This window comes from Triticum aestivum, chromosome 2B (genome assembly GCF_018294505.1).
Source record: "Triticum aestivum cultivar Chinese Spring chromosome 2B, IWGSC CS RefSeq v2.1, whole genome shotgun sequence".
NCBI lineage: Eukaryota > Viridiplantae > Streptophyta > Magnoliopsida > Poales > Poaceae > Triticum > Triticum aestivum.
In genome coordinates this window covers 7,450,032-7,594,210 of record NC_057798.1, presented here as the reverse complement: position 1 = coordinate 7,594,210, position 144,179 = coordinate 7,450,032, and the positions used below count along the sequence as shown (strand labels likewise).

The 144,179-nt window shown below is 43.0% G+C and overlaps 5 protein-coding genes and 2 pseudogenes across 5 annotated transcripts; 2 read left to right on the top strand and 5 right to left on the bottom strand.

The window, feature by feature from the left end:
* The first annotated feature begins 30,783 nt into the window (after positions 1-30,783).
* LOC123039880 (leucine-rich repeat protein 1-like) lies at positions 30,784-32,579 on the top strand. Its single transcript, XM_044462868.1, has 7 exons — positions 30,784-30,863; positions 31,059-31,199; positions 31,302-31,373; positions 31,465-31,632; positions 31,756-31,836; positions 31,944-31,999; positions 32,539-32,579. The coding sequence occupies exons 1-7, from the start codon at positions 30,784-30,786 to the stop codon at positions 32,577-32,579; spliced, it is 639 nt and encodes a 212-aa protein (XP_044318803.1).
* A 14,610-nt stretch (positions 32,580-47,189) lies between these two features.
* On the bottom strand, positions 47,190-50,519 carry LOC123038708 (MDIS1-interacting receptor like kinase 2-like). The gene is made up of 2 exons (XM_044462212.1): positions 47,666-50,519; positions 47,190-47,542 (listed from the first exon to the last, which is right to left on the bottom strand). The coding sequence occupies exons 1-2, from the start codon at positions 50,517-50,519 to the stop codon at positions 47,190-47,192; spliced, it is 3,207 nt and encodes a 1,068-aa protein (XP_044318147.1).
* A 16,070-nt stretch (positions 50,520-66,589) lies between these two features.
* On the bottom strand, positions 66,590-70,275 carry LOC123039878 (probable leucine-rich repeat receptor-like protein kinase At1g35710; annotated as a pseudogene).
* An 18,524-nt stretch (positions 70,276-88,799) lies between these two features.
* Positions 88,800-90,615, top strand: LOC123043080 (UDP-glycosyltransferase 88F5). Its single transcript, XM_044465425.1, has one exon. The coding sequence runs from the start codon at positions 88,889-88,891 to the stop codon at positions 90,356-90,358; it is 1,470 nt and encodes a 489-aa protein (XP_044321360.1). The 5' UTR covers positions 88,800-88,888; the 3' UTR covers positions 90,359-90,615.
* Positions 90,616-91,202: 587 nt separating this feature from the next.
* LOC123043078 (ABC transporter B family member 4) lies at positions 91,203-105,579 on the bottom strand. The gene is made up of 12 exons (XM_044465424.1): positions 105,343-105,579; positions 96,840-96,894; positions 96,272-96,447; positions 95,940-96,161; positions 95,610-95,848; positions 94,989-95,514; positions 94,636-94,909; positions 93,912-94,539; positions 93,589-93,817; positions 92,423-92,689; positions 92,043-92,306; positions 91,203-91,954 (listed from the first exon to the last, which is right to left on the bottom strand). Exons 1-12 carry the CDS (start codon positions 105,577-105,579, stop codon positions 91,310-91,312), a joined length of 3,762 nt encoding a protein of 1,253 aa, XP_044321359.1. The 3' UTR covers positions 91,203-91,309.
* A 3,546-nt stretch (positions 105,580-109,125) lies between these two features.
* LOC123039877 (ABC transporter B family member 4-like) lies at positions 109,126-115,409 on the bottom strand (annotated as a pseudogene).
* Positions 115,410-119,761: 4,352 nt separating this feature from the next.
* LOC123039876 (ABC transporter B family member 11) lies at positions 119,762-136,463 on the bottom strand. Its single transcript, XM_044462867.1, has 12 exons — positions 136,042-136,463; positions 125,574-125,628; positions 125,029-125,204; positions 124,699-124,920; positions 124,364-124,602; positions 123,756-124,281; positions 123,404-123,677; positions 122,688-123,318; positions 122,367-122,595; positions 121,143-121,409; positions 120,747-121,010; positions 119,762-120,658 (listed from the first exon to the last, which is right to left on the bottom strand). Exons 1-12 carry the CDS (start codon positions 136,279-136,281, stop codon positions 120,005-120,007), a joined length of 3,777 nt encoding a protein of 1,258 aa, XP_044318802.1. The 5' UTR covers positions 136,282-136,463; the 3' UTR covers positions 119,762-120,004.
* Between the last annotated feature and the right edge of the window lie 7,716 nt (positions 136,464-144,179).

The following is a 144,179-nucleotide window of genomic DNA, read 5'->3' as shown; positions in this document are numbered from 1 at the left end:
CCACGGGGTGGTCGGTCGGCCGTATTGTGCGCTGGTGATGAAGGTATGTATGCTTCTTCCTCTAATCGGGGGAGCAACTTGCGTTTTGGGTAACTCTTGGAGGGACGTTCGAGTTCATACTCTTCGGCCGCGAGGACCTCAGTCCATCTGTCGGGCAGCAGGTCTTGATCAGCTTGAAGCTGCTGCTACTTTTTCTTTAGGCTATTTGCCGTGGCGATAAGCCTGCGTTTAAAACGCTCTTGTTCGATGGGATCCTCTGGCACGATGAATTCGTCGTCGTTGAGGCTTGCCTCGTCTCCGGAGGGAGGTATGTAATTATCATTCTCGACCTCCTCGTCTACCGCTCTCTCATGAGGGCTTGCTTCTGCATCCTCTTGCGCTGAATCTTGCTGGAGGGGATTGTCTTCGGCACTTTTTGGGGTGTTGTTATCTCCTGTGCCGAAATCTCCATTCTTGCTGTGGCGGGATTTAGAGCGGCGCCGCTGACGTCGGCGCTTGGGCTGTTTCTTTAAGGAATCTGCCTCCGCTGCTTCTTCGCCGTCCCCATCTTTTGGGGTGTCCACCATGTATATGTCATATGACGAGGTGGTCTTCCAGTGCCCCGTAGGTGCTGGCTCTTGTTCGTCTCCGGCATCGTCGTCCATACCGTCGATGTCATCGGAGTCATAGTCTAGCATGTCGGTTAGATCGTCGACAGTGGCTACAAAGTGGGTGGTGGGTGGGTTTTGAATTTCTTCGTCGTCCGCATCCCAACCATCCTGGCCGTAATCAGGCCAGGGCTCTCCGGATAGCGAGAGATGCTTTAGTGAATTTAGGATGTCGCCGAAGGGCGAGTGTTGGAAGATGTTCGCGGCGGTGAACTTCATGACCGGCGCCCAATCAGATTCGATTGGCAGGGGCGCGGGAGGTTCGGAGTCCGACAGGGAGTCCAGCACCCCGGAGTTACGAGCTTTGCAGGGGACAAGGTTAGTGTTCGGCTCCATCGTCGTGGAAGTTGCTGTTGGAAATATGCCCTAGAGGCAATAATAAAAGTATTATTATATTTCATTGTTCATGATAATTGTCTTGTATTCATGCTATAACTGTATTATCCGGAAATCGTAATACACGTGTGAATGCTTAGACCACACTATGTCCCTGGTAAGCCTCTAGTTGACCAGCTCGTTGTGATCAACAGATAGTCATGGTTTCCTGACTATGGACATTGGATGTCATTGATAACGGGATCACATCATTAGGAGAATGATGTGATGGACAAGACCCAATCATAAGCATAGCATAAAAGATCGTGTAGTTCGTTTTGCTAGAGCTTTGCAAGTGTCAAGTATCTCTTCCTTCGACCATGAGATCGTGTAACTCCCGGATACCGTAAGAGTGCCTTGGGTATACCAAACGTCACAACGTAACTGGGTGACTATAAAGGTGCATTACAGGTATCTCCGAAAGTAGCTGTTGGGTTGACACGGATCGAGACTGGAATTTGTCACTCCGTATGACGGAGAGGTATCTCTGGGCCCACTCGGTAATGCATCATCATATTGAGCTCAATGTGACCAAGGTGTTGGACACGGGATCATGCATTACGGTACGAGTAAAGTGACTTGCCGGTAACGAGACTGAACAAGGTATTGGGATACCGACGATCGAGTCTCGGGCAAGTAACGTACCGATTGACAAAGGGAATTGCATACAGGGTTTGATCGAATCCTCGACATAGTGGTTCATCCGATGACAACATCGAGGAGCATGTGGGAACCATCATGGGTATCCAGATCCCGCTGATGGTTATTGACTGAGAGCGTCTCGGTCATGTCTGCATGTCTCCCGAACCCGTAGGGTCTACACACTTAAGGTTCAGTTACGCTAGGGTTATAGGGATATGTATATGCAGTAACCCGAATGTTGTTCGGAGTCCCGGATGAGATCCCGGACGTCACGAGGAGCTCTGGAATGGTCCGGAGGTAAAGATTTATATATGGAAAGTCCTGTTTCGGGCATCGGGACAAGTTTCGGGGTTATCGGTATTGTACCGGGACCACCGGAAGGGTCCCGTGGGTCCACCGGGTGGGTCCACCTGTCCCGGGGGGCCACATGGGCTGTGGGGGGTGCGCCTTGGCCTAATGGGCCAAGGGCACCAGCCCCACATAGGCCCATGCGCCTAGGGTTCAAGGGGGGCAAGAGTCCTAGGAGGGTAAGGCACCTCCTAGGTGCCTTGGGGGGAGGGAAAACCCCCCTTGGCCGCCGCACCCCCTAGGAGATTTGATCTCCTAGGGCCGGCCACCCCCCCTTGGCACCCCTATATATAGTGGGGGGAGAGGAGGGACTTCATACCTGAACGTCTCGGCCTTTGGTTGCCTCCTTCTCCCTCCCCAACACCTCCTCAACCTCCATAGTGCTTAGCGAAGCTCTGCCGGAGTACTGCAGCTCCACCAACACCACGCCGTCGTGCTGCTGCTGGTGCCATCTCCCTCAACCTCTCCTCCCTTCCTTGCTGGATCAAGAAGGAGGAGACGTGGCTGTTCCGTACGTGTGTTGAACGCGGAGGTGCCGTCCGTTCGGCGCAGGTCATCGGTGATTTGGATCACGTCGAGTACGACTACGTCATCACCTTGCAAGCTTCCGCACGCGATCTACAAGTGGTATGTAGATAAAAACTTTCTCCCTAGACTCGTTGCATAGATGAACTCATAGATGGATCTTGGTGAAACCGTAGAAAATTTTTTAATTTTCTGCAACGTTCCCCAACAGTGGCATCATGAGCTAGGTCTATGCGTAGTTCTCTTTGCACGAGTAGAACACAACTTTGTTGTGGGCGTGGATTTTGTCATCTTACTTGCCTCTACTAGACTTTTCTTGCTCAACGGTATTGTGGGATGAAGCGGCCCGGACCAACCTTACACGTACGCTTACGTGAGACCGGTTCCACCGACTGACATGCACAAGTTGCATAAGGTGGCTGGCGGGTGTCTGTCTCTCCCACCTTAGTTGGAGCGGAATCGATGAACAGGGCCCTTATGAAGGGTAAATAGAAGTTGACAAAATCACGTTGTGGTGATTCGTAGGTAAGAAAACGTTCTTGCTAGAACCCAATTGCAGCCACGTAAAAGATGCAACAACAATTAGAGGACGTCTAACTTGTTTTTGCAGCGAGTGATCATGTGATGTGATATGGCCAGAAGTTGTGATGAATGATGAATTGTGATGTATGAGATCATGTTCTTTGTAATAGGATTCACGACTTGCATGTCGATGAGTATGACAACCGGCAGGAGCCATAGGAGTTGTCATTATTTTTTGTATGACCTGCGTGTCATTGAATAACGTCATGTAAACTACTTTACTTTATTGCTAAACATTAGTTATAGAAGTAGAAGTAGTCGTTGGCGTGACAACTTCATGAAGACACGATGATGGAGATCATGATGATGGAGATCATGGTGTCAAGCCGGTGACAAGATGATCATGGAGCCCCGAAGATGAAGATCAATGGAGCTATATGATATTGGCCATATCATGTCACAACTATATAATTGCATGTGATGTTTATTATGTATTATGCTTCTTGTTTACTTAGGACGACGGTAGTAAATAAGATGATCCCTTATAAAATTTCAAGAAGTGTTCTCCCCTAACTGTGCACCGTTGCTACAGTTCGTCGTTTCTAAGCACCACGTGATGATCGGGTGTGATGGATTCTTACGTTCACATACAACGGGTGTAAGACAGTTTTACACAGCGAAAACACTTAGGGTTAACTTGACGAGCCTAGCATGTGCAGACATGGCCTCGGAACACGGAGACCGAAAGGTCGAACACGAGTCGTATGGAAGATACGATCAACATGAAAATGTTCACCGACGATAACTAGTCCGTCTCACGTGATGATCGGACACGGGCCAGTCGACTCGGATCGTGTAACACTTAGATGACTAAAGGGATGTCTAATCTAAGTGGGAGTTCATAATTTGATTAGAACTTTATTATCATGAACTTAGTCTAAAACCTTTGCAAATATGTCTTGTAGATCAATGGCCAACGCTAATGTCAACATGAACTTCAACGCGTTCCTAGAGAAAACCAAGCTGAAAGATGATGGCAGCAACTATACGGACTGGGTCCGGAACCTGAGGATCATCCTCATAGCTGCCAGGAAACAATATGTCCTAGAAGGACCGCTAGGTGACGCTCCCGTCCCAGAGAACCAAGACATTATGAATGCTTGGCAGTCTCGCGCTGATGATTACTCCCTCATTCAGTGCGGCATGCTTTACAGCTTAGAACCGGGGCTCCAAAAGCGTTTTGAGCATCACGGAGCATATGAGATGTTCGAAGAGCTGAAACTAGTTTTTCAAGCTCATGCCCGGGTCGAGAGATATGATGTCTCTGACAAGTTCTACAGTTGTAAGATGGAGGAAAACAGTTCTGTCAGTGAGCACATCCTAAAGATGTCTGGGTTGCACAACCGTATGACCCAGCTGAACATTAACCTCCCAGATGAGGCGGTCATTGACAGAATCCTCCAGTCGCTCCCACCAAGCTACAAGAGCTTTGTGATGAACTACAACATGCAGGGAATGGAAAAGACCATTCCTGAAGTGTTCTCGATGCTGAAGTCAGCAGAGGCTGAAATCAAGAAAGAACATCAAGTGTTGATGGTCAATAAGACCACTAAGTTCAAGAAGGGCAAGGGTAAGAAGAACTTCAAGAAGGACGGCAAAGATGTTGCCGCGCCTGGTAAGCCAGTTACCGGGAAGAAGTCAAAGAATGGACCCAAGCCTGAGACTGAGTGCTTTTATTGCAAGGGGAAGGGTCACTGGAAGCGGAACTGCCCCAAATACTTAGCGGATAAGAAGGCCGGCAACACCAAAGGTATATTTGATATACATGTGATTGATGTGTACCTTACCAGTACTCGTAGTAACTCCTGGGTATTTGATACCGGTGCCGTTGCTCATATTTGTAACTCACAGCAGGAGCTGCGGAATAAACGGAGACTGGCAAAGGACGAGGTGACGATGCGCGTCGGGAATGGTTCCAAAGTCGATGTGATCGCCGTCGGCACGCTGCCTCTACATTTACCTACGGGATTAGTTTTGAACCTCAATAATTGTTATTTAGTGCCAAGTTTGAGCATGAACGTTGTATCTGGATCTCGTTTAATACGAGATAGCTACTCATTTAAGTCTGAGAATAATGGTTGTTCGATTTATATGAGAGATATGTTTTATGGTCATGCTCCGATGGTCAATGGTTTATTCTTAATGAATCTCGAGCGTAATATTACACATGTTCATAGTGTAGATGCCAAAAGATTTAAAGTTGATAACGATAGTCCCACATACTTGTGGCACTGCCGCCTTGGTCACATTGGTGTCAAGCGCATGAAGAAGCTCCATGCCGATGGACTTTTAGAGTCTCTTGATTATGAATCGTTTGACACGTGCGAACCATGCCTCTTGGGCAAAATGACCAAGACTGCGTTCTCCGGAACAATGGAGCGAGCAACCAACTTGTTGGAAATCATACATACCGATGTGTGCGGTCCAATGAGCGTTGAGGCTCGCGGAGGATATCGTTATGTTCTCACTCTCACAGATGACTTGAGTAGATATGGGTATGTCTACTTAATGAAACACAAGTCTGAGACCTTTGAAAAGTTCAAGGAATTTCAGAATGAGGTGGAGAATCAACGTGACCGAAAGATAAAATTCTTATGATCAGATCGTGGAGGAGAATACTTAAGTCACGAATTTGGTGCACACTTAAAGAAATGTGGAATCGTTTCACAGCTCACGCCGCCTGGAACACCTCAGCGAAACGGTGTGTCCGAACGTCGTAATCGCACTCTATTGGATATGGTGCGGTCTATGATGTCTCTTACCGATTTACCGCTATCATTTTGGGGATACGCTCTAGAGACAGCTACATTCACTTTAAATAGGGCACCGTCTAAATCCGTTGAGACGACACCGTATGAATTATGGTTTGGAAAGAAACCTAAGCTGTCGTTTCTAAAAGTTTGGGGATGCGAAGCTTATGTCAAGAAACTTCAACCTGAAAAGCTCGAACCCAAGTCGGAAAAATGCGTATTCATAGGATACCCTAAGGAAACTATAGGGTATACCTTCTACTTAAGATCCGAAGGCAAGATCTTTGTTGCCAAGAACGGATGCTTTCTGGAAAAAGAGTTTCTCTCGAAAGAAGTAAGTGGGAGGAAAGTAGAACTCGATGAAGTACTACCTCTTGAGCGGGATAGTGACGCAGCACAGGAAACCATTCCTGTGATGCCCACACCAACTGAAGAGGAAAACCATGATGATGATCAAGGTACTTCGGATCAAGTTACTGCTGAACTTCGTAGGTCCACAAGGACACGTTCTGCACCAGAGTGGTACGGCAACCCTGTCCTGGAAATCATGTTGTTAGACAACAATGAACCTTCGAACTATGAAGAAGCAATGACGGGCCCGGATTCCAACAAATGGCTTGAAGCCATGAAATCCGAGATAGAATCCATGTATGAAAACAAAGTATGGACTTTGACAGACTTGCCCGATGATCGGCGAGCGATAGAAAACAAATGGATCTTTAAGAAGAAGACGGACGCGGATGGTAATGTTACCATCTATAAAGCTCGACTTGTCGCTAAGGGTTATCGACAGGTTCAAGGGATTGACTACGACGAGACATTCTCTCCCGTAGCGAAGCTAAAGTCCGTCCGAATCATGTTAGCAATTGCCGCATACTATGATTATGAGATATGGCAGATGGACGTCAAAACAGCATTCCTTAACGGGCATCTTAAGGAAGAACTGTATATGATGCAGCCGGAAGGTTTTGTCGATCCTCAGAACGCTAACAAAGTATGCAAGCTCCAGCGATCCATTTATGGACTGGTGCAAGCATCTCGGAGTTGGAACATTCGCTTTGATGAGATGATCAAAGCGTTTGGGTTTATGCAGACTTATGGAGAAGCCTGCGTTTACAAGAAAGTGAGTGGGAGCTCTGTAGCATTTCTCATATTATATGCAGATGACATACTTCTGATGGGAAATAATATAGAATTTCTGGACAGCATTAAGGCCTACTTGAATAAGTGTTTTTCAATGAAGGACCTTGGAGAAGCTGCTTATATATTAGGCATCAAGATCTATAGAGATAGATCGAGACGCCTCATAGGTCTTTCACAAAGTACATACCTTGATAAGATTTTGAAGAGATTCAGAATGGATCAGTCCAAGAAGGGGTTCTTGCCTATGTTACAAGGTATGAGACTGAGCTCAGCTCAGTCACCGACCACGGCAAAAGATAAAGAAGAGATGAGTGTCATCCCCTATGCTTCAGCCATAGGATCCATTATGTATGCCATGCTGTGTACCAGACCCGATGTAAACCTTGCCGTAAGTTTGGTAGCAAGATACCAAAGTAATCCCGGCAAGGAACACTGGACAGCGGTCAAGAATATCCTGAAGTACCTGAAAAGGACAAAGGACATGTTTCTCATTTATGGAGGAGACGAAGAGCTCGTCGTAAAGGGTTACGTCGACGCTAGCTTCGACTCAGATCCGGATGACTCTAAGTCACAAATCGGATACGTGTATATGTTGAATGGTGGAGCAGTAAGCTGGTGCAGCTGCAAGCAGAGCGTCGTGGCGGGATCTACGTGTGAAGCGGAGTACATGGCAGCCTCGGAGGCAGCACATGAAGCGATTTGGGTGAAGGAGTTCATCACCGACCTAGGAGTCATACCCAATGCGTCGGGGCCGATCAAACTCTTCTGTGACAACACTGGAGCTATTGCCCTCGCAAAGGAGCCCAGGTTTCACAAGAAGACCAGGCACATCAAGCGTCGTTTCAACTCCATCCGTGAAAATGTTCAAGATGGAGACATAGAGATTTGCAAAGTGCACACGGATCTGAATGTCGCAGATCCGCTGACTAAACCTCTCTCGCGTGCAAAACATGATCAACACCAGAACTCTATGGGTGTTCGATTCATCACAATGTAACTAGATTAGTGACTCTAGTGCAAGTGGGAGACTGTTGGAAATATGCCCTAGAGGCGATAATAAAAGTATTATTATATTTCATTGTTCATGATAATTGTCTTGTATTCATGCTATAACTGTATTATCCGGAAATCGTAATACACGTGTGAATGCTTAGACCACACTATGTCCCTGGTAAGCCTCTAGTTGACCAGCTCGTTGTGATCAACAGATAGTCATGGTTTCCTGACTATGGACATTGGATGTCATTGATAACGGGATCACATCATTAGGAGAATGATGTGATGGACAAGACCCAATCATAAGCATAGCATAAAAGATCGTGTAGTTCGTTTTGCTAGAGCTTTGCAAGTGTCAAGTATCTCTTCCTTCGACCATGAGATCGTGTAACTCCCGGATACCGTAAGAGTGCCTTGGGTATACCAAACGTCACAACGTAACTGGGTGACTATAAAGGTGCATTACAGGTATCTCCGAAAGTAGCTGTTGGGTTGACACGGATCGAGACTGGAATTTGTCACTCCGTATGACGGAGAGGTATCTCTGGGCCCACTCGGTAATGCATCATCATATTGAGCTCAATGTGACCAAGGTGTTGGACACGGGATCATGCATTACGGTACGAGTAAAGTGACTTGCCGGTAACGAGACTGAACAAGGTATTGGGATACCGACGATCGAGTCTCGGGCAAGTAACGTACCGATTGACAAAGGGAATTGCATACAGGGTTTGATCGAATCCTCGACATAGTGGTTCATCCGATGACAACATCGAGGAGCATGTGGGAACCATCATGGGTATCCAGATCCCGCTGATGGTTATTGACTGAGAGCGTCTCGGTCATGTCTGCATGTCTCCCGAACCCGTAGGGTCTACACACTTAAGGTTCAGTTACGCTAGGGTTATAGGGATATGTATATGCAGTAACCCGAATGTTGTTCGGAGTCCCGGATGAGATCCCGGACGTCACGAGGAGCTCCGGAATGGTCCGGAGGTAAAGATTTATATATGGAAAGTCCTGTTTCGGGCATCGGGACAAGTTTCGGGGTTATCGGTATTGTACCGGGACCACCGGAAGGGTCCCGGGGGTCCACCGGGTGGGTCCACCTGTCCCGGGGGGCCACATGGGCTGTGGGGGGTGCGCCTTGGCCTAATGGGCCAAGGGCACCAGCCCCACATAGGCCCATGCGCCTAGGGTTCAAGGGGGGCAAGAGTCCTAGGAGGGTAAGGCACCTCCTAGGTGCCTTGGGGGGAGGGAAAACCCCCCTTGGCCGCCGCACCCCCTAGGAGATTTGATCTCCTAGGGCCGGCCACCCCCCCTTGGCACCCCTATATATAGTGGGGGGAGAGGAGGGACTTCATACCTGAACATCTCGGCCTTTGGTTGCCTCCTTCTCCCTCCCCAACACCTCCTCAACCTCCATAGTGCTTAGCGAAGCTCTGCCGGAGTACTGCAGCTCCACCAACACCACGCCGTCGTGCTGCTGCTGGTGCCATCTCCCTCAACCTCTCCTCCCTTCCTTGCTGGATCAAGAAGGAGGAGACGTGGCTGTTCCGTACGTGTGTTGAACGCGGAGGTGCCGTCCGTTCGGCGCAGGTCATCGGTGATTTGGATCACGTCGAGTACGACTACGTCATCACCTTGCAAGCTTCCGCACGCAATCTACAAGTGGTATGTAGATAAAAACTCTCTCCCTAGACTCGTTGCATAGATGAACTCATAGATGGATCTTGGTGAAACCGTAGAAAAAATTTTAATTTTCTGCAACGTTCCCCAACAGTTGCAGCCCCCGAGGCGGTGTCCAGCCACGGGTCCTCGGTCTGCGCGATTGGCTTTGGACTAAGGGCCGGAGCGGATTCGTGTGCGGCCACCAAGGCACTGTCCGGCGGCAGAGCTAATTCATGCCCATCGTGACAGCGCGGCACGCTCGGCTGTGGCTCGAGTCCGTCGAAGATCAAGTCCCCGCGGATGTCGGCCATGAAGTTTAGGCTTCCGAACCTGACCTGACGGCCAGGGGCGTAGCTTTCGATCTGCTCCAGATGGCCAAGTGAATTGGCCCACAGTGCGAAGCCGCCAAATACGAAGATCTGTCCGGGGAGAAAGGTCTCACCCTGTACGGTGTTGTTGATTGAAGGAGCCATCAAGCCTATCGATGACGACACAGAGGAACTCTCAATGAAAGCACCAATGTCGGTGTCAAAACCGGCGGATCTCGGGTAGGGGGTCCCGAACTGTGCGTCTAGGCGGATGGTAACAGGAGACAAGGGACACGATGTTTTACCCAGGTTCGGGCCCTCTTGATGGAGGTAAAACCCTACGTCCTGCTCGATTAATATTGATGATGTGTATTACAAGAGTGGATCTACCACGAGATCAAGGAGGCTAAACCCTAGAAGCTAGCCTATGGTATGATTGTTGTAATGGAGGTTGTGTCCTACGGACTAAAGCCCTCCGGTTTATATAGACACCGGAGAGGGCTAGGGTTACACAGAGTCGGTTACAATGGTAGGAGATCTACATATCCGTATTGCCAAGCTTGCCTTCCACGCCAAGGAAAGTCCCATCCGGACACGGGACGGAGTCTTCAATCTTGTATCTTCGTAGTCTTGGAGTCCGGCGGTCGATAATAGTCCGGCTGTCCGGACACCCCCTAGTCCAGGACTCCCTCACCCTCCATGCACAAACTAGCTAAGACCATAGTTTAACTCAAAGAGAAGTTCAATGGCATGGTGTAAGAAGTTTCTGAAATTAAGCGACTTGTGTCTGGTAGATCTCTAAGTGATAGTTCTCATGAAAGCCAACATGATCAAGTAAGTTGTATACATTGATTTTATATGTTATTACACTTTGTGCCAATTTATTTACATGGGCTGACTTCCATAAACTACTCAACATTTTGTAGGATTGATGGTCCAGATAGATATGATCAAGTCCATTGGTCATATAAGGATTGCTACTCAAATTTCTCAAATGATATTTTTTCAGATAGATATGATCAAGTCCATTGGTATTTCTATCTATTAATGAAAGAGGCTATGACCCTTACAATTCAAATTCTTTTGTGTCTATATTAATGTGGGTCTTAATATTGCAATGTTGGGTGATGTATAAAGTGATCGCTGAACAGAATGTTATACTAAATATAAATGATTCTGAAGGGAATAGAGTGGCTGGTAATCATACTTTGGTCAGCATGATAACATTATTAGCAATGACAAAAGTGGTTGTTAATACTACAATTGTGGTCGTTGTTGCCTTGGGATTGACGACGACGCATCATCCCGTCGTTACAAGAATAACGACCACAAAAGATACGTGGTCGTTATACTTTTAACGACAGAGCCTACTACGACCAGTAGATTGTGGTCGTTAATGACCTTTAACGACCACAATACGACCTTTAACGACCACATATACCGTCGTTAGAAACCGTTTTCCTAGTAAACTTATGATAAGGAAAGTGACATCTACCACTAATACATATATCTGCGGGAAATGTTCCTGAGCAATACACGTAGCGGCACCATTTGATAGATCAATACATATACCCACCAATATCACATCCCACTTTCTTATAATAGGTGAATACCTAATTAAGTTTGGTATATGTACATCACATGGATACATGTTGTTTTGTTGATCGCTTGGGAATTTCTTTTTCTTCTTTCTTTATCTAGTCATAGCTTTGCTCTTGTATGACATTACTTTTTCCCGGTTTGATTCTTTGTGTGTGCATTAGTGTTGGTTATGTGCATCTTGGTCATGCAGAGGCAATGTGTGTGCTCACTGTGTTCGTATCCCCTTGACGCCACATTTTGAGTCAATAAAATCCACCCATTGTCAAAAAAAGAAGTTTGATGACTGGCCAATGTAAGTACCTATAGTACCTTGCTTGCTTGATATAATTAATTTTGTTTGAATACTATATCTATTCGCCTTATGAGTCTAGCTATGTCGTTGAGTGAGTGATCCGGGTATCATTAATTCTTGTTACCCATAATTATCATAACTCTGCTTCCCACTCAACACATCCTATATGACGACGAGAACATCACCCTCATTAATTCTTGTTACCATAATTATCACCACTCTACTTCCCACTCAACACATCCTATATGAAGATGAGAAAATCACTCAAACCACTCTTCTTTCCACCTTGGCATGGTGCTTATCAACAAAAGCATTGTTTTTGTACCATTGTACTAGCCTAAGTAGTTGGACAGGGCATCCATCATGAAAATCCTTGTTCTAGCTAATCACATCTTGGATCGGCGACGTCACCATTGGCATGTTACCTTCTTCAAGGCGTTAGATGTTTATATCATTTATTGTTATGGCTTCTTATTGTGGTGTATTTGTTGTACTCGGCTTCTTGATTACTTTGGCCTCTTGTCTTGCGTCAACTTCAATCGAACTGTGGCATGTACTCTTGTGTTCATGCGTATGCAAAGGCTGCGAGGCTATACCTTCGTTTTTGTACTAAGATAAGAGTAGTCATTTGTTAAGAATTAACTAGTTCACCTGCATGGTATTGTTTGACTATGAATATTGTAGGGAAGGAGATGGCTGAACATTTGAAAATTTTACTTAACACGGTGAAAAATGATCAACACAAATTTCGTAACATTAAGACACACTGCTTTTATTCGTAGTCAAACAATAGTTGATACATAACACACTTCAGGTGCACTTTGAGAGTGTGTACATATTAATTACCTATAGCATGCTTAATATCACCATACAGGCATCACAGTTCACACACAAATATACATAAATACCCATGCATGCATATAGGGTGCATGTTTTCTGCATTGCTTAACTAGTACTCCCTCCGTTCCAAAATAGATGACTCAACTTTGTACTAAGTTTAATACAAAGTTGAGTCATCTATTTTGAAACGGAGGGAGTACTCCGTATTAGCTTGCATGTTTCTGTATCTTAATTCTTGGGGCATGGTGGAAAGACACACGTGACAGGTCTAAGCGCAATGGGCGGCTTCTCCTCACGGAAGAACGGCAGCAGAACTGCATGCGCAGGAGAAAATGGCAGCACATGAAACAACTAATAGTAAAGATATGTGTGTGCTGTATTTTTCTGAGGGACAATTCCATTTCTCCCCCTACCTTGAACCCACACCTGGCATTTACCCCTAAAGTTTGAGTATGCTCTAAAATACCCTCTTCCGTTAGGTGGTGTATAGAAATACCCCTCGGCGACGTTTCTGTTAGGTCACAGGTCCCCCCTGCTATTCTGCGGAGGAAGGGGGGAAGTTCTGACAGGCCTACAACAACTTTGTAAATATTTTAACGGCGTCGTGCAGGTGGACCTGGACTGCCTCTCCTTGGTTAAGGCGTTGGATCGGAACACACCCAATCAGTCTAGCGTGTTTGCAATCATTGCTGATATTCGTGCTTCACTAAGCTCGTTCAGGTCCATTCAGTTTGGTTGGGTGAGAAGGGATCAGAACATGATGGCCCAGAGGCTCGCTGCCCTGGCGACAAGTCAAGGCGATTTTTTCTTTCTGGCGGCTGTCCCGCCTTAGCTTAGCAAGATTAGGTTCTCTGATGATTGTAACCTTGCCGTATGACAGTGTTGGTCGCTTTGATCCTCAAAAGAAAAAACAGCCAGTGTCTGCTCGCTCTGGAAAAACTATTACATTTTTGTGAATTTTGAAAACCATTTATGGATTGATAAATAAAGTACAACTTTTCAAAATTATTCATGAATTTACAGGATTTTTCTAGTTTTTTAATGCTCACAAATTTTAGAAAATATTTGTGAAATTTGTAAAACATTCACGTTTTCAAAAAATAATTCATGCTTTTTTAAATTGTCCAAGAAAAGAAAAGATCAGAAAAACATAAAAGGAAAGCAAAAACAGAATATCGATGGAATACATTTTTTTCAAAAAACAGCATAAAAGCGAAAAAACTTACAAATAACAAAAAAAGAAAATTGTTAAAACAAAAAGAAAACATGATATTTTATTTGAGGATGGGAAAACGTGATAAAAACTGAGAGAAGGAAAATGTGATTTTAGTTTTTGAGGAATACAAAATATGACAAATAAAAGATGAATTTTTTTGGGAAATAAAAGAAATAAAATGGAAAATGGCTAAAGCACCTAACACTGAGCCGATTATGACGAGGGAATGCCCACCATGGAGGCCCACAATGACATATAGCCCATCTAAGGGCCCAGGCCCATGAAGATTACAAACCACAAGATGGTCAGACAGGGAGTCACCATTGGCATTGAAGAACATGAACTTGTCATTCAAAATCATCATTCTAGACATTGACATGTGACACTTTTTTTGTTCGAAAACGACATTTCCATTTCCCGTCTCGTAGCCCTGACCTTCCCCTTCACCATTGTTACCACCGGTCAAATATGAGTCCAACTCAGGATTGATACCCCTTAGGGTGTGTAGATGTGTCTGGTAGAAGAGTTTAGGGCTCAATTCGGCCCGTTTTGAAGTTAGATGATCAAAACTACACTAGCTCAAGAAGCTGAGGGACAAAATATGTACTTATCTCTTTTTTGTATCACCATTGAAACCACGTTTAAACTCAAAAGCCATTGCATCTTAATCTAATGGCCTGAAAAATTGACTTACCCAAAATAAGTTTTCAAGCAACATATGTATAACATTTGAGAGTGTAAAAAGCAAGACGTCTTCAGTGCAACGGTAGAGATTCCAAATCAACTTTCAGAATTGTTTGTTTTGAGAAATCACATGCAGCATGTGGGTTAGCTATCTGAACTATGCTTGGGTAGCTCTTGGTAATGTCAATCCTCCTCGTTGTTCAAAGAAAATCGTAGTGCTTCACAGGAGACATTTGATTTCTATGGAGAAAGGGAGGAAACAAATGAATTTCACATGAAACTTGTTTTATTCGGTAGACAACACACCGTGGTTACATATATTGGCTGATTTTGTAATTGTACTTTTGGCTCTTTGAGATATTGACATATTGTAGGTGATGCTTATATCACCATACACGCATGCATGCACCCATAGAGCATTCGCCTCCTTGTCGAGGTCGTGGTGACCTCCTGATATTTTTTTAAACATGTGAGAATTTTTTTCTCTTAAAAAGGTTAATTTCTAGAATAAGGAAAACAAAACTTGAAATAGAAAGATTTTCTTAAATTCACAAACACTTTTTGAAAACATGACCATTTTTAAGGCGGAGAAACGAACATTTTTTGAATTTGTGAACAATTTTTTAAAATGGAAACTTGTTGTGAACATTCAAATCAATTTTCAAAAAGGTCTTTTTAATCACGAACATCATTTCGATAAAATGAATATTTTTCGAATTTCTATTTATTTTTGAAATGAAATTTATTTTATAAATCTAGAAAAAATACAATTTTTTTTGGAAATGCGAACATTTGTTTAATTTCAAACAAATTTAGAAAGAAAATAAAAATTTCAATTTCCAAATGTTTTTGGAAGTGGGAACAAATTTTGAAATTCTAAGACTTAACAAAAAATAGTACAAAAAACTAAATTTTGGAAAATTTATTAAATTACTTTACGGGAAAAGGAAAAATTAATTGGAGGGGAAAAAATAGAAACGGGCCGGCCCGGTGACCGATGGGAAGCTCCAACTATATGCCTCGCTGAGTGACAAATAAGGTTTCCCAGCTGCATGCGCACAATATATATGTGTGGCTTTTCTGGGCCTTAGTGTATGCGGCCCACGTATGAAATTCCGGACAAAACTTTTTATTTTTTAGCAGATGGACCACGAAAATTTAGTACCACCTCGGATGTAAGAAAAATATTTTCGGTGGTGAACGGATGAAAAAATTGAAGAAACGCGCATATATATATATATATATATATATATATATATATATATACACAGAGAGAGAGAGAGAGAGAGAGAGAGAGAGAGAGAGAGAGACTTTATTAGTAGGTATAGATATAGAGGTATAGATATAGATTTTCTGTCCGGCTAGTGTTTATGCTGTTGGTCTTGAAGATGGCGTGAGTAGGTCAAAAGTTGAATAAGGGTAGTCCACACTTTGTTTCACTTATTATGTCGGCATGTTGACTATATAAAGTTAGGATAAGGAAAGTGACATCTACCACTGAAACAAATATCGCCACGGGGGGGTGTTCCAGAGCAATACACATAATGGCACCACTTTATAGATCAATGCATATACCCACCAATATCATATCATATTTTCTAATAATAGGTGAATACCTGATTAAGGTTGATGTATGTACATGACATGGTTACAGGTACAAGTTTGATGACTTCTTTGTTTCATCGATCCATGTTTTGATCGTTTCAGATTTTTTTTCCTTCGTCTAGTCATAGCTTCAGTCATGTATGACTTTACTTTTTTGGTGCGATTCTTTGTGTGTGCGGTATTATTGGTTGTGTGCATCTTAGTCATGCAGAATCAGGGTGTGTGCTCATTGCGTTTGTATCTCCTTGATGCTTCATTTTGAGTTAATGAAATCCACCCTTTGTCAAAAAAAAAAAGTTTGATGACCGACTAAATGTAAGTACTTACAGTACCTTGCTTGCTGCAAATAATTAATTTTATTTGAATCATATGTGGAGATGTGTTATTCGCCTTATGAGTCTAGCTATGTCGTTGAGTGAGTGATCCGGGTATCATTAATTATTGGTACCCGTAATTATCCCACTCTACTCCCCACTCAGCACATCCTATACGAAGATAAGCAAACCACCAAAACTACTTTACTTTCCACCTGGCCATGGTGCCTATCAAGAAATGCATTGTTTTCGTACCATTGTGCTGCCTTAAGTGGTGGGACACGTGATCCATCATGAAAATCCTTGTCCTAGCTAAACACATGATGGAACTGGTGACATTGTCGTCGTTATTTTCTGCCTTCTTAAAGGCATTGCCACAGAAAACTGACGACTTTGTTGTAGATGTTTATGTCATGTCTTGTTGTGGTTTCTTATTGTGGTGTATTTGTTGTACTCAGCTTCTTGATGACTTTAGCCTCACTGTCTTGCGTCAACTATAATAAAATTGTGGTCGTGTGTTTCTGCGGATGCAAAGGCTGGGAGGCCTGCACCTTCCTTTTTGTAGTCAAAGAATAGTCATCTATTATGAACTAGTTCACCAACACAGTATTGTCTGACTTTTTTTTTGAAATGGCAGTTATCCTGCATTCTTTAAGAAGAAAAGAGTTGATCAGTTAATTGAGGAAAACTGAGCGAAAACCAGGTTGCCCAGTTCATTATGAAAAACCAGGCAAAAACCATCACAACCGCTGGGCGGCACACATATGAAACCTCACGCACACCACTCCAAAGAGGATTTTGCCGAGATAGCACGCAGATGTCATCGTCATCACTACTCCCCTAGAGGCGTCATCACCATCCCTAAGCCTTGATCAAACGACTCCGACTTCACCGTAGGCAATCATTAACTCAACCCACACTGAAGAGGTCGTGTGGAGATGCATGACCCGTGCCAAACCCAGCCACCGGATCAATCTTTTTGTTCTCCAAATTTTGATATATTATATGTATTTTTCTGAATTAGGATGATTTAGTTATGATTTTTCCAAGTTTGAAAATTGCCATATAGTCCCGGTTTGTGTCTACAACCGGGACTATAGGTTAGACCCCTTTAGTGCCGCTTCATGGCACGAACCGGTACTAAAGGTTGGCCCTTTAGTACCGGTTTGTGCCACAAACCGGGACTAAAGGGGCTCGTGGGGCCCCGGCCTGACGCCAGCCTGCCACCACCCCTTTAATACCGGTTCATGGCACGAACCGGTACTAAAGGTTCAACACGAACCGGGGCTAATGCATAGCCGTTCGAACCGGTACTAATGTGTCTCACATTTGATCCTTTTTCTACTAGTGCCACTCCGGTGGCGGCCACAGCCCCGGACGGCGGCCATCGAGGAGTTGGCATGAGGAGGCAGGTGTCGCCATGGCATGCACGAGGGGGAAGGCCGGCTTGGGAAGCTGACACGGTCTCCTTCTTATATGCAGAGGATGGCCGTAGAGGATGGTGGTAAGCGCGCGTTACGTTCTTGAGATCATCCTTTAATTGTGTACAGCTAACTAAGAAAGTGACGTTGATGGTGCTGAAGAGCCTGAGCTCCCGCGACTAGGGTTCCTCCCCCCGTCCACCGCCGCCGCCGGCGGCTGCCCCCCTCCCGGCCCGCCGCCGCCGGTCGCCGGCCGCGCGCGCCCCGGGTCCCTCTCCTCCTCCTCCTTCTCCCCCTCCCCCACATTCGCGTCCGCCCGCCCGTTCGCTCCCCGCGGGCGACGGGTGGGCCCCTGCCACTCCTCGCCTCCGGTCCCCCTCCCCGTCCATCGCCCTCCCTGCCACCGCCAGGCCTTGCCCGCGCGGCGCTGGCGGCAGCGGGCTGTCCCTTCCCCACTCGCTCATGGGGGAGCACGGGGGCCTCCCCATGGCGGCGGTGCAGCTCGGCCGGCTGCGGTGGAGCTTGGTGGAGGGTTTCCGGCGAGCTTCGTGGTCCTTGGTGCGGCGGCGCGGCCGTTGGCCGCGGGGCAGCGTGGCGGTGCTGGTGGCCGGCGGCGCCCGCACGGCCCAGATCTGGGCCCTTTCGGGCTCCATCTGGGCTAGGACGGGCCGACGTCTCGGTGCGTGGCGACGCTGCTCCCTGGTTGGTGGCGAAGAGGCGGTGATCTGCGGGCGGTAGCGGCTTCGTCGGCCGGTGAGCTGCAGCATGGCGGTAGGGGCTGTCTGGACCCTTTTGGGTCCGGCCAGGCCTCGGCGCCTGGCAGGCCCCTTGTTCGTGCGTCCGGTCGGCTCCGCGGTGGCGGTGGTGGTTGTCCCCTCACGTCGGTGATGTTGTGGATGCCCCCGAGGCCACTATCTCTTCTCCCGTCCTCTAGGTCTCGTGTCGGTGACCTTAGGGAGACGGCGAAGTTGATTTGGTGGCCGTGGTGGCACATGTTGGTGGGCGGCGGGATGGGCGGTGCACTATGATTCGTCTGGGGTGGTGGTAGGGGGTTAGGTTGGGAGAAATCTCTGGCGGCTCGTCTGGCTCCGATGCGGCAACACCTGTGGGTGCCGCCGGACCTTTCTGAAGGGCGTCGGGAACACCCTCCCCCCACTGCCCCCCGCGTACCGGGGGAAACCCTAGGACTAGTCCGGGCAACAGCGGCATCGTCGTCGCCTCCTTCTTGAAGGTGCTGCTTGGTACGCGGCCCTTCAGAGTGCTAGGAACATGGTGGTACTTCTCCGGAGGGTGCAGCGGTCACCGGTCATCTTTGTTTCGTTGATCTATCATTGTTGGCATTTATTTCTCTTTCTTTTTTCTCTGTTTTTCTTTGGGCTTGTTTGTGCTGCGGCCCCAGCACCTATCGTTGGTTGTATCGGTGGTTGCTTTGTAATACAAAGCGGGGGGAAACCATTTTTCTTAAGCAAGTGACGTTGATTACTTCATTCTTTGTTGCAGTCTGAGCTGTAGCGTTGTGATCCAGGTGTGCATCCAATGTGAGATATGTTCGAGTCAAGCACCAATAAACTAAGTACTACTACTCCCTCTGTTCCTAGATATAAGTTTTTTTAAGATTTCATTACTCACTACATATAGATGTATATATACATATTTTAGAGTGTATATTACTTCATTTTGATTCGTGTGTAATCGGTATTGAAATCTCTGAAAAGCTTTATATTTAGGAATGGAGGAAGTAGAAGTATTGGAAAAGCAAACCATATCACGAAAGACTCCTACATCCCCTAAGAGCTGCTCTAAAATAGGGAACTAACAGTTTTTAGGCACTTCAGGGCAAAAAACAGCCTCACATGAAGTTTTTGCACCCCAGCTCCAAATGAGCTCGGTGAACAGTAAAATTGAAAACATTTCACAAATGTTCAAAAAACTGACATTTTATGATAAATTTTGACAAATGTTATAAGAGCTTGTAAAATTTCATCATGAATCACATTTGAGAAAGTCGTTTAAAAAAACAAAATTGATAAATTTCATCATGAAATCACATTTGTGAAAGTCGTGGGGAAAAAACAAAATTGTTACTCTGAATCCACGACTTTCTCAAATGTGAATTAAGAGTATCAATTTTGTTTTTTCCGCATGACTTCCACAAATGTGATTTCATGATTGAATTTTCAAAGCTCTTAGAACATTTGTCAAAGTTTACCATAACAATCAGATATTATTTAACATTTGTTAAATGTTTTTCGAGTTGCTATTCATCCCGACCTCATTTGAGCTCGGGTGTAGAAGGGGACTTTCGCCTCCAACAGTGGTTCTTCCATAAAAATCTGAGATTTTTTTCGCAGCCCTAAAATACATTGCCAATGCCGGTGATCCCTCCCATGGCGCCCATGTCCGCTGCCTCCAACCGACGGAAACTAAGTGAAAATAATGTTTCAGAAACAGCCTCCAACAGGACGTGAATTTTTTGCACCCGTGCTCAAATGAGCTCGGCTGAATAATGAAATTAAAAAATCTTCAAAAAAACTGAATTTTTTTATGATAAACTTTGACAAATGTTCTAAGAGCTTGCAAAATTCCAATATGAAATCACATTTGCAGAAGTTGTGAAAAGAAAAACAAAATCAGTAGCTCTACTAATTTTTTTCAACATTTGTTAATTGTTGTTTGAGTTACTATTCATCCCGAGGTCATTTGAGCTCGGTTGTAGAAGGGGAATATCGCCTCCAACAGTTGTTCTATCACAAAAAAACTAGGAAAAAAATCACAGCCCTAAAATACATCGCCAATACCTGCGCTCCCTCCCTTGGGGCCCGTGTCTACTGCGTTCTATGGAAATCAAAAGAAACTAAGTTAAAATCATGTTTCAAATAATTCAAAAAAATATTAACAAAAGTATAGTGCGACAGAGATTTGATGTAAAACAAACATGTAAAATTCCAGTTTCAAATTCAGGTGTGCTTGGAAACTATAAAAAACAAAACTACTAAAACATGTGAAAATATTAAATTGATGCTGAATTATATTTGGTACCTCCCAAGTGAATTTGAATTTATATGTTTTTTATAATCGTGATACTATTTTTTCCAGCACCTTCTATTGAAACTTGGTTTCCACTGGATATTTTCTCATTTTTCATATATATGGATCAAAAGACAAAATCAGATGACCGTCCTCAAATATATATAGAATAATTTGGTAAGAGTATAATCAAATTATTAAATTTCTGTCAGATTTTTATAGTTGAAGTCATGCTCGAGCTCTTTGGAGAGGAAAAAATAGAGGGGCACATTATAATGGAAAAGAATATTAGTAGCTCTGCTTTACCTTTTCCATTTGGAAGAATGAACACAAGAATATATAATTGTGTGTGGTGAATGTGATCTGGCCGGATGACAAAAATTAGCAATAGATCATTTCTTGTTTCGAAGATAACATTTAACCCAGTTTTTTCTTCCATTCACCGCATAAGCATCCAAAAACCATATAGTATAGAAATTAGATATTTGGCCTCATAAATAAATCTAAAATAAATAGGTAAGAGTATAATTGAGCTATTCTATTGCTGTTTGCATTTCTAGGAAAAATTATAAGTTTTCTTTGGAGGAGAATAATTTGAATAGGAGGTAAACTATACCAGAAAAGAATAGCAATAGATGTACTATACCTTTTCTTACCGCAAGAAGGAACCAACAAAGATGGAATCATGTGAGGTGAATGTGATGTGGCTGGATGACGGACATTTAACCGTATTTTTTATAAACATTTTTTATTTACAAAACTTAGCATTTAACCATATAATTAGTTTCCATTCGCTGTATATGCATCTGAAGAAGAAAAAATGAAAAATTAGATGTTTCACGTCACAAATCAATGTAAAAAAAGTAGGTAACAACGTACTGGAATATTGAATTGCCAATGGTGTATTTCTTTCTAAAAATTATAGGCTAGTTCTTTGAATAAATTTTGGGGACGGGGTGGGGAGCTAATAACAAGAAGAAAGAAATTATACCTGGGTGTCCCACGTCGGTGGGAGAGAGGAGGAAGGAGCTGTGGGGTGGGGCTGAGCCGCGGCCTGCTGCGCTGAGCGCATGTGGGCTAGCATTAGTTGTGGGCTGCTCAGGATTAGCTGGGGTGTGTACGTTAGGTCTGGTTTTTCTTCTCTATTTTTCTTTCATTTTTATTTTGAATTTTGGAATTTTTCTACAGAAGTTCAAAAACACTAAATTAATAGTTGAGACTTGGGAAAAAAATTTATAGCCCAAAAAATATATGATTACCTATATTAAATGTGTGAGTTCTATTTTGGTAATATAAATATTGTCCGAAAATGATTTTAAGATTCTAAATAATTCCAAAACTATCTTTGAGCCCCAAAGCAACCTAAAAAACTAACTCTAGCTAGGCTCAAGCATCACAAGATTTTTTTTAGTTTACCCGATTTAAGAAATTCACATTCTAAACTTTGATTTTTTTATGTGGCGATTATGCCCGCATATCACATAAGTATATCGAATTTATTGTCCGATCAGCAGCAAGCTTATATATGTTTAGACAATTCTAATTTCTTTAAGCCCATATACGTATGCTCCAAAACATGAATCAAAGGTAGTAATGAGATGTGAAAATCAGACATTACATGATTAGCCTAATTTTATTACCCCTATAATTAGTTTCTGCTTTTCATGTGTTTTAGTAATTGTGTACTTGTAATGCATGTTCTCATTAGGCATTATATTAATTTTACACGGATATTAGGTAAGTATTATTTGCGTGCTAATTTTGTTATTAGAGCTATGTTTGGTATGATATTATCTGCATGCTAAATATGTTGGGAGTTTATCATTGGAGCAATCCAGGCCATTGGATTGGCCTGGTTCGATGGCCAAGATTAGTACGATATGTCTCGTTGGGTCTTTTTATATTGGTATATATATACGAGTAGATATAAGGGGACACATCAGTAGCTCGATCAACAATTTAATTCATATAGGTCGTACATAATCAGTCTCTTAAGCTGCATCCATGGCGTACTCCAAGCCTGTCATCATCCTCGCCGCCCTCCTCCTCACCGCCATTGTCATTGCTACGGATGCACAGTCGACACTACAGATAGGTAGGCACATCGGTACATGGGAGCATGCACGTGTCCTTCATCGACAATTTAAACCTAATCTGTCTAGTTTAATTCGATGGTATCTTGACAAATGGATTCAATGTTGTATGATCTGCAGATTGCCCGTCAGCGTGCAACGCTCGTTGCTCGAAGAACTGGAGGAACAAGATATGTAACAAGGACTGCAATATTTGTTGCGAAAAGTGTAACTGCGTCCCTTCCGGCACCGGCCAGGAGACCCGTAATGAATGCCCCTGCTACGCCAACTTGGTTGACTCAAAGACCGGCAAACTCAAGTGCCCGTAGTCGATCGACCCTCCTTCCAAAGGCATGCATTCATCTAAATGCCAGCCTGCTACCTGGCTTGGATAAGCTGTTTGTTTTTTTACTTGTCCCAATGTTCAATAATCTCTCTTGCCATGTATACCTAGGAAAGTACATACATATATATTATCGGTGTACTGGTATGTTCTATCAAAGTCATATGCAGTACAACCATCAACCATGGTCTCATCTTATGTTCTCAAAAAAAAACATGATCTCATTTTGGATCTAGTTAAAAAGAGTTTTTGTCCGGACGAAGCAATCTTTCAAGTATATACCAAACACTACAAAAGGGGCTGGTTCTGGTTTTTCTTATCGGCCCATCCATCCAGTCTGGTAACTATGCTCTTGTCTAGAAAGTGATACTATATGTCTGGAATATTCGGAAATCCAACTCGGTGCCCACGCTCATCTGCTGCCGTTCAGAAATAAATCAATACAACTACTAGAAAATTCAAAAATCCAAAAAAAAATTGTGTGGTACATAATTTGATGCGTGAGGTCCGCTTCAAATTTCAACTTATTTGGACATCTGAGCAGCTCTCAGCAAAAAAGACAAATCGGGTACACTTTAAGGCATTTTCAAATATACGGCATGTTTATCTCTAGATGCAACCGACCATGTGTTGTACTCATCCAAAAATAATAAACAAGAGCAGGAGTAGGGTATTATCTCTTCAAGAGGGCTCGAACCTGGGTAAACACGGTGTCCCTATTCTTTCTTTTACCATCTAGCCAAGATCACCAGCTCGACACCCCCTACCCAAGATTTGTCGGATTTAGCTTTGACAACCCCCCCCCCCGCCGCCCCTAGAGTGACCTGTTAAGCGGATCCAGCTCTGCGAAGTTTTTTTTCAAAAACCCGGGAGGTGACAGGGAAAACAGAAAGGCAAAAAATTGCTCATGTAGCTGAACATGTGGCTAATTCCATGTGGCTCACGGAGACACGCAAGGAGACCCCTTATAGTTGTTTAGTCTGGTGTGTCAGAAGTCATGCTTCTCGAAAAAACAAAGACAAAAGAAAAACAATCTCCAGTTTAGTAACACCATCCAACTAGCTCCACTCCCTCAAAAAAAAAAGCTCCGCTCCGTACTCATTCCCCGTAGTATAGGTGCTTCGCCATGCTTGATGCGCTTGGATGGCTCCAATGTTGAGCCCCAGCTCAAGTCCATGTTGAAGGAGATAATTTCTAAAATGATGCGAGGAGAAGAAGTCGAGGAGCCCCCGGTTCTGAGAAGGAGCAGGGGAGGAGAACACTAAATGTAGGAGCGTCGGAGTACATGCCAGGTGGGGCGACAAAAGCATGGTTGTGTAGGAACTTGTGAGGAGGTGATTTTTCTTTTTGGTGTTCGAGGGAGCAGGTGATTTCTCTGTATGATCAGTCGCCCAATATGAATTGTTTTCGACAGATCTCTCCACATAAATGCTAGTGTAACACATGTGAGGAAAATAGCTGGATTTTATTTCGAGAATGCATAGGAGCTCTCGGATGCTACACAGGGTGAGTAGCACCCTAAGAGCTCCTAATCCGTGTGAAGAATTATCTTTTCTTCTATGCGCTATGTCTACATAGCATGTAGTAGGGACTTGTTGAAACGTTTGCGTTCATGGATGCGTAAAAAAAAGGACAGATCGTGTACCACGCCATGTCTTGTGCTGCTGCGGATGTCACTTTGTTCATCCATTTGTAAGGCATAATCCATTTCAAAGTCAAGTAAGTCGTAGTATAGTGGAAAGTATTCCGGCCTATGGTAAGACATTTTCAGTGCAAAGGTAGAAATCTAAAAATCAACTTCAAGAATAGGAGTTGTTTGTTTTGAATAGTCTAGCATCCATGGTGGCTAGTAGCCCGACTATGTTTGGGTGGCTCTTGATAATCTCGGGCCGCCTGCTGCTCAGAAAAAATCATAGGTGCTTCATAAAGAACATTCGAGTTCGGTGGAGAACGATGAGGTTATAAATATATTTCACATGAAAATTGTTTTATTCTGCAGACACAATACACAATGGTTACACATGTTGTCTAAATTGTAGGCCTCGCTTAGTGATCAAAGCTCGATTGAATTGCCCGCACAATAAAAGACAGTATTACCCAGATTCTCAACGAAGCCCCTGGTTGCTTTCTATAATGCTGTTACTCTAACTGGGCATGGTTTTCTTCCCGGTGCTGCTAACCCAATCCTTACTTTGCAAGTCTCCATTACTAGTGCAACAATTGAATCGGACCCTTGTAATTTCTTGTTGCATACGCTCAATGGATAACATTTTCCATCATATTACCCACCTCCTACACGGTTAACAATCGAATAAATTTTGCATAGGTGCGCAACAAGCACAGACTGCTAAATCGACCAATTAATCATGCATCCAGCAAGAACTACAACAATGAAGTTCAGGGTGATTGGATTGGGAACGAATTGCAAACTAACTGCTTTAAAGAAAATCCACAACATCAAAAAGGTGGGAGGGTTTTATCTCGGCAAGCACCTCTTAGTCCAGCCTAGGATATGCAAGGAGCCAGCATGCTGAAGATGACTATCCAATTACAAAAGCAATTCAAATGAGGAAGAACATCCATCCTGGTGCTTAGTCAAGTCGGTCTCCCAGAGATGAGTTCTTTCCGATTGAATGGTCACTATGCAGTGCACTAGTTCGCTATAAAATGTTTAGCCACTTACAAAGGCATGTCTGAAGAAACCTTGGCTCTGTACCGGTTAGTGAAGGGAGGTTTTGGGAAAGTTGGACACGGAAAATCCCTATACCCCCCCCCCCTCTGCAATACGATGATATTTTAAGTGAATCTAGCTTTTTTTTGAAAATATCTCAGAAACTCGGGAGGTGAAAGTAAAAAACAGATGGACACAGAACTCGAGAAAGACCCATGAGGAAGGGGTGAATCGGAAAACCGAGACCTCGGAAAAGGAAGGGAATAAAGCATATGTGCTCTGCTCCATGCGGAGTGGGAAAGTTATCATTAAGAACCCCATCATCCATGGCTACCAGGCCAGGACAGGTCTATGTGAACTTTGGATTGGGCAAGTACCCTTGAGTGACGAGCCAATTTAGTTGCCCTTGGGTAACCGAGCAACTTTTCCAGTCTCCCTCGAGGGGTCATTGGGGCGATTCAACGAGCTGGGGCCGTTTGTCATTGTTATGGAGCTCTGAAAGCGAGGGGTTGAGGGACAAGTTATATATATGCAAGGATTGGACCCCTTTAGACGGGACATTTGAGTCTTTGGTGTTTAACCCGCCTGTTTCCAGGCGTCGTGTCTTACATGGGTACGTGAATCGAGGGAAAGAAACTAAATAGATGCCACTAAAAGTGGGGCGTGGGACCCCGTACAACTCCCCTAATTGGGCATGTCAAAGTATGGGGTTTGAAAATTTCCAAAAATTGTCGGAGGTCCTTGGAAGGCATACCTCGCCTACAAGGAATCAACTTTGGCATAGAAGACCTCGGACAAGAGTCTGCTCGAAAAAAAATGGAATATATACAAAGCTGAAGACCTGAAGTTGAAGCTGTTCTGAGGAGTAGATCAATGTCCTCGGCTTGAAGACCAGTTCAGGGGCTACTGATGGTGTCCTAAATTAGGGGTACTCACCGCGTCGGCCTACCACCATGGGCCGACCCAATGACCCACCAACAACTGAAGAATGGGCCATGTTCAGCATGGCCCTCGACACACTCAAGATATGATCTTCCGAAGACTTGTGTGCACTTTAAGGCATTTTCAAGTATTCGGCATGTTTATCTCTAGATGCAACCGAACATGTGTAACCCTAGGTACCCCCCGGCCCCTATATAAGCCGAGGAGTTTTGTCCATAGAGGAAATTCTTTTAAACTCATTCATACTATCTCGAGGTAAATCACATGTACTTTGTACTCATCCACAAAATATATACAAGAGCAGGAGTAGGGCATTACCTCTTCGAGAGGGCCCGAACCTGGGTAAACAATGTGTCCCTATTCTTCCTGTTACCATCTAGCCGAGACCACCAGCTCGGTACCCCCTACCCGAGAACTATCGGATTTTGCTCTAATCCCCCACCCCCTCCTAGAGTGATCTGTTAAGCGGATCCAACTCTTGGAAGTTTTTTTTTGAAAACCCGAGAGGTGAAAGGGAAAACAGAGAGACAAAAAATTTCTCATGTAGCTGAACATGTGGCTAATGCCTTGTGGGTCATGGAGACGCGCAAGGAGGCCCATTAGTTGTTTAGTCTGGTGTGCCATAAGTCATGCTTCTCGAAAAAACAAAGACAGAAGAAAAACAATCTCGAGTTTAATAACACCATCCAACGAGCTCCGCTCTGTACTCATTCCCCATAGTATAGGTGCTTCACCATGCTTGATGCACTTGGAGGGCTTCAATGTTGAGCCCCAACTCAAGGTCCATGGTGGAAGAAAAATTTCCAAAAATGATGCGAGGAGAAGCAGTCGAGGAGCCCCCGGCCCTGAGAAGGAGCAGGGGATCGGAGGAGAGCACTAAATGTAGGAGCGTCGGAGTTTGGGCCAGGTGGGGCGACAAAAAGCATGATTGTGTAGGAACTTGTGAGGAGGCGATTTTTTCCTTTTGGCGCGCAAGGAAGCGGGCCATTTCTCTGTACCATCAATCGCCCGATATGAATTGTTTTCCTTAGATCTCTCCACATAAATGCTAGTGTAATACTAGTGAGGAAAATACCCCCTTTGTCCCAAATTAAGTGACTCGATTTTGCACTAACTTTAGTATAATGTTAGTACAAAGTTGAGTCACTTATTTTAGGACGGAGGTAGTAGCTGGGTTTTATTTCGAAAATGCATAGGAGCTCTCGGGTGCTACACACAGGGGGTGTAGCACGCTCGGAGCTTCTACTCCGTGTTCGACTTTATTTTCTCTTTTATGCGCTGTGCCTATATAACATGTAGTAATAGGAACTTGTTGAAACGTTTGCGTTCATGGACGCGTAAGAAAAAGGACAGACCATGTGCCACATCATGTCTTGTGCTGCTGCGAATGTCACTGTGTTCCTCCTTTTTGAAAATTATAGTCCATTTTAAAAGCAAGCAAGTCATTGTAGTATAGTGGTAAGTATTCCCGTCTGTCACGCGGGTGACCCGGGTTCGATCCCCGGCAACGGCGCATTTTTCATTTTTGGCCCACTTACATCGGGCCCATTTGCATGCGATGGGGTGGTTATCCTGGGCCGAATTACAGAAAAATGGGGGTTGCTGCCTCTTTGCATCCTAGGCCGAAATACAGGAGAATGGGGCTACTGTTTATTTCGGCCGAAAAACGGGAACATGGCACTGATTTCCTGGGCCCATTTTTTAAAAAATCTGTGATTTGGATTTTGTAGCAGCCGAATGCAAGCACATGGTGGGATCTACTCTATTCTAACTGCTGGAATAGTTGTTCATATAGATAGTTGCAAAAAAATTATACGTAATGCATGCAAAATAAACACAAATTTCTTGGCACCGGTGCGACTGCATGTGATCGTGAACTTTATGGAAACGTTCCTCTCCTTTCCTTTGAGGCACTGCTCATCATGCTATTCATCCTCTATCGCCAAATTAGGTCTTCGGTTCGGAGCCTGGAGGGGATGAGCACTTTGCCTTAATTAGCCGCCGTGGAGGGAAGAAAAAGAGTAAGACATTTTCAGTGCAAGGGTAGAAACTGAAAAATCAACTTTAAGAATAGGAGTAGTTTGTTTTGAATAATCTAGCATCCATGGTGGTTAGTAAGCCTGCACTATGTTTGGGTGGCTCTGGATAATCTCGGGCCGCCTGCTGTTCAGAAAAAATCATAGGTGCTACATAAAGAACATTCGAGTTCGGTGGAAAACGATGAGGTTATAAATATATTTCACATGAAAATTGTTTTACTCATTGCGTATTGTAATCATAGGGGCCTGAGACCGTCAAGGCCTCCTCCTCTGCTATCTGTGTCTCCGTGTTCTCACTGCTGCCGATGGCGCCTTGCCACTACGTATGCTGGCAAATAGGAAGTGTCAAATTAAATATGTACGTTTGTCATAACCGGTTGCTGTTCTACCCAGTCTGCACTCTGTTAATTGCAATCAATCACATAGTACATATGTAGTGTACTCGCTGAAGCTGAGTTTTTTTCTTTTTTCTTTTTGAGATTTCTCTGAAGCAGAGGTGCACTACTAATTTTTTGGATTGAATATTTTGATTCCTAACATACCTGCGTGCTCATCCTCGAGCTCTCAGATCCATCCTCCCTATGGACTGGGCCGAAGCCTATTGCGAACCCTCTGCAACTGCCGTCTCCACCAAACAAATCTGCTGGTCGAATCTTCCCGCACGGGGTTGATTCTGCTCGATCCCCGCAGGCAGCGCCGCCACAGGACAATGGAGGGGCTCCAAAGAGACGCCACTATCAAGCAGGCTCCTTAAGCATTGTAAATCTGCCAAGCAAACTGTCGAAACTGCAGATCGACACGATGGAATCTATCCCCTCCATCCCCATCCCATAATATAAGAGCATTTTTGATACTATTGTAGTGTGAAGAACGCTTTTATATTACGGGACGGAGGGAGTACAAAGAAAAGAAAAGAAAAACTGAGAGAGACCTTTTGTACCTCTTGATCGGTTGCATGAGGAACTCCATGCCCACGGGTAGATCTTGCCTCCCCAGTTGAATCGCTTCTGCACATGCCCGGCACTCTATCTAATTGAAGAATCCAGCAGCGTGAGGTAGGAGACGACAATACCGACCCAGCCCCCCGCCAGCTGCCACCACATCTTGTTATTTAATTTGTCGCCGGTAGAAGATAACGAAAAGCAACTTTCTTGATCCACGGATCGGGAAGAGGACCGACGTCCTGAGCCATGGCTCGACTAGCTGCCATCGACCACCACGTGTCCTCCGTCTTCGTCTTGGCCCACAGCTCAGATGTATTTCGTCGTTTCCTTTCTTTTCTAGCGCTCGTGTCTCTGTCGCAGCTAATAAATGGCATCACATCGGCAGAGGCAACTAAACCGCCCAGATAAAGAGCTCATGTGTGCTCACGAGCAGAAACACCGCGTCCCTCCATTTGCCACTTCTTCACCAGCCGGCCTGGATGCATGGCCGGCAACTAAATAATTGCACATGGTTGGCAATCACTCTCTGCAATACTAAAATAACATAGTATGTTAATTCTTTCTATTTTCTTATCTTAATGATTAGTAGAGTGTATGCCCTTTATTACGTCAGAAAGACATATAACCATACGTTTGTGTGCGTACGTGCGTACGTTTTCTGTGTTGGCATCTTGTGCAGTAGAGGAGGGAAATTTCCTTCTGCACAACGCGTATAAAAAGCCTTCCATCGCTCCACCAGTACCACCAACCCAAAGTAAGACATCTCAGGCTAGCTCCAAGCGCAATGGCGACTCTCTTTGCAGTAGCTCTCCTGACAAGCCTCCTTGCTCTTGCAACTCTTGCAAGCTGCAACGTACTCCCTCCGTTCTGAATTACTTGTCTTAGATTTGTCTAGATACGGATGTATCTAGACTCATTTTAGTGCTAGATACATCCGTATCTAGACAAATCTAAGACAAGTAATTCAGAACGGAGGGAGTAGAAGGTACGTAGGTATATGCCCATGGTCATATATTTGCAACTCTAGTTTCCAAGAATACTTACGCTAGTTTGTAAGAGATCTGAAGGCGACATCCTCTACGCGCAAAGGCAGGCGTGGGAGGACCCCAGCAACGTGCTCCAAAGCTGGGATCCAACCCTTCCCGATCCCTGCACCTGGTTTCATGTCTTTTGCTCGAGCGACGGTTCCGTTGTCCGTGTGTAAGTTCACTTTTCTCTCTCTTCTCCCCGGCCTCCTTGTTCAAAGGATATATCTATAAACATGTCTATGGCTATTTGTTTCCGTTGTGTGCGTGCGCGCAGGGATTTGGGCAAGGCGGGTATCTCAGGCCCCCTGATTCCGGAGCTGGGAGGTCTTCAGCATCTTCAGTATCTGTAAGAGGAACTGCAACCTTGCTGCCAAGCAGAGACATTGCTGTTGCACGTACACTACACCAGGGATTGACCTCCTCATCTTTGCATGTAGTGTGCTGTATGCAAATAACATCACCGGACCGATACCAGCGACCTTCGGCAACCTAACAAGCCTGATCACTCTTCATCTCTATGACAACCTTCTCATTGGAGCCATACCGGCCTCACTCGGGGCCGTCCGGGCGCTGCGTTATCTGTATGAGTTCTGGTCACATTACAAGTATTACACAAAGATGAAAAAATGATATTTAGCATGCATTGCATCATTGTATGTTAAACCACCACTACATACAAGGTGCAATCTTCTAAGTGCAAAATGACAAGTTTTGTTTCTTCCTTGCAGGCGGCTGAACGGGAATATGCTGACTGGCACAGTTCCGCCCAAGATTCTCTCTCTTGTTCTTGTGGGGAACTTGGCTGAACTGTGAGTAGTGCAGCTCGTTTCAAACACCACAGTACTTTTACTAATGTTCCTATTTATTCCCAGACAGTTGAACCGAGACACCATATTTCTTATTCATTATCTTGCAGAAATGTTGCCAAAAACAGTCTGGAAGGCACTGTCAGATCATCTCGACGGTGGAGAGGTATATAAGCATATATGCACTCGTGTATTTATTTGTGGCCGGGAGAAGTTCTAGTGCGACAAGGCTGATGGTACCTCGCTACCAACAATGGATGATAGCACCACTAAAAAAATGATAAGAAAATCTGAAAATTTGGATGTAGACACTACTGTACAATGATCTTTGCATTGCAATAAATTTTATTGTAAAAGATAACATGTACTAGGTGATACATAAAGCATAAACTCTTCTCCCACTAAAAAAGGATAAACTGTTCCATAAGTATTAGTGGTAGGCCCAATATCTCTTCATAGCAAAAACAAAAGATCTTCTCATACTATGAATGTGTAAACTAAATTTGTATCTGAAATTTTCTGACATGGCATATGAAGTTTAGGCTAAAATTTTGAAAATAGATCGGAAATAACATTTGGTAGTGCTCTTGGGTGATGTTGCACTCCTTTTGCGATCTACACCTTTGATGGTTTAGGCTTTCCATTTGGTTATTCCTTTTGTATATGCATTTATTTGTGTGTTCACTCAGCTTGGCATCCATGCAGTGGCCTTCGTCATCCAGGATACACTGAAGACTGCGAGCTAAGCAGGATCTAGAAATAATGGAACTGGAAGCACAAAACAAAATGTTTCGTCTTTTAGAGCTGTTAGACAGCTGAAGTTTATAGACCTAATTATATCCCATTAATTAAAGAGGAACCCATGAGGTTACCTCTGTCCCCGCAAAATGAAATGAGTATGAACATATGAAGCAGTACAATTTTGTTTATGCATGAACATATGAAATGAGTATGAACATATGAAGTGAGTATATGGAGTGACATGCGAACATATGAAATGCGTATGAACATATGAAATGAGCACGAACATATAAATACTCAGTGCGGGCTGCACGGGGTCGGTTAATCCTCTCACCTTGCATGGCCATTGCATCTCTCCAGCTCGACGTGCGTGATGTTGAAATTTTGGGGATGATGCAAATATCATGGGAAAAGCGGGTTCATGATAGACCGCGCGAAACCTTAGAATTCTTTTAATAGGTTCATTTGTGTTTCTTTTATCTATCAATTTCTCACTATGTGTGTGATGTTTATTTTTTAGGTGGTACACCCTATAAATATTCAGTGGCTCCACTTTCAATACCATTTGAAAGAATTATGAAGACCCATATTCATTGAATCCATGGAAAATCGAGCAAACTAGAATACGAGGACGCAACATGCTGAATAAAAAATTGACTATGCAATTGCAAAGGCAGGTTGAATGAGTCGTAAAATCAGGGTTGAATAATCGACGAGGAAGACCTATGTGTCAAAAACAGAACCACCGAAATTGCTCGCCTGAGCGGAGCTACGATTGCGGGGATTCTGAGCTTCGGCGTGGCAGCTTTACGTCAAGTAGGGGTCTGCGAGCTAGGGAAATGAGAGGAGAACAGTGGGTTTAAGAATGGGATCCGTGGGGTTGGTCCAGGGGCACGGGCGTCATGGCACGTCACATGTGGAGCGCGTCGGGAGGTTGGGAGTGACCCTCACGTGTGGGTGTTGTGCGTCGGTGGGAGAGAGCAGGAAGGAGCTGCGGGGTGAGGCTGAGCCATGGCCGGCTGGCCTGCACACATGTGGGTGATGGTTAGTTGTCGGCTGCTCAGGGTTAGCTGGGCTGGGTAGGTTAGGTCTGCGTTTTTTTTTTCAAGAGGCATAGTTGTACCTCTCGTGGAAGGAAATATGTGGCTCCACGAGAAGCAAAACCATGCCTCTCGCGGGAAAAAGAAAACATGTTTTTTTTGTGCAAATATATTTAGTTTTTTTGTCCAGAACTTAGAAAATACCGGGCAAAAGTGAAAAAAAACCATCCAAAACATGGAAACGCATATTTAAAAATTAAAATAAATAGAATCCCGACAGAGCGACCAACACACGACACGTGGTGGCTGCTAAGAGCTCGCCAATCGACGCACTCTCAACCCACCAAAAGTGACCCTTGCTGGGCTCCCGCAACGAGTACTCGGTAACTAGTTGTTCCCCTTACTCCGATGGCCTTGGCACCAAGCTGTTGTCCATTGCCGGGTAGACTCCCTCGCTGATGGAGGCCCCACGCCAAAATACATTGAGCTGCTCTAGGTAGTGTTTTTTACAAAATGTTCTTATAATTCCATGCGGTGATAATTTTTTTAGATTGGTCGAATAATATAAATACCCGTGTCACCTGCAAATAGAGAACAACTGAATATTTTTTATTTTACGCGTGATTTAAATTGGACAATATTTTACGTATACGCGGTTATGTACAAATGGATTGCCATATCCAAAGTTTATATACATCATCAAACAGAATTATTGCACAATGGATCGTAGGAGGAATACATTCATAGACTCGGATATTTAACTAACCTCCTTTTTTCATAACCTTGCTTGTTCAGCTGTTCTACAGACTAGCTAGGGAACATAAAAACTAATTCGCGGACTAAGTTGGAATGCTGGAGTAAAAACGGTAGCCCTAATGCGTTGGTCTTTGGCCACACTAATATACATCCTCCAAAAAGGCGCAGCCATCGTCCCCGTAATTGCACACACGTTGTGGTCGTGGGCTATCAATGCTCATATCTGGGGCTGAAAACTCAAGATCGTAGTCGTCAGTAGAATCATGTGGGAGCCTTAAAGTCTCAAACTTAGAACACCTTGACATTAACTCATCTCCCATCTCAACATGGAAACAATGGCGAATGTCAAGAGAATCTATTTGCACACAGCTATCGAGGATGGCTGCCAACCCAGTTGTGCTAATAGTCTGAGCAAAGAGCTGCAACGAACGTAGCCCACGCATCAGGGTGATCCCCTCAACTTCGCAATCAATCGCGCCCCAGACGGGACGTTTAATGAAGCATGAACTGCTGAGACGAAAATGCTTCAGGTGTGGGCAAGAGTATCCAACCACGAAGCATGTGGAAGAGAACTTGTTGACACCACAGTTTGAGATTTCTAGCTCCTCAAGCATAACCAAATGTGATATGTTAAGGCTGATCCTATCATTGATCCAAATACAATTGATGAGTCGAAGACTCTTCAACAAGACCGCCCTGCAAATAAATTAATGTATATAATTCTCATCCAAATTACTCTGATATACATGTATATTTGAAATGGGTATAAACATTCAACGTAAATGATAATTTTCCATACGAACATGTGGGTCAAATTTACAGAATTACAATGTTATTAATATGTTTTCTATAATAAATGAAGAGATATTTTTTCACAATGAAATCCTATTAATTTATGCAAGTTGTGAGTACAAGTTAGTGAGGTTTAACTACATGTATTTATGAAAAGAGGTTGCAGTTAGTATTACTTATTAGTGTTTTCCCTGGAAAAGGAGGATGACCCGGAGCTCTGCATGAGGGTAATGCATGCAGCCATTTTATTAGTAAAAGAATCTATAGGAATACTATGTCTGGTGTAGTCAAGTGAAGACAGGCACTTACGACTCTTTCAGGAGAGATATGGCCTCTTCATCGATGGCGCCCTCGCTGTACAGTGCCTCGCAGCTTCCTCGGCTGCGCCGGATGGCGGCGTGGCCCATGGGGCGGAAGCGGTAGGAGGAGGGGTCGGGGAGATGGCTTAACCGCAAGTCAATTCGGCGCCACAAGGACGGCTCGTCCCGGGTAGCCCGGTGCCAGGGACGACACACCAGCTCGGCCCCCAGGAGAACGTCGACCTGGTGCAGTTTCTCGAGCACCAGTAGCAGCGCATCCCGCGGCAGCTCCACCCAGTCTCTGGTTACCTCCTCTGGCTTCATCTTCTTCTTCCACTCCGGCGGCGGCCAAAGGCCAGGAGGGCGGCCCTCGAGGAGTGAAGATGAGGGCGAGGGCGTTGCCATGTCGTGCACCTCCCACTTCCTGCCGGGAACTGCTTCGTCGCTCCACTCCGCCGGCGGCCACAGCCCCAGACGACGGCCGTCGAGCAGGCGTGAGAAGGGAGGTATCGCCATGGCATGCACGAGGGGGAAGGCCGGCTTGGGAAGCTGACACGGTGTCCTTATATGCAGAGGATGGCCGTAGAGGATGGTGGTAAGCGCGCGCTTACTCATTAATCAAAGGTCGGCATCAACGTCGGCGTTACGTTCTTGCGATCAAGGCTGGCTAAGAAAGTGACGTTGATTACTTCATACTTTGTTGCTGTCTGAGCTGCAGCGTTGTGATCGAGGTGTGCATCCAATGTGAGATATGAACGAGTCAAGTGTACCATCGAAATAAACTAAGTACTACTCCCTCTATTCATACTAGCGGGTAGCGCGCGGCGCCACGCCGCGCCACATGGATTAATTAGCTATTTAGTTTTTTTTTGTAATATTTGGTAAGTCGTCCTAAAACCTGACTCGTGGACTAATTAGCTATTTAGTATTTTTTGTAATATTTGGTAACTCGTGCTAAAACCTGACTCGTGGCAAAGTAATACATACAAGGAGAAGGTACATCTAGTTGGTAGATGCATACGTGATGTAGTCATGTAGTGGGTACAACCCCGCAAAAAAAAAGTGAGTACTGGATGCAGAATTGTGAAGCTCTTGTTCTCTATTTAGACCAGAGATGTTGATCCTCAGCTGGGCTTTGTTGATAGTTTTTGAGTTGTTAGATGAATTTTGTTCTGAAACTTTACGTGGTATACACAAAATCATATGCAACTGGAGAAGTTCATGTCAATTGAAATGTAGATGTGATGGTAAAAGGTCACGAAAGAATGTAGTATGTTTCAAATATTTCTTAACTTGATTACAAAATGGTAAAAGAAATATCTTAGACAATGGTTAAGACTTCACAAACGTCGACTGCTACAATATGTCAAATTTTCTCAAAGGAACTTAAATGAGAATAAATGTAAGCATCACTATTCCATACCAATTGTTCTCGTTCTTGTGTGCTCTAGATTATCTTACTTTTTTTCGCATGTTCTACATATTGCAAAGAAAACTGACGCTATTACGCTGACGTTCGGTCTGACCCTCCCGCACGCGGCACAATCCTGGCCGCGCATCTTCTCGTGGTGATCCACTCTCACTGTGTAGCTTCTCGAATCTCCCTGCCTATTCCCTCCCCACCTCCACCATTCCCCGTTCTCCCTATCTCATTTGTTCCTCGCATTGCCGGCTCGACGCCGCCCCTCGCCGTGGCTCCTCCGTCTCCTCTCAGCCCGCAGTAGGACTCGAGTGGTCCTCGTCTGCCTGCGCAGCACGCCCGGCGAGGTACGTGGTTCTCTCGAGGTAGAGGGTGGCTTAGAGAGGGAGAAGCCGGCGGACAGGGTGATGAGCTCGGAAGAATAGGAGGGAGGAAGCGAGGCCGCCAGAGGCAGAGGAGAAGAGGCAATCGAGTGCTCCTTGCCTGAAAGCGAGGCCGCCAAAGCCAGAGGAGAAGAGGAAGCGGCAGGGTAGGGCGTGGTGATTACGGGATCTCCGACATGCTCACCATTGGGGAGCGGCGGCGGTCAGAGCTAGCTAGACGCTGCAAGTATCCATGGGAGGTTCACGGTTCAGATTTCGGATCATTCACAAGTCGTGCAGGTACCTACTCACCCAAGTGCTACATCTCCATGTGTCTATAATCCCCCTTTCTTCAGCTAAGGGCAATTCTCACACCATGTCAGCCCGCGGTTCGACATGGGACCTTTTGTGCTTCCTCAAGAACTTCTGCACCGTGAGCCTGACAAAGACGGCAGCCATGCTCTTTCCTCCTCTGTCAAGGTAAGCTACGTCAGCAGAAACACACAAATTGTATACGCCTGCTTACATTGTATAAGCCTAATTACATTACATATATATCATATAATAAACGCAATCAATCCTAGTGTTCACTGTTGATATGTGATAGAACAACAGCAAAGAGGTGTGAATTTGTTCTTCTTTGCAGTACCTGTTTTGTTGTGGTTCACATGTAACAATACAGTGGCAACTAAATATATATTTTTGCCATGGCTAACTATATGCATCATTATACATGCAGCTTTCTGTAGCCAAAGTTTTTCTTTTTGAAAGGTTATTGCACAACGGAATAGTAGAAGAATGAGAAATTGGAGGGTATTGTGTTCACAGAAAATCTGAATGGTGGCTTAAAAGAGCAAACTGTGCTTGGCTATAAAAAGAGAGGTACAGAAGCGTGAGAAATCACCCTGTACAGTTTCAATCACAGGAACCTACTTCCAGTCGTATATCTCTACCCTCACACGGCTTCTAGAGCAAATTCTTAGTATTCATTCCCTAGTGAGGCATAAGTCACAGATGTTTCTACATATGCATTTACTGAATGAATGAACTCTGTACAGAATTACCCTGCAAATTCATTCCCTAGTGAGGCAGTAGTCTAACAATATAGCAGTAATAAATCATAACAATATAGCATGCTTTGAGTTCTTTTGCCAGTAGATAGAAGACCCTGCATATGTATAGAGATCGACCATTGATGTCAGTGAAGACAGTAAGCAATCAATCAGAGTAGGTCAACCTTTGCGGACAGTCAAGATAGGCAGAGGAAGCAATCAATCAGAGTGCTCGACGCTTACGATGTGAACCACAGTTTTGATTCGAGACTTCTGAGACAAATCAGGTGGAGGACGGTCTGTACATGTCGATGAGCATCCTGAAACCTGCAGCTCGCGAACACAAATCTGAGCAATGGAGGATTGGATCAACACAGCGCGTGGGGTGACGGAAGAAGAAGTCAAGGTGCCTGAGCTCGTCCGTGATGCCCTCCTTGCCCTTGCCGTCCCCATCCATCAGGTCGAGTGTGCCGACAACGACTCTGCCTCGGAGACCAGTCACGCCCGAGATTGAACCGCCGAGCTAGCGGGCGGGTGCGCCGAAGAGGGGGCGGAGCTCGAGTGCCCCGGCCGTGCAGCCGCGTCGGCAACGGCGTGCCTCTCCATGGAGAGATGACGTTGTCCGTTGTGGTTGGCCGTGAGTAGGGGGTGTGCCACGGACAACGGGGCCGAGCGCAGATCCTGCTCCCGCGAGGCCCACGGCGTTGACGTCCTACTCGCCATGGCCCTCGCCACCTTCATCACCAATCACCAGGTCGAGTCGCCCGCCCGTCGCGATGGAGGAGGAGCCGCCGAGGAGCCGGGGTAGCCCGAGCCCGAGCGTCCAGTCCGTGCCCTGCCGCGTCGGCGATGTTGTGTCACTCCCTTGGAGAGATGAGGGCGTCCTCTGTGGCTGGCCGCGACGTTGGCGTGTGCCACGAACGGGCGCCCGACGAGGACATGTCCGACGCTGATCCTGCTCCCGCGTGGTCCACGGGGTTGACACCCTCCTTGCCGTGGTCGAGCGCACCGACGACGACTCCGCATGTGCTGAACAGAACCATCTTGAGCAAGCTACCTCCCATCAGCAGCACCAACCGAGGAAAAGGAACCCAACGGCGTGGAGCAAATACGCTGTACCAAGCGAACAGGAAGGACACAACAAGAGGGATATGACACTAAGCGAAGACCGGACAACGAAGTACTTATGGGCACCCAAAGAAGAGAAGAAAACAAAATGAACCCACGAGAAAAGACCAGAGAGCAACGTGTCAATTGATGGCATAGGCAGTCAACTATGCATGGAGCCAACGTGGCCACATGCATGAGCCATGCAAAGGCATGTGAAACAACACCAATCCACATACTTCTAGAACGGCCACATGAATTCAGCCATCCCATCACACAGTCAACCAAACTTTTTTAAGGAAAAGATGAACCTTCTAGGAGACCCCACACCACATGTGTCAATAAGCAAGAGCACACAGCATGACAATGTCAACAGTGAACAAAACGTGACCGCAGGAAAAAATCAACTCAATGACACCCTAGGACACCATCTTGTACACGCGTCAATCAAAGAAACACGGTAAAAAAATTTCCAAAAAAACCAGGAAAAAGGAACCCTTACGGGCCTAGTATTCTTAGTATAAGTCTTTTTAGAAATTTCATTACGGACAACATATAGATGTATTTAGATATATTTTAGAGTGTATATTATCTCATTTTGATTCGTGTGTAGTCGGTATTGAAATCTTTAAAAAGCTTTATATTTAGGAACGGAGGAAGTAGTAGTATTGGAAAAGCAAACCATATCGCGAAAGACTCCCACATCCCCTAAGAGCTGCTCTAAAATAGGGCACTGGCAGTTTTTAGGCACTGCAGGGCAAAAGACAGCCTCACATGAGGTTTTTGCACCCCAGCTCCAAATGAGCTCGGTGAACAGTAAAATATAAAAACAATTTACACATGTTAAAAAAATGAATTTTTTTTTGATAAACTTTGACCAATGTTTTAAGATCTTGTAAAATTTCATCATGAAATCACATTTGAGAAAGTCGTGGAAAAAAACAAAATTGATAAACTTCATAATGAAATCACATTTGTGAAAGTCGTGGGAAAAAAATCGATACTCTGAATCCATGACTTTCTCGAATGTGAATTCAGAGTATCGATTTTGCTTTTTCCCCCACGACTTTCACAAATGTGATTTCATGATAAATTTTCAAAGCTCTTAGAACATTTGTCAAAGTTTACCATAAAAATCAGATATTTTTGAACATTTGTTAAATGTTTTTGAGTTACAGTTCATCCTGAGCTCATTTGAGCTCGGGTGTAGAAGGGGACTTTCGCTTCCAACAATGTTCTTTCATAAAAATCTGAGAATTTTTTTCGCAGCCCTAAAATATATCGCCAATGCCGGTGCTCCCTCCCATGTCACCCATGTCCGCTGCCTTCAATGAAAACCGACGGAAACTAAGTGAAAATAATGTTTCAAAAACAGCCTCCAACAGGACGTGAAGTTTTTGCACCCGAGCTCAAATGAGCTCGGCTGAACAATAAAATCAAAGAATATTTAAAAAATGTTCAGAAAAACTGAATTTTTTTATTGTAAACTTTCAAAAATGTTCTAAGAGCTTGCAAAATTTCAACATGAAATCACATTTGCAGAAGTGGTGAAAAGAAAAACAAAATCAGTAGCTCTACTAATATTTTTCAACATTTGTTAATTGTTGAGCTCGGGTGTAGAAGGAGAATTTCGCCTCCAATAGCTGTTCTATCATAAAAATCTGAAAGCAAAAAATCGCAGCCGTAAAATACATCGCCAATGCCTATGCTCCCTCCCTTGGGGCCCGTGTCCGCTGTGTTCAAAGGAAATCGATGGAAACTAAGTGAAAATCATGTTTCAAATAATTCAAAGAATTATTAACTATAGTACAATGCGACAGAGATTTGATGTAACACAAACATGTAAAATTTCAGTTTCAAATTCTGTTGTGATTGCAAACTATAAAAAACAAAACTAGCAACAAAACAATTAAAACATGTGAAAATATGAAATTGATGCCAAATTATATTTGGTAGCTCCCGAGTGAATATGAATTTATATGATTTGGAAAATCGTGATGCTATTTTTTCCAGCACCTTCTATTGAAACTTTGTTTCGACTGGATATTTTCTCATTTTTTCATGTATATGGATCAAAAGACAAAATCAGATGACAGTCCTCAAATAAATATAGAATAATTTGGTAAGAGTATTAAATTTCGGTCAGATTTTTATCGTTGAAGTCACACGCTAGCTCTTTGGAGAAGAAAAAAAATAGGGGGGGCACATTATATTGGAAAAGAATATTAGTAGGTCCGCTTTACCTTTTCCATTTGGAAGAATGAACACAAGATTATAGAATCGTGTGAGGTGAATGTGATCTGTCCAGATGACAAAAATGAGCAATAAATCATTTCTTGTTTCCGAAGATAACATTTAACCCAATTTTTTCTTCAATTCACCGCATAAGCATCCAAAAATCATATAGTATACAAATCAGATCTTTGGCATCATAAATAAATGTAAAATAAATAGGTAAGAGTATAATTGAGTTATTCTTTTATCGTCGCATTTCTAGGAAAATTATAAGTTTTCTTTGGAGGAGAATAATTCGAATAGGAGGTAAACTATACCAGAAAAGAATAGCAATAGTTGTACTATACCTTTTCTTACCACAAGAAGGAACCAACAAAGATGGAATCATGTGAGGTGAATGTGATGTGGCTGGACGACGGACAAGAACTGAATCATTTGGTAAACCATTTAACCTTATTGTTCATAATTTTTTTTACAAAACTTAGCATTTAACCATATTGTTTACTTTTCATTCGCTGTATATGCATCTGAAGAATAAAAATGAAAAATCAAATGTTTCACGTCACAAATCAATGTAGAAAAATAGGTAACAATGTACTGTAATAATCAATGGTCATTGGTGCATTTCTTTCTAAAAGTTACAGGTTAGTTCTTTGGATAAATTTTGGGGACGGGGTGGGGGGCTAATAACAAGAAGAAAGAAATTATACTTGGGTGTCCAGCCTCTGTGGGAGAGAGGAGGATGGAGCTGTGGGGTGGGGCTGGGCCGCAGCTGGCTGCGCTAAGCGCACGTGGGCTAGGGTTAGTTGTGGGCTGCTCAGGATTAGCCGGGCTATGTAGGTTAGGTCTGGTTTTTCTTTTCTGTTTTCTTTTTTTTCCATTTTTACTTTGAATTTTGGAATTTTTTACAGAAGTTCAAAAATACTAAATTAATAGTTGAGACTTGGGAAAAATATTTTATATCCCCAAAAATATATATAAATTACCTATATTAAATGTGTGAGTTCTATTTTGGCAATATAAGTATTGTCCGAAGATGATTTTAAGGTTTTAAATAATTCCAAAACTATCTCTGTGCCCCAAAGCAACCTAAAAACTAAATCTAGATAGGCTCAAGCATCACAAGAATTTTTTTAGTTTACCCGACTTAAGAAATTCACATTCCAAACTTTGACTTTTTTTATGTGGCGGTTATGCTCACATATCGCATGAGTATATCGAATTTATTGTCTGATCTGCAGCAAGCTTATATAGGTTTAGACAATTCTAATTTCTTTAAGCCCAATATACGTATGCTCCAAAACATGAATCAATAATGAGATGTCAAAATCAGACATTACATGATTAGCCTAATTTTATTACCCCTATAATTAGTTTCTGCTTTTCATGTGTATTAGTAATTGTGTACTTGTAATGCACGTTAACATTAGGCATTATATTAATTTCACATGGATATTAGGTAAGTATTATTTGTGTGTTAATTTTTTTATTAGAGCTATGTTTGGTATGATAATAACTGCATGCTAAATATGTTGAGAGTTTATCATTGGAGCAATCTAGGCCATTGGATTGGCCTGGTTTGATGGCCAAGATTAGTAGGATATGTCTCGTTGGGTCTTTTTTATATTGGTATATATATATGAGTAGATATAGGGTGACACATCAGTAGCTCGATCAACAAATTAATTCATATAGGTCGTACATAATCTGTCTCTTAAGCTGCATCCATGGCGTCCTGCAAGCCTGTCATCGTCCTCGCCGCCCTCCTCCTCACCGCCCTCGTCATTCCTACGGATGCGCAGCAGACACCACATATAGGTAGGCACATCGGTACATGGAAGCATGCACGTATCCTTGATCAACAAACTAAACCTAATTTGTCTCGTTTAATTTGATGGTATCTTGACAAATGGATTCCATGTCGTATGATCTGCAGATTGCCTGTCAGCATGCAATGCTCGTTGCTCGAAGAACTGGAGGAACAAGATATGTAACAAGGACTGCAATATTTGTTGCGACAAGTGTAACTGCATCCCTTCCGGCACCGGCCAGGAGACCCGTAATGAATGCCCCTGCTACGCCAACTTGGTCGACTCAAAGACCGGCAAGCTCAAGTGCCCGTAGTGGATCGACCCTCCTTCCAAAGGCTTGAATAAGCTCTCATTTTCATTTACTTGTCCCGGTGTTCAATAATCTCTCTTGCCATGTAAACCTAGGAAAGTACGTACATATATATTATCGATGTACTGGTATGTTCTATCAAAGTCATATACAGTACAACTATCAACCATGGTATCATTTTGGATCTAGTTAAAAAGAGTTTTTGTCTGGAGGAAACCATCCTTGAAGTATACAAAACTCTACAAAAGGAGCTGGTTCTGGTTTTTCTTATCGGCCCATCCATCCAGGCTGGTAACTATGCTCTTGTCTACAAAGCGGATACTATATGTCTTTCTTTTTTGAAAGGAGCATGCTACGCATCGGCCGGGTGATGTTTAGAAAATATTAGCCATCTCGGTAGCCGTTGGATGGCAAGCTCGGAAGCTTTCTGATCTTCTTCCCATGAGTGTGAGCGGGCCTTTGCAATAAGACCCATGTTGCGCTCGACACTTTGCAACACAAGCCTTGTTGCGCTCCCACCGAACCATATTTTTTCTTTGAAACGAGGCCTATGTTTCAGAAACAAGACTCCCTGATGCGGAAAAAGAACATTTGTTATTGCCCCCTTTGCAACAAATATAGTGTTGCGCTTGACCCTCTGCAACAAGAGGCTTGTTGTAGAAAATATAATCCCCTTTGTCGTTCTCCACCGCAATTTGTTGCAGAAACTCATCCCTGACCTCTTGCTGGGCATGACGATGGTGCTAGAGGCCGGGACCCGGAGGCGTAGAGGAGGGTGTTGCAAACATTACTGGTGGCCATCCCGAAGCATGTAGGTCGCTGAAGTGGGGCTAGTAGGGGCGGCGTGAAGGACGGCTGTCGAGGTCGCGTTGAGACGGAGGCCCCGATTCCTGGGGCCGCGGCAGGGAGGTGGTGATGGCCGGCATGATTCATGGTGTGCTAGATGCGTTGAAAAGGGAGGAAAGAGAAAAGGATGAAGAAAAAAGTGGCTCACATTTGCTGTGTAAGAGATAAGGAACAGGAAGGGGCCCATGGGGACGCGTGGCACACATATGAGGCTGGTTGAGTGCTGGACGTGGCAAACAATCTTTTGTAACAAGCACTTTGTTGCACTTTTTGCTTTGCAACAAGAGCCAAGTTGCAAAGGTTGGAGATGATTGCACATCGTTCTGACGGCTGCGGAGACGGTTGATGCGCGAATCTTCATCCGCCAGGGGAACGGTAGTGTTTCCCTTTTTGTTGAAAATGCTATGGCCATATATAAAGTTGTGAACCTCTTACATGATCATATTGTAGCACGCGCGATCAGGACAGGTCGTGCGCCGATGCAAAACAAGTCTGATTTCTGCTGAAAAGTCACTTTTTCCAGAGGGAAGTTGAAACTCCCAGCCTCTACACCCAAAGATGCATACAGTCGTTTTTATTAATTTACCTTTTTTAGAAAAGGAGGATGACCTCCGGCCTCTGCATCTCAAAGATGCATGCAGCCACTTTATTAATAATTCATAAAGACCTTACAAAATAATACATCAATACTCACTCCGTTCCTAAATAGATGACTCAACTTTATACTAACTTTATATATGGCTGGTGAAAACGTGGCTAGTAGGAGAGCGAGTGAGATGAGTGTGGGGAGAGGGGAGGTCGCCATGACTTGCATGGTAGGAACTTGTTCTCTGTTTATGCCAGTGAAACGTCACGGAGTCATCTTATATCAGTTTCACGATCCATAGCATTTTCATAGGTGTAGCTCCCACACACGACTCTTGAGTCTTGAGACACCTCCACCTACGGTTTGAGTCAGTCCTCGTTTGCTGCGTGGAGTGTACTGCTAAGAGCATGGTTAATAATATAGCCAGTTGCCGGCTATATGATGTTGTCATGTCACATATAGTCAAGTTTATAGCCAACAAGTACAATAGCTAGATATAAATATGTACTATTTTGTTGATACATGGCCCACCTCACTCTCTCACAAAGTACCTAGGAGCACGTGCTGCAGCCGGCTGTTAACTAGTAGCCTGCTTCTCTTCCCTCTCTTCCAAATAAACAAGAATATAATATTTAATGTCTTACAGCCCGCCTACATCACCTTATTGTACTTGCTCTAAAGACTCACCATCAGCAAATTGGCATACCCCAGTCATGGGAAGGACAGGTCGTCCGCACAGGTCCATGGGAAGGCAAAAAAGTCTGATTCCGGCTGAAAAGTTGGACTCGATGGACGCCAGTGATCTGTTTGATTCCAGCTGGAAAGTTGGACTCCACGTAAGGTTAGACATGGACACTTGATATTGAGCTTCAGATACTGTTCAAAGGCATGCCGACATGTTTCGCAAATGTATATATTTAGTAGATACGATCATGTTGTAGCACGCTCACTGTGCTTGCATATTGCTGTTACAAAAACGATCATTTGTGAGTCATGCATATACAGATATTGCTGCCCTCGTATATTCATGCCAAAAAAAAAAAGGACTGTAAGACATAGATGGAAAGTGCACTGCCGACATTGTGGACTTGAGGCTAGAGCTGGACTAGAACAGCAGATACCATGCCGACATTGTAACCATTTTTGCTCCTACACTTCCGCAGAGACGGATGCCCGTCGTCGTCGCTGCAAAAATGCAAAGGTGCTCTGCATGGCGCTCCAGGAGTCAGAGCGGTTGGCAATGCAGCCAGCGACGACGGTGAAGAGACGACCTCAGCTCTGAGAGGAGCAGACCCGCGCAGCCCGGCGCACGGCGGGCATCTTCATATCGTCCTCCTCCTCCGCTTCGAACAGCGATGACGATGATGACGCGCTCAGAGACGCCCACGCCTACCCCGAGTCCAGCCGCCGAGACCCCAAGAAGAAGCGCCCGGCGAGGAAGAGGTGAGATCCGCCTCTGATTTTTAATTGCACAAAGTTCCTTTGGAGCTGGTCCTACATGGAACCTCTTATCTTCAATGGTATTAAGTTGTTAAGTGATGAACTTTAAGTAGTTAAGTGATGAACTCGTGCGGCAGGCACTTTTTGATCGGACTGTGTTAAGTTTCTATGTCCAATCGGATTATGTTTATATGTACTCTATGCCAGATTTCTACTTTCTATGTTGATCTACATAGGAACAACGTTTGCATGGTTTCGTATGGATTTGGGGTAGTGTCGGTGCTAAAACCGACAGATCTCGGGTAGGGGGTCCCAAACTTGGTGATTTGAGCTACATGGTAACAGGAGAAGTAGGGACACGATGTTTTACCCAGGTTCAGGCCCTCGTGATGAGGTAAAACCCTACATCCTGCATTGTATAATATTAACAACAATTATACACTGGTTTATGGTACTAAGATGCTTACACTAGTTCAAGTTCACTATGCTTTCCAAGCAAGTACGGAGGTGGTAGAGAAGAAACTACATGGCACAATCACATCATCCATAGACATAGGCACTACTGTGTAGGAATGGTAAGCCTAGCATGTATAAAATCAATATGATTTGCACATGCTTTAATCGTTGATAACTCATCACGGGCATGCCATGCCGTTGGTCTGCGTGATGGACTCGGCTCAAGGCATTGAACTGCAACACTAAGCATGGAGTATATTTCTCTAGTGGTTGCGGCATCTGGTAGCACGAGCCTCAAGTCCAGCAGATCCTTTAGGTAAACATCATTATTTTTGGTTCTCAACGAGAGGGATGAGAGCAAATCGCCTGGATGGCATCCTGCAAATAACTCCAAAACAAGCACTCCAAAGCTATATAGATCACATTTCTCTGTCACATTGTCTGTATATGCTAGCTCTGCAATTATTATAATGTAATTAGCATATGTATGTGTTGCAAATAAATTGATCAAAGTTCATCATAATGATCAAAATACATCACATTCAAAAATCTAGTTGTTAAGGTTTGATTTTTGTTTACCTGGTGCAAGATAGCCTTTTGTCCCCGCAAGCCTTGTGATATTTTGGCCATCAATATCGAGAATTTTAGCAGTACCGAAGTCCGAAATGCAAGCTCGAAATTCCAGATCAAGCAAAATGTTGTTACTCGTTATATCTCTATGGACTATTGGTGATGAACAATCATGATGCATGTATGCCAAAGCATGAATCACGTCCAGTACAATATGTATCCGCCTTCTCCAGTCTAACTCGATTGCTCTTGCATTGGATCTCAATATTTCTGCTAGGTCTCCTCTCTCCATATATTCATAGATAAGGAACCTTTCTTTTCTACAGGAACAATACCCAAATAGTTTGACGATGTTTCGATGTCGAATCCGCACCAATGCCTCTATTTCAGAATTGAACATTGCCTCGTTCACACAACAGTCATCTTGTGTCGTATGTATCTTCTTCACCGCAAATATTTCACATGTTGAAACTCTAGCTTTGTAGACAGATCCATATCCCCCGGTTCCTATGCAATGTGTCTCACTAAAATTGTTGGTTGCTTCCACAATTTGCTTGAACACATTTGCCCCATCAAAACTCCAAATAGAGAATATGTTTTCTTGTGTAACTCTAGAACTGACAATTGACTTTGATTTTTTCCTCCCATGTCGGAACACCAATATAGATACAACAAGAACAAGACATATCGTAGTAGTAACCATGATTAGTGCAATTGTTTTGTATCCTTTCATTTTCCCTCCATTCTGAGGTGCACTACTACAAAGGGGCAATCCTTTCACAACACCACATATCATCTTATTATGCATGAACCATTGGATTGGAGCTCCTCGGAAGAGCTTACTCTCTGGTACTGGCCCTTCTAATTCATTATAAGATAAATCAATCAATGTCAAGCTTTCCATTCTCTTAAATGATGATGGGATCAAACCAGTAAGTGCATTGTTTGAAAGATTCAAAGTTTCTAGCATGGTCAGGCCACTAAGTTGGCTTGGTATTGCCCCAACAAATGAATTATCACTTAAATCCAATTTGTCTTGTAAGTATTGCAATACCCCCAGAACAGTAGGAATGCTTCCTTTGAAGTTATTATGTCTCAAATTAAATGAGCGAAGCATCAAACAATTCTCAATTGATCCTTCTACCAAACCACTTAGGTAATTTGACGAAAAATCCAAAAACTCCAGACTAGACAGGGACCAAATTTCTTGTGGTATGCTTCCATGGAGTGAATTATCTGCGAGGCTCAGGTGGAATAACTTTTTAAGTTTTCCCAGTTCACTTGGAATCTCTCCTTCAAGCTTGTTTGATGAAAGATCAAGTTTCTTTAGTTGAAACATTTGCCCCATACTTGCGGGTATTTTACCCGTGATGTTGTTGTTTGAGATACTTAGCATGTCAAGTTTACAACACTCCCCCCATTTATAAGATAATTGACCAAATAGTTTATTTGATCTCATATCTATGTACACTAGATTTGGATGACATCCCATCTCAGAAATATCTCCTTCTAGTTGATTCATTTCAAGACGAACTCTGACTAGGCTTCGACAGCTTAACAAGCTTGATGGCAAAGGTCCATTCAGGTAGTTATTTTCTGCAGTTAAATTCTTGAGCCGACCACTGATGCACAAATTGTGTGGCAGAGGACCAGAGAGGTAGTTATTGGAGAACTCGAGTTTCTCAAGATTCGTTAAGTTGCCGATTTCTTGAGGAACATGCCCAAACAATTGATTGTCATTGAGTTGCAAGGTAGTGAGCTTAGTCAAATTTCCAAAAGTATCCGGGATGGATCCCATGATTATGTTATTGTTAATATACAAATCTTCTAGTTTCACCAGGTAACCTAGTTCTCGAGGAACAAATCCAGAAAGTTGGTTATCCCTTAGACGCAAGCCAGTGAGTTTCACCAAACTCCCAAAGGTATTAGGTATGGAACCAATGAGTTTGTTGCTGCTAAGATCTAACTCTTCTAAATTCACCAGGTAACCTAGTTCTGGGGGAATATGCCCAAAAAGTCCGTTATCCCAGAGATACAAGCCAGTGAGGTTAATTAGACTCCCGAGGGTATCAGGGATGGAACCCACGAGTTCATTTACATTAAGGGACAGCTCTCGTAAATTCAACAGGTAACCTAGTTCTCGAGGAAGATATCCAGATAAATAATTTCCACCAATATACAAGATGGTGAGTTTAGTGAGATTCCCTAAATTTCTTGGAATGGGGCCTGTGAGGTCGTTGTTGAGAAAATCTAACCTGGCAAGCTTCTTTAGGTAGCCTAGTTCACTAGGGATGGGACCATACAAGTGATTGTCAGATAAGTTAAGCGAAACAAGATTCTCTAGTTCTCCTATTTGCGTTGGTATTTCACCAGAGAGTTCATTCTGCTGGAGCATTAAGCACCGTAGTTTTTTCAAGGATGCTAAAGCAGGTGATAAAGGGCCCCTTATCTGATTGCGTCGAAGAAGCAGGAACCGGAGCTCTGTGAGTGACACAATGCCGGGAGGGATTCTCCCGGTGAGCCTGTTGTGCGAGAGTTGGATGCTCGTCAGGGTCGCCAACGCCGTGAAGTTGAGGGCGTCGAGCTCCCCTCTCAGCCGCAGCCCACGTAGAGAGATCTTGGTGATCACCTCTTGGTGGCTTGCTTGATGCTTGCTGCACTCGATGCCATACCAGCTGCAGGGCCATGTAGTGTTGTTTCCCATTCCCCAAGATTGAAGCTGGGCAGGGTAGCTTTCTAGTGTGCCTTTCCAGGCAAGAAGAGCTCCTGCTTGTTCTTGGAGGGACGGCACTGCCATTGCCTGGAGAAACGTGGCTAGTGGGACAGTGAGTGAGATGAAGCGTAGGAGAGGGGAGTTCTCCATGACTAGTCGCATGGCTGTGGTTGGAGCTTGGGTCTTGGTGTATGCCTCCGAAACTGTGCGAAACTTCACCTTATATGCAGCTTCATGGTAGGTAGACCGCCCCGCGTACGACTGGACGCAAGGGTCCTAATTTTACCGAAATAATGTCTCCTCGTCTTAGCGTGGAAACCGTGTCCATGTAAATTCTGGTTCTGGACGTTCTTTGTAAATTAACCCTAGAATTTTGGACTGGAGGCTTTAAGCTTTTGTACTGGTCGAGGCAAAGGTCTGCAAAGTAGTGAGCTTTGAGGAGTTTAAAAACAAAAGGCAACGTACGTGTTTCTCGTGTATATCTTTCCTTTGTTGTCCCTCATAAGAAACCGCCAAAGAAAGAAAAGGTGAGCATTGGATTCAACGAAAAGATCTCTCTGTGCTCCTCATTTCAAGGGGCCGGGTTGAATGAAACCGCCAAAGAAAGAGAAGGTGGGGATTGGATTCAACGAAAAGATCTCTCTGTGCTCCTCGTTTCAAGGGGCCGGGTAGAATGACAGGTACAAGTGCACTAAGCTTGAGCCATCTCTCCAAAACTTGAGTGCGCTCGTCCCAGACTGTCACATCATGTTTGACCATACCTGCTGATGCTAAAGCTGCATGCGTATCATACGTACTCTGGTGGCCAAAAATTAAGGATAGAAATAATCTAATTCTAGCAAAGCTCGAGCAATATTGACCATAAGTACCTTCAAGCTTTCTCAAAGAATTAAACCAGACGTCAGTTTATTGTACAAAACAAAGACCTGGATTTTCTCGTAAGTTACACTCAATATTGTCCTATAAAACACCCGGGAGTTTCTCAAAGATTTTAATCTATCAGCATTTTTTAATGCGATGGTAGTTTTTATCAAATAACAGTAGCAATAAAGAATGTTGGAGTATCCGCCTTCCTAGGCTCGGGGACAGAGAGCCTCCTGGCCACCCGTTGCCGGGGGGCTAGCCGCGGGGGCCTCTTGGGGCAGCTTCGAGCCGTCTGATCTGCCCGGACAGCTTGCACCGGGGCGACCCGGCTGGAGTGTCCATGATGGGTGGACCATGGGGGTGCGCCCAGGGCCTACGTCATTGGGCAGCGTCGGGCATGCCCACGATGGAACTGTCGAGCCTCCACGCCATCCATTTTCGGTTGGAGTGTCGTGACAGCATCTCGGGGGCTCTTCGCGTGCCCGGGCAACTCGACTGGGTGGACCGTGGGGGCGCGCCCGGGGCCACCATCATTGGGCAGCGGCGGATGCGTTGGTGATGGCCTCTCACGCGTTGCCTTACACGATACGGGGAGGGCGGACTTTCCTGTCGGCCTCCTCGCCCCGCACCAAGCTGGTTCAGTCGTGACATGTGGGCCATTCGTGGTGTCCGCGGCGGCGGCTCACGCGTGGATTCAGGTCGTCTGGGCCGTTGGCGAGAGGGTTGGGCTACACACACCTGTGAGGGGATGTTTTTCTCACGCGAGCCGTCCTTCTTAGCTTGGTCTAGGAAGTTGCGTGCGATCGCTCTAGCTGGGCTTCGCCGGGTGGCTGGATAGGGTCATCCGGCCATGGTCAGCACGACGCGCGATTGTCGAGGCTATGTCCGCCTGTCAGTGCCCATTGCCTCTTGACGGGTTGCCTCGCTCTTGCCAACCATGAACCAGGCGGTCGGAGAGGGTTATCCGGACAGATGATGGTTGTCGTCGACCATGTTTAGAAATATGGTCTAAGTCATGAATATATCAGCAGCTGAACTGTTAGTTAATTAGTATGTTAAGTGGATGTGATACATGATGTCTACTACGCAACCTTCTCCTTGTAGACTTTGTTGGGCCTCCAAGTGCAGAGGTTTGTAGGACAGTAGGAAATTTCCCTCAAGTGGATGACCTAAGGTTTATCAATCCGTGGGAGGTGTGGGATGAAGATGGTCTCTCTCAAACAACCCTGCAACCAAATAGCAAAGAGTCTCTTGTGTCCCCAACAGACCCAATATAATGGTAAATTGTATAGGTGCACTAGTTCGGTGAAGAGATGGTGATACAAGTGCAATATGGATGATAGATATGAGTATTTGTAATCTGAAAATATAAAAACAGCAAGGTAACAAGTGGTAAAAGTGAGCGTAAACGGTATTGTAATGCTTCGAAACAAGGCCTAAGGTTCATACTTTCACTAGTGCAAGTTCTCTCAACAATAATAACATAACTGGATCATATAACTATCCCTCAACATGCAACAAAGAGTCACTCCAAAGTCACTAATAGCGGAGAACAAACGAAGAGATTATTGTAGGGTACGAAACCACCTCAAAGTTATTCTTTCTGATCGATCTATTCAAGAGTCCGTAGTAAAATAACACGAAGTTATTCTTTCCGTTTGATCTATCATAGAGTTTGTACTAGAATAACACCTTAAGACACAAATCAACCAAAACCCTAATGTCACCTAGATACTCCAATGTCACCTCAAGTATCCGTGGGTATGATTATACGATATGCATCACACAATTTCAGATTCATCTATTCAACCAACACAAAGAACTTCAAAGAGTGCCCCAATATTTCTACCGGCGAGTCAAGACGAAAACGTGTGCCAACCCCTATGCATCGGTTCATGGGCGGAACCCGCAAGTTGATCACCAAAACATACATCAAGTGGATCACGTGATATCCCATTGTCACCACAGATAAGCATGGCAAGACATACATCAAGTGTTCTCAAATCCTTAAAGACTCAATCCGATAAGATAACTTCAAAGGGAAAACTCAATCCATTACAAGAGAGTAGAGGGGGAGAAACATCATAAGATCCAACTATAATAGCAAAGCTCGCGATACATCAAGATCGTATCACCTTAAGAACACGAGAGAGATAGAGATAGATAGATAGATAGAGAGAGAGAGAGAGATCAAACACATAGCTACTGGTACATACCCTCAGCCCCGAGGGTGAACTACTCCCTCCTCATCATGGAGAGCGCCGGGATGATGAAGATGGCCACCGGTGAGGGATCTGTTGGGTTTCGTAGTAATTTCAAAAAATTTCCTACGCGCACACAGGATCATGTGATGCATAGCAACGAGAGGAGAGTGTTGTCTACGTACCCAACGCAGACCGACTGCGGAAGCGATGACACGACGTAGAGGAAGTAGTCGTACATCTTCACGATCCAACCAATCAAGCACCGAAACTACGGCACCTCCGAGTTCGAGCACACGTTCAGCTCGATGACGATCCCCGGACTCCGATCCAGCAAAGTGTCGGGGAAGAGTTTCGTCAGCACGACGGCGTGGTGACGATCTTGATGAACTACAGCAGCAGGGCTTCGCCTAAACTCCGCTACAGTATTATCGAGGTATATGGTGGCAGGGGGCACCGCACACGGCTAAGGAATAGATCACGTGGATCAACTTGTGTCAACTTGTGTGTTTAGAGGTGCCCCTGCCTCCGTATATAAAGGAGCCAAGGGGGGGAGGAGGCGCCGGCCAGGAGGAGGTGGCGCAGGAGGAGTCCTACTCCTACCGGGAGTAGGACTCCCCCCCCCCCAATCCTATTCCAACTAGGATTCCCAAGGGGGAAAGAGGGAGAGGGGTGGCCGGCCACCTCTCCTAGTCCTAATAGGACTAGGGGAAGGGGGGAGGCGCGCAGCCCCCTTGGGATGCCCCTTTCTCCTTTCCACTAAGGCCCATGATGGCCCATATGGCTCCCGGGGGGTTCCGGTAACCTCCCGGTAACCCGGTAAAATCCCGATTTCACCCGGAACACTTCCGATGTCCAAACATAGACTTCCAATATATCAATCTTTATGTCTCGACCATTTCGAGACTCCTCGTCATGTCCGTGATCACATCCGGGACTCCGAACAACCTTCGGTACATCAAAATGCATAAACTCATAATATAACTGTCATCGTAACCTTAAGCGTGCGGACCCTACGGGTTCGAGAACAATGTAGACATGACCGAGACACGTCTCCGGTCAATAACCAATAGCGGGACCTGGATGCCCATATTGGCTCCTACATATTCTACGAAGATCTTTATCGGTCAGACCGCATAACAACATACGTTGTTCCCTTTGTCATCGGTATGTTACTTGCCCGAGATTTAATCGTCGGTATCCAATACCTAGTTCAATCTCGTTACCGGCAAGTCTCTTTACTCGTTCCGTAATACATCATCTCACAACTAACATATTAGTTGCAGTGCTTGCAAGGCTTATGTGATGTGCATTACCGAGAGGGCCCAGAGATACCTCTCCGACAATCGGAGTGACAAATCCTAATCTCGAAATACGCCAACCCAACATCTACCTTTGGAGACACCTGTAATGCTCCTTTATAATCACCCAGTTACGTTGTGACGTTTGGTAGCACCCAAAGTGTTCCTCCGGCAAATGGGAGTTGCATAATCTCATAGTCATAGGAACATGTATAAGTCATGAAGAAAGCAATAGCAACATACTAAACGATCAGGTGCTAAGCTAATGGAATGGGTCATGTCAATCAGATCATTCAACTAATGATGTGACCTCGTTAATCAAATAACAACTCATTGTTCATGGTCAGGAAACATAACCATATTTGATTAACGAGCTAGTCAAGTAGAGGCATACTAGTGACACTCTGTTTGTCTATGTATTCACACATGTATTATGTTTCCGGTTAATACAATTCTAGCATGAATAATAAACATTTATCATGATATAAGGAAATAAATAATAACTTTATTATTGCCTCTAGGGCATATTTCCTTCAGTCTCCCACTTGCACTAGAGTCAATAATCTAGTTCACATCGCCATGTGATTTAACAGCAATAGTTCACATCATCATGTGATTAACACCCATAGTTCACATCGCTATGTGACCAACACCCAAAGGGTTTACTAGATTCAGTAATCTAGTTCACATCGCTATGTGATTAACACCCAAGGAGTACTAAGGTGTGATCATGTTTTGCTTGTGAGAGAATCTTAGTCAACGGGTCTGCCACATTCAGATCCTCATGTATTTTGCAAATTTCTATGTCAACAATGCTCTGCATGGAGCTACTCTAGCTAATTGCTCCCACTTTCAATATGTATCTAGATCGAGGCTTAGAGTCATCTAGATTAGTGTCAAACTTGCATCGGCGTAACCCTTTACGACGAACCTTTTTCCATAATCGAGAAACATATCCTTATTCCACTAAGGACAATTTTGACCGCTCTCCAGTGATCTACTCCTAGATCACTATTGTACTCCCTTGCCAAACTCAGTGGTATGGCATACAATAGATCTGGTATACAGCATGGCATACTTTATAGAACCTATGACTGAGGCATAGGGAATGACTTTCATTCTCTTTCTATTTTCTGCCGTGGTCGGGCTTTGAGTCTTACTCAACTTCACACCTTGCAACACAGGCAAGAACTCCTTCTTTGACTGTTCCATTTTGAACTATTTCAAAAATTTATCAAGGTATGTATTCATTGAAAAATCTTATCAAGCGTCTTCATCTATCTATATAGATCTTGATGCTCAATGTGTAAGCAGCTTCACCAAGGTCTTTCTTTGAAAAACTTTTATTCAAGTATCCTTTCATGCTTTGCAGAATAATTCTACATTATTTCCGATCAACAATATGTCATTCACATATACTTATCAGAAATGTTGTAGTGCTCCCACTCACTTTCTTGTAAATACAGGCTTCACCGTAAGTCTGTACAAAAACTATATGCTTTGATCAACTTATCAAAGCGTATATTCCAACTCCGAGATTCTTGCACCAGTCCATAAATGGATCGCTGGAGCTTGCACACTTTGTTAGCTCCCTTTGGATCGATAAAACCTTCCGGTTGCATCATATACAACTCTTCTTCCAGAAATCCATTCAGGAATGCAGTTTTGACATCCATTTGCCAAATTTCATAATCATAAAATGCGGCAATTGCTAACATGATTCGGACAGACTTTTAAGCATCGATACGAGTAAGAAAATCTCATCGTATTCAACACCTTGAACTTTGTCAAAAACCTTTTTCGACAAGTCTAGCTTTGTAGATAGTAACACTACTATCAACGTCCGTCTTCCTCTTGAAGATCCATTTATTTTTAATGACTCACCGATCATCGGGCAAGTCAATCAAAGTCTACACTTTGTTCTCATACATGGATCATATCTCAGATTTCATGGCCTCAAGCCATTTCGTGGAATCTGGGCTTATCATTGCTTCCTCATAGTTCGTAGGTTCATCATGGTCTAGTAACATGACTTCCAGAACATGATTACCGTACCACTCTGGTGCGGATCTTACTCTGGAAGACCTACGAGGTTTGGTAGTAACTTGATCTGAAGTTTGATGATCATCATCATTAACTTCCTCACTTATTGGTGTAGGAATCACTGGAACTGATTTCTGTGATGAACTACTTTCCAATAAAGGAGAAGGTATAATTACCTCATCAAGTTCTACTCTCCTCCCACTCACTTCTTTCGAGAGAAACTCCTTCTCTGGAAAGGATCCATTTTAGCAATGAATGTCTTGCCTTCGGATCTGTGATAGAAGGTGTACCCAACAATTTCCTTTGGGTATTCTATGAAGACGCACTTCTCCGATTTGGGTTCGAGCTTATCAGGATGAAACTTTTTCACATAAGCATCGCAGCCCCAAACTTTAAGAAACAACAGCTTAGGTTTACTGCTAAACCATAGTTCATACAGTGTCGTCTCAACGGATTTAGATGGTGCCCTATTTTAAAACGTGAATGCAGCTGTCTCTAATGCATAACCCCAAAACGATAGTGGTAAAGAGATATCATAGATCGCACCATATCAAATAAAGTGCGGTTACGACGTTCGGACACACCATAACGATGTGGTGTTCCAGGTGGCGTGAGCTGTGAAACTATTCCACATTGTTTTAATTGAAGACCAAACTCGTAACTCAAATATTTGTCTCCGCGATCAGATCGCAGAAACTTTATTTTCTTGTTACGATGATTTTTCCACTTCACTCTGAAATTCTTTGAACCTTTCAACTATTTCAGACTTATGTTTCATCAAGTAGATATACCCATATCTGCTCAAATCATCTTGTGAAGGTCAGAAAACAACGATGCTTGCCACAAGTATCAGCACTCATTGGATCGCATACATCGGTATGTATTATTTCCAATAAGTCAGTAGCTCGTTCCATTGTTCCGGAGAACGGAGTTTTAGTCATCTTGCCCAAAAGGCACAGTTCGCAAGCATCAAGTGATTCATAATCAAGTGATTCCAAAATTCCATCAGTATGGAGTTTCTTCATGCGCTTTACACCAATATGACCTAAATGGCAGTGCTACAAACAAGTTGCACTTATCATTATTAACTTTGCATCTTTTGGTTTCAATATTATGATTATGTGTATCACTACGATCGAGATCCAACAAACTATTTTCATTGGGTGTGTAACCATATAAGGTTCTATTCATGTAAACAGAACAACAATTTATTCTCTTACTTAAATGAATAATCGTATTACAATAAACATGATCAAATCATATTCATGCTCAACGCAAACACCAAATAACACTTATTTAGGTTCAACACTAATCCCGAAAGTATAGGGAGTGTGTGATGATGATCATATCAATCTTGAAACTACTTTCAACACACATCATCACTTCACCCTTAACTAGTTTCTGTTTATTCTGCAACTCCCGTTTCGAGTTACTACTCTTAGCAACTGAACCAGTACCAAATACCGAGGGGTTGCTATAAACACTAGCAAAGCACACATCAAACACCTGTATATCAAATATACCCTTTTTCACTTTGCCATCCTTCTTATCCACCAAATATTTAGGGTAGTTCCGCTTCCAGTGACCATTTCCTTTGCAGTGTAAGCACTCAGTTTCAGGCTTTGGTTTCAGCTTTGGGATTCTTCGTGGGAGTGACAACTTGCTTGTCAATCTACTTGAAGTTCCCCTTTCTTTCCCTTTGCCCTTTTTCTTGAAACTAGTGGTCTTGTTAACCATCAACACTTGATGCTCCTTCTTGATTTCTACCTCCGCAGCTTTCAGCATTGCGAAGAGCTCGGGAATAGTCTTGTTCATCCCTTGCATATTATAGTTCATTACGAAGTTCTACTAACTTGGTGATGGTGACTAGAGAATTCTGTCAATCACTATCTTATCTGGAAGATTAACTCCCACTTGATTCAAGCGATTGAAGTACCCAGTCAATCTGAGCACATGCTCACTAGTTGAGCGATTCTCCTCCATCTTTTAGCTATAGAACTTGTTAGAGACTTCATATCTCTCAACTCGGGTATTTGCTTGAAATATTAACTTCAATTCCTGGAACATCTCATATGGTCCATGACGTTCAAAACGTCTTTGAAGTCCCGATTCTAAGCCGTTAAGCATGGTGCACTAAACTATCAAGTAGTCATCATATTGAGCTAGCCAGACGTTCATAACTTTTGCATCTGCTCCTGCAATAGGTCTATCACCTAGCGGTGCATTAAGGACATAATTCTTCTGTGCAGCAATGAGGATAAACCTCAGATCACGGATCGAATCCGCATCATTGCTACTAACATTTTTCAACACAATATTCTCTAGGAACATATCAAAATAAACATATGAGAGCAACAACGCAAGCTATTGATCTACAACATAATTTGCAAAATACTACCAGGACTAAGTTCATGATAAATTTAAGTTCAATTAATCATATTACTTAAGAACTCCCACTTAGATAGACATCCCTCTAATCCTCTAAGTGATTACGTGATCCAAATCAACTAAACCATAACCGATCATCACGTGAGATGGAGTAGTTTTCAATGGTGAACATCGTTATGTTGATCATATCTACTATATGACACGCTCGACCTTTCGGTCTCCGTGTTCCGAGGCCATATCTGTATATGCTAGGCTCGTCAAGTTTAACCTGAGTATTCTGCGTGTGCAAAAACTGGCTTGCACCCGTTGTAGATGGACGTAGAGCTTATCACACCCGATCATCACGTGGTGTCTGGGCACGACGAACTTTGGCAACGGTGCATACTCAGGGAGAACACTTCTTGATAATTTAATGAGAGATCATCTTATAATGCTACCGTCAATCAAAGCAAGATAAGATGCATAAAAAGATAAACATCACATGCAATCAATATAAGTGATATGATATGGCCATCATCATCTCGTGCTTGTGATCTCCATCTCCGAAGCACCGTCATGATCACCATCGTCACCGGCGCGACACCTTGATCTCCATCGTAGCATCGTTGTCGTCTCGCCAATCTTATGCTTTCACGACTATCACTACCGTTTAGTAATAAAGTTAAGCATTACATCGCGATTGCATTGCATACAATAAAGCGACAACCATATGGCTCTTGCCAGTTGCCGATAACTTGGTTACAAAACATGATCATCTCATACAATAAAATTCAGCATCATGCCTTGACCATATCACATCACAACATGCCCTGCAAAAACAAGTTAGACGTCCTCTACTTTGTTGTTGCAATTTTTTACGTGGCTCCTACGGGCTTAAGTAAGAACCAATCTCACCTACGCATCAAAACCACAACGATAGTTTGTCAAATAGACTCCGTTTTAACCTTCGCAAGGACCGGGCGTAGCCATACTTGGTTCAACTAAAGTTGGAGAGACAGTCGCCCGCAAGCCATCTATGTGCAAAGCACGTCGAGGGAACCGGTCTCGCGTAAGCATACGCGTAAGGTTGGTCTGGGTCGTCTCGTCCAACAATACCGCCGAACCAAAATATGACATGCTGGTAGGCAGTATGACTTGTATCGTCCACAACTCACTTGTGTTCTACTCGTGCATATAACATCAACATAAATAACCTAGGCTCGGATGCCACTGTTGGGTTTCGAAGTAATTTCAAAAATTTTCCTACGCGCACACAGGATCATGTGATGCATAGCAACGAGAGGAGAGTGTTGTCTACGTACCCAACGCAGACCGACTGCGGAAGCGATGACACGACGTAGAGGAAGTAGTCGTACGTCTTCACGATCCAACCGATCAAGCACCGAAACTACGGCACCTCCGAGTTCGAGCACACGTTCAGCTCGATGACGATCCCCGGACTCCGATCCAGCAAAGTGTCGGGGAAGAGTTTCGTCAGCACGACGGCGTGGTGACGATCTTGATGAACTACAGCAGCAGGGCTTCGCCTAAACTCCGCTATAGTATTATCGAGGTATATGGTGGCAGGGGGCACCGCACACGGCTAAGGAATAGATCACGTGGATCAACTTGTGTGTTTAGAGGTGCCCCTGCCTCCGTATATAAAGGAGCCAAGGGGGGGAGGAGGCGCCGGCCAGGACAGGTGGCGCAGGAGGAGTCCTACTCCTACCGGGAGTAGGACTCCCCCCCCAATCCTATTCCAACTAGGATTCCCAAGGGGGAAAGAGGGAGAGGGGTGGCCGGCCACCTCTCCTAGTCCTAATAGGACTAGGGGAAGGGGGGAGGCGCGCAGCCCCCTTGGGCTGCCCCTTTATCCTTTCCACTAAGGCCCATGATGGCCCATATGGCTCCCGGGGGGTTCCGGTAACCTCCTGGTAACCCGGTAAAATCCCGATTTCACCCGGAACACTTCCGATGTCCAAACATAGACTTCCAATATATCAATCTTTATGTCTCGACCATTTCGAGACTCCTCGTCATGTCCGTGATCACATCCGGGACTCCGAACAACCTTCGGTACATCAAAATGCATAAACTCATAATATAACTGTCATCGTAACCTTAAGCGTGCGGACCCTACGGGTTCGAGAACAATGTAGACATGACCGAGACACATCTCCGGTCAATAACCAATAGCGGGACCTGGATGCCCATATTGGCTCCTACATATTCTACGAAGATCTTTATCGGTCAGACCGCATAACAACATACGTTGTTCCCTTTGTCATCGGTATGTTACTTGCCCGAGATTTAATCGTCGGTATCCAATACCTAGTTCAATCTCGTTACCGGCAAGTCTCTTTACTCGTTCCGTAATACATCATCTCACAACTAACATATTAGTTGCAGTGCTTGCAAGGCTTATGTGATGTGCATTACCGAGAGGGCCCAGAGATACCTCTCCGACAATCGGAGTGACAAATCCTAATCTCGAAATACGCCAACCCAACATCTACCTTTGGAGACACCTGTAATGCTCCTTTATAATCACCCAGTTACGTTGTGACGTTTGGTAGCACCCAAAGTGTTCCTCCAGCAAACGGGAGTTGCATAATCTCATAGTCATAGGAACATGTATAAGTCATGAAGAAAGCAATAGCAACATACTAAACGATCAGGTGCTAAGCTAATGGAATGGGTCATGTCAATCAGATCATTCAACTAATGATGTGACCTCGTTAATCAAATAACAACTCATTGTTCATGGTCAGGAAACATAACCATATTTGATTAACGAGCTAGTCAAGTAGAGGCATACTAGTGACACTCTGTTTGTCTATGTATTCACACATGTATTATGTTTCCGGTTAATACAATTCTAGCATGAATAATAAACATTTATCATGATATAAGGAAATAAATAATAACTTTATTATTGCCTCTAGGGCATATTTCCTTCAGGATCCCCCTTCCGGCAGGGTGCCGGAACAGGGTCCCGATTGGTTTTTCGTGGCTCTGGAGGTTTGCGGCAGCGGAACTCCCGATCTATTCTGCTCTCCGATGTTTTTAGGGTATATGGACATATATAGGCGAAAGAAGTCGGTCAGGGGAGCCACGAGGGGCCCACGAGGGTGGGGACGCGCCCAGGGGGTAGGGCGCGCCTCCCTACCTCGTGGCTTCCTCGTTGCTTCCCTTACGTACATTCCAAGTCCCCTGGATTGTTTTCGTTCCAAAAATAACTCTCCCGAAGGTTTTATTCCGTTTGGACTCCGTTTGATATTCCTTTTCTGCGAAACACTGAAACAAGGGAAAAAAACATAAACTGGCACTGGGCTCTGGGTTAATAGGTTAGTCCCAAAAGTAATATAAAAGTGTTTAATAAAGCCCATAAACATCCAAAACAGATAATATAATAGCATGAATAGTTCATAAATTATAGATACGTTGGAGACGTATCAATACATTGATGTTTAATTGTTTCTTGAGTCGAACAAATTTGAAGTATTACTTAATTATTTGGTCGTTTGTTTCCAAAATGATTCGATTTGGTTCAGTTATATTGAGAACCATATGACTATGCCTTTGGAGTAATGTGTGTCAGCCCGCAGTGCCAATAATTTGTTTGTTGTAGCATATCTCTCCAATGGCAGGCGCTACGAGGCAACCGCCACTGCCACAAAGGTTTCTGTGGCGGGCGCTACTGGACAACCGCCACTGCCACAAAGGTTTCTATGGCAGGTAGGAACTGTCACCTGCCACAAGAAGCACGTGCCAGTGGCGGGCGGACGCCCGACATTGTTGCGGCTATAGCAGCGGCTGGAGGTCGGTGGCGGGCGGCCCTGGGTGCATCGCCCGCCACTACTGGCCTTTTTGCGCCCGCCACTGCTAGGCATTCCTCCAGTAGTGTTTTGCACTAGAAATAAACCCGATAAGCTGTGGAAAATATATTTTTACATTTACAATTTTTTAAATATTTTTCTACATCTACAATTGTTGCATTCTTATAGAGATGGAATCAAAAATCATTTTAAGGAGAAGATTTTTTAGAGAAACAAAGCTTCGTCGTTATGATTTAGCGAAGATATTCACCATGCTTGGGGCGACTTCGATCATACGTAGCATACTCGTCAGCTTGCTTTGAACAAAGGAATGGATGGCACAAACGACGTAGATAGTTTGGAAACTACGAATACGAGTAGCTACACGTACATGTTTATATAAGCACACCATGATACTAACAAAATTGAAGATGAAAACAGAGATGAAGTAGTATATGGGCCAACGGAAATATTTGAGCATATTCGTAGACCAAGGGTTTGAACTGAAAAAGGACCGCTTAGCGGTAAAAACTAGGCCGAAATCACTATTCTGACCTTGCCAGCGATCTATGTCGCAAACTAAACTCTGCATAGAAGTATTTCACGGTCTGACCCTTTTAGCAACACCATAGCCTGCGGCGTTCCTGCCCAACTTAGAAACGCCAAACTACGTAGCGTTTCTGCCCTAGCCCACTGTCAGGCCGAGCACGTGTTGCTCGCTGACGTGGCAGGTCAGAAACACCGAGGTAGCCAGCGTTTCTGGAAACGCCAGGGTCTATCGCGTTTCTGGTCCAGATATTTTAGGTGGACATGGGGCTCTCACCCACCACTCACCACTCACCACTCACTCTCTTCTCCCCCATTGGCCTATCCCGAGCTCTTGCCATTTTCCCCCTTGGTGTCCCTCACTTGGCCCCTCTCAAATCCTTGCAAATTGATTGGGTTGGTTCGTGGATCTAATGTCATTTCCGTTCCTTGAGGTAACCTCCTTCATCTCACATTTTTTTATTGGTTGGATTTGTCTATTTGGATTGTTTTGTTCATGTGGTTCCTAACCCTATTTTTTGAACATGGTTCTATAATATGATGTTCTTGAGTCTTTTTGTTCCAATAGTGTTGCATTGTGATGTTAGTGAACAAACCTTATTGTTTGGGTTATGCCTAATGTTAAGATCTAGGGTTAGGGTTAGGGTTTGGGTAATGTTTAATTTGGATGGACAAAGTTGTTCTTAGTTCTTTTGGTAGCAATGTGGTATATTTAGCATTGTTCATTTCTTGTACTTATGTTCCCCTTTTTTAGATGGACAAGATTGTGAATATTCATTATGTTGATAAAGAGGCATTCATGAATGTGGATATTGCTGACAAGTATGAGGAAGTGTTGATATTTCTTGAGAGTCCTAGTTATGAAGAGGTGGTGGCAGAAACACGGATAAGATTAAAGTGGGTGGATGCAAGTGAGCAAGTTGAATTAGTTAAGGACTTGTTAATACAAATGCTTAAAACAATGACCACATTGCATACACAAGCGTACACATTTTAATCTCCAAGGCAAATACTACAAATTCCCAACACACTACCAACACCAATTCTTTTCAACCAAAGTTATCCCAAACAATCTATTCAAACTACTTAGCAACAAATAGTCTTAGGATTCAACATAATACATTTTTTCTATTTCTATATCCAATACTACATTACTATCCTAAAAAATAGTTCAACACAAGTAGTACATCTTCTTTCTAAACATAATCTCACCAAAATATTCTTCAAACAAATCAAAAAAAACTAATTTTAGGGTTCGACCATGTTTCAAAAAATGCATCCACTATAATCAATCTTGACTAAAAAAATGGAGGAATAGAAGGAGAATACCTCAAGCAACTTGGGGACGGTCCGATCTACTCCTTTTGATGGAAAAAATGGGGGATTAGGGTTAGATTTGGTGGAGAAGGAGAGAGGGGCGGACAAGAGATTCTCTCTGGCGACTGAGGAAGAAGACCCCGAGGGGGCTGCGAGTGGGCTGGGACCCACTCGCAGCCCCACGCGGCTTACTTAATCCATCGCAGAAACGCCAACGCCTTTGGCATTTCAGGCCTGCAACGTCAGCGAGCAACGTGCACTCGGGCTGTCCGTGGGCCGGGGAGGAAACGCGAGCTAGCTCGGCATGTCCTTGTGCCGCAGCAACGCTAGCAACGCTAGATCGTGAAATACTTCCATGTGGAGTTCATTTTGTGACAAAGATTGCTCACAAGGTCAGAACAGTGATTTCGGCCTAAAAACTATGTAAGAAGAGAGTGAAGAAAATGCATATATTCATAAGTATATACAACCACTGGCCAGACGAATGGAGAAATAGAACACAAGTTAGAAATAAGAGCCATCAATGTTCTACTTAATTCTTGGTGAAAATATAATAATTTCATCAAGGAAGTCATCCCACAGTGATGCTCCTTTTGGGTGTATCAGTTTTCTATAAATATGATGCATAGAAGTGAGGGACATCTAGGTAAAAAAATCCAAAGATGCATGAACAGTAGGAATTCAATCAATACGATAGATGCATTCATTCGACAACAATGACTCCAAATAGAGGTGTTTCTTATAATGATTAGATTTAGTTCTTGGTAGAACAATTCCAAAGTTTGTTGGAGGGATACAAACATCAAGAGATGACAAGGAAAATATGAAAAACTAGGGATTACTCTAAATGTTAATGGTGTTACAAATAGGGCTTGAACCTCAATTGCATTGTCCTTCAACTGTCAAACACTTCTACGAAAGTATATTGATATTTTCACTAAGGCTTGTGTTTTACGTAAAGCTTGTGTACAATGTGATGAATGCCAAAGCTAAGGTCTGTATGAATCAAATCAAATAACGAGTTGCAAGAAAGGAAGTGTTGGACAAAGCCACCAAACATAACATTGTATTTTAAATCTAGCCGCGCAAATGCACAGGTCACAACGCACTAGTTAATAAAGAAAGCATAATTGTAATCTTGCTAAATGTGAGGCTGATCATGGAATGGACAAGAGGGTTCATCAATGTTTAGATTTTCTCTGGATCTCTGTAAAATAATATTTGGGAAAAATTATCAAGGGATGAAAATGAGTGGAATCGGGAAAATTTGAAAATAAGATAAGAGCTAATAGATTTAGATTATGGGACATATACCACGATGTTTTTGACCTTTGACCATCACACGCCAAAGTCTTTGCCAATAACTTAATACAAAAAATAGGGGAGGGGGAGTCTACAAAGTTAGTCATGTTTTCTCAAGATGTAAATGTTGACTAGTTATTTAGATTAATATTAATGCAGCCTTAAATATTATAAAATAATACAGACAGAGAAAAATTAACATGATAAAAGAATATATAGCAAATTTAGCCACGTAAATGCGCAGGAAACATGGCTAGTTTAATATAAATATGGCATGAAATAAGCAAAAATTTATGATACGTTTTGGGCATACCACATACTCTCTTAGGGAGCCTTCAATGCTTCAATACTAACTAATGTGCTTAATTTAAATGCAACTATCACATTGTACAATGTTAAAAGAAAATCAAGTTGTTTGTTAATGGCAGTATGTTTACATTACAAATTTGCTAGTGCCATATATACAGTCTGAATTATATGTTTATTGCTAGCTATAGACGAAACTACTCTTCTTAAGAAAGTAGGTATGTTGGTTGCAAAGAAGAAACAACATGACATGAAGTCATCATCCATGGCCATAGGGACTACTATGCAGGACTAGTTAGGACAACATGCAGATAATCAACATGGCCTTCACATGCTTTCATATCAGATAGCTCATCACTGGCTTGTCGTGCTGTTGGTCTGCGTGACGGATTTGGGTCCAGGCACTGTACTGCAACATTGAGCATGCAGTATATTTCTCTAGCGGCTTCAGCATCTGGGAGCACAAGCCTCGAGTCCAACAGATCATGTAGACAAACATCATTATTCTTGGTGCCCAATGAGAGGGATGAGAGCAAGTCGCCCGGATGGGATCCCATAAATATCTCCAGGATCAGCACCCCAAAGCTATATACATCACATTTCTCCGTCACATTCTTTGTATATGCTAGCTCTGCAATGAATACAAGTTTATTAGTATATGTGTTAACTACAGAGTTCAATATCATGATCAAACACATTACAATTAACATGATCATATGTATGGAGTGCACAAATTAGTTGATATATGGTTTCATTTTTCTATACCTGGGGCAATATATCCCTTCGTCCCAGCAAGCCTTGTGAGATTCTGACCACCAATATTGAGAATTTTAGCCATGCCGAAGTCGGATATGCATGCTCTAAATTCCGGATCGAGCAAAATATTTTTGCTTGTTATATCTCTATGGACTATTGGTGATGAACAATCATGATGCATGTATGCCAAAGCCTGGCCCACGTCCAACACAATATGTGTCCTCCTTCCCCAGTCCAACTCGATTGCCCTTCCATTGTTTGTCAATATTTTTGCTAAGTCTCCTCTCTCCATATATTCATAGATAAGAAACCTTCCTTGGCTACAGGAACAATACCCAAATAGTTTAATGATGTTTCGATGCCGAATTTGCATTAGTGCATTGATTTCACGATTGAACACTGCTTCGTTCACCCTATACTCATCTTCTATCATGTGTATCTTCTTCACTGCAAATATTTCAGATGTGGGAAGTCTAGCCTTGTAAACAAATCCATATCCCCCGGCTCCTATGCAATGTATTTCGCTAAAATCATTGGTTGCTTCGACAATTTGCTTGAACACGTCTGCCCCATCAAAACTCCAAATAGAGAAGAGGTTTTCTTGTGTTACATTAATGGTGTTAATTGTAGTGGATTTCTTCCTTTCATGTTGAATCATAAGTATCACCACAATAAGAACAAGAGATATCAGTGCAGGAACTATGGCTAGTACAAGTGCATTGTATACTTTCCTTCTCCCTTTGCTCTGAGTCGCACCACTACTACAAGGGGGAAATCCTTTCACTTCCCCACACAACATCTTATTATGGATGAACCATTGTATTGGAGCTTCTTGGAAGATCTTACTCCCTGGGACTGGTCCTTCCAATTCATTATAAGATACATCAATGGAAATCAAGCTTTCCATACTCTGGAAGGATTGAGGGACGGAGCCATTAAGTTTATTGTGTGAAATGTTCAAAGTATCTAGCATGATCAGGCCACTTAGTTGGCTTGGTATTGCCCCAGTAAATGAATTGTCACTTAAATCCAACATGTATTGTAAGTTGTGCAATAACCCTAGGGTGGCTGGGATGCTTCCTTTCAAGCTATTTTTGCTCAAATTAAATGAGTGAAGCTTTAAACAATTCCCAATTGATTCATGTACCATACCACTTAGGTTATTTGATGACAAATCCAACAGCTCCAGATTGGACAGTGCTCCAATTTCTTGTGGTATGCTTCCATTGAGCAAATTGTCTGCAAGGCTCAATTGGAACAAAAAAATTAGATTGCCTAGTTCACTTGGAATATGTCCTTCAAGCTTGTTTGATGAAAGGTCAAGCAACCCTAGCCAAGGGAGTCGCCCCATACTTGTGGGTATTTCCCCTGTGAGGTTGTTGTTTGAGAGGCGTAGCATGGTAAGATTACCACATTCCCTCTAGTGAGATGATAATTGTCCAAATAGTTTATTTGAGCTCATATCCATATAGAGAAGATTTGGATGAACTCCTAACTCAGAAATGTCTCCTTTTATTTCATTTCTTTCCAGACGAACTCTAACCAGGCTTTTGCAGTGTACCAAACTTGATGGCAGTGGTCCAATCAGATTGTTATCATATGCAGTAAAATGCTTCAGCCGACCTCCGGAACACAACCCAGGTGGCAGGGGACCAGAGAGATTGTTACCGTCGAACTGCAAATTTTGGAGATCCTTTAAGGTGCCAATTTCTCGTGGAACATGTCCAGAGAATTGATTATCATCGAGGTATAACATAGTGAGCTTAGTCAAAAAACCAAAGATATTAGGGATAGGACCCATGAGATGGTTATCACTGACGCGAAAACCAGTGAGATTAATCAAACTCCGAAAGGTATTGGGAATAGAACACATTAGTTTGTTATAGCTAAGATCCAGGTCTTCTAGATTTACTAGGTAACCTAGTTCTTGAGGAATACAACTGGAAAGTGTGTTATTCCATAGATACAACTGAGTGAGGTTAATCAAACTCCCAAATGTACTGGGAATGGAGCCTATGAAATTGTTGGAGCTAAGATCCATCATTTTTAGATTCACCAGGTAACCTAATCCTCGAGGAAGATATCCAGAGAATTGATTATCATGAAGGTTCATGCTAGTGAGGTTAACCAAACTCCCAAAGGTATTGGGGACGGTGCCCATTAGTTTGTTGTAGCTAAGACCCAAATATTTTAGATTCACCAGGTAACCTAGTTCTTGAGGAATACATCCAGAAAGTTCATTATCCGATAGGTACAGGAGAACAAGGTTAATCAGACTCCCAAAGGTATGTGGGATGGAACCCGTGAGTTTGTTTATGCCAATAGACAACTCCCGTAAATTTACCAGATAACCTAGTTCTGAAGGAAGATGTCTAGATAACTGATTAACATCAAGGTACAAGATAGTGAGCTTAGTAAGATTCCCTAAATTTCTTGGAATGGAGCCTGTAAGGTTGTTGCAGGTAAAATCTAACCTGACAAGCTTCTTTAGGTAGCCAAGTTCACCCGGGATGGGACCAAACAAGTGATTGGCAGATAAGTTAAGCGTCACGAGATTTCCTAGTTCTCCTATTTGCCTTGGTATTTCACCAGAGAGTTCATTTTGCTGGAGCATTAAGCACCGTAGTTTTTTCAATGATGCTAAAGCAGGTGATAAAGGGCCCCTTATCTGATTGCGTTGAAGAAGCAGGAACCGGAGGTCTCTGAGTGACACAATGCCGGGAGGGATCCTCCCGGTGAGCCTGTTGTGTGAGAGTTGGATGCTCGTCATGGTCGCCAACGCCGTGAAGTTGAGGGCGTCGAGCTCTCCTCTCAGCCGCAGCCCACGTAGAGAGATCTTGGTGATCACCTCTTGGTGGCTTGCTTGATGCTTGCTGCACTCGATGCCATACCAGCTGCAGGGCCATGTGCTAGTATTGTTTCCCCTTGACCATGAGTGCAGCTGGGCTGGGTGGCTTTGGAGCGTGGCTTTCCAGGCAAGGAGCGCTCCTGCTTGTTCTTGCAGGGATGGCACTGCCTTGGCCTGGAGAAACGTGGCAAGTAAGAGAGTGAGTGAGAGGAGCAGTAGGAGAGGGGAGGCCTCCATGGCCAGTCGCATAGCAGGAGTCGCTAGCTGTGGTAGGAGCTGGCTCTTAAGTGTACGCCTGTGATTGTGGAACCACACCTCAGTATATATATGCCAAGTTCCTGGCATACGGCTCCTCTGGCCATTTCGCCGGCCCCGGGTTCGTCTGGAGCACTGTCACCCAGTCATGCGAAACTTCGTTCGCTCGATCGGGTCGCGACGACACAAAGGTCCTCAGCAAACTAATTTTACAGAAAAAGTATGGCGCACTCCCCGTGAGCCAGTCACGGTCACCTAGTTGTTTTTGGCGGTCTTGGTCGCCCACTCGCCGAAAGAACGTAAAATTCTGATTCTTGCACACACACGGTCGTCAGGATGGTCATTCTTTGCAATATAACAGTACAATTTTGGATAGCAGGTACTGAGCTTTCGGGAGTTTAAAAATAAAAAGGCCACGTACTGTTCCTTGTACATATACCTTTTCCTTTGTTGCTCTTGCATGAGACGGAAACCACCATAGAAAAGCTGAGCATTGGATTCGCGTGCTGCTCATTTCTAGAAAACTTGAGCTACAACCTACAAGTGCACTGAGCTTGTACCGTCTTTAAAAAACTTCAGTGCGGTTGTCCCAAATTGTGACCCGGCTTATACCTGATGCTAAAGCTACATGCATATCACACTCAGCTTATCCTGGAGGAGAGACAACTATAAGTTTAGCAAAGCTCGAGTAATATTGTCCATAACTAGCTCGCTCTCAGTTCGAGTTTTACAGAGATTTTAGACGTGTCAGTTTGTTGTCAAAGAAAGGACCCAGAGTTTTGTGTATACTACTCCCTCCGTTCCAAAATAGATGACTCAACTTTGTACTAATTTTAGTATAAAGTTTGGTCAACTATTTTGGAACGGAGGGAGTAGTTATCAGCAGTACTGTCCATAAATAGAACGTATCTCAAGGATTTTAGACCTAACAGTTTATGCAACGAGGTTAGCACTGTTGGATCCTCTAAAAAATAGATCTGTTGGATCATGACATGTATAAAACACTCGTGGAGGTGGACAAAGCAGCGAGCAATCACATGCATGAATGCTCCCCAAGAACCATTATTCACCCTCGTTCATGCAAGTCATCATAGGAGGAGGTTCTGGATGCCTGCTCTCGCGGTGCGGCCGGCACACGAGTCTTGTCAGGATGGGAAGACCTAGAGAGGGCGCAAAGCTCTAGAGATCATTGGGACTGGCTATATTTTGTCTCTGAGAGGGCGGACTCTTATAGAACCACAATGAGCCAATAGTGTCACGTGCATGTCGCGTCTAGCAGACCGCTTCCCAATTGCTTAGGTAGAAAATACAACGTTATATATTGATCTAACTCCCTCTCTACTTCCAGCGTGAGACTAAAATTCCACCAGTTGCTATGCATGAGTGGGCCTTATGGATGTTCCAATAATTAATTTAATTGTTATATGGGCCTAGCCTAGTTTATCCAACACCTTTTCATTTTGTTGTCAATGGGCTATCTCGGTTACTGCCACAAGAGATCAACCGAACCGAAATCATTGGTTGAGGAGTACCCCTTGTAAAGGTCACTCTCACTTTCTTTGATGCTGATAAATGGCACACTGCATATGCAACACTTGACACAAGCGGGGAGTTGTGTGCTTTTTTCATAGATTCATTTTTTTATGTGTTATCTCTTGAACCGTGCATCTGAATCATGAAGTCTTTTCACCGTTGAGTTTCTCATGTTGAAATCTCTATAACTAGATCTCATGTTAATAGGTTTGGACAAAAAATATTATCCTGAAAAAAACAGGAACCAAAAATGAACATAAAAAGGCGGAAATGGGGGGAAACGGAAGCACATATGTGCTTCACATGAAAGCATATTTTTGTGCATTTTCACTTTTGGAGAATCACAATTGTTCTTCACGCGGAAGCACGGTTGTGCTTCACCATGAAGCAAATTACGCTAATCACTTTTTAAGTTTTAGGAAAGCACAGTTGTACTTCAGGCGTATGCACAGTTGTGCTTCACCGTGAAGCACAAATGTGCTTTTCACATGATGAGCTTCACGCGAGAAAAAATTGATCTTTTTCTGTTCTAAAAAAATTGATCTTTTCCAGAGAAAACCTAGGAAAAACCAAGTAAAAAATCTGAAAACCCCTAAACCTACAAAAAAAAATTGCGTGCAAAACAAAGTGGTCCCACGGGTGTGCCCTGAGCGCTATACAAGGCTGCGCTAGGACGCACCACGTGACAGCCTGGGAGCGTGCCAGCTGGAATCGCCTTCAAGGGGTATCCACTAACTAGTCGCTGCCGAGATCAACGTGTGACAAATCCAAGAGTTAAAATTACATCGCTAAAGCCCGAGAATTTCACATCTCCTTTTTTTGGAGTACATACTTGACTCGGATGTTTCCTATTTGACGCATTTTGCATCAAATATGCATCTCCTTTTTTTGGAGTACATACTTGAAACCAGAGTTTCCTATTTGACGCATCTAGCATGAAATATGTGCCTAATCACACGGGGCAATCAAAACGGGTTGGTCCATTTAGCTATACATTTCTTCCCTGGTTTTTTAGAATGTTCTGAAAGGTTCTAGTTCAGTTTTACTGGTTTTTTTCGTTTTTATTTTTTATGTTGTTTCTTTACTGGTATTTCTTTGATTTTTAAAAAAAATTGCAAAATGTTCCCTTTATAAAAATATTCATACCTTTCGAAAAAAATTAGAATTTCAAAAATGCTCATGTCTTCAAATTTTGTTTATAAATTTAAAAAAAATACTTTTCAAAAAATTTCAGCATTTTCCAAAAAATGTTCCTAATTTCGAAACATACTCGCAATTTAAAATATGTTTGGAATTTCAAAAAAGTTCACATTTTTTAAAATTGTTCGCACTCTCAAAAATGTTTGGAATTAAAAAAATATTTTTTCAAAAAAAATCATGATATCAAAAAGTTTGAAATTTCAATAAAATGTTCACATTTTCAAAAAAAATTCGAAAATCAAATGATTTTTACTTTTCTAAAAACAATTCCCAAATAATATTCACGTGTTTAGAAAAAACAATGTGAATTTTTTAAAACTTGAATGGAAAAACGCTACGGTTTCTAGTTTGCTATAGTCCTCGGTCTGCTACAGTCGACCCCACTACAGTACACAGCATAGCCACATGGGTCAGCCCAGCTGGGGGTGCCATGTGTCATGTGTGAAAGGGCGCCAGTTTGACCCACGCGCGCTAAATAGGAGGTCCCGAGCGAGTGCTGACCAAGCAAACAAAGTCAAAGGTGTGATAGGCCAATTGCTTAGCCCATTCAAATGCTCCCTTATGTCAGGACATAAGTATTTAGTAGAAGAGGCCAAGTATGTGGCGATAATCCTGGCTAGGGAGATTGTAGGCTTTAAACAAAAATACCAAGGGGCAACCAGTTTTGCAGAACATATGAAGAGCCGAAAGTTTCAGTGAGTCTACCCAGGATAAAAGCAAGAACCGCCCCATGGATTGGTCGGGGAACAACTTGTCAACTAAGGATAAAGATGTCCGGATCAAATCATCAATTGGAGATGTATCCATTGGATGGGATAAGCTAAGTTGATCAACCAGAAGATTCATGGAGGAATTGGCTTTGGACATCTAAGTTATTTAATTGGGTCCCTCTGTGCAGGGCACAGGTGGAGCCTAATTACATTCCCAGATGGCTTCTGTGCAAGATTAGTGGAAGTTATATACTTTTGAGTATGTTGATGAAAACTGCATTTATTTTGAGTATGTTGCCGAAATTGTTTGCTCAGACTTTTAGCATAGATACGTCCAATGCATTACGAAAAAGGGTTTTCTCCCGCTTTATATTATAAAGCATAACTGCAATACATCCTAGAGACGATACAAACTCATGCCACCAACGCACACAACGAACACAACACACACACCCAAGGCAAGATACAAAGGTGCCGGGCACCGAAACACCACTCCACCGACCACCAACCTAACTACGAATATGCAAAGGAGACCGCTTGGAGCCAGCAGAGACCTCCATCATGACAAACCACCATGGAGGGGTGAAACGGACAACGACAAAGTCAGGACTCCAGAGCGGTGCCTCCCAGAAGGTAACGACCATAGAGCCGCCACCGCTCGATCCAGAGATCAGATTTTCACCTGGAGGGAGACGGAGGGAGAGGGAACGCCCGACGGAGCCTTCAGGAAGGGTACGACATCACCGACGCCGCCACTGTCGGCAAGAACACGGCTGGACAGGTGATATACCCTAGCGCTCACCTCCCTCCGACGCACCCTAGCTTTGCCAACCACCCACAAACAAGCCACCCGCGTGGCCATGGCTGCTTGCCCGCACCTGAGACGCAAGCTCCGCCCAAGAACGTCGCGCCTCCCGCCACCCGGGCCGCCGCTCGACATATGGACCTCCCCAAGAGCATCCAAAGTGACCAGCTTTGGTCCGAGAGGACACCCAAAACCGATGCAACCGCAGCCCGCGTCCCGCCTTGAACTTCCCGGAGCTGCCGCCACACACAAACAGATGGGGAATGGGGAGGAGGGGGAGCGGACGCATCACGACCGGCACATCTCGTGCCGGCGACGGGCAGCCTGAGCGACGGCGCCGCCCATCCCTCCCACCAACCTCCCCACCGACACCCACTGTGCCGCCCCACCGCGGCGGTCGAAGCAGATCCGCACAAGGCCACCGACGAAGGTCCGTCCACCGGCAAGGGGACCTCGCAGACCACCACGTACCACCAAGATTGCTCACCGGGGAGTCCAACCACGCCGCTCGCTGTCGTCCAGCCACCGGAGCTAGCTGGAATCCGGCCAACACGTCCGCCAAGCCCGCCGCAGCTGCGCCGCCACCCCTACCAGCCACAGGCCGAGGCAAGGGCGGCCGCCCGTAGCCCAAGTCATCCTGTACCCGCGCCACTGGCCAGGCCGGACCTGTAGCAGCCGCCGCTGCCTAGAGCAGCCACCACCGCTGGCCCACCAGCGCGCACCACCAGCCATCCGCGCACACAACCGCCCGGTGAGATCCAGGTCGGGCCGCGACCTAGACCGCCGCCGCCAGCGCTGTAGGGACTCCCGCCACCTTCCAGCCGCCCAGCCGCCGAATCTGCGCGTCACCGCCACCGGGAACCCCGCCGGACCCCGCGCCCCCACGAGCAGCGTCGCCCGCACCACCGGAATCCCGAACAGGGGAGGGAGGGAGATGTCCCGCCGCCGCCCGCGGCGCACAGGCTTCGCCCAGCGGCGCGCTCCGACGGTAGCGAGGGGGAGGAGGAGCCGAGAGGGGGAGCTTGGGCAGCGGCGGATCTAGGGTCCCAGACGCGCGCGGGGGGCGCGTCGCCACGTCCAATGCATTACACCTTCATCAATGAGAAGACGTGATTTTGCATCATGAATGTATCCAAAAGAGATCACAAAGAAAATTTCAACGTTAGTCTATTAGTTAAACATCAAGTTTATGTTTATTAATTTAGTATAAACATCAAACCTTTATTCTCCAAACCTTGAGAAAGATCGTCACCCCAGCCTGTAAATCAGGTGAAACCTTTATGTTTTGGGGTGTGTCTAGGGCACATCTAGATGTGCTCTAGTTATTGCACATCTGAGTGAGTGAATCAAGCACAAAGAGAAAAAGAAAAAAGAAAAAGAAAATTTCCACACAAATCTCGACGTAAGATCAATGACATAGGACTTAGATGTGCAATACTTATAGCACATCTAGATGTGCTTTAGCAAAACTGTTTTGTTTATTATTGCTGGTTCTACAAAGAACCCGAAATGTCCGCTGATAATAGGCTATCCGTTACTACAATTATCGTCACAATATCCCCCCCCCCCCCCACGCACACACACACACCCACTGATTTCCTCCACTATGTGTTTGTAAAGCCATTTCGTAACAAAATTCACCCTAATATAGCAAAACTCTGATTGCATCCCATATCCAATTATTTTCATGCTATCCGTATTTCATAAACAAATCTTGTGTGACCATATTGAAATGTTCGCGATTAACAGAGACCAAATAAAGATAGAAAACATAAGACCAACTAAAGGCAATGGAAAATAGCGGCAAGCCCCCAAATCAGCTATAGTGAAGCTATAACGGGCTAAAGTGGGCTATAGCGGGCTATTTGCGAAGGCGACCATTTAGCGGCACCCTCCTGAAAAGGCTATAGTGGGCTATAGCGGAGCTATAGCCGGCTATTTAAAACTATGCTAAAAACCATGTCACACATAGGTACACTTCCTTCAAAGCGGAAAACATTTTATTTTAATCATGAAATGAGAGAGAAATATTGTCAACATGTACAAAATATCCAGCTCGCGTCATATGCTTGTTAGACACAGAAAAAAAGAACCAGATTGTTTTAATCAAATAGGTAGCAGAGGTTCGTAGCCTTAGGCATGTGTCACATTGTGTTTGTTGGATGCCCGATAGTGTTTGTGAGAATTTCAAGAGTCAAAAATGGGAAAGATGTGATAGTGCACCAGAAAATGGATGACTTGGCATGGCCACTATCAAATTTTCTTTGTTAACTTTTCTAATTCTGTGTTGAATTTCAATACGATATCCATTGATTGACTACATTGCAGAATATATCTAATGCACTATTCTAATAATTAAAAGTAGGCTGCCGTCCCAGACAATTAGTTTCCGAACAGTAAATAGAAGCACCATCCGAATACAAAAATCCTAATCTTAGTTTCTTAAAGAATTCTAGGCATGATCGAGCGCGTATGGTACATGATAATAATGCACCGATCCCATCAATAGAAAATAAGGGTACATATATATATATATATATATATATATATATATATATATATATGACTTAATTTGTTTGGTCGATCATGTCAATTCATTAGATAAGCCCGTACAAGCCTGGCATGCACGTACGACTGCCTTTGGGGTCTAATTTAGGGGCACTTGAGCTTGCCGGTCTTGGAGTTTTTCAAGTTGGCGTACCAGGGGCATTCGTTACGGGTTGCCTGGCTGGTGCCGGAGGGGACACAGTTGCACTTGCCGCAGCAGATGTTGCACATCCTGTTGCACATCTTGTTCTTCCAGTTCTTCGCACACCGAGCCTTGCACGCCGACGGGCAATCTGCACACGGCAAGATTCATATCAGTTCTTATAGATGAATTGTACGTGCATATTGTCATTGATTTAATTAACCAGACTAAACATATTATTAGTTGATCGAGGACATATGCATGCATTCACGTCCGTACCTATCTTGGATGATGACTGCGCATCCGCAACCATGAGAAGCGCGACAAGAAGGAGGAGGAGGGTGACGGCGGCGAGAGGCTTGGAGGATGCCATGGATGGAGCTCCCTGGTTCAGGAGATTAAGTGTCCAAGCTTGGGTCAATTGCTGATCGAGTATGCAACTTGGCCAGGCGAGCAGCATATATATATAGAGATGAAATGGAGCAATTAACGGGGCATGTAACTTCTGATTGGATCTCATTTGCTGTCATTGATAGAGCGTACGTTGGGGTAAGGATTAATTATAGGAACATAAAACGCTAATTAGGATGGCTGCAGATCGAGCAATAAACTGGCATTTGTCTCCATTTCTGTTTCCCATCACCTTAAATCAGTTTGCTACCTTAATTGTGTGATCCGAATTAAGTTGTACCCCTAAAAGCCTGAAAGATATATGGAAGAGTTTAATTCCCTACCCATGCACGATGGATCGTTCGATCTGGACGGCAGACAGTTTTGATTGTTCCCCAAGCTTTCCTTTTGTTGCACTAGATGTTGTTTCATTGTTGTTGTTTTTATACAAAATTGCCGTTTCATTGTTGTTGGGCTGATGGTCCCTTGGAAACAAAATGTACAAAAGAAAATTCTTCTTTGGGTCATTGCACATGGTTCAAAATCCCCCATTGTGCATGCTTTTGCATACCATCACTAGCAAGTGGGTGTGCGATTGTGTTGATCGTATTCAGACCCACAACTTTTTGACCGTTGGGCTAGTTAGCATCTGTTGTGCGAAGCATCCGGTCGTGACTGGTGAATCCACCAGCACTTGAATTTCAAGCAAGGCTTGGGCCTCTAGAAATGGTGGATCAAGTAGAGATGGGGATCAAAGATTGATTTCCATTTAGATCGCGGTCAAACCCGAGATCTGGGTCGACTTTGCTCTTACACGGATAAGGGATGTGGCAGCTGAATTAGGCAGGGCTTGGGGCCTCTAGAAACTATTGAGCGGAATAACATGCTTAAGGAACTAGACGATGTTTCTCTTTCGCACGGTCAGGACGTGATCTCTTGGGGGGTTATTGAGCCTGCGAGCAAATTTTATATCTCTTCCGCGTATCGTTCCTGTTGCGTAAGGGGTCACCGTCTCCCATTTTCGCCAAGTTTTGCGTGTTCAGCTCCTGGTAGAGTAGAGCTGAAGATTTTTCCTGTGGCAAATGATTAGGGGATGTTTGCCTATATGAGTGGAAATTGCAGAAAAGTATTCCTCGAATAGGCGTTGCTCGCTCTGTTGCACTCAAGAGGATATTTACCACATCCCTTATGGGTGCCCACCTCACCAGGTCATGTGGAGTTTGCAGCCTATGCTCTACTTATCTGTGACATGAACCCAACCAACTTCACAAGTTTTTTTGCCATCCTTAAAAGGCTTTTGAGCCCCTCTTATAGAACGATTTGGATTTGCTTTGTAGCTCAGCGCTGGGCGCTTTGGATGATTTGCAGTAAGCAGAGAAATTATCTGCGTCTTCGGTTGTCAACTTGTTCAAAATGGTTATTTCTTGTAGCTTTGGGCACCAATCGTGCAGAGGAGGGACAAGGTGAGGCTCCCCGTCCGACGCAAAGCGTCCAACTCTCACGGTATTTCTTGTGATCTGCACGTATCTATTAGTTAGTTATTGGGTGCTTTTGTTGAGGCATATGCACCGGCGATCAATGCGTATGGTCTACTTGGATGTTTCTTTTGTTGCGAAATAAAATCTTGCATTACTCGGAATTAAGTGTTGCAATCTCATCCAACAAGTATTATGTGGCTGCTATCTTTTTTGGTAACTTGGCATGGACGTCTAGTACTGATATACGAGCTTGTTATAAACCTTTGAGAACAATACATAAAATTGAAATACAATGGACTATCTGACATGATGTTCACGTAGTTAAATAAATGTTTCATACCATTCAAAAAAATGTTCAGTGCGTATTTGATTTTTTTAAACATTTTCAAATATGTATCTGGAAACTATTCATCATGTATTTTAGAAATGTTGAACGTGTATCAAAAAAATGTTACGTGTGTATAAGAAAAATGTACAACGTGTACTGAAAAAAGTCTACATGTGTTTGAAAAAAAAAGGAAAAAGAACAGAAAAGGAAGAAACCCGAAGAAAGACCGAAGAAAACAAAAACTATGAAAACCAATAACAAAAACACAAAAACATAAGAACACACACGAAAGCTTCTAAAACCAGGCCGAACCGGTTCATAGAAGCTTCCAAAACCGCTCCTCGCAGCTACGGTACTAGGTAGCCCATTAACCTCGTGCCAAAGGCAAAACCGAAAGATCTCTCGTACAGGCGAGATATAGACCAAGCGATGTATAGATGCACCCGAAAGCGTGAGCACTAGTGTGCTCTTCGGCCCAAATACATAGTTGTATGCTTTTGACTGGTCTAGTTTCTCGTACATCATCTCTATAAAAAAAGTTGGCCAGAAAAAAGGTTCTCCTCAAAGGACACCCCAATGTGTGACCACTAGTGCGCTAGGTTACTATACTTTGGTCCAGATCCATAGTTGTGTAGTACTTCAGGACAGAGCCAAACGTGCATGTCCTTCATCTCTAAGAACAGGTTGATTATAGAAGAAGAAGAAGAAAAATGGTTACCCTCAAAGGAAAATAGAAAAAAAATGGTAAGAACTCCTCTCGTTTTTTCAATACAATTCTCATTTTTTACGTGTGTATAACCCAGTAACTGTTCTAAAATCAGTTAAAATTTTGTTCATGCAACTTTAAAAAATGTGGATAGCAATCAACCAAATGTTCTGTTCCATTTAAAAAGTATTGATATGTTTGAAAAAAAATGTTCGTGACACTTTCAAAAAATGACATCATGTAAAAATAATAATTTCAAAAATATTTTGGCCATCCAAACAAATGTTCATGCATTTTAAAATTATGTTCATTGCATTTATAAAAACAACATGTCTATACAATGTAAAAAAGGTTTGGGTACTTTGGAAAAATGTTTCAAACCTTTCAAAACAATGTTTGTGTCATTTTATAAAGAAAATCAAGCATTCCAAGAATGTGTTCATGCATTTCAAAAGGATTTTTATACAATGTTCAAGTAGTTACAAAAATGTTTCATACAATACAAAAAATTGCTCAACATGCATTTGAAAATGCTTAACATTTACTTGGCAAATAATTGAAATATGTGTTTGGAAAACTACTAATAATTTGTTTGAGAAACATTCAAGGTGTATAGACAAAATGTTATGTGTGTAGAAGAACAATGTACAACATCTATTGGAAAAATCTACAAGTATTTATATAAAAAAAGTAAACCCCAAAAAAAGAATGAAGAAAACCTATGAAAACCTATAAGAAAAAGACAAGCAAGATAAGCTGCGCGGGTGCTTCTAAAACCGGACCCAGCCGTTTCATAGAAGCTTCCCAAAACAACCCTATCTGCTATAGTATTAGGGTCGCCTACTAACATTGCGCTAGAGGCGAACCCGAAGGATCTCTCGATTCGGCCAAATATAGACCTGGCGATGTATAGATTCACTCCAAAGGGTGATCACCAGTGTGTAGGCTATTATACTTTGGCCCACTTACATACATGTGTGCTTTTCGGCTGGTCTAGTGCTTTTGGCTAATCTAGTTTCTAGTAGTTCATTTCTAAATAAAAAAGGTTATCTTAAAGGAACATCTTATATAAAAAAAGTGGGAAGAGCTACTATTAATTTATCCCTAAAAAGATAAATAATATCAATTTTTAGGCGAAAACAACCCCGTAACTGCTTTAGATAGAAGTGAAGATTTGCAATCATATTTTGGTTCATGCAACTTTTACAAATATTGATGCATTCAAATATACTGTTTCGTGCCATTTAAGAAATTTTGAAGCATTTGACAAGAATGTTCGTGATGTTTTATAAACCGTACACATGTTTAAAGATTATGTTCGTCAATTTGAAAAATAAATTATACATGGTTGGACCCCTTAAAGGGGGAACCCACAAGCACAAATACTTATTGGTCATGGTGGATAAATTCACCAAATGGATAGAGGCCAAGCCGGTTACAACGGCAGAATCCGGACCTGTGATAGACTTCATATCCGGGGCAGTACACCGCTTCGGCGTCCCCCACAGCATCATCACTGATAACGGCACGAATTTCACGGTCGACGAGGTTAAACTCTGGTGCAAAAACATGGGCATCAAGCTCGACTACGCTTCAGTCTACCATCCTCAAACTAATGGTCAAGTGGAACGAGCAAATGGTCTAATCATGAGCGGCATCAAACCCAGATTAGTGTGGTCCCTCACGGAATCTAACACGCATTGGGTAGAGGAGCTCGATTTCATACTCTGGGGGCTGCGGACCACGCCAAACCGCACAACCGGATTCACACCATTTTTTATGGTATACGGCGCTGAGGCAGTTTTGCCCTGCGACATAATTCATGACTCACCTCGCGTGCGCATGTACGAGGAAAGAGAAGCCGAGTTAGATCGGCAGGACAGTTTGGACGCTTTAGAGGAGGAGTGCGACGTGGCAAAATCCCGTTTCGCATTTTATCAACAGCAGGCTCGAAGATATCAAAGCAGAGAAGTACGGGCCAAAACTTACAACGTTGGCGAGCTAGTTCTACACCTGCCGGACAAGAAAAAGGACAAACTTAAGCCCAAATGGGAAGGTCCCTTCATCATTGACCAAGTCCTTACCGGCGGTGCATACCGTCTACGCAACGCATCTGACAACCGACTCGAGCCAAACCCATGGAACGCAGCCCGTCTCCGAAGATTTTACGCCTAGCGCCGGACTCAGGGTTCGTCTCCTTCCTCCGTCCACCTTTCATATTTTTTCGATGTCTTTGTTTTCCCTCCTTTCTCCTCTCCTTTCTTCAACTCAAACCTCTCGAGGGCTGATTTGCGCTTTGTTCGCACTTACTCGATGTGCTACTCGCACTCGTTATACCTGGGGGCTTCTTTAACAGAAGCTTATTTATACGGGCTTTATGCCCAACACATGTGTCATACTTCCGCATGTACCTTTTATTCACCATTATATGCATCGATATGACTTAAGTTCTGGCCAAGCTGGGTTGCCTGGCTCCTGTGCTTACCCCTACGTTCCCGATTGTTCGGCTAGGAGGTAAAGGGAGCACCTCTGCGATTGTTACTGCCGGGTCAGCCGGATGTGTACCTCAGACTGGGTGAAGCCGAAAGCTAGCGTTCTTAACAGAATATTCGGTCGGTGACTTGAAAGATGATTTATTACTTACTTATTTATTTGCCCCCAGATGCTTTCTCTGCTATTTTCGCAGTCTGGACATGCACTTTAGGGCATGCCTTCCCAGGGAAAAGAACCCTTAATGGAACTATTCTCCCTGGAAAATGTTTCTTACTAACCATGTAATATAACATAACTAGTTGGGCACTTGTCTGATAAAGCAATTATGACCCCGACGCCTTGTCTCCACGCATGCCCCGGTTTTTCTATAACCGTAAGGGTATTCAGACACACTCCGGACTGTTGGGTCCCGAGGTTGAAGTGAAAAGGTCCGCAAAGACAAACGATCTACAATCCGGCTAGAAGGCATTTTACTTGTCATTTCAAAATTACATCGTCAAACTGACTGATTGTACTCCTCTTCAATCCCATCTAACAGGCTGTCTAATTTACAGTCCTGTTAGGAATATTTCGTGGCCAGTTCTACTTGGCCGTACATCAGGCTCACAGGGATCTCCTTCCCGTCAGGCCCCGCAGGTCCGACCTCGGCCATGTGGTTTGGGTCAGCCTTCGGATACCGCGTCTTCACCATGGCCCAGGCCTCCCTGGCGCCTTGACGACAGGCCGATATCTTCCACAGACGGAGGCGTCGCCATGCTCCCTGAAGCTTCTCAGCAAGCCCTCCAAGGCCCTCGGGTAGGGAGACGGAAGGCCATAAAGCCTGCACGACGCCACTCATCACCTGCCGAACACGTTCGAGAAGTTGCACCAGCTCGGGAAGTTGGTCACCCGTTGAACCAGACATTTCCTCCGCAGGGCGACCTGTGAGCACACCTACAGAAATATTTATGTTAACTGACTTCCTCACCGAACTCTTCTTTTCAAAAGAGTTTGCTCAAGCACTTACTATAGATGCCGCGACGAAGCCGCTGATTCTCCTTCAAGGAGCCAGACAGCTGGGCCCGAACACCTTTCAGCTCTTCTCCAAGCTGGGTGTGGGCATCTTGGAGTTTGTTCCTCTCCTGCTGCACCTTCGTAAGCACCCTCTCGCCGGCCTTCAACTGGCGCAGTAGTTGTTGCTTGTCCGGATCTAGTCCGGCGCCCTCTGCAATATTATTGTCAGACTATACACACACGCCGCATTTTGTTAACTACTTCTTTTTTCAAAAATATGAATTACCAGAGGGGGTCTCCGTGGCTCCCCCGGCAGCGGCTAGTGCAGCCTCAAGTTGAGCCTTGCACTTTTGAAGCTCCTGAGACAGGTGGGTATTCTTCTCAGTAAGATCCTGCATAACAAATGATCCTTAAATCAGTTAGTTTAACTATTTTAAGTCTCGGGGGCTACTGGCATATATAGCCATTAAAATTCCTCACCCGTATGTCCTTTACATACTGCTCTGTGGCTTTGGTTAAACCATCTTGAGCAGCACGGAGGTGCGCGTCTCCCGCATTAAAGGCATTTAACGCCTCAGGAGAGAAACACGCGTCAAGAAGAATTGTCCGACGGCGCCTATGATTCATGGCGCTCTCCACCTCAGACCTGGTGGCGGACAACCTGTCGGCATCCTCCGTTGGAGGAGCGTCCGGCTCGCGCCTTGCGCTAGCCTCCCCTTCCGGACCAGGCGTTGGAGCCTGGCTGGCGGAGGCTTGGTGGGCACCCTCTCCGGACTCAGTCCGGCGAGCGCTTTTTCTCCTGGAAGAATCATGAGCATTAATATGCCTCCCAGGAGTTTTTCCCTTAAAGGACAATGGTGCACCATACCTTTGCGGCGACGTTTCAATTCGCGCCGCACTCCTCTTCCACCTGCTGGGCCGAACTGACCCCGTTTGATCAGTCGCCGCAGGCTCGGCTTCCTGCCGTGAAGGCACTGCCTGCCGAGCACCATTGGTGCACGGTGGTTAGAAATAAGCATTAACAAAGCAACGGTGTCAGAGCTTCGGTCGTACTCACCTGGGAAGCCGGACACAAACCAGGGTAGTCAGCCGTAATGGCGACCAAAGCATTATCTATGCTGAGCTAGTGGAACACCCCATCAATTAAATCCACCTTTATGTCCGGATCCTCTTCGGAAGCCGGATCAAGGGATCTTCCCGGATCCTCGGGTTGTCGGGCCGGACTGTGTATGCGCTCCACATCCCGACGCAGTTCCTGCGTCAAAATCATAGAGTAAGGCATTTAAACTTCGAAAGCACGGGTCGAATGAATAAACGTTCGCTTACCCAGCTCCGAGGGTTATTCATGGAGAACCCATTCAATGGGCTCGTCTGGAGAAAGTCTTCCTTCTCCCCCTTGTACAAGCCGGACAGGATCTTCACCAGATCCGCGGCCGATCCTGGCCCCTTGCGGCCATGACGGGTGGCGTCGTTCTCCCCGTTGAAGTCCCACATGGGGTGGCCCCTATATTGGAGCGGCTGCACCCCTCGCATAATTCACGTGGCCATGATTCCAATCATGGTCAATCCGGAGTGGGCCAGTAACCTAATCCGGCCCATCAGATAATGGACGCTCCCATCATCCTCCCGTTGAGGGCTCCGTGGGCGCCAACTCAGGCGTTTCTTCAAGGGGGCATTGCTGAACTCCGGGAGGCCGATCCAAACTGGATCCGGCAGAGGAGCGTCGTCCATATAGAACCATTCCGAAGGCCAATCTTCGGACGCCTTCTTCGGGGTGCCGGATGGATATCCGGTCCCGATGATGTGCCATATTTCGGCTCCGCCCACTTGATATATCGACCCCTCGTGAGAACGGGGTACGAGGCAAAACAATCTCTTCCACAGTGCAAAATGGGGCTCGATGCCCAGGAACAGCTCGCAAAGAGCTACAAAGCCTGCGATGTGCAAAATGAAGGCAGGTGTAAGGTGGTGAAGCTGGAGTCCGTAGAACTCCAGGAGCCCCCGGAGAAACGGATGTATGGGAAATCCAAGTCCCCTTATTAAATAAGGGACGAAGCATACCCGCTCCCCTTTGGAGGGGTTGGGAACGCTCTCCGCCTGCTTTCCACCCCGGAAGGTGGCCAGTCCGGCCCGAACCGGAACCATGAAGGCTGGGGGAAGATATCCCTCGGTTTGGAGCGCCACTAGCTCGCTGTGTGGAACTGAGCATCTCCCCCAATCTCCTGGCTTAGGGCTGGGAGCGCGAGAGGAGGAGCCGCGTCGGCTGTCCATGATAGAGTGGATTTTTGTCAGAGGCGCTTCGATGAGTACTTGCGGAAGGAGGATGGTGTGAGTTGGATCTAGATCCTCACCTCTCTTATAGGCGGCTCGTTCGCACAGCTGGGGGGAGAAATGTAAAAATACCCTAGCTTTTCGCATTCATACGACACGTGGAAGAAGGCCATTATTGGGTGTAGAAGCCAAGGAGCGCAACATTTATGAGGAAGCCGAACACTATTCGATAGGAACATGAAGTTGCAACGCCGAAGACAACATATGCGCCGGGCTCGTCGTCATTGAAGCCTGGTTCGGGGGCTACTGAGGGAGTCCCGGACTAGGGGGTGTCTGGATAGCCGAACTATCATCATCGGTCGGACTCCAAGACTATGAAGATACAAGATTGAAGACTTCGTCCCGTGTCCGGATGGGACTTTTCTTGGCGTGGAAGGCAAGCTTGGCGATACGGATATGTAGATCTCCTATCATTGTAACCGACTCTGTGTAACCCTAGCCCTCTCCGGTGTCTATATAAACCGGATGGCTTTAGTCCGTAGGACGAACAACAATCATACCATAGGCTAGCTTCTAGGGTTTAGCCTCCTTGATCTCGTGGTAGATCTACTCTTGTAACACATATCATCAATATTAATCAAGCAGGACGTAAGGTTTTACCTTCATCAAGAGGGCCCGAACCTGGGTAAAACATCGTGTCCCTCGCCTCCTGTTACCATCCGCCTAGACGCACAGTTCGGGACCCCCTACCCGAGATCCGCCGGTTTTGACACTGACAGACATCAACACTGTTTCTTGCGTTATATTTGTGTCATAACCTCGAGATAATAGGAAACACAGAGCATGAGAAGACGATCCGGGATCACACATATATGTTACACTTCCCTTTTGCTAGGGAGATATGTTACTTGCGCCATTTCTTTCTATTTATTTATTTTCTCCAGAAATTTGAAAAAGCAAATACAGAAGATGTCTAGATGCCCATCGGCCATTGGCATGACACTGGTCCATCCTCACTACTCACGCACGTCTGGATACATGCATTTGAGCGACAAGTAACATGGATCGGAGGGAGTATTAAAAGAACATAGATTTAATATTTGAATTTATTTTTAATTATGTTGTTGGATTCATATTTGAATTTATTTTCTAATTATATTGTTTCTGCTAGTATAAACAAGAACGAAGGTAGCAACAAATAAAATGGACATAATTGACACAACAACTAAAGTTGTTAATTAACTGATTCATTATCGGGGCGGCAGCTAAAGCATCGTTCTCATCCTCGTCCGCCACCTCATGCTCCTCTCATTTTACACCATTATAATTCCTAGTGTAGCAATCATATGCAATCATACTTGCTGTCATTGGTTCATTTTTTCCTTAAAACTTTTTCTTTTACACTTACTCGACAAGATCCTGGCCGCCAGCTAGAGGTCATAGTGTAGTATTATGTGCATTTCTTGACAAGGACCCTGTTTCCAATGTGACATATGCATAATAGTAGATTTTTTTTCTTCTATAGAACAGGCATGGGCTCTGCTGATTTCGTTAAGATAGGTGGCACTAATTTGTTTTTGGGATGAATGAAGTAAAAAAGTTGCACTGGGCCGGGCCATCCCTTTGCGTATGTTGCTACTAAACCATCAAAGAAGGTGAGGAGTGGAAATCGTCGAAAGAGCGTTGGTGCCATGTGATTGTTTGTACGTATATGTTGTGATATATGTGGGAGTATAACATGTTTTTAAATTGACAAAGATTTTCTCTCCGTCAAGTGAGATTTGAATTGATTGAGACTTCAGGAAATCTTAGTTGATCGAGACATAGACGGACCCTTTAACTCTTGTGTCAGAGTCTTATCTTCGCATTTGTTTATTTGTGACGATTTTGGTCTCATCTGAGAGTGATTGGGACCCCTACTTCGGATCATACTCATGAGATGTTTCTTGCAGCATATTCGCTAGTACATGCTGCAACGTTGAGATGTGAAAGGTGGAGGGCGAGATGGCAATTTGAGAGTCCCACTTGGGCACATCCATGTTCCGCTTTTGCCATGTTCACTCCGTCGCAGTGCCCGCAACAACCAAACGTACTGACATGTCTCGCCTCATTCAACACAATGTGGTGCATACAGAATGGCAGGACTACATCCGCGCGAACCATGATTGAGACATGCTAGGCCAAACTTGTCGAAAAGAAATTTCTGTTTTTTCACATTGTCAAACGTTGGGAACCATCTCCATCTGGGTTTATCAATCACACACGGGTTTAGGTCTTCATTTCGACTAACGGAACATGCCTCATGTATGGTACAAAAAACAACATATCTTAAATTTTTCATTGAATGCGTTTTTCCAAACATAGTTCTAAAATATATTACACACATTTTAGTCAAATTAAAACATCTCAAATTCCATCCCAACTAACATTCCGGCCCGGAGGGAGCATCCAATTTCTTTGCGGAAATGATAAGTACCTGACGTCAGGTGCGAGCACATGACAAATCATACGTTATTTATGGCAATTCTAGTGACGGCAAGTTAGTTGATGCACACCGTAATTTTCTGTTGAAAAATTAACTGAAACACGAGATTGCTATGCTTGTCAACTAAAGTTGTCGCCCTCGCCTCACTAAATTTGTCATAAAAAATGTTTGATTTGCTGTGTACTCGGGGCGTTATCGGATTGTTTTCTTTGTGCACCGTCGGTGCTAGATAGATGTTGCACATGGTGCAATGGCGAGCACACATGGTCCACGTCGATCCATCCGTCTTTTTTGCATGGTGTAAACTGTAAAGTGGTGTGGCCCTATATGGAAAATTGCAGAGGGGAGACAGCGACATGGCAGATCCTGTTGGACACCTTGCATCACCGATTAATGGCCACACAGATCGTAGCGCACCGCTTATAAAAATGGCCGGTCCTCCTCGCTCACCATCCCCCATCCAGCTGAACCACCACCACCAGCTCCACTGCACATTCCAGAGCAGCACAGAGCAATGGACGACGGCCTGGGCACCACCGCCGGGACGCCTCACAAGAAGCGGGTGGTGCTGTACCCGTCGCCGGGGATGGGCCACCTGGTGTCCATGATCGAGCTCGGCAAGCTCTTCGCAGCGCGGGGCCTGGCCGTCACCATCCTCATCGTGGAGCTGCCCTTCGTCGACACCGGCGCGCGGGGGCCCTTCCTGGCCGGCGTCACCGCGGCCAACCCGGCCATCTCCTTCCACTGCCTGCCCCGCGTCCGGTTCCCGCCCCTCGCCTCCTCGCACCCCGAGGCCGTCACCTACGAGGTCGCCCGCCTCTCCAACCCGCACCTCCGCGACTTCCTCCTCGCCGGTGATGCCCGTCCAGCCGTCCTCGTCGTCGACTTCTTCTGCAGCGTGGCCCTCGACCTCGCCGCCGAGCTCGGGGTCCCGGGCTACTGCTTCTTCACGTCCGGCGCCGAGGCCCTGGCGTCCTTCCTGTACCTGCCGGTGCTGCACGAGCAGAGCGCCGCCAGCTTCCGGGAGATGGGCGAGGAGCTGGTGCGCGTGCCGGGGATCTCGCCGTTCCCGGCCACGCACGCGCTCAAGCCGCTCCAGGACCGCGACGACGCGGCGTACCGGGGCTTTTTACAGGTTTCACCGGACCTCTGCCGCTCGCAGGGCATCATCATCAACACGTTCCGGTCGCTGGAGCCGCGCGCCGTCGAGGCGATCGGCGCGGGGCTCTGCACGCCGCCCGGCCTCCCGACCCCGCCGGTGCACTGCATCGGGCCGCTGATAAAGTCGGCGGAGGTGGGCGTGAAGCGCGGCGGGGAGTGCCTGGCGTGGCTGGACGCGCAGCCGGAGGGCAGCGTGGTGTTCCTCTGCTTCGGCAGCCTGGGCGTGTTCAGCGCGGCGCAGATCAGGGAGATCGGCGTCGGGCTGGAGGCGAGCGGCGTGAGGTTTCTATGGGTGGTCCGCAGCCCGCCGAACGAGGACCCGGCCAAGAGGTTCGAGGAGCCGCCGGAGCCGGACCTCGGCGCGCTGCTCCCGGAGGGCTTCCTGGAGCGGACCGGAGAAAGAGGGCTGGTGGTGAAGACGTGGGCGCCGCAGCGGGACGTGCTGGCGCACGGCGCGGTGGGCGGGTTCGTGACGCACTGCGGCTGGAACTCGGTGCTGGAGGCGGTGATGGCCGGCGTGCCGATGCTGGCGTGGCCGCTGTACGCGGAGCAGCGGCTGAACCGGGTGTTCCTGGAGAAGGAGCTGGGGCTGGCCGCGGCGGTGGAGGGGTACGACCAAGAGGGTGAGGTGGTGGAGGCCGGCGAGGTAGAGAAGAAGGTGCGGTGGCTGATGGAGTCCGACGGCGGGAGCGTGCTCCGGGAGCGCACGCTGGGCGCCATGAGGAGGGCCAAGGAGGCGCTGGCCGCGGGCGGGGAGTCGGACGTGACGCTCACCAAGCTGGTGGAGGGCTGGATGGGAGACGATAAGGTGCAACGCCAATAATGGAGGTCAAGCGACTACCTGCGAACATCAAACATCTGTATCAGTCCACTGTTATGGCAACCTAGATAAGCCTGAAAAAGATGCACACTTGTGATTCTCAACAGAGAAGAAAGTGCACATGAACAAAGTTTTTTTAAATGAAAATGACATATTTAAAGTTTCAGAAAAGGTCTGAAAAATACACATGTACGCGGGTATGTATGTATATTTCATTACTGTAATTTAATCTCTATATATGGATAGTGCTTACAAGTGCAGATCCCCATCTTACAAGGACCATATTCCATTTACATATCAGCACCAGAACATAAGTAAATGTCCGGGCACTGCTAAATCGACCGTAAGAATCCTGATTATGCATATGAGGCAATGAACATTCAGAGAAGCAACAAGTGTATGCTCTTCCATCGAGAAAGATAGACGTGCATCGAGGATAACACTTCAAAGACACCCTTTCAAAAGGAAAAGCATTGCAAAGACATGATGATACCATTTGTGGCCACAAAAGCACCTAAAAGGAAGCAACATAAACATTCATCGCCATAATGAAAATACACATGTACGGATTAGCACCTAAACCGTGGATAGCAAGAACATCTGAAAAAAAGGAGCTATGTCATCTTCATACAATGTATGATATGTTTGACATGTCAAACGATGATTCTTCGAAAAATTATATATACGCTATGTACGGTACACAACTACACACCTTTATGCATTGACACTAGAAATGTACATTTGAGAATCAAAACCCGACAAATAATCTTTCTTTCCAAATATGTACACTCTTAAATTAGATAGGCATAGACACGACAAATTGTAATTACTTCTTGAGCTCCTTTTCAAGTTCCAAACAATTAATGTATCGCATTTCCAAGTCAACAATCAAAAAGGGGGTCAACCAACATGTAACCCATGTATGCAAATAGGAACCGATACTAATCCTAGGAATTACGGTGATGATGAACGGAGTTCAACTAGTGAAGCATATAATCCATCTTTGATGTTTACCAAGGACTCATGACTTCCTTTCTCCACTATTGCACCATCTTTGAGAACTGCAATGATATCGACGCCTTTAATAGTAGATAGGCGGTGTGCCACGACAATCGTGGTCCTGCCAACCATCACATGATCTAAGGCATTTTGCACAATTCGCTCAGATTCTGCATCCAAGGCGCTAGTTGCTTCGTCGAGTAGTAGTATCTTAGGATCTTTGAGTATCGCCCTCGCAATAGCCACCCGCTGCTTCTGGCCACCGGATAGTTGTGTCCCTCTCTCCCCAACGGAGGTGCCGTATCCTTGAGGAAGGCTTGATATGAACTCATGTGCATTGGATATTTTCGCAGCTGCAATGACCTCCTCTTCGGTGACGTCCCCGTCCTTACCATAGGCTATGTTGGCACGTATTGTGTCATTGAAGAGTACAGGCTCTTGGCTCACCAGTCCAATTTGGTCTCTAAACCAATTGATGTTTAAGCTCTTGATTTCCACTCCATCCAATTGAATGGTACCTGAATCGGGATTGTAGAATCTCTCCAATAGTGTGATTACTGTTGACTTGCCGCTACCACTCTCTCCAACAAGCGCAACAGTCTATATGAGAGCATATCGAAAGCAAGCTCCTAAGTGCATGGTTGTACAAGATATGACAATGCGATTATTATATGAGAAGTAGGCTAACCTTTCCAGAGGGTATGTGCAGGGTAAAGTCATGGAAGATTTGAATATCTAGGCGAGTTGGGTACTTGAAGCTAACATGTTGGAAATCAATGTTGCCCTTGACCTCATCTAATGTCAAACCCTGATTGCTGCTTGAATCAATTTCAGATATTCGGTCTAGCAAAGTAAATATAGAGATAGCTGAATCCTTTGCTTTTTTTGAATTGGAGGCCATTGCACTTGTTTCAGATACTCCCATAGTTGCTAAGACCAGTGCAAAGAAAACCTGCAAAGTATGACTTAGTAAGTGAAATGACCTCATGATAGAACTATGGCAAAAAAAATAAGGACAAGATAATCCTTAGTGAGTAACTTTACAGGCAAAATAATGCATCTACATACCTTAAAAACTTCACCAAAATTTGATTTTCCTTGTTGCACGAATTGCCCCCCGACATAGAAACAAAGGCCGTATGTGAAGTACAATGTCAAGTATGAGAAACCAAATCCGATACCCGCAACTATTCCTGTTTTGACTCCTTGATTCACCGAGGCTTCACATTTATGATCATATATTCTTGTAATTCTTTTCTCAGAACAAAAGGAAGCTATTGTCCTTATACTACTAACTGCATCCGTGGCCACTTGACTTGCATCTTCATACATCATCTGGAGAATGACCAATCTATAATCGTTAACTTCAAAAGTTTTGAGGAAATAAAAATGAAGTAAGTGTCAATTCTTACTACGCTTGATGAAGTAGAAGATGTCTATGTTTGAAATCGTAAACATAATTGAATATTTTTCTTTATCTTCTATCTTCACTATTATTTAAATGGAGCCTATCATGGTTCATCCACCTCTTCAGCTTCCCTTTCTCATCTTGCTAATAATCTTGTGCAAACAATAGTAGGAGAACTAATCAAAATACAACGAAGCTCCCCTCATTACAATCTAAGTTCACCACCTTCTTCAAATTTCTGCATGGATCACGACACGGGATATAAAAGTACTATGACATGCTGTAACTATGGGGCCAAGGAGACCATGTGAGATTGTAAGCCAAGCATGAACACTCATTGGGACACTTCCCACGATGGAAATCAAATGTGCCCAATAGGATATGGGTTATATGGAATAGGGTGAGCCATTGAACTTGAATTGATGTAACATGTAGAAAAAAGCACAAATAAAGAGGTAGTGGTTCCAGGTTGATAGTAGAAAACTCACTCGTTGTATTTTATTACCCCCCCCCCCCCAAAGTTTCCCAAAAGGTGTGTTTTTGGAAATAATGAGAGTCAATAATGTCTGGTACACTGCCATCTAGTAAATTTAGATTTACTTTATTAAGTCATATGCATAAAAAAAATCTCAGAAGATACTTTCATAATGTATAATTTGCTTGGCTTTTGCTACGTATTATGGGGCAAATTGGTGGTAAAGTTATATTTTTGTGCCTAAGTCCAAAGAAACATTTATGGTACTATTGGGTTCATTTGCCTTTTAGGAATTATTAAAAAATGTCATATTACTTGGCAACAACCCAACAATTTTATTTAATTAATTACCTTAGCATCTTGACTAAAACCATTCAGGAACTTCACGTGGGCATAACTTTCAAGACCCACAAGTGGAATCACACACATGGTGATCAAAGCGAGCTTCCAGTCTGCTATCATAGCAATGAGAACTCCTGTGACAAGCGTTGAGCTAAGTTGAATAATTAATGACAAGTTATCGCCCACTAAACGCCGAACGTTCAAAGCATCAATTGATAGTCTTGCACCAAGTGCTCCGCTGTAAGATATAATTTGGCAGTTATAGTACCTGAAAGTAGTGTTCATGAAATCTATAGTAGGAAGAGAATCCAAGAGATCAAAGCTGCACACACCTGGAATTTCTAGGATCATCAAACCAAGCAACTTCTTGGTGAACAATGCTTCGAAATGACAAAGCTCGGATGCGCTCTATAAGCTTGCCTCCGGCTATTCCAAATAATAAGAACTCTGCTGGTATTGTGATTACTGATATGATACCCATAACAAAGCACATCATACCCCAAAAACTTGTATCACTTCTAAGTTTATCTGGTGGCTCATATAAAGATTTAATTGCACTTGAAATCACTAAACCAAACACTGGAAAAATAACTCCATGAACTGCTGCAGCTAGGGATCCTAATATAAGAATAGGTACCTCTGGCTTGTTAAGAATTGCTAGACGTACCATAGGATCTTTCTTTCGTGCCTCTCCCCCATCATTCTTCTCTTTTTGATTCTTTCCATGTGTATCATATTCTCCAGGCAAATCAATCGTGCTAGGTAGCCCCAAGGGGAGTGTGAAAGAAAGCTCACTATTATTCCCTAGTGAAGCACTAATCGACCGCTTCAATGACAGGCTTGTACTTGATCTTGGGGTAGATAGTCGATGGTCTATTTTCTGCTCTACATGCCTTTCTTGGAGAAGGATAAGTTGAGAGTATCCACCATCTAAGTTTAGTATTAATTCATCATGGGAACCTATATAAAATATATGTAGAGATATGAACAATTTAGTCAAAAATGTGCCAAATAGGTGATTGATAAGAAGTGAACGGTGGAAATGGGGATCATGACCTTGTTCAACTATCTTTCCTTGTTGAATAACTGATATGCAATCAACATTTCTCACAGTAGTTAGACGATGTGCAACCACAAGCGTAGTTCTGTCCAGCATGATCCTATCCAATGCCTCCTGAACTATCCTCTCCGACTCCACATCTAATGCACTAGTAGCCTCATCTAACAAAAGTATTTTGGGGTTTTTGATGATTGCCCTAGCAATTGCAATCCTTTGCTTTTGTCCCCCTGAAAGTTGAGCACCACGCTGGCCAACCATTGTGTCATAACCCTGGTACAAGATAAATGTAAATATTAGTACTCAACTCAAATGCAAGAACTTGGAATTACACAGTGAATGTTTCACGCACATTGGGCAACTTATCGATGAAATTTGCTGTGTTGGCGAGCTTAGCAGCTCTCTTGATATCCTCAATTGTTGCATCTTCTTTTCCATACGTTATGTTATCTTTAATCGATGTCATAAAGAGCAAGGGCTCTTGGCCAACAAGAGAAATTTTCCTTCTTATCAATTCAAGTTGCAAATCTCTGATATTAACTCCGTCAATCAAAACCTCACCAGCTTGCGGATCATAGAATCTCTCTACAAGACTAATCACAGTTGACTTGCCACTCCCACTCTCTCCAACTATAGCCATTGTAGTGCCACTAGGCACATGTAGTGAGAATCCATCAAATATTAGTTGCCCACGCCTTGTTGGGTAGCTAAAATAGACATCCTTCAGCTCAATATCACCCCTCATATCTACTAGTTGCTTACCACTATTGCTGTTAGGGTCAATCTCTGGTTTCCTCTTGATTGTTGTGAATAATCTATGTCCTGCTGATTGTCCTTCTATAAAGGCAGTCATACATGGGGCTGCATTACCCAAAGACCTACAATAAAGAATTGAAAATTTTCACTGCCAATAATTTGATATGAAGGATCATTATCGTATGGATTCTACTTCAGTGTAGGAGTAAAAACTCACATTGCCCCAGTCATGATAGCCAATAAGACAGTGATGACTTGTCCTCCTGTGTATCCTTTTGCAAGTACCAACTTTCCACCATACCATATGGCCAAACCATAGCTAGAGTAGAATACGAACAAAACAGATGCCATGCCAAAGCCATTGGTAAGTCCTTCCTCAACATCAGTCTTGTATGCTTTGTGTATTAGTTTATTGTATGATATGATGGCCTTCTTCTCTCCATTGAAAGAAACAACCTGGACATATATAGCCACTAGATAACTTTCTGGGTACACGGAAAGTCATTTATAATAACCAATGTTTAAATGCTCTGTGAACTGAACTTACTGTTTTTATGGCTCCAATTGTCTGTTCGACAATGTTCCCCGCATTACTATATGATGCTTGACCTCTGCTAGAGATTTTTGACAATACTTTTGCCACTACTCCTGCAGCAAATATAACTGGAGGTACGCATGCCAACATGACAAGAGATAGAATCCATCCTTTCGCAAAACCTACAATGAAACCACCAAGGAAAGCAGCCACGAGTTTTTGAAACTTGCCGACCTGGGGAATTTTACAATGCATATATATCTATGTCAATTTTAATATGAGTTGCAATTTGATGAATATAATTTTTCTTGTTGCTCTTTAATTGACTTGGAGAAAGTCGTTACCTTCTCACCAATAGCATCTTGAACTAGCACGGTATCACCAGACATTTTTGAAACTACTTGCCCAGCTGTCATTTCTGTGTCAAAGAATGAAATATCCTGTCTCAAGACAGATTTGAGGTATTGAGATCGAATGAGTGATGCCTGCCTTTCACCAGTAATTGTCCAGCATGACACCTCTGCACACAAAAAGTTGGCTTATCCTACCTTGATATGATGATCACTGCATGGCCTATGCATGGTTCAATTTTGTTGTAGATGTGTTACGTGAATACATTTTTCCCGCCGTCATTACTAATGGAGTTTTAACATGTTTGTTCATCTATCTTCTTCTTGTTGAAATACAAAACATGTTAAGACCGTTCATCTTATATTCAGGGTTCTTCTATATACTATTCAAATAGCAACTATAAGAACATAACTTGGAATCATGCCATGACGATAACTTGCAAATATAAAACACTAGTTTGTGCATTAAACACCATTTCTCAAGCATGTCCAACAATTGACTAGTATCTTAGTAGGTGGTGCAAACACATATGAATACATCGACAAAGTATGTCGTGCTCACGGAGAAAGGATATGACTGCTGCTCCGATACCCAAGTAGACAAAGTTCAGAACCGCCTGTATTAATGAAATGACAACAAGGTGAAAATGTATTGATGTGTTTACTGTCTTACACTATGCCACATAACCATTCAAAGTATTTACATTAAGTGTAATTCAATATAATTAGACACATTATTTTGTGATAAATTGCCTATATGGAATAGTCGGGCTATTGCTAGCTATAAACTAAGTCAAATAGCAGAGCAATTCGGAGGTATAGTGCAATCGCTAGTATAGTGGAACATCGAAAGGTCATGTAGCATTTTGGAGTCCAAAATATATATAATGGAACTGTAGAGACACTATAGCAAGCCATTTAACACTAGAATGTTGTATGAGAAAAAATCATGTCGATTTTATTTGTACTACGTGATTTGAGTTAGATTGATGAGTGGCATTAAAACGGAGATGATGCACACACAAGGACATTTCCAGATCTAACTGGCCAACAAACACTGGATAAAGACTCTTAAACAGTATGGGCCTGGGTAAGAGAGACAACCCCACTTCCGTTTCTAGATCGAATAAGTGAACTCTAGATCACCAACATCAATGATACACCTTCAAAGGGGGAGACAACATTTCTATTACCATTCCGTATCCAATAAGTAAAGGCCATATCAGGAGCCTTCACTTTGTAGAGCATTAACTTAAGCTCGAATCGCCACAACATCCTCATCGCCAAATCCAAATTATAAATGACATATCTCATCTCATTCCAAGCCCCCTATGCCACCACCAAAAACTATCAAAAACCTCTCAAACATATGTTGCTCCACATCCTAAGAACACCGCTCTATCTTAATTAAACATGTCTCCCCGTCTAGTTGTGGCGAGAAGAGGGAAGAGGCATAAATGTTTGAGGTGGCGATTACAGTTCTACCTCAAGTGTCACATGTGTGCAGATTAGGAGCTATGGACTTGATCTGTCTACTTTACTTAGAAAATTAGGCTTGATTGTGACATCTTGTATCGTACTGCTACTGGGCTATATATTGTTCCTATATTTGGTTGATGTCTTGTATGGGTAACGCGTTTTTTAAAGGAACATCTACCTACATTTGTTCATACATGTCAGTTGTTTCGTAGCCTATATTAACCAGTTCTCTCTCTCTCTCTCTCTCTCTCTCTCTCTCTCTCTCTCTCGTCCCCATGCACGCGTGTATGTGTGAATGGATGATGTTTTGGTTATTGAGATGGTATCCAATGTGCAACTATTTCCATTATTTATGGCATATACATATTTAAAAAATAAGATAAGGATGGTGTTTTGGATATTGATGTGGTCTCTATATTTACCCAGTGTTTTTAGCATTGATGTGTTCTCCAATATGCAAATTTGACCATTATTTATCATGTGAATACATTCCATTTAAATTTAGTAAATCTTGATAATTCTTATGATAATATAATAACGTTAGTACCACATGATGCACTAGTACACAATAGGACGTGTAAGACACCTAGTCGCACATGGTTCCAAAAAGTTATCACTGATGAGGTGGATACGACTATTTATTTTGAAACCACCACAAATAAACCTGCATCATACACAATTTTGAGTGGCAACCATGTCACACATGGCTGAAACTTTCAGCCCACTCACAAAAGATTCAACCCATTAGGTATGTTAGGCTTTCATATAAAGGTGCGGATTGAAACAAAATCCCTCGATGTCACGCCTCTTCCCATCCTTTCTCTCTCAGACACACACACACACCACCACTAGTAGAAAAACTACTTTAGTGAGAAACATTAGTCCTGGTTTATAAATGAACCGACACTAATGGTACCATTAGTCCCGGTTCGAACGGCTATGCATTAGTACCGGTTCAGGTCTATAGTACCAACCCGTACTAAAGGCCATGACCCCTTTAGTACCGGTTGGAGCCACCAACCGGTACTAAAGGTGGTGCGCTGCCACCCGCAGTGCACAATGTTTAGTCCCACCTCACTAGTTGAGAGGAGCTCGCACCAGTTTATAAGCCCCGACAGGGCTACCGTGTCGAGCTCCTCTTTAAGCATGCCTTTGTGGGCCTATTGCAAGTCTTCTGCCATGTGGGGCCTACTGGGCCGTACGGGCCTGCATCCTGGCCCAACTAGAGGTTGGGTTTCTAGTCATATGCAGGCCGTGCCGGCCCAGTAGGCGGGCTGTTTTTGCTTTATTTCAAAAAAAAAAATCCTTTAAAGGCCCCCCAGACCACGGCGCGCCTCGTGCCACACGTGATGGGCCTTTGGTCCCGGTTCGTGTTGAACCGGGACTAAAGGGGGACCTTTAGTCCCCACCCTTTAGTGCCAGTTTCCAGAACCGGTACTAAAGGTCCTTACGAACGGTACTAAAAGTCGTTTTTCTACTAGTGCGCGCGCGTACACACACAGGAATGCAATAATTGGAAGAACTAGGAATGAAGCTAGGTATAATGTGGAGGAACTAGAAACAAATGAAAGAAATAAAGGTTGTTCATCAAGTGAAATAAAGGCTGCTTTGAGAAATATATGGCATTATTCACTCCATGTTAGCTATTCTTTTCTGACGCCTCAAAGATTGATGTGAAGAAGACAGGGTCTTATCCTCTCTGGCACCTCCGCCCACCAACACATCGCTCCTTCTCTGTCCACCTCCCGCTCTCAAAATTGGCACCCTATCCTCCTAATTTGTTTTCCTCATGCCACCTTCCTTGTGGGCCACTCCTCGCGTGATAGTGTTGGAAATATGCCCTAGAGGCAATAATAAAAGTATTATTATATTTCAATGTTCATGATAAATGTCTTTTATTCATGCTATAACTGTATTATCCGGAAATCGTAATACACGTGTGAATACTTAGACCACAATATGTCCCTGGTGAGCCTCTAGTTGACTAGCTCATTGTGATCAACAGATAGTCATGGTTTCCTGACTATGGACATTGGATGTCGTTGATAACGGGATCACATCATTAGGAGAATGATGTGATGGACAAGACCCAATCCTAAGCATAGCATAAAAGATCGTGTAGTTCGTTTTGCTAGAGCTTTGCCAGTGTCAAGTATCTCTTCCTTCGACCATGAGATCGTGTAACTCCCGGATACCGTAAGAGTGCCTTGGGTGTATCAAACGTCACAACGTAACTGGGTGACTATAAAGGTGCATTACAGGTATCTCCGAAAGTATATGTTGGGTTGACACGGATCGAGACTGGGATTTGTCACTCCGTATGACGGAGAGGTATCTCTGGGCCCACTCGGTAATGCATCATCATAATGAGCTCAATGTGACCAAGGTGTTGGACACGGGATCATGCATTACGGTACGAGTAAAGTGACTTGCCGGTAACGAGACTGAACAAGGTATTGGGATACCGACGATCGAGTCTCGGGCAAGTAACGTACCGGTTGACAAAGGGAATTGCATACAGGGTTTGATCGAATCCTCGACATCGTGGTTCATCCGATGACAACATCGAGGAGCATGTGGGAGCCATCATGGGTATCCAGATCCCGCTGTTGGTTATTGACTGAGAGCGTCTCGGTCATGTCTGCATGTCTCCCAAACCCGTAGGGTCTACACACTTAAGGTTCGGTGACGCTAGGGTTATTAGGAAGACTAGTATGTGACTACCGAATGTTGTTCGGAGTCCCAGATGGGATCCTGGACGTCACGAGGAGATCCAGAAGGGTCCGGAGGTAAAGATTTATATATGGGAAGTTGTCAAACGGACACCGGGAAGTTTCGGGGTCATTACCGGTATTGTACCGGGGCCACCGGAAGGGTTCCGGGGGTCCACCGGGAGGGGCCACCCCTCCCGGGGGGCCACATGGGCTGCGTGGGACAGGGAGCCAGCCCCTGGTGGGCTGGCCGCACCCCCTCCCTTGGGCCCATGCGCCTAGGGTTGAGGGGGGAACCCTAGAGGGGGCGCCCCCTTGGCTTGGGGGGCAAGCCACCCTCTCCCCTCTCCCCTAGGCCGCCGCACCCCCCCTAGATGGGTTCTAGGGGGCCGGCCCCCTTCTCCCTTCCCCCTATAAATAGAGGGGTGAGGGGAGGGCAGCCGCACCACCCTCCAAGGCGCAGCCCTCCCCTCCCCAACACCTCTCCTCCTCCGTTGTGTGCTTGGCGAAGCCCTGTCGGAGTACTGCCTCTCCACCATCACCACGCCGTCGTGCTGCCGGTGGAGCTGTCTTCCTCAACCTCTCCTTCCCCTTGCTGGATCAAGAAGGAGGAGACGTCTCCCGTCCCGTACGTGTGTTGAACACGGAGGTGCCGTCCGTTCGGCGCTGGTCATTGGTGATTTGGATCACGTCGAGTACGACTACATCATCACCTTGCAAGCTTCCGCACGCGATCTACAAGTGGTATGTAGATGCAAACTCTCTCCCTAGACTCGTTGCTTAGATGAACTCATAGATGGATCTTGGTGAAACCGTAGGAAAAATTTTAATTTTCTGCAACGTTCCCCAACAGTGGTATCAGAGCTAGGTCTATGCGTAGTTCTCTTTGCACGAGTAGAACACAACTTTGTTGTGGGCGTGGATTTTGTCATCTTACTTGCCTCTACTAGTCTTTTCTTGCTCAACGGTATTGTGGGATGAAGCGGCCCGGACCAACCTTACACGTACACTTACGTGAGACCGGTTCCACCGACTGACATGCACAAGTTGCATAAGGTGGCTGGCGGGTGTCTGTCTCTCCCACCTTAGTTGGAGCGGAATCGATGAACAGGGCCCTTATGAAGGGTAAATAGAAGTTGATAAAATCACGTTGTGGTGATTCGTAGGTAAGAAAACGTTCTTGCTAGAACCCAATTGCAGCCACGTAAAAGATGCAACAACAATTAGAGGACGTCTAACTTGTTTTTGCAGCGATTGATCATGTGATGTGATATGGCCAGAAGTTGTGATGAATGATGAATTGTGATGTATGAGATCATGTTCTTTGTAATAGGATTCACGACTTGCATGTCGATGAGTATGACAACCGGCAGGAGCCATAGGAGTTGTCTTTATTTTTTTGTATGACCTGCGTGTCATTGAATAACGCCATGTAAACTACTTTACTTTATTGCTAAACGTTAGTCATAGAAGTAGAAGTAGTCGTTGGCGTGACAACTTCATGAAGATACGATGATGGAGATCATGATATTTAGTTGCCATTGTAACACAATGCATATAGGATTAATTAAATTCCTTTTGTTTCTCATATTATTTTTTATTGTGTGCAAACTTTTTCTTTATAAGGGGGCTTTTGTTGTAACTTGCAAGAATACTTTCACATATATGGGCATTGCCAAACGGGAATCTCCTATTTGCTGCTTTAAACGGGAAATGTAGTGGCTCTGCCTAAAGGGAAACATAATGAAACGAACATTGGTTCACCATAGTAGATTTATTATTTAATCAGTTTAATAATGTGAAATATTTATATATAGAAAATAAAGCTGTTCATGTAGCTGAACATGGAAAAAGAAATGTGCATCTTGTATTCAAAAACTAAATAATCCATGCATATGAAAATAAATATCATTATATTTGAAAAATAATTGCTCAGATCTTTGAGAAGAGTTATTTATGTGTGCCTGTATTTGTGTTGGTATAATTTTAAAAATGTTCAGGAACTTTTTGAAAAGAGAAAAACATAAAGAAAAGGAGGAGCAATAGACCTAAAAAATGATCTTAGTAAAAAAGAAAAAGGATCCAAACAATTAAATAGAAAAATAATAAAAAATAAAAAAATAATAACAAGGAAATTTCAATAAAATAAAAAATAAACCAGCAAGAAAAACAATCACATCGCACAGACGTCCGAATTTACCACAAAGAGGGACAAATAGGATTGGATTTGCCTGATAGCAATAGAGGGGTAATCCTATCTGACGCCCACAAAAACATAATATCAAGCTCCCGCACATGAGTGAGCGACGTTGGGCCTGCCAAAGTAGCATTACTGTAGTCATGTGAGCCGGCCTTCCGTCGGGCTTATTTTTGTTTGGCTGATGTTTAAATTTTATCATTTTTCTTACATGATAAATTATTTAATAATTTATTTTTAAAAATGGTTGCAAATTGTCTGAAAATTTCATGAATTTTTAGAAAATATTCACAATTTTTTCAGAAATATGCACAACATTTATAAAATACTCATATTATTCCAAAAATATGATTTTATAAAAAACACATACAATTTTACAAAATGTTTACTATAAAAAATATTTTCCAATTTTTAAAAATGTTGTCGAACTAAAAAAAGATTTTTAGTCGAAAAAATGTTCTCACATTTAAAAAAATGTTCAGGTATGTAATAAGTGTGAAACAAAACAAAAATAAAAATGGAATAGATAAAAAGATGGAAAACAGGGCAAACAAAATGAGAAGCGAAGGAGAAAAGCTGGGGCAAATCGGGAAGTAGAAAAAAAAGGAAAAAATCGAGAGCAACAAATTTAGCGAACGCTCCTTCGGGAGCCTCGCAACGATCAGCGCCACTTGGCGCGCTCTCAGTGATTCGCCACGTGTCGCGCTCTGGACGCTCCCTTCGGATTGTTTTTTCGGCACCCGTTTTCAGCTTTTAAAACGTTTTTTCCTCGGTTTTTTTTATGTTTTGGTTTTCCATCTATCTTCCCTAGCTTCTCGACAATTTTTTTTAAAAAATTGTTTTGCACAAGAAAACGTGTTTTCTTTTCCTTTTCCTTTCGCGAGAGTCACGGTTTTGTTTCTGCGAGAGACACGGCCGTTCCTCTTGGAAACGAAAAAAAACACGTTTTCTGTTTATTTTTCCTTTCGCGAGAGTCACGGTTTTGCTTCCGTGAGAGGCACGGTTGTGCTTTCGCGAGAGTCACGGCCATGCCTCTTGGAAACAAAAAAAACGTGTTTTCTGTTTTTTCCTTTCACGAGAGTCACGGTTTTGCTTCCGCGAGAGGCACGGTTGTGCTTTCACGAGAGTCACGACCGTGCCTCCTCGGAAACGGAAAAAACGTGTTTTCTATTTTTTTTTCTTTCGTGAGAGTCACGGTTTTTGTAAGAGTCACGGTTTTGCTTTCGCGAGAGGCACGGTTGTGCTTTCGCGGGAGTCATGGCCGTGCCTCTTGGAAACGAAAAAAAAACGTGTTTTCTATTTTTTCCTTTCGCGAGAGTCACGGTTTTGCTTCCGTGAGAGGCAGGGTTGTGCTTTCGCGAGAGTCACGGACGTGCCTCCTCGGAAACGGAAAAAACGCGTTATATTTTTTTTCGCGAGAGTCACGATTTTGCTTCCGTGAGAGGCACGATTGTGCTTTCGCGAGAGTTACGGCCGTGCCTCTTAGAAACGAAAAAAACATGTTTTTTGTTTTTTTCCTTTCGCGAGAGTCACGGTTTTGCTTCCGGAGAGACACGGTTGGGCTTTCGCGAGAGTCACGGCCGTGCCTCCTCGGAAATGAAGAAAAACATGTTTTTTATTTTTTTCGCGAGAGTCACGGTTTTGCTTCCGTGAGAGGCACGGTTGTGATTTCGTCAGATGCACGGGCGTGCCTCTTTCGGAAAGGGAAAAACCCATGCTCCCGGTTCGGCTTTTTCGTCCGTTTTTTTTCCTGAAAAAAAGTTCGTCAAAACCTATCAACATAGATCTAGTTTTGAAGATCTCGACGCGAGGAATCCAACGGCGAAAGCGGTTCAAGATTTGGACGCACGATTTAAGAAATAAAACATTTTGAATAAACGGATCTACGAAAAAAGAAAAAACTCCCAGGTTGCGACAAGTGGCGCACATGCAACGCGCCACTTGTCGTAACCTGGAGAATTGGAATGATCTTCGCAACGAGTACTCGCCAGAAGCAAAGTTTCAATAACGTGAACAAGAGGCCTCCCTGAGCCGGTCTATGGAGGAGCCTTCTGGGCATTTCCCCAGCATTTTGACGCATAAAGCATCAAATATGGACTCGCACGATAAAGACCAATATGACAGTTGACAATTATTTGTTTTTTAGCTATTTACATGGCCAGATAATAAAAAGGCTCACTGATAGCCTAACTAATTTTTATCTCATACTTCCTCGGTCCCAAAATATTTGAAGCTTTAGGTTTGTCATGTATCAAACTTTTTATGGTTTGACCAAGTTTATAGAAATTTTTACTATATATATTTTTGAAACGGAGGGAGTATACAGCTATGGGTCAAAAGGGCTCAACAAAGGCAGGAGGTCACCTTCTACTATGAGTCCAAGTTAGAGAAATGTGACTAAAATTAATTACGTAGCGCATGAGTTCGCTAAAATGGCTAAGGAGGTTGGTCTGTAGTAGCTCGAAGGAAGATGCTTCAAGCGAGACTCTCTCCGTCCCAAGTGCAGTGTCAAAAACGTTCTTATATTATAGGACGGAGGAGGTAGAAGTGATTGCACGCTTTCTAGGATATATAACATGGACGACAAAGTTGCAACAAGGTATAATATATACGTTGTATATACATGCCAATAAACCTGCAACAATGGAAGCTGAGCGTGTGAGACGATCGGGGCTTACCTTGTTGACGCGCTGGAGGACGTTGTTGTCGGTGGCGCCGCCAAAAGCGTCGAGGACGTCGCCGAAGAAGACAGTCATGAGGGGCGTGGTCATGCCGTTGGCCAGCGCGGCCACCGTGCCGACCAGCATCAGCAGCTGGTCCTTGCCGTCGGCATGCCGGAACAGCCCCATGAAGGACACCTTCTGGTGCTGCCCCGCGTTCTCCTCTCCCTCGGCACCAACTGCTGCCGCGTCCATTGCTTTAATTTGTGTATATACTTCTCACATTTCTTCTTCTGCTCATTTGCAGGGTATTTATGGGGCAGGCCAATGAGTGGAGGTGGAGGAAATATTGTAGCGTTGCACACCCTGTTGCCAGAGTAGAGTAGTATTAGTTATGCTCCACTAACAACAAATATTAGGGTATGACGTAACTGGATTAGAAAGCGTTTATTCTTGATTAGGACACCTTCTCGTTGAATATTTTATAGATGCTGTATACTTTTTTTTTGTCCAGAAGTGTACAACCATAGACTTGAAGAGGTACTGTAACACATCTGGACATTTGTAGACATAGACTTGAACATCATTGACAATAGAGAGAACTTTTTGACATGATCTTATCTCAACGTTGGGCAATCATGATGCAAGCAGCAGTCTGGATGAGTTGCATCGGTACCTAATCTTGGACAGACTTTCCGTGGCATCAACTTGATAAGATGCTCCAACTTGCTTCACATGAGTACAGAACCTGGCGCCACAACAGATAATCCAAACGGTATAGGAAGAGAGCATCTCTACAGTATCGTTTAGTTGCTTATACTTAACCTAATCTTCATGTATTATTGTACACCTGTCACCTGTCCAACTGGTATATATAGAAAGAGCCAGCATCCTAGTGTATTGTTTAGCTGTTTACTTGACCTATTATTCCTGTATTATTGAGTGCATACAATCCATCAGCATGTTGGTTGGGGCAACGAATCGATTCACCTGACCCAACAACCACCTGAGGATGAGATCCCCCGGCCGGATGAGCTTGCCGAAAGCTCATGCCCTCATCGATTCCATTGAGCAGGGCAGGCTCAAGACCAAGGAGCTCGGGGTGTTGCTCTCGCAACTAAAGGATGCCACCTACGAGGCCACGACCACACTTTAAAGTTGGACCGGAATATCCAGCGAACGCCAGATTTTCAGGCATGACAAATCGAATGTTTTTCATGGCAAGTTGCGTTCGTCGGTGATGGCAAGTTTAGTTGGCGAGTATGAAAAATCTGACTTAATTCATGTTTTGCCAGGAAAATTGTCGTGCTTGGGAACTAAATTTGCCGTCCGCAAATTGCCATGAAAAACTTTCGATTTGCCATGTCTGAAAAACCGACATCAGATTTTTAGCCTTTCCGTTGAAGTTTTGGAAAAAGGAAACATTTGACCTCAGGACATGTCCAAATTTTGGAAATTCTTGGTTTTTCAAACATCATAATCCCAATCAAACTTGAAGAATTTTACTATAATTCAAATTAGCTTTGAAATCACTTTGAGTTTGGTCCGAACTTTCAAGGTTGCAAATATTTGGACACCCGCTGACACTACCAAAGTATCGTTGAGATTTTGAGGTTTGCTCTCTGTCGTTCCAACCTACCACCGCCGCGCTCGAGGATGAGCTCTCAGAATCTCTCCCGATGTGAACTACTTTTCCAAGAGTAGTTCTCTTAGCCAACCAGGCCTTGCCACAATTGATTCTTTGCACCCATTTCTACGTTCCTTTTTTTTCAGATGGAACCCACCCATGTGGAGGTGTTTGGGGAAGCAACTTTATTCTGGTCTAGGTTTTGCATACTTGTACTTTGGCATTTAATCTCTATTTTATTTGAATTTCAGCTAGTCTCAAAAGATTAGATGCAATTACATCTGATTTGCATCTTATTATTTTCCACATATTACATCCGGTTTGTTATATTATGTATTAATCTCGGTTTCAATCTGATTTGTAAAAATATTCAACTAAACTTACATATGGTTTGTTTTTTTACTTTGGTTTCCAAAACAATAATCCAAGTTTCCATTATGGTTTCATTTGTGCCTCTATCACGTTTTTAGCTCGTAATGAATGGATCTCAAAGAGGTACATCCAAAACGCCTACATGTAAGAAACTCTATAAACTATGATGAAACACCTTCAATTATACGTCGTACCTTTCATCTTAACCATGTGTCACATTGACATGAAATAAGTAAAAACATGATCAATTAGTTCCATTATTATTATTTTCCAAAACATGCCCAAGATTGGTCTTCTTTTGAAGATTTTAACACCATGAATAGTAATATCCAAACTGTTGGTTTTTACTGGTAAAAAGGGGGAAAGAAGAGATTTGACATGATGGTTAAAACAGGATAGTAACAACTTGTATCTCGATAGGACTGAATGTAGCCAGGAGTTGCCTTAGGTTAGTCTAATGATAAAAAATAAGCTTTAGAATCAAACTAGAAAAGCATGGGTAGATACATCGCGAAATTACTTGTTGACTCCAGACATACCCACTACTCACTTACTATGGAGCCTACGGGAAGACAAAATTAAGGTTGAGAGGGGCCAACCCCCCACTAAAAACTTTTAATTTCATTAGAATATATTCATGCCTGAAGGAAAAAAATCATATTATATGTATTTATACTACAAGTGTGCCAATCATATGGATTGCCTCCACTGGAAAATATATTGGGCCTGCCCCTAATGTCGCCGCCAAGCTAGTTGCCTCAGTTGTCAAAGAACGGGGAGGAAGGTAGATGGATGAAAGGAGAGAGAATGTATTGAACAAATGGGTTTATATGGCACATATCCCAAGCAATGAAAAGATGGATGATAGACTCAATTCAGTACAAAACATCTCCCTAGGAAAATCACATTCAATTCCCAATAAAACTTGAAAAAATATGGATCATTTTACTAAGTTCATCGTCTTTGAACCAATAGAACGCCACACATGTGTTGTAGGGAGCTCACGCCGATGCATGCATGTGGGCACTTTCGCTTGTCATTCGTGGAAAAAGCTTTTATAAAAGCATGCATTAACTAATGAGAGTTTCAGTCTATAATGTATGGTAGCCATAATACAATTTCCCAATATAATGAAAATGTAACAACAATAGTATAATTGTCCCATCCTATATATACCACACCAAATATGCACTCCATTCAAGTAATGAAGTTATACTTTATATAGAAAAGTATATTTTTGGCCCCTCAAGTTTACAAGAAGTCAACATCTAGCCCCTCATCTTTTTAGGTTGACATTTCGTCCTCGTGCTTATAACCGGAGACATTGGCCCCATACCGGAAATGTGGAAAAAACTGCTTGTGTGTCATTTGTTTAGATGAGGGAGAGAGAGGAAATAGAGGAAGGTCCTAAGGGCTTAGCCAAAGTACATATATTGACAAGATACCGAAGAAGCACCTTCCAGAACATATATAAGAAGAGAAACAAGAGTTGCAACATCTTCATACAATACATGACATGTACAACATTCTTAAAAGGCAATTTTCAAATGTATATACGTACAACAGGAAAATGCACTGCTTTTCACATCGACATGAGAAATGGATGTTTGAGATTTAGAAATGAATCAAAACGAGAAGAAAAATCTTTCGTTGTAAATGCATACAATCTTACTACATCACATATACTTATATTGGTAAGTACAACATACTATAGTTTACATCTCAAGCTCCTCTTAATTAAGGTCATCCCAAACAATAAATGTGCCATAAAAATTGGAACCGGTTGCAAGGATCCTAGGTTATTATGATGACGCCGACTGGAGTTCGACCAGTGAAGCATACACTCCATCTTTGAGTTTCATCAAGGACGCGTGACTTCCTTTCTCTACTATCACACCATCCTGGAGAACTTCAATGGTATCAACACATTTGATCGTCGATAGGCGGTGCGCCACAACAATCGTTGTCCTGCCAACCATAACATGATTTAAGGCAATATGCACTATCCGTTCAGATTCAACATCCAAGGCGCTAGTTGCCTCGTCGAGTAGTAGTATCTTAGGGTCTTTCGGTATGGCCCTTGCAATAGCCACCCGCTGCTTTTGGCCACCAGATAGTTGTATCCCTCTCTCTCCAACGGAGGTGTCATATCCACGAGGAAGGCTTGATATGAACTCATGCGCATTGGATGCCTTTGCTGCTGATATGAGCTCCTCCTCTTTGACTTCCCGTTTGTTACCATAGGCTATGTTGGCACGAATAGTGTCATTGAAGAGCACATGCTCTTGGCTCACCAGTCCGATTTGGTCCCTCAACCACTTGATGTTTAAGTTGTTGATTCCCACTCCATCCAATAAAGTGGTGCCTAAATCAGGATCATAGAATCTCTCCAATAGCGCAATTACCGTTAACTTCCCACTACCACTCTCTCCAACAAGTGCAATAGTCTATAGAAGACCATAAAGGAAGTAAATGACTAATTACATGCATGTATGTTGAAAATATAACAATGATGTGAATATATGAAGTGGGTAAATTAACCTTGCCAACCGGAATATGCAGGGTAAAGTCATTGAAGATGATAATATCTGGGCGAGTTGGGTACTTGAAGCTGACATGTCGGAAATCAATGTCTCCCTTGACCTCATCTAATGTAAAACCCTCATTGTTGCTTGAGTCAATTTTTGACTTTCGGTCCAGCAAAGCAAATACGGAGATAGCTGAAATCTTTGCTTTATTTGAATCGGAGACCATAGCACTTGTTTGAGATACTCCCATAGTTGCTAAAACTAGTGCAAAGAAAACCTGCAAAGTATGGCTTACTATGTGAAATGATGTTGTGAAAGTTATGACCGACGTTAAAGATGGAGGGATTATGAAAATAAAATAATGTGAAGAGAATCCTTAGCAAGAAACCGTCCTACTCTCTCCATCCCAAAATAAGTGTCTCAACTTTGTACTAGCTCTAGTACAAATTTGTACTAAGCTCAAGACACTTATTTTGGGACGTAGGGAGTACTAAAAATGCATTTGCATACCTCGAAGATGTCACCAAATTTTGATTTTCCTTGGCGCACAAATTGCCCTCCGACATAGAAACAAAGACCATATGTAAGGTACAACATCAAGTAAGAGAAACCAAATCCAATACCCCCAACTACTCCAGTTTTGAATCCTTGATTCATTGATTCTTCACATTTATAATCATATATTCTTGTAATTCTTTTCCGTGAACAAAAAGAAGCTATGGTCCTTATACTAATGACTGCATCTGTGGCCACTTGACTCGCATCTTCATGCATCATCTGGAGAATGAGCAATCGTTTGAGAATATGAAATAACAACTTTCTAGAGTAAGTGTTGATTCTTACTACGCATGATAGAGTAAAAAGAAATACTATACTTATTCAACTCCTCTGAATATTTTCTTAGTTATTTGTATTTTATCTTTCATCTTACTATGGTATAAAGGGAGTTTTTTTGTTGACTCTTCCACTTTCCTTTCGCCTTACGAAAAATCTTTAATAGAACATTTAAAGGCTAATTAATTGAACAACAAAGCTCCCCACATAACAAACTAAGTTCAATATGGATCATGGAATGGGTTAGAATATGAGAAGGTGTGTCTATGGAGCCAAGGGCGCATTGTAATGTTGTAAGTCAAGTCGAACACCATCATGACACTAGACAAGATGAAACTTGGATGTCCACAACAACATATGAGATATATGAAGCAGGCCGAGCCAATGTTCCTGACTTACAATAATTCATAGAAAGCAAGGGTAACAAGCTAGTTGTTCTATCTGAACGACATCAAGGTGACATGCTCTACTTTATTTAGCTAGAAAGGTACGTCTTATAAATAGCAAGACTCCACATTTTTGGAACATTGGCAACTAACATACTTGAAATTATTTTGACTAAATCATATGCGTAAAATTTCTCGTATGGCACTTCTACAATATTATTGCTTTCTTGGCTTTTCGTACAAATTATATATATTATAGTGCAAATAAGTGGTAGAATTGCATTTTGAAGACATTGCCTATGTGCAAAGAAACAACATACATGGAATTACAAGGTGTAACATTTAGTTTTAGGAAATCATTCTGAAAATGTAATATTACTTGAGGAACATCCCAATAGTTTCCTGTAACTGATTACCTTAGCATCTTGACTAAATCCACCTAAGAACTTCACATGGGCATAACTTTGTAGACCCACAAGTGGAATCACACATATGAGGATCAAAGAGAGCTTCCAATCAGCTATCATAGCAATGAAAACTCCTGTGACAAGTGTTGAGATAATCTGAACTATTAAGGACAAGTTATCTCCCACTAAACGTCGGACATTTAAAGCATCAATTGATAGTCTTGCACCAAGTGCTCCACTGTAAGATATAGAGTTGGAAATTATATTACCTGAAAGTATAATTCACACAACCTAGAGGGAGAAGAAATTAACCAAGAGAAAAGCTGCAACACACCTGGAATTTCTCGGATCATCAAACCAAGCAACTTCTTGGTGCACAATGCTTTGAAATGATAAAGCCCGGATGCGCTCGATAAGCTTTCCTCCAGCTATTCCAAATAAGAAGAACTCTTCTGGTATTGAGATTATCGATATGATGCCTATGACAACACATATCAGACCCCAAAAACTAGTATCCTTTTTTAGTTTATCCAGTGGCTCATAGAAAGCTTTAATGGCACTTGAAAGCATTAAACCAAACATTGGGAAAAGCACTCCGTGAACTGCTGCCGCTAAGGATCCCAACAGAAGAATAGGTACCTCTGGCTTGTTAAGAAGTGCTAGCCGTACCATGGGAGATTGGTTTGGGACCAAACCATCAAAATTGCACTCTTTCTGATTCTCCTTATGTGTATCATTTCCTACAGACGATTCAACTGTGCCAGGCAGTCTGGAGGGTAATGTAAAAGAGTGCCCGCTACTGCTTCCTAGAGAATCACTAATCGATCGCTTCATTGACAGGCTTGCGCTTTTAGACCGTTGAGTAGACAATCGACGATCTATTCTTTTCTCTTCATGGCTTTCTTGTAGTAGAATAAGTTGAGAGTATGCACCATCTAAGTTTAGTACTAATTCATCATGGGTACCTAAATAAAAGTAAATTTATATATGTAGGAAATTGATCAATTTAGTTGAAATATTCCAACATATGATTAATAAAAAGTGAGTGATGTGAATGTAATCCCGACCTTGCTCAACTATCTTTCCTTCTTGAATAACTGATATGCAATTAGCATTCCTAATGGTACTTAAACGGTGTGCAACCACAAGCGTACTTCTATCAACCATGATCCTATCCAGTGCCACCTGAACTATCCTCTCTGCTTCCACATCTAATGCACTAGTAGCCTCATCTAGCAAGAGTATTTTGGGGTTTTTAATGATTGCTCTAGCAATCGCAATCCTTTGCTTTTGTCCCCCAGAAAGTTGAGCACCACGTTGGCCAACCATTGTGTTATACCCCCGACACGAGATACAAATAAATATTAGCACTCAACTCAAATAGAAGAACTCAGAATTAAACAATTATTTTCACGCACATTGGGCAACTTACCAACAAAATTTGCCGCATTAGCAAGCTCGGCAGCTCTCTTAATCTCATCCATTGTTGCATCTTCTTTGCCATATGTTATGTTATCTTTAATTGAGGTCATAAAGAGCAAGGGCTCTTGGCTAACAAGACCAATTTTTGCTCTTACTGAATCAAGGTGTAAACTCTTGATATTGATCCCGTCAATCAAAATCTCACCAGCCTGCGGATCATAAAATCTCTCTACAAGACTAACCATGGTTGACTTGCCACTCCCACTCTCCCCAACTATAGCCATCATAGTGCCAGTACGCACATGTAGTGAGAATCCATCAAATGTTAGTTTCCCGGGCCTTGATGGGTAGCTAAAGTACACATCCTTCAACTCAACATCACCCCTCATTTCTTCTAGTTGTTTACCAATATTGTCATCAGGATCAATATCTGGTTTCCTCTTGATTATTCTGAACATTCTGTGTGCTGCTGATTGTCCTTCTGCAAAGGCAGTCATACACGGGGCTGCATTACCTAAAGATCTGCATCAAACAGTCAGTATTGTTCCACTAATGTGTTATAGGACAGATGAATTCTAGTTCAAGGTAAGAGACAGAACTCACGCTGCCCCGGTCATGATAGCTAACAGGACAGTGAGGACTTGTCCTCCAGTGTATCCTTTTGTAAGTACTAACTTCCCACCATACCATATGGCTAGGCCATAGCTAGAGAAGAGGGCAAAGAAAACAGAACCCATGCCAAAACCATTGGTAAGTCCTTCCTCAACAACATTCTCATATGATCTGTGTATTAGTTTATTGTATGCTTCTATGGCTTGCTTCTCCCCATTGAAAGAAACGACCTATTTTGCGGATATAGCCAGAAGGTAACTTAGTGAGCACACAAACAATTATGTATGCATACTAGCCATTGGATAAAACTTTAAGTTACTTTATGAACTGAACGTACTGTTTTTATGGCTCCAATTGTTTGTTCGACAACATTCCCCGCATTACTGTATGATGCTTGACTTCTGCTCGTGATTTTGGTCATCATTTTTGTGGCTATTCCTGCAGCAAGTACAACTGGAGGTATGCATGCCAACATGACAACACATAGAAGCCATCCTTTCATAAAACCGATAGTGAAACCACCAACAAAAGTAGCCACAAGTTGTTAGAACTTGCCAACCTGGAAATTTTCATGGTGCACATCTATGTCAGTTTAATACGAGTTAGAATATAGCGAATAGTGAATACAATTTGTCTTATGCGCTCTACATTTGACTTCGAGAAAGTCCTTACCTTTTCACCAATAGCATCTTGAACTAGCACAGTATCACCAGCCATTGTTGAAACTATTTTTCCGGTTGTCATTTGTATGTCAAAAAATGATATATCCTGTCTCAAAACAGATTTGAGGTAGAGAGATCGAATGCGCATCGCCTGCCTTTCACCGGTAATTGTCCAACATGACACCTCTGCACAAACAACGACGGTTATTGTACCTTGACATGACCAATGGTATATTTCTTGCTATAATTGAGTTTTTATAGGTTAGTTACATGAACCAAAAAAAACCATCCATCTTCCATTTGAAATGTAAACATTTTTATATTCAACAATTTTGCTATTCTCTTTGGACAAGAAATTTAGCTTCGAATTTTCGCCATATCGATAACTACTTGCAAATTTAAAACACTAGTATGTGCATTAACTGATTTTCAAACAAGGTCAAGATCTGGCTAGTATCTCAGCAGGTGGTTAAAATATGTATTTATGTTTTGTTTTCTGAATAGGAGGATATAAAACCCATAGGCTCTACATCGACCAAGGTGCAAACACAGATGAAGAGGTTGACAAAGTATGCTGATGCTCACGGAGAAAGGAGATGACCGCTGCTCCGATTCCCAAGTAGACAAAGTTCAGAACAGCCTGCATAAGCGAAATGACAACAAGGTGAAAAATGTCTCCCTGCGTTTACCGTCTTACAAGTTACAACCATGCAACATGTGCAAGTAAATAAATGGAACTATTATTTTATGCCGAGATGTGATGATGCGCGTGGTAAATAAATTCCTTCTGCTTGCTAGAAGTTCTTGTGATTGGTGGACCCGAAATACTAACATCTACTCGTACTGGGTAGCCAGGGTAAATTCAACATACAACAATCATCTTTAAACTGCAAAAGAATACTTGCTGAGGTAACCTGCAAGTCAAAAGAATACATGGAAATTCATGGACAGAATGTTGAATCGACAGTGGACTTGATTTCAGCCAGGCCCTGACGGTAAGTCAACCGAGGACTGGGGCGGCTCCGGCGCGCATACTTTACTTACTTTGTTGACGCGCTGGAGCACGTTGGCGTCGGTGGCGCCGCCGAAGGCGTCCACGACGTTCCGACCAGCATCAGCAGCAGGTCCTTGCCGTCGGCGTGCCGGAACAGCCCCGTGAAGGACACCTTCCCGACGCTCCCCTCCTCATCCTCCTCGCCAGCATCCCTCCCGTTGGCAGCCGCTGCTGCGTCCATTGCTACCTACTAGCTCCTAGCTTCAGCTATGTGTGTACCCAGCCTAACCCAACCCACCGCTCTGTCTGAAGCATAGCCTGGTTGACTCTCACAGTTCTTCTGGTACTCATCTGCAGGGTGGGTATTTATGGGACAGGCCGGTCAACTCTCGGAGCGGGAGGAGGCGGGGGCCGGAACGCTATACCGCTGCCGTACTCTGGTGGCTCTTGCCGGCGGTTACTGCAGAACCCGAAGACTTTTTTTGGATCAGCCCACGGTTCTATTTCGGGCCGGAGAAAACGAAGCCAGTACGGCAGGGCTTGCGCGCAGACCAGCATTTCTGCAAGCCAAAGTTTTGGTAATCCGGAGACTTTGAGCGGCCGCGTTTTGATAATCAGTATGCTAGCTACCCTGCTAAATCAGGGTATCGTGGATGATAACCTGGGGTCTTCGCCGTCTCGGTTTTGGCTCGCTAGCTGTTTTGGATCAGGGTGAACAGCATGCATGGCTCTTTCTCTCCCATCTCGGGCCCGCTCTCTCTTCTTCAAACAGGTTTTCGCCCTGCTTTATATTAATATAAATAAAGCAAAAACAGGTGAGCTGATACAAGGTGGTGAGGAAATCCTTCTACTAATAAGCAACTACTCCCTCCATCCCATAATGTAAGACGTTTTTTGACACTAGTGTAACGAGAACGCCACTCACTCATCGTCGAACATGAATACAGGAGTAGTCACACCTAACAATACAGGACTACCAAATAGGCATGAAACCGCGCCTCGATAGGAAACCACCGGATCCCGTAACCCCACCCACATCAAGTTGTCGTCGGGGAGGGCCGCATGCCATCTCACTCCTGGCCACGGAGCGCCGATGTTGCCAGCGGATAGTGAGGACTGAGGGTGGAGAAAGGGGAAAACATGCAAAGGACATGAGGCCACCGAAGCCATACCATGCCATAGTCGAAGAAGCTTCTTGCCAAGATCAGAGCATGCCCGGAGGTACTTGGGCTTCATGACGGCCCCCCCCCCCCAAGAGGGTAACGATGCAACGTGCCGCTGTCGTCGAGTCTGGAAGACAAACTAGGATTTTCACCCGAGGCCTTGACACACAGGGAGATGACCCACAACGGCGCACCGAGGGAAAGCGGTACCCATAGGCATTGCCAACCCCGGTGTCGGAGTAGGGAGCATTTTCTCAGAGTCTCACCTGTGCCATACGAGGTACCAGTGCCGCCGAGGCAACCCAACGGGACGACCACCGCCAGCAATTAGAGGCCTCTAGATCAAGACTAGGGAGCCGCCACTACTGAAGTACCGACAACACCAGAATCACCCGGAACGTCCCTTGCCATCCGCATGGCCAAGGTGAGAGCCACCACCTCCGTAACATGCTCGCCATAGAGCCAACCACCCAGCCTCACCATCTGGGACCCGCCACTCCGGCATCCAAGATCTCGCACGCACCTATCCCAGACTTAAACACGTCCTGCCACAAGCCCTCCACCCACCACAAACCCACGTCGCGACACCCCAACGGAGCACATACACGACAAACCACTTGTTCAGCCACCACCTAAGGAGCGCACCGCCTAGATCTGGCGCCTCTGGATCTAGGACACCGGGATGCATCAACACCAAAACTGCTGGAACCCACTAGACAAACAACCGTGAAGGGGCCACCATTGACGGCCCACCCGTGCTCTCGTATGTGGTGCATGGCTGTTTGGGAACACCGACCACCTGATGGCAATAGTGGCCAAGCTTGTAGAGCCATGCGACCAGGCATCACCAGTGGCAATGCAAACATCGCTTGGGGGGATGATGTCGAGACGAGTCTAGACCAATTCGACAACGACGGTAGGCGAGAGATCTATGAGAGAGAAATAGAGGTGGAGGCATGGCCGCGCGCCTGAGCACCCGCCCCCTCCAACCACCACGAGGATCTTGGTCGTGAAAGCCCCTACCGACAACAGTAAGGGATAAATGAGGTGGAGGGTTCTAGAGAATGATCAGCGGAGACGCTACTTCCTCAATATAGGAAGGCGGTGGGCCTCCATGTGCAGAGGTTTGTAACAAGCAACAATTTACCTCAAGTGGATAACTTTAAAGTTTATCAAACCAATAGGAGTCTTCCAAAAAGAACAATCCGTACCTACACACACAAATAAAGAACTTGCCTTGACCCCCAATGAAGCTAGATAGTAAGATTGCTAGCCTTGCTAGTTACAAGAACTAACGTAACTTGTGTTCGGAAGTATTGTTTGCAACGAAAAAAGGAAAATCCAGATTGTAAACGGAATTTAAAAAATGTTGATCAAGGTTGAAAGCAATGTGAATGAATGGATTGGGATCCATGGTTTCATTAGTGACATCTCTCCATAAAAAGATAACATTGCATGGTGAACAAATTACACTTGTGTATCGATTGAATTATAGTAGTATTATGAATATGGTCATACGTGGCATAATTGCATATCTGCATCATGTCTGGACATCCACATACCATTAGTACAGCTATACCTATAGTTAATAATCCAACCCAACAATGCTATCCGGCATTCATCTCAATATATCAAGTAAAACAGAGTATTGCATTAAGTACGATGACATGATATAGATAATATATTGTCTTCAGCCTCTGTTTAAAAGATAATTACACAACTATCTTTTTGACCTTAGTGGCAACAACACAATACAAGCATTTTTTTTACTTTCTGTCACTAAGATAGGTCACTTGCAAAAATGAACTCAACTAACATACACAACTTCCTTTTGGTCATCATTCATCTAAACATGACTAGTTCAAGACTAACAGATCGAAGAGCATATATGTCTATAAATTATGCAGGAGAGAACTCATATGAATCTAAAAATATAACATATATAGATCTGATCATAAAATGACAATTCATCACACTACAACAAACACACCAAAGAAATTAAATCATATCGATCACAATCATGTAAGGCAACTCATGTGTTCATTGTATTGAAGAATAAGGAGGACATTGCCATATAGCTATTGCTATGGACCCATAGTCCTAACAAAATTAACCATGGGTAATCATGTTGTCAGCAAGTTTGACGTAGATGACCACTGTGATAATTTTCACATCTGGCAGAGTACCAGAAAAGGCCTCCACATTGGACCGCGGTGAAACAGAGAGGTGCAGCGCGGGAAAAATCCTTGATAATTATTGTCATGGTTTTCGGGGCGATATAAAAGCATGAGCACCGAGAGGAGGTGGGGGATGCCAAGACGGGACGACCATGCAACCACGTTCCCTACTTGAGTGGTGGTTATGGGCCCCCCCCCCCCAGGTTGGGCGAGGTGCCTCCGGAAGCTCCCCGACTCAAAATATTTTCTGATTTGTAAAGGATTTTTCTAAGTTCTGTAAAATTTATTTTCTTGAAAATTCCAAAAATAGCAACAAAAGAAAAACAACTCATAGTAGCCATTGAATTGATAGGTCATTCCAAAAAAATAACAAACTTTGATTCTAAAACTATGCCAAAATAATATAATTATAGCATGAACAAGCAAAAATTACAGATACATTTAAGACATATCTAGCGCCGGCACCCTGTGTTGCATGGATAGGTTTTTTTTCACGACATCGTCCATCTGTCGGCAGTTAGCGCTTCTGAAGGAGATCTTTTCTTGTTGCGTATATCCTTCAATAGGTACACAATTCTTGTAACTGAGTGAAAAGTGACTACTCCATGAGATCTAGAGATTGTTAGTAGTATTAACAGACATGAGGAACAAAAAGGAAAACTGTAAGAAAGAAGAATAGAGAAAATATATAGTTTGGACCCTTCACGCTTGAGCTCCATTACCTTCTTCGACCCAGGGCTCTTACCAGAGACACTAAGAAATAAGTTGGGCCTGGGCTAGCACCGCCAACCAGTTCTTTTTTAACTTCCGACCTGGTGGGTGTCACCTGAATTTTCGGAAAAAAGGTCAAAACCAAGACGTGTACAACAAGTATTGGAGGGGAGGGTTGTGCAGATTTCAAGAACGTCTATAACTCACTAGAGGCGAGCTGTACGACTCGCTCACCTCTACAGCATCGGTGCATGGGCCAGACCCATAACATGGAGCACGCAGAGTGTTCACTTGTCGTTTTTGCTCTTTCTTATTGTTTTCCTTTTACAATGACTTTATTGGCAATGCTAGTAGTCTATTAAACAACAGTTAATGACTCCCGCCATGAGTTTTGATGTTCGCCGGACACAAATCCCAATAGATGGTGTGAGAGGATGTAGAGTGTTCAGCATGGGTTCGGCTGCACCATGGCTCCGTACAACTTTTTTGTTGCTTGCACTGTATGTAAGATCAATTCCTCAACAGTAGATAGATTTTAGCCAGAAAAACAAGAGCTACAGACATCTCCATACAATAATTTCTGAAGGGGCGATCTTCAATTATTTCTATAGTTATTACAGCACAAAACTACACTGCTCTACACATAGCAGGAAATGTACGTTTCAGAACCAGAATCAAAATCTAAAGCAGAAGCAGAATCTCCTTTTAAATGCGAGCAAACTTACATCAAATAGACTTAGACTGCTAGATACAGCAAATTGGGCATGGTGTACCGCGTACGTTTACTAGGCATTTTCATGGTGAGCCGAGCGAAGTTCAACTAGTGAAGCGTACACCCCATCTTTGATGATCATCAGGGACTCGTGTCCCCCTTTCTCCACAATTGCACCATCCTTGAGGACTGCAATGACATCGGCGCCTTTGATCGTCGAGAGGCGGTGCGCCATGGCAACCGTGGTCCTGCCAACCATCACATGATCCAAGGCATTCTGCACGATCCGCTCAGATTCAGCATCCAGGGCGCTGGTCGCCTCGTCAAGTAGTAGTATCTTCGGGTCTTTCAGTATGGCCCTTGCGATAGCCACCCGCTGCTTCTGGCCACCGGATAGTTGTATCCCTCTCTCCCCAACAGATGTTTCGTATCCTTGAGGAAGGCTTGATATGAACTCGTGCGCATTGGATGCCTTCGCCGCTGCAATGAGCTCCTCCTCACTGACTTCCTCATCCTTTCCGTAGGCTATGTTGGCACGAATTGTGTCATTGAAGAGTACAGGCTCTTGGCTCACTAGTCCAGTTTGCTTCCTCAACCAGTTGATGTTCAAGCTCTTGATTTCCACTCCATCCAATAAAATGGTACCTGAATCAGGATTGTAGAATCTCTCCAGCAGAGAGATTACAGTTGACTTGCCACAACCACTCTCTCCAACGAGTGCAATAGTCTATATAGGACCATAACAAACATAAGACACCAAGTACATGATTGTACAAGATATAACAATGTGATGAGTATACGAGAAGTAGGCTAACCTTTCCATAGGGAATGTGCAGGGTAAAGTTGTTAAATATTACAACATCTGGGCGTGTTGGGTAGTTGAAGCTGACATGTCGAAAATCGATATTGCCCTTGACCTCGTCTAAAGTCAAACCCTCATTGCTACTTGAGTCGATTTCAGACTTCCGGTCCAGCAAAGCAAATATGGAGATAGCTGAATCCTTTGCTTTTTTTGAATCGGATGCCATTGCACTTGTTTGAGATACTCCCAAAGTTGCTAACATCAGTGCGAAGAAAACCTGCAAAGTATGCCTTACTATGTGAAATGACCTCATGAAAGTGGTTAATCATGGAGGGAATTAAGATAAAAAAATACTAAGAAGAGGATCCTCAACCAGAAACTTTACTGCTGAAATAGTGCATATTTGTACCTCAAAAACATCACCAAAATTTGATTTGCCATGGCGCACGAATTGCCCTCCAACATAGAAACAAAGACCGTATGTAAGGTACAACATCAGGAATGAAAAACCAAATCCAATGCCCCCGGCTATTCCTGTTTTGAATCCTTGATTCTTTGAGGCTTCACATTTCTGCTCATATATTCTTGTAATTCTTTTTTCAGAACAAAAAGAAGCTACAGTCCTTATACTACTAACTGCATCTGTGGCCACTTGACTTGCATCTTCATTCATCATCTGATGAGAAATCCATTATCACAAACTCAAAAGGTGTTAAGAAAATGAAAAACAGTTATCTAAAGTGCCGATTCATACTATGCTTGATGAAGTAAGAAAAATGACTGCAATTCGTAAATTTAATCAGTTACTGTTATATAAATGGATCTGTCTATAGGTCTTCCACCTATTCCTCTTTCCTTTTTCACCTTAGTAAAAATCTCTAACAAATAAGTAATCACAACGAAGCAAGTAGCAATGACACTATGTGACTATGGTTGAGGACATGGTGTAATGTTTTAAGGATAAAAATTAAGCATAAAATCTATATCCAGTATAAATTTTGAAGGAGGTGGCGAACATTTTATAAAAAAATTAAGTTCGCCACCTCCTTCAAAATTTATATCAGATATATATCATACCAAATATGAGATAGAACAATGACAGTATGTGACTATGGTTGAGGACATGGTGTAATATTTTAAGGAGAGCAAGAACACTAAGTCGTGACACTGGCCAAGAAGGAACTCAGATGTACACAATAGCGTGTGAGATATATGAATATGGGAAAGCTGAGGACCCTGACTGAAATAATCCATCAAAATCATGGGTAATGAGCTAGTAGTTCTAGATTGACAGTACAAGCTATGCATGCACTGCATCATTACTCGCTCCGGATCTCCAAAAGTCGTTTTTTGGAGCAAGTTTTGGAACATTGGCAACTAATATCTTTAAATTTATTTTAGCTAAATGATATACATAAATTTTTCTCACAAGGAATTTCCAAAGTGTATAGTTTTCTTCACTTTTTATGCCTATAATACCGAAATTAGTGGTAAATTATGTACTTTGGATACAACGCCTATGCCCAAAGAAAAATATATCTAACTATAGGGTGTAGCATCTAGTTTTAGGGCATTATTCTCAAAATGTCATATAATTTGAGGAACATCCCAAGAACTTTGTTTAATGAATTACCTTAGCATCTTGACTGAAACCAGTCAAGAACTTCACATTAGCATAACCTTGAATACCAGTAAGTGGAATCACGCATATGATAATCAAAGCAAGCTTCCAGTCAGCAATGATAGCAATGACAACTCCCGTAACTAGATTTGAGATAATCTGAACCATTAAAGACAAGTTATCTCCCACTAAACGTCGGACATTTGAAGAATCAATTGACAGTCTTGCACCAAGTGCTCCGCTGTAAGACGTAATTTAGCGATTATATACAGTGACTGGTAGTAAAGTTCATACTATTTATAAGAACAAACAAAGAGAAAATATGTAACACACCTGGAATTTCTCGGATCATCAAACCAAGCAACTTCTTGGTGCACAATGCTTTGAAATGACAAAGCTCGGATGCGTTCTATAAGCTTGCCACCAGCTAGTCCAAACAAGGAGAACTCTACTGGTATTGAGATTATTGATATGATACCCATGACAACACACATCAGACCCCAAAAACTAGTATCCTTTCTGAGTTTATCTGGTTGCTCATAGAAAGCTTTAATGGCACCCGAAAGTATTAAACCAAACACTGGGAAAAGCACTCCATGGACTGCTGCGGCTAGAGATCCTAACAGAAGAATAGGTACCTCTGGCTTGTTAAGAAGTGCTAGTTGTACCATAGGAGCTTTCTTTCGGACCTCGCCATCACCATTCAGCTCTTCCTGATTTTGCCCAAGTGTTTCATTTCCTCCAGGAAATTCAATTGCGCTAGGTAGCCCAAAGGGGAGGGTGAAAGAATGCCCACTACTATTGCCTATTGAACCACTAATTGACCGCTTCATTGACAAGCTTTTACTTTTAGACCTTGGAGTAGACAATCGATGGTCTATTTTATGCTCTTTATGACTTTCTTGTAGCAGAACAAGTTGAGAGTACGCACCATCCAAGTTTAGCACCAATTCATCATGGGAACCTATATGCATGAAATTGAAAAATCTAATTAAGATGTGAAAAATAGGTTATTGGTAAAAAATGGGTGATAGAAACGAAATATTGACCTTGTTCAACTATCTTTCCGTGTTGAACAACTGATATGCAATCAGCATTTCTCACAGTAGTTAGACGATGTGCCACCACGAGCGTAGTTCTGTCCACCATTATTCTATCCAATGCCTCCTGAACTATCCTCTCTGACTCCACGTCTAATGCGCTAGTAGCCTCATCTAACAGAAGTATTTTGGGGTTTTTAATGATTGCTCTCGCAATTGCAATTCTTTGCTTTTGCCCCCCTGAAAGTTGAGCACCACGTTGGCCAACCATTGTGTCATAACCCTGGTATGAGATAAATGTAAATATCAGAACTCAACTCAAATGGAATAAATCTGGATTACATGATGTTTTATCACACACGTTGGGCAACTTATCGATGAAAATTGCTGCATTGGCGAGCTCAGCTGCTCTCTTGATCTCCTCAATTGTTGCATCTTCCTTGCCATATGTTATGTTGTCTTTAATTGAGGTCATAAATAGCACTGGCTCTTGGCTAACAAGACCAATTTTCCCTCTTATTGAATCAAGCTGTAAACTCTTGATATTGATCCCATCAATTAAAACCTCACCATCATGTGGATCATAGAATCTCTCTACAAGACTAACCACAGTTGACTTCCCACTCCCACTCTCCCCAACTATAGCCATTGTAGTGCCACTAGGCACGAGAAGTGAGAATCCATCAAATATCAGTTGCTCAGGCCTTGCTGGATAGCTAAAATACACATCCTTCAGCTCAACTTCTCCCCTCATATCTTCCAATTGCTTACCATTATTGTCATCAGGATCGATTTTTGGTTTTCTCCTTATTGTTGTGAACAGTCGGTGTGCTGCTAATTGTCCTTCTACAAAGGCAGTCATACATGGGGCTGCATTACCTAAAGTCCTGCAAAAAATAGTTGATATCACTTTCTGTAATGTGATATGGAAGATATGAATTCTAATTCAAAGTATGAGTAAAGACTGACGCTGCCCCAATAATGATAGACAATATGACTGTGATGACTTGTCCTCCTGTGTATCCTTTTGTAAGAGCCAACTTTCCACCGTACCAGATGGCTAAACCATAGCTAGAGAAGAGTGCAAAGAAAGCAGAACCCATGCCAAAGCCATTAGTAAGTCCTTCCTCAACAGCGGTCTTGTATGATTTGTGTATTAGTTTATTGTATGTTGTGATGGCCTGCTTCTCCCCATTGAAAGAAACAACCTATTTGCATATATAGCCGTCATATAAATTAGAGAGTGCACATAAACTCATTTATAATAGCCATTATTCAAAACTTGTTTTGTCAACTAAACTTACTGTTTTTATAGCGCTAATTGTCTGTTCGACGACATTACCCGCAGCACTGTATGATGCTTGACGTCTGCTTGATATTTTGGACAACACTTTTGCCACTACTGCTCCAGTAAGTACAACTGGAGGTATGGCTGCCAACATGACAAGAGATAGAAGCCATCCTTTCACGAAACCTACAATGAAACCACCAACGAAAGTAGCCACAAGTGATTGAAACTTGCCGACCTGAAGAGTTTAGAATGCATGTCTATGTTAATTTCAATAAGATTAGGAATATAATGAATACAATTTTTTTCTTACATGTTCTTCATTGTACTTGGAGAAATTCCTTACCTTCTCACCAATAGCATCCTGAACTAGGACAGTATCACCGGACATTCTCGAAACGATCTGCCCAGTTGTCATTTCTAGGTCAAAGAATGATATATCCTGTCTCAACACAGCTTTGAGGTATAGAGATCGAATGCGTGTCGCTTGCCTTTCACCGGTAAGTGTCCAACATGACACCTCTGCATAGACAACAAGTTGGCTTGGGATGATCAACACTTTGGTTTACATATGATCAAAATATTTATATTGAATGTGTTACATGAGCAAAAAATGTCGTCGTGATTTCAAATATAATTTCATTCTGTTGAAATAAAAGAACATATAAACATTGTTTATCCTATATGCAAAAGGTTTGCTATCCTCCCTGGATAAGAACTTTAGCAACATGAGCTGGAATTCACGGCATGATGATACTAACTTGCATATTGAAAAAATAAGCATGCATGTGCATTAACTGCCATCTTCTCAAACATGCCAACAACTAGCTAGTATCAAGGCAGGTGACAGAAACGCATATGTATAGGTGTACAAAGTGTGCTCGTGCTCACGAAGAAAGGAGACGATTGTTGTTCCGATACCCAAGTAGACAAATTGTAGAACCACCTGCATAAAAACAAACGGGAATAAAATGAATAATGTATTCATGTGTTTGCCATCTGACAGCCATGTATATGTGCAAAGAAATAAATATTACTATTTATGTAGATAAGTGATGATATGTGGTTAAAAAGCTTCAAGTTGGCTAGAAATTCTTCCAGAACCGGAATTATGACCAATCCACGATGATCCCACATATGCATAGATCTTGTAGATGGATAAATGAACATAGAACAAGTGTCTTGAACTACAAATGAATATTAACCGCTAAGGTAACCTATCAGTGAAATTTTGAAATTTGAGCTCCAAAATTTATATATCCATGTAGAATGTAGAGGATGGAGCAAAATTGTGTGGATCGGTTAGTGTATTTCTTACTAGAGATTGTAGTGTTTTCTTCAAGCTGGAATTCATGGACAAAATTGATTAAGCATCAATCAATTATGTTTATCTAGCTCCCGATGGTAAACTGACAGTGTGGATCATCTCCAATGGTAAGCTGACAACGTGAATCATCTCCACCCCCAACATGGTGAAGCGCACAAGTGGCAACCAAGCTGGCAACTGGCAATTCTTTGTTCGAACCACTGGAGTTTCAACTATAACTTTTATGAGTTGTTGGGCTAGTGACCTCACAAACCAATTTCAAGGACTGGCATTATGATGTACTATCTTTATTTTGGGAAACTAGCACATAGGCCTGTGATATGCATGATCGGTTCATTGTGACATCTATAAGGGGGGAGTGTCAAGGAGAAATGTACTCCAACCCCATCAGTTCACGGGGTAGGGCACGTAGGTCTTTAATTTTTTTTAAATATACTGGTAAGAATAGTTCTTTCAGATATGCAAACTAAAGTTCAACCTGTGATTCAGTCTACCCTTTGTAAGTGGCATCACATGAAATTACAGTACTACATGAATAGCGCAAAATATCAAGAATTAATTTTTGAACTATATACTTTGTACTAAATCAGCGACACTTATTTTGTGACGGAGTGAGTACATGACATTAGATAGGTTTCCCAAATTGCTTTGTAGAATGAACATGAGCATAACTATTATTGATATGTCTACATTGGCAAGTTTTGTACGTTGAAACAATAGTACTTCCACTATTCCAAATAAGATAAATTTTATTACTTGCTAAGTTTCTAATATGGATTTTTTTATCAATACTTTTGCATGCGTATAATAAACAATAATTAAATTGTAGTATTAATGAGAGAATTGGACGAATATAATCAGACAATTGTGACCTTATGAATCTATATATATTTTAGACATATTGAATGTCAAACTTAGATAACATTGGGTGCATGCTTTCTTGTTTCATATACGTAATGTTTTATCATAGGAATTATGTAGCGCACATATTTAATATAGTATTTTATTTATAGCGAGTTTGAATGGCGATAATGATAAAATTAATCTTTAAGTTGTCACAATAAGATGTCACTGCCATTAGGATTATGCAAATCAATTTAACAGTATGCATATCGGCATATGTATGAAATTGTAATTTCCTAGATATTGTTTCATAATTTTATAGTACAAACGACACCCTTGTCTTCACGTTCACTCGGATTAATATATGTTCAATACAATTGTTTTTGTGCATGTTAGGATATGAACCGAGGAGAGTTTCCTTACAATATCTTTAAACCCCATAATTTTCATTATGATACTTTTAACAAATACTATTATGATCTTAAATGTTTTATAATTTTACCCATTTAGATAATGCAATGAACTGGATTATAACGTCATAATGGTATGTGTGTACTCAAATAATAATGTAATTTTGGTCTATTATATATTTTTTAAGAGAAAAGTATACTTTTCGTCCCTCAACTCTTGGTGAAGTCTAGATTTGGTCCCTCAACTTCCAAACCGGACAACTTGCACCCCCAACAACCGAAACTGGACAAGATTAGTCCCTGGACTCGGTTTTGACCGGTTTTGGTGTTGACTCACCCCTGTTTTGACTGGTGCTCACTCATATTCCAGTAATTTTTATACCTGTGAAGTTTTGAAATCCACATACACTTTTCAACTCTGCGTAGGTTTTTCAGGGTCGCGTATTTTTTGTAAAAAATAAACATATTTTTTTCAAATCAGCGAACTATTCTGAAATTCGCGTACTTTTTTTTTCAAAAATAAACATACTTTTCTCAAATCAGCGAACTATTCTGAAATTCGCGTACTTTTTTCAAATCCGTGATTTTTTAACATTTATGTACTTTTTTCAAATCCCCATATTTTTCCCAAGTTTGTGTAGTTTATCAAATCCAAGTATTTTGCAAAGCCATGAACTCTTTTTGAAATCGCATACTTATTTGAAATCCACATGCTTTTCAAAGTCCGCATTTTTTTTTAAATTTGTGTTCCTTTTATAATCCATGAACTTTGTATGAAATTCACGTGCTTGTTTCAAGTTGAAATAATTTTTGAAATCCACATATTTTTGGGCAAAAGAAGTCCATATCCGCGTACTTTTTTCAAGTTCGCATAAATTTTTCAAATTCATGAACTCTTTCAAAAAAAATGTACTCGAATATGAAAAGGTACATCAATTTAAAACATTAAATGAACTTTAAAAAATAAATGAACTTTAAAAAATACGCATATTTGAAAAAGTACATGAAGTTGGAAAAAGTACGCAGATTTTAAAAAGTACACAAATTTTAAAAAGGTTCATGTATTTGAAAAAGTAACCGAATTTAAAAACATTACGTGGGCTTGGAAAAGGTAGGCAAATTTGAGTTGGAACGGTCAAAACCGGGGTAGGACAGCACCAAAACCGGTCAAAACCATGACCAGAGATGAATCTTGTCCGGTTTCAAAAGTTAAGGATGCAAGTTGTTAGGTTTTGAAGTTGAGGGACCAAATCTAGACTCTGTCTAGAATTGAGGGACGCAAAGTATACTTTTATCTTTTTTAATGAAGTTTAATTATTCACTGAATATGAATTGTACGGTTATGTGATCCAACAATTATATTCCTATGTACAGTTACATAGCTCTAACAGCTGTGATCTGCTTAGGAGTTGTTATGATGATCAACCGATTTGTGACATATTTAGTTAATAATGGTTTAGCACATAAATGGCACAATTTTTTGCTATGAGAAAATTCCCAGGATGCAGAATAAGTTATTTTTCATCCGAGGTAATCTTACAATCACTTCATAAATAAATTACGTTTGGGATAGAAATAGTTACATTTATATTGATTTACTACGTAAAATTTGGTATAAGAAAACAAAAATATAGGTTATAAGACCAGAAAAATCGCATTTTATGTATTTTACATTCATAATTTTACGTAACGTAAAATATTTTTTATGACAAGCATATATTTTCTTACATTCTGTTTTTACGTATAAAATAAGACTAAATTTACAAAACGTAAAATTACGGTGCATTGATGTCAAAATAGAGAGCGGGTGAAAAATAACTATTCCTCATCCAGAATGACGAATAGCGCGACCCTATATACATCCTCAAAAGCTAATTTACTTAGGAAAGGCATACACGTTGATGCTAAAGTTGGATTGTAGAATGGCAGAAAAGCCACGTTGTGACCGACAATAACATGCAAACCCACGGCCAAAAGCATAATAGCGTGCTATTGTTACAACTAGAAGAACAATCTAAATGGGCTTAGAGATAAATACATTGGTGGTCACTGGAGTTGAGGTGAAACCACGGTATGCTCACGATACTTTCTAATATGCACATTATGGTCACTAAATATGACTTGCCGAGAAAGGGCATGTAGCCTAGTGGTTGCAACGACCTTAGTAGCACAGGTCCTGGGTTTGACTCCCGGTGGGACCGGATTTAAACAGGTCTAGGCAAAAGTTTATGTAATAAAGGACGTAGGGTTATTGCCCTACAGTAAATAGTAAAAAAAAGTATGACTCGTAATGATTCTAATGTCACTGGTTCATCATATAGTTTTGTATCTATATACCTAAACAGTTCATCCCCACTACCTCTATTATCTTAACATGCACACATGCCGCCTCGTCAAAGGCCCACCACAACATGCAAAAGAACAAGTTTTCCATTATTTGTGATCACATCCGCACATCCCACCTCACCACACATGCCACCTCATCAAAGTGCCACTCAACGTGCATGGGAAAAAAGTTTCCCATTATATTATTATAGTCAAAATATTTTTCGACTATACAATCATCAAATGCAATGCATAATATATGTTTTCCGTTTTGGTTCATATATTATTAATTCAACTATTCATGTTTTATACAATCAAATCACTCAAAATGTGTTGCAATCGATTCCCGCAACAACGCACGAGCTATTCTCTAGTTTAATCTATGAGGCACTCGGTTGACTTGTCAAACAATCCATGTGGCAAATAATGGTGCCTCGTCAACTGCATGTGCTCCATGCATGTGTGGGTCCCATAGTTAATGAATGGAAGAAATAAGTACTGGAAAATAAAATTATGCGTGTTGAAATTGATATGCATAATGGCAAAAAAACTACATTGTGATTGTGACCAACAACGATGACCACAAAATAATGGCATGCTATTGTTATAAATTTTTTCTGGGAAGATGCTATTGTTATAACTAGAAGAACAACCTAAATGAGCTTGGTATGGAGAATTGAGATGGATATGATGCACAAGGCCGGGATAGACCGATGCTGACAAACATGCCACGAATGGTGGAGGTGCAGTTTTCAGAGGTGGTGGAGCTTGGATATCGGTTGCAGCCTGGTGCCACACAGTAGAGTAGCTAGTTAACTCGAACGAATGCTCTGACACTCCATCTCCTAAAAATGCTACCAAAATAGGGAATGAAACCATTTAACAATCATTAATACCAACTATCGCTATAACTTTTAGCGAGTCTTTTAAAAATACTTCCTCGGTTTTTATTTACTTCGCATATTAGCTTTGTCTCGAACCAAATTTTGTAAACATTGACCAAGTTTGTACAAAAAATTATTACGTCCACAATAAGAAAATCAATACCATCCGAATCATCATTCAATATATTTGCATAACACACACACACACACACACACACACACACACACACACACACACACACACACACTAATATGCGGAGTAAGTAAAAATGGAAAGAGTATCATTTTGTCTTTATAATTAGGGAATGAGAGGGGAAATATAGAGGAATCTCTCCCGAATTATTTTTGTGCTAATGAAGCTTCGCGCAAGTTCCTACATTTTTTGTACGGGAGAGAGTTCTCTATATTTCCTACAAGTCTGTACAAGCTTCGCGCATGTTCCTACAATGGTTTTTTCGGTTTTCTTCGAGTTTTCTTCTGTTTTTCCTTATTTCTCTTTATTTGTATGTTCTTTTCTTTGGTTTCTTTGTTTCTTTCTTCGGTTTTCACTGATTCGCTCTGGGTTTTTTTATCTTTCTTTGTTCTTTTTTTCAACACATGTTTAGGTTTTTCATACACATTGTACATTCTTCGTATACACCAAGAACATGTTTTTATACATGTTTAAGATCTTTCAAATGCGGGATTGGCATATTTCAAATATATGTTTTGATGTCTACTTTTTCATACACATTGTAAATTTTTCGTACACATCTAAAACATATATTATATAAAAAAAATTCAACATAGATGATTATATTTATTTGAAATATGCGTTTTAAATTTATTTTTAATACGTGTTAAACATTTTTCAAATATGTTTTTGAGACATTTTATCCAAATGATACAAAATATTTTCAAAACTATGCAAACATTTTTTAACATTGTATAAAATTGCTTTAAGAAGTCAAAACATATTTTTGAAACATGTGGACATTTTTTTACAAATTAAAATGTACACTCTTAATGGTACCATACTATTTTTTTAACTACACAAACATTCTTTAAAAAGTATAACATTCCGGCATATCACACATTTGTTTATTGATAGAAACATTTTAAAGGTTAGAACATTTTTTGACATTGCATGAACATTTTTGTAATATGTGATGAACACTTTAAAATAATTAAATAAATTATTTTATATAATATATTTGTTTATTATGTTTTAATATAAAAAGTTAAAAAAATAAAAGTAAACAAACTGCGTGATGTCAGTGTGATGAAACCATATGACTACTAGGTCGGCCCACTACCAGGTCTATGTAGGCGAGCTCGACTTCCATCTTGCTAATGGCAAGACATAGACTCGCCCCTTCTTGCACCGAGACCAACTAGTTCACGAGTGCTCCTTCGGGAGCCTTGCAACGATCAGCTCACTTGGCGTGCTCTCAGCCGCCCGCCATGTGTCGCGCTCTGGGCGCTCCCTCCAGATTTTTTTTATTTTTCCGCACATGTTTTTGGCTTTTTAAAAGGTTTTTTCCGGGGGTTTTTTTGACGTTTTGGTTTTCCATCGGCCTACCTTAGCTTTTGGGTCAAATAAAATTTGGTCAAAAAATACGCTTTTCCTTTTTATTTTTTGACGAGAGTCACGGTTTTGCTTCCGCGAAAGGCACGGTTATGCTTTCGCGAGAGGCATGATCATGCCTCTCGAAAACAAAACAAAAACGCATTTTCTGTTCTTTTTCTTCCGCGAGAGTCACGGCCGTGCCTTTCACAAACAGAACAAAACACGTTTTCTGTTTTTTTTCACGAAAAGCACGGTTTTGCTTCCGCAAGAGGCACGGTTGTACTTTCGCGAGAGTCACTGTCGTGCCTATCGGAAAGGGAAAAAACATGTTTTCTGTTTTTTTCCTTCTAGGAGAGGCACGATTTTGCTTCTGCGAGAGGCTCGGTTATGCTTTCGCGAGTCTCGAAAACGAAAAAATGCGTTTTCTATTTTTTTCCTTCCACGAGAGGCACAGTTTTGCTTCTGCAAGAGGCACAGTTGTGATTTCACGAGAGGCACGGGCATGCCTCTTTAGAAAAGGGAAAAACCCGTTCTCCCGGTTCGGTTTTTCAAAACCTATCAACATGGGATCTAGTTTTGAAGATATCGATGCGAGGAATCCAACGGTGAAAACGGTTCAAGATTTCGACGCACGGTTTAAGAGATAAACATTTTGAATAAACGGATCTACGAAAAAAAGGGAAAACTCCCAGATTGTGACAAGAGGCGCACATGCAGCGCGCCACTTGTCGCAACCTGGGAAGGTGGGATTGATCTTTTTCTTATGGGAAGGTTTTTTTAGGGAATTTTTTACCTGATCTTTTTTTTATGAGAAGGTAGGAGTGATCTTTGTAACGAGTACTCCTCAACTAGTGATTTTGTCTTGCGCCTAAATCATCACTGGTGCTCGTGCGGATGCTAGGTGGGCCGCAGCCCATTATCTAGTCCGCTTGCTTGGCTCGGCTGCTTGACACTCGCTGGCCCGTCTAATGCTTTAGGATAAACACATTTTTGATTAACAAATATGGTCTTTTATAGGTTAAAAATCCATACTTTCAAATTTTGAAAAGGCATTCATGAATTTTAAAGACTTAAAAAAGTTTAAAAATGTTCTAATTTTAAAAACAATGAATCAAAAAATCAGATATTTTCATAATGTCCATTGAGTCTTAAAAAGTTCAAAAAATTAGAAAATTTTCCTTAATTTGAAAATCTTCATAAATTCTAAAAATCTCATGAATTTGAATAATTTTTAGGAATTGGGAAAATATATTCATAAAATTGTGTTCATGAATTTGAAATAATAGAAAATGAAAAAAAAATACTATAAAAACTAGCCAAGAAGAACCTTCAAGAAGGTTCTAAAAATTTGGGAAACCCACAACAGTGGAACCTTCAAGGAAGGTACCAAAACTAGAAAACCATCTATTCATGGGTCGGCCAGTTTACTTCCAGTGTGAGCAGTTTCTATTATTAGGGCGCAATTCAGCGCCTTAAGCGCTGAAATAGGAAATTCCCAGGTTAGGATTGAGGATGAATTCCTTGGGCCTAAGGAATGTGTTGCTTCATTTCACAATATTCTAGGTCGGGTCTGACCGGTTATCATCCCGTGGAATGTTGTGATCCATTGCTGGTAAATATTCCTTACATAGTGGTCATATACTCATATGATAGTTTCTTGCCGTTATTTTGATTTAGCACACATCGTCTGATCTAGTAGAATTGCATGATTATGCTAATGTTTATGTACAATTAGGATGTCATATATAGCAGTTGTTATTTATTTTGCTATTATGAAGATATATCAGTTGTGGATTGGTTAAACATAAGGGAGCCCATCGGATTAACCTCAAGATGTTTTGTTTTTCATGGTGTATGTATCATGCTTTATGTACTCCATGTGTCTGTAGATAGATGAAGTTTGGATATTGAATGGCATCAAATATGAAACATTGACCATTATTTATCACGTGAATGTATTACAATGAGAATATGTTAAATAGATGATAATTTGGATATTCATGTGGTCTCTCTGATCCTAAATAGATGGGGTTTCAAATATTAATATGGTATACGATATGCAATTTTGATCATCATTTATAACATGGATATATCCCACTGTAAATTAACAAAATTAGGATATTGTGAAAATAGTTTCATGGTAATAGAATAGTATTAGTTCACATGGTTCACCGGCATAGAATATGCCATTTAAGACACCTAGGGCACATGGTTTCAAAAAGTCGCCGGAGTAAGGCAGCCAGGATTGTTTATTTCGAACTATAACAAATACACCTACATCGCAAAATGGTTTCAGGTGACAATAACATATCACACACGGTCAAAACTTTAAGCCCATGTGTAAAAGGTTCCAACTTACGTAGTCCTCTCCTCCATCTTTGCCCACCTTTCTCTGTACCATCACCCTCTAATCTTCCCATCTCCCTCTCTCAAATCACCAGCAACCGATGCCCTCCCCCCTCCGTCGCCGCTCACTCATCTTCTCTACACCGGATGGCCACAATGCTAGCATCGACGGCTAGTGCTTGCTAAAAACCCATTATCTTCTGCTGCCGGTGCTAGCATCGACAGTTGTCAAGCCTCAGGAGGGCAGCAGAAGACGATGGCCACAACACTACACCGGCAAGCTCTAGCTGTTAAGCCTCGGGAATCAGGGCGCCGCACCTCATGGTCGTCTGTGTGCCTACACCCCCTGAGAGCTCCCTCCAACAAACTCATGGTTCAGGGTGAGGCTTGCCTCCTTCGTCAGCTTGGCAGCCACAGTTGTACTTCACCAGATTCGTGTAGACAAGTAGAGGAAGGGTTCCCTTTACCATATTTGGCCAAGACGAGGAGAGGTTGGTGATGGTGGTCGTCAAGCTCCTTCCATGACTACCTTTTGTGTTTCCTTGGCAACAACGGTGGATGTTACAGTACTAGTGTGACCAAGTTGCAGAAGGAGTGGCAAACAACAACTCCTTCATCTCCTAGTGAGCTCGGGCTCCGTGATTCCACAAAAATGATGGATCTACGATGTGTTGGTTGTCTACCCGTCTTTATGACACTCCATCTCGTCTGTGCTCCCTTTTTAATCTGTGGTTCACAACTCACACGATTTTGTTTCATGTGACTGTGGGATATTGACTAAATATTGCATGTGAGTTAGGGTCGGTGTGCAATGAGACCCCAAAATCGATACAGTTTTGTGCACATACTGAGGGAAGCCGTATGTGATATGCTTTCTTGAACCGTGTGTGATGATTAATTTTATATTGGTGATGGCACCCCTATTTTATGGGGTTTCAGCAAAACAAAACAAAAACACTAAAACCCTCCCATACTCACCTTGTGTTGTAGGGAGGGCTCTCTTTCACCCTATTTCCCCTACATCTAGGGAGAGAATAGGGGCTCTCCATCCTTCCCACAAGACTCCAACCGCCATGAAATTGCCTTCCTACCACCACCCATCTTCTTCGATCTGCTGCCCCCGGCGCTAGCATCGACAGCTAGAGCTCGCCGTAGCTCTCCTGGGATCGTCCGGGCTCACCAGAGCTTGCCGGAGACCTCAGAGCTCCCTGTGCTGCCGCTTACTTCTTTTTCTATTCTTATTATGAGAAAAGAGGAGAAGAAAAAGAACAAGAGCGAAGGATGTAGGGGTGACGGTTGGAGAGGCACCAAAAAAGAAGGCCCACAAACAGCCTTCTAAAAGGGAGGTAAATTTAGGAAGATCGGAGATGCATGGTTGGAGTTGCGTTAGTGTAAGATGAGTCAAAGTTTCGGTTTTGGCCTAGTTTTTGGCTAATTAACTGATCAATGCTCTTCTTCTTGAGTAATGGATTGAGCTCTAAGGCTCTGATTTCTAAAAAGAAAAAGTCAAAGTTTGGGAAATATAACGTTTTTTGACACTGTCATATTGTCAGTCAAAAAACTTCTTATACTATTAAGTTACAGAGGTATACCAACTCGGACGCAGCAATACACACAGACGAGGACGTACGGTGTAATTAAGCCTGCCATGGAAGGTTAGACAGATGGGCCTTACTTTGTTGACCCGCTGAAGGACGTCATCGCCGGTGGCGTCGCCGAAGGCGTTGAGGGTGTCACCGAAGATGATCGTCATGAGGGGCTGCGAGACGCCGTTGGCCAGCGCGGCCACTGTGCCGACCAGCATCAGCAGCAGGTCCGTGCCGTCGGCGTACCGGAAGAGCCCCATGAAGGACACCTTCTCTTGCTGCCCCACGCTCTCCTCCTCCCCCTCGGCAGCCACTGCTGCTGTGTCCATTGCTAGCGGGGTAGCTCGTCCCCAACCCACTGCTTTGTTTGTCTACAGCCTGAGTCTCACGATTGAAGTTCTCTGTTTGGATTAATCTGCAGGGTATTTATGCTTGGGCTGGCCAATGCTTGGAGATATAAGTGGGCATATTATTATACCGTTGCAACCACATGCATGCACTCTTGTCTAAACACAAACACACACACACACACACACACACACACACACACACACACACACTGTTGCCAGAGTAGGGTATAGTTACGCTCCACTAAAACCAAAGAGTACAACCTCATAGTTGTTGAAATAAAGTGTACTCTTTTTCTTTCTTTTGAGTGGAAGAAGTGTACTCTTTTTCTTTCTTTTGAGTGGAAGAAGTGTACTCTTTTAGAAGTCCGGAAGTGTACAATTATAGGTTTGAAGGTATCGTAACGTGACATTTGCACATTATTAGACATAGATTTTTTTTGTATTTTATTAGACATAGATTTGAATATAAATACATAACCAACGGCATGCCACTCTACCTAGAAAAAGCAATTTTTTTAACTGCTGTAAAATAGCAAAGTCCGGCAGATGATGGATTAATTTTTGCACTCATGAGCCCAAAATACGATCATCCAAGCAGAAGCAGGGTCTTAGTCTACACAGGCCGTCAGACTATTCTGGGACATGATCTTTCCTTGGGAATCACTTAACCACAAGTTGGCGATATATAGTTTGTGTGGAATGTCTGTCCCCGGAAGCTTCCTACTAATAAGGAACATATCTAGCAAGCTGACTGGACGCACGTGCTTTTACAGAAGATGAGAGCACTACGTGCTGTAGTTGGTGAACTAACCTCTTGTCACTTACCTGTAATATTAATCAGGAGAGACCTATCAAACAGAAATAATCTTCTAATTTTATCCTGACTAGCTTCCTCTAGGTACATAATTAATAATTAAACTTGTTGTCCAGGCTGATGTATTACGATAGCGATGAACGGCTCTCCTTCCTACTTATAAGTCATCAGAAAGTTAACTATTTAAGGTAGACATTTGTGTGCAGACAGTCGATTTTTGGGTGACAATCGGCTATTATGTCTCTTAATTTACAACAAGTGAGTTTCGTTAGAAGCTTCCGCCAAAAATGAACTTTCTGAGAAAGTTCAAGCAAATCCAACCCCTTTGGGTGAGCGCTAGTTATCCTAGTGTTGAGTTTACAGTAATCGATCGCCAGGACCGATTGACCAGCCTATGTGGACTAGTTCATAGGGTTCTAATTCCTACAATGGACATCATATAAACCTTTCCTGATTAGAATGGTTCTTGTTAATTTTATTCTAGGTAACTAAAAAGTGTAATTAATTTTAGGAAGACAACAAGTAAAGCTAAATTAATCCAAATAGAGAACTTCTGTTGAATTAAGCAGAAAAAATTAGCATGGCAATCTCGTGTGAAGGCTTCACTTTCTTTTGCACTTGTGATCTCAGGCCCTGAGATGCAATTGTGGCTGCCGAACCGTCGAATAGATTTTCTTGGAAAAGGAGGATGATCTGATCTGATCTCTCGCGAAGAAGTGGGGCGAGCGGATGTGAAAGTAGTGTGAGCACGTTGGCAGTTGAGTGTAGAATTCATGGGCAGGATATGTAGTGAAGGGAGGTATGCATACAATCTTTAATTTCTATGATCTTATTTATGCAGAAATTGCTTTGAACTAGAGATGGCCCTAACATTAGAATTGTGCATGCAGGATAAAAAAGCAGACAATGTTTAATTTTTGTTAGTTTAAGAAGCACACTTTCTTTCTTGTCTCTGCGATACAAATTTAAATATAAGTATCATAGTAAATTCAATAATTATCCATATTTAACAGCGACTTATAAAATTGGTCCACATACAAAGTGCTCACACAGGGGTGATAGGGATATACTCATTTGGTGACTAACCTTCTTCTCTCATCTACATAGAAACACTTCCTCTATTCCAGTTTATGAGACACACACACAATGACTTGACCATCAATTTAACCTACAAATTATGAATTATATGCCAAAATTTATAACACTGAATCTGTATCCGAAACTAGAAAGGAGCACACAGCTACTAGTCTCGGCGACAGGTGTACTTCTATGGCAATGTTTTCTATACATTACAAGTGCCGAGGTAAAGTGGCTGCCTTTGCAATTCTCACTAAGAAGTGCTTACATATATGAGCTTCCAAGAAAACCCGGCCAAACATGTGAGATATGATTAACTGTAACTGCAACTTGTGAGTACAAAGAGATGATCACCTGGTAGTAAGCAAATGTGACTTCTCCCTTTGGTGGGGACCACCCTAGGGGGTGTAGGGAAACGTAGTAATTTCAAAAAAATTCCTACGCACACGCAAGATCATGATGATGCATAGCAACGAGAGGAGAGAGTGTTGTCCACGTACCCTCATAGACTGTAAGCGGAAGCGTTATAACAACGCGGTTGATGTAGTCGTACGTCTTCACGATCCGACCGATCCAAGTACCGAACGTACGGCACCTCCGAGTTCAGCACACGTTCAGCTCGATGACGATCCCCGGGCTCCGATCCAGCAAAGCTTCGGGGATGAGTTCCGTCAGCACGACGGCGTGGTGACGATGATGATGCTCTACCGGTGCAGGGCTTCGCCTAAACTCCGCGACGATATGACCGAGGTGGAATATGGTGGAGGGGGGCACCGCACACGGCTAAGGAACGATCCGTAGATCAACTTGTGTTGTTGTGCCTAGAGGTGCCCCCCTGCCCCCGTATATAAAGGAGCAAGGGGAGGGGGCGGCCGGCCTAGGAGGGGCGCGCCAAGGGGAGTCCTACTCCCACCGGGAGTAGGACTCCTTTCCTATTCCAACTAGGAGAAGGGGGGAAAGGAGGGAAGTGGAGAAGGAAGGGATAGGGGGGCCGCGCCCCAAACCCTTAGTCCAATTCGGACTGGGCTTGGGAGGGGCGCGCGCCACCTCCTGGCTCCTTCCCACTAAGGCCCATTAAGGCTCAATACTCTTCCCCGTATTCCCGTAACTCCCCGGTACTCCGAAAAATATCCGAATCACTCGGAACCTTTCCGAACTCCGAATATAGTCGTCCAATATATCGATCTTTACGTCTCGACCATTTCGAGACTCCTCGTCATGTCCCCGATCTCATCCGGGACTCCGAACTCCTTCGGTACATCAAAACTCATAAACTCATAATATAACTGTCATCGAAACCTTAAGCATGCGGACCCTACGGGTTCGAGAACTATGTAGACATGACCTAGAACTATTCTTGGTCAATAACCAATAGCGGAACCTGGATGCCCATATTGGCTCCTACATATTCTACGAAGATCTTTATCGGTCAAACCGCATAACAACATACTTTGTTCCCTTTGTCATCGGTATGTTACTTGCCCGAGATTCGATCGTCGGTATCCAATACCTAGTTCAATCTCGTTACCGGCAAGTCTCTTTACTCGTTATGTAATACATCATCTCGCAACTAACTCATTAGTCACATTGCTTGCAAGGCTTATAGTGATGTGCATTACCGAGAGGGCCCAGAGATACCTCTCTGACAATCGGAGTGACAAATCCTAATCTCGAAATACGCCAACCCAACATGTACCTTCGGAGACACCTGTAGTACTCCTTTATAATCACCCAGTTACGTTGTGACGTTTGGTAGCACCCAAAGTGTTCCTCCGGTAAATGGGAGTTGCATAATCTCATAGTTATAGGAACATGTATACGTCATGAAGAAAGCAGTAGCAACATACTAAACGATCAAGTGCTAAGGCTAACGGAATGGGTCAAGTCAATCACATCATTCTCCTAATGATGTGATCTCGTTAATCAAATGACAACTCTTTTGTCCATGGTTAGGAAACATAACCATCTTTGATAAACGAGCTAGTCAAGTAGAGGCATACTAGTGACACTATGTTTGTCTATGTATTCACACATGTATTATGTTTCCAGTTAATACAATTCTAGCATGAATAATAAACATTTATCATGATATAAGGAAATAAATAATAACTTTATTATTGCCTCTAGGGCATATTTCCTTCAGTCTCCCACTTGCACTAGAGTCAATAATCTAGTTCACATCGCCATGTGATTTAACATCAATATTCATATCTGTATATGATTAACACCCATAGTTCACATCGTCATGTGACCAACACCCAAAGGGTTTACTAGAGTCAATAATCTAGTTCACATCGCTTATGTGATTAACACCCAAAGAGTACTAAGGTGTGATCATGTTTTGCTCGTGAGAGAAGCTTAGTCAACGGGTCTGTCACATTCAGAGCCGTATGCATTTTGCAAATATTCTATGTCCACAATGCTCTGCACGGAGCTACTCTAGCTAATTGCTCCCACTTTCAATATGTATCCAGATTGAGACTTAGAGTCATCTGGATTGGTGTAAAAGCTTGCATCGTTGTAACTCTTTACGACGGGCTCTTTTATCACCTCCATAATCGAGAAATATTTCCTTAGTCCTCACTAAGGATATTCTTGACCGCTGTCCAATGATTTACTATTAGATCAAAATTGTATTCCTTTGCCAAACTCCGAGCAAGGTATACAATAGGTCTGGTACACAGCATAACATACTTTATAGAACCTATGACTGAGGCATAGGGAATGACTTTTCATTCTCTTTTCTATTTTCTGCCATGGTCGGGTCTTGAGTCTTACTCAACTTCACACCTTTGCATCACAGGCAAGAACTCCTTCTTTGACTGTTCTATTTTAAACTATTTCAAAAATTTATCAAGGTATGTACTTATTGAAAAAATCTTATCAAGTGTCTTGATCTATCTATATAGATCTTGATGCTCAATGTGTAAGCAGCTTCACCGAGGTCTTTCTTTGAAAAACTCCTGTCAAACACTCCTTTATGCTTTGCAGAATAATTCTACATTATTTCCGGTCAACAATATGTCATTCACATATACTTATCAGATTTGCTGTAGTGCTCCCACTCACTTTCTTGTAAATACAGGCCTTTCCAAAAGTCTGTATATAACCATATGCTTTGATCAACTCATCAAAGCGTATATTCCAACTCCGAGATGCTTGCACCAGTCCATTGATGGATTGCTGGAGCTTGCACACTTTGTTAGCATCTTTAGGATTGACAAAACCTTCTGGTTGCATCATATACAACTATTCTTTAAGAAAACCATTAAGGAATGCAGTTTTGTTTATCCATTTGCCAGATTTCATAAAATGCGGCAATTGCTAACATGATTCAGATAGACTTAAGCATAGATACGAGTGAAAAACTCTCATCGTAGTCTACACCTTGAACTTGTCGAAAACCTTTTGCGACAATTCTAGCTTTGTAGATAGTAACACTATCAGCGTCCGTCTTCCTCTTGAAGATCCATTTAATCTCAATGTCTCGCCGATCATTGGGCAAGTCAATCAAAGTCCATACTTTGTTTTCATACATGGATCTTATCTCAGATCTCATGGCCTCAAGCCATTTTGCGGAATCTGGGCTCATCATCGCTTCCTCATAGTTCGTAGGTTCATCATGGTCTAGTAACATGACTTCCAGAACATGATTACCGTACCACTCTGGTGCGGATCTTACTCTGGAAGACCTACGAGGTTTGGTAGCAACTTGATCTGAAGTTTCATGATCATCATCATTAACTTCCTCACTAATTGGTGTAGGAATCACTGGAACTGATTTCTGTGATGAACTACTTTCCAATAAGGGAGAAGGTACAATTACCTCATCAAGTTCTACTTTCCCCCCACTCACTTCTTTCGAGAGAAACTCCTTCTCTAGAAAGGATCCATTTTTAGCAACGAATATCTTGCCTTCGGATCTGTGATAGAAGGTGTACCCAATAGTTTCCTTTGGGTATTCTATGAAGACGCATTTCTCCGATTTGGGTTTGAGCTTATCAGGATGAAACTTTTCACATAAGCATCGCAGCCCCAAACTTTAAGAAACGACAACTTGGGTTTCTTGCTAAACCACAGTTCATTTGGTGTCGTCTCAACGGATTTAGATGGTGCCCTATTAAACGTGAATGCAGATGTCTCTAATGCATAACCCCAAAACAATAATGGTAAATCAATAAGAGACATCATAGATCGCACCATATCCAATAAAGTGCGGTTACGACGTTCGGACACACCATAACGTTGTGGTGTTCCAGGTGGCGTGAGCTGTGAAACTATCTCACATTGTTTTAATTTGAAGACCAAACTCGTAACTCAAATATTCGTCTCCGCGATCAGATCGCATAAACTTTATTTTCTTGTTATGATAATTTTTCCACTTCACTCTGAAATTCTTTGAACCTTTCAACTATTTCAGACTTATGTTTCATCAAGTAGATATACCCATATCTGCTCAAATCATCTTGTGAAGGTCAGAAAATAACGATACTTGCCATGAGCATCAATACTCATTGGCCTGTATACATCAGTATGTATTATTTCCAACAAGTTTGTTGCTCGTTCCATTGTTCCGAAGAACGGAGTTTTAGTCATCTTGCCCAAAAGGCACGGTTCGCAAGCATCAAATGATTCATAACCAAGTGATTCCGAAAATCCATCTTTATGGAGTTTCTTCATGCGCTTTACACCGATATGACCCAAACGGCAGTGCCACAAATAAGTTGCACTATCATTATTAACTTTTGCATCTTTTGGCATCAATATTATGAATATGTGTATCACTACGATCGAGATCCAATAAACTATTTTCATTGGGTGTATGACCATTGAAGGTTTTATTCATGTAAACGGAACAACAATTATTCTCTGACTTTAAATGAATAACCGTATTGCAATAAACATGATCAAATCATATTCATGCTCAACGCAAATGCTAAATAACATTTATTTAGGTTTAACACTTATCCCGAAAGTTTAGGGAGTGTGTGATGATGATCATATCAATCTTGGAACTACTTCCAATACTCATCGTCACTTCCCCTTCAACTAGTCTCTGTTTATTCTGTAACTCCTGTTTTGAGTTACTAATCTTAGCAACCGAACAAGTATCAAATACTCAGGGGCTACTATAAACACTAGTAAGGCACATATCAAGAACATGTATATCAAATATACCTTTGTTCACTTTGCCATCCTTCTTATCCACCAAATGTTCTGGGCATTTCCGCTTCCAGTGACCATTTCCTTTGCAGTGTAAGCACTCAATTTCAGGCTATGGTCCAGCTTTGGGCGTCTTCGCGGGAGTGACAACTTGCTTGTCTTTCCACTCGAAGTTCCCTTTCTTTCCATTTGCCCTTTTCTTGAAACTAGTGGTCTTGTCAATCATCAACACTTGATGCTCTTTCTTGATTTCTACCTTCGTCGATTTCAATATCACGAAGAGCTCGGGAATTGTTTTCGTCATCCCTTGCATACTATAGTTCATCACGAAGTTCAAGTAACTTAGTGATGGTGACTAGAGAATTCTGTCAATCACTATCTTATCTGGAAGATTAACTCCCACTTGATTCAAGCGATTGAAGTACCCAGACAATCTGAGCACATGCTCACTAGTCGAGCGATTCTCCTCCATCTTTTAGCTATAGAACTTGTTGGAGACTTCATATCTCTCAACTCGGGTATTTGCTTGAAATATTAACTTCAATTCCTGGAACATCTCATATGGTCCATGACGTTCAAAACGTCTTTGAAGTCCCGATTCTAAGCCATAAAGCATGGTGCACAAAACTATCAAGTAGTCATCATATTGAGCTAGGCAAACGTTCATAACGTCTGCATATGCTCCTGCAATAGGTTTGTCACCTAGCGGTGCATCAAGGACATAATTTTTCTGTGCAGCAACGAGGATAAACCTCAGATCACGGATCCAATCCGCATCATTGCTACTAACATCTTTCAACACAATTTTCTCTAGGAACATATC

What these genes read in the sequence shown, in the direction of transcription:
- LOC123039880 (XM_044462868.1), top strand. Translation starts at nt 30,784, where the DNA reads ATGGCGACTCTCTTTGCAGTAGCTCTCCTGACAAGCCTCCTTGCTCTT. An exon ending in AGCTGCAACGTACTCCCTCC is followed by an intron (nt 30,864 to 31,058) that starts GTTCTGAATTAC and finishes AGTTTGTAAGAG; the next exon opens with ATCTGAAGGCGACATCCTCT. An exon ending in GAGTTCTGGTCACATTACAA is followed by an intron (nt 31,633 to 31,755) that starts GTATTACACAAA and finishes TCTTCCTTGCAG; the next exon opens with GCGGCTGAACGGGAATATGC.
- LOC123038708 (XM_044462212.1), bottom strand. Translation starts at nt 50,519, where the DNA reads ATGGAGAACTCCCCTCTCCTACGCTTCATCTCACTCACTGTCCCACTA. An exon ending in AAAAGGCTATCTTGCACCAG is followed by an intron (nt 47,543 to 47,665) that starts GTAAACAAAAAT and finishes TAATAATTGCAG; the next exon opens with AGCTAGCATATACAGACAAT.
- LOC123043080 (XM_044465425.1), top strand. Translation starts at nt 88,889, where the DNA reads ATGGACGACGGCCTGGGCACCACCGCCGGGACGCCTCACAAGAAGCGG.
- LOC123043078 (XM_044465424.1), bottom strand. Translation starts at nt 105,579, where the DNA reads ATGGACGCGGCAGCAGTTGGTGCCGAGGGAGAGGAGAACGCGGGGCAG. An exon ending in AAGATGCTATTGGTGAGAAG is followed by an intron (nt 96,162 to 96,271) that starts GTAACGACTTTC and finishes AAAATTCCCCAG; the next exon opens with GTCGGCAAGTTTCAAAAACT. An exon ending in GTTTTAGTCAAGATGCTAAG is followed by an intron (nt 92,690 to 93,588) that starts GTAATTAATTAA and finishes GTCATTCTCCAG; the next exon opens with ATGATGTATGAAGATGCAAG.
- LOC123039876 (XM_044462867.1), bottom strand. Translation starts at nt 136,281, where the DNA reads ATGGACACAGCAGCAGTGGCTGCCGAGGGGGAGGAGGAGAGCGTGGGG. An exon ending in TCTATCATTATTGGGGCAGC is followed by an intron (nt 124,282 to 124,363) that starts GTCAGTCTTTAC and finishes TATTTTTTGCAG; the next exon opens with GACTTTAGGTAATGCAGCCC. An exon ending in TGCACATTCCCTATGGAAAG is followed by an intron (nt 120,659 to 120,746) that starts GTTAGCCTACTT and finishes GGTCCTATATAG; the next exon opens with ACTATTGCACTCGTTGGAGA.